The sequence below is a fragment of the Festucalex cinctus genome, chromosome 4, assembly GCF_051991245.1.
Source record: "Festucalex cinctus isolate MCC-2025b chromosome 4, RoL_Fcin_1.0, whole genome shotgun sequence".
Taxonomy (NCBI): Eukaryota; Metazoa; Chordata; class Actinopteri; order Syngnathiformes; family Syngnathidae; genus Festucalex; species Festucalex cinctus.
Genome location: NC_135414.1, coordinates 19,837,231 through 19,981,409, shown reverse-complemented (window position 1 = coordinate 19,981,409; position 144,179 = coordinate 19,837,231). Strand labels below are relative to the sequence as shown.

The 144,179-nt window shown below is 37.8% G+C and overlaps 3 protein-coding genes across 7 annotated transcripts; 2 read left to right on the top strand and 1 right to left on the bottom strand.

The window, feature by feature from the left end:
* The first annotated feature begins 32,469 nt into the window (after positions 1-32,469).
* Positions 32,470-36,563, top strand: pcdh20 (protocadherin 20). The gene is made up of 2 exons (XM_077519596.1): positions 32,470-32,626; positions 32,794-36,563. Exons 1-2 carry the CDS (start codon positions 32,579-32,581, stop codon positions 35,410-35,412), a joined length of 2,667 nt encoding a protein of 888 aa, XP_077375722.1. The 5' UTR covers positions 32,470-32,578; the 3' UTR covers positions 35,413-36,563.
* A 10,465-nt stretch (positions 36,564-47,028) lies between these two features.
* Positions 47,029-60,696, bottom strand: tdrd3 (tudor domain containing 3). Of its 3 annotated transcripts, none has more exons than XM_077519589.1 (13): positions 60,608-60,696; positions 55,438-55,522; positions 54,432-54,497; positions 53,713-53,870; positions 52,076-52,217; positions 51,868-51,939; positions 51,618-51,761; positions 51,140-51,277; positions 50,673-50,844; positions 49,856-49,978; positions 48,665-49,554; positions 47,984-48,109; positions 47,029-47,734 (listed from the first exon to the last, which is right to left on the bottom strand). In XM_077519589.1, the coding sequence occupies exons 4-13, from the start codon at positions 53,784-53,786 to the stop codon at positions 47,618-47,620; spliced, it is 1,998 nt and encodes a 665-aa protein (XP_077375715.1). In that variant the 5' UTR covers positions 53,787-53,870; positions 54,432-54,497; positions 55,438-55,522; positions 60,608-60,696; the 3' UTR covers positions 47,029-47,617. The 3 variants fall into 3 exon arrangements, with proteins under 3 accessions (XP_077375715.1, XP_077375713.1, XP_077375716.1); XM_077519587.1 differs by lacking the exon at positions 60,608-60,696 and adding an exon at positions 56,339-56,695; XM_077519590.1 differs by lacking the exon at positions 60,608-60,696 and adding an exon at positions 56,218-56,335.
* Positions 59,393-133,540, top strand: LOC144017717 (protein diaphanous homolog 3-like). 3 transcript variants are annotated; one of them, XM_077519584.1, is made up of 30 exons: positions 59,393-59,564; positions 59,845-60,022; positions 62,003-62,035; positions 62,404-62,583; positions 64,425-64,529; positions 64,627-64,757; positions 65,371-65,445; positions 66,012-66,081; positions 67,711-67,847; positions 68,081-68,186; positions 69,118-69,228; positions 69,365-69,483; positions 69,717-69,833; positions 72,507-72,625; positions 72,745-72,809; positions 73,260-73,364; positions 74,666-74,977; positions 76,639-76,753; positions 83,526-83,558; positions 84,424-84,519; positions 85,596-85,690; positions 86,341-86,442; positions 88,885-89,124; positions 90,968-91,097; positions 93,605-93,730; positions 95,586-95,749; positions 100,502-100,637; positions 105,058-105,153; positions 105,389-105,451; positions 132,202-133,540. In XM_077519584.1, exons 2-30 carry the CDS (start codon positions 59,894-59,896, stop codon positions 132,555-132,557), a joined length of 3,666 nt encoding a protein of 1,221 aa, XP_077375710.1. In that variant the 5' UTR covers positions 59,393-59,564; positions 59,845-59,893; the 3' UTR covers positions 132,558-133,540. The 3 variants fall into 3 exon arrangements, with proteins under 3 accessions (XP_077375710.1, XP_077375711.1, XP_077375712.1); XM_077519585.1 differs by lacking the exon at positions 83,526-83,558 and having other exon boundaries at positions 59,394-59,564; positions 59,849-60,022; XM_077519586.1 differs by lacking the exon at positions 62,003-62,035 and having other exon boundaries at positions 59,395-59,564; positions 59,849-60,022.
* Positions 133,541-144,179: the final 10,639 nt, after the last annotated feature.

Here is a 144,179-nt window from a genome sequence, read left to right as displayed (position 1 = left end):
CATATGCATGGAGTGCTTTTGACAAGAAGAACTAAAAGCCCTTGCTTACCAGGGGAAAAAACAAATAAATACATTCTGAAATCTTCAGAAACTTTCCAATACAGTAATAATCAACAGCATAGTTTTTGGTAGCAGGGAAACCTGCATAGTTGTGGTTCTGCATTTGTGAATACACGTATTTGCACATTTTTCTTTTTAGAACCTAATCAACGTTGTTCACTGAAAATATCCATTTGCTGTTCTGGTTTTGGGAGGCCGTACTTTGGTGTGTAATTGTTAGCTTTCATTCATTGATTGTGTTGTTTAGGGCTGTGCAAGAATCGGCGTTGAGCCGAACTGAGATGCAAATTCGCCGTTAAAAACGAACGCTGAATCAGAATGGCTCATAGCTTGTGGTCTCGTTTATTGAATATATTCTGGCGTTCTTCAGGCTACAAAAAGCATCAATCTTAATTCATAAATCACTTTTTATTCATATTTGCTTCATAACACATGTTCACATGACAGTATTTTTTCTTTGCATTGGGATCTGTTATATGCTTTATGAATAATGGAGGTTCATTACAACCTAAAAATGTTCTTTATTCTCCAACCATATCCTTATTATCAAGTTGTCAGAGCCTTAATTTCATTTCCTCCATTGATGAATGTGGAGTCATTGGAGGTCGGAGAAACGGAAGCTATTTTGATACCTCATCCAACCATGATTCCTCTGGGAAACTAAGTCTACAGAGTAATAATGCTCATAGCAGTCTGTAGAACAAAAATTAATTTATAAGGCACTTATCGCCTCCTGTTGAATGGAGGAGGAGGGGAGAGAGGTTTTAGAGCCCGCACTGGGTGTACCTCGTTTGTACTGTTTACTGTTGTCTCATCTCATCCAGCACCATGGGAGTTTTGGACCTGGCACAATGGTAATTGTGAATGCATACTGTATGTGTTATACACAGCTTCAACTCACAGTACATCATTGTTTGAGACAAGAAGTCACACTGTATTGAATATATAATATACAAAGTGTCTCAGAAAAGTTCCAGGGCTTCTGTCACCGAAGATCTATTTCAAATCCAAACTACGGATTGTAGCTAATCCCTCTAGAGTCTAACACCTCAGCAACTGCAAAGCAATGTAAGACAGATAGACACTGCTCTGGACAATCAGCTCTTCTCATTACAGCAATAGTATTAATTGTTCTTTGCAGAGGATAAAGATCATATGCATGTGAGATTCCAAATTGTGACGAGAAAAAAAGTGGCCTATTTGCCACTTTTTAATATGACGAGAATAAAAGTAGCAAATTTGCCACTTTTTAATATGACGAGGAAAAAAATGGCAAATTTACCACTTTATAAACTCGCAAATTTGCCACTTTTTTTTTTCTCGTCGCGTGGCTGTTTGTGTCATGTGTACAGTAGTGCCGGCAGAAAGGAAGCGCATGTATCACGCAACACAAGTCACAGTTTGCAAAATGTCTATGGTGGAAGAACTCTTTAAAATGTACTTTTTGGTTGGGTTTTCAAACTAGGAGATACTAATTGCTTTAGCAGAGATTAACAATATCATAGTTGCCAGTTTATAAAGTGGCTAATTTGCCACTTTTTTTCTCATCATATTGCCACCGCCCTCTAAAATATATATATATATTTCTATGTGACCCTAATATGCCGTCGTACTATATGCTCTCAAAAAAAAAAAAAAGAAAAATACACAGTTTTCAGCTTTTAAAGACAATGCTGCAGCTGTTCGCCTCAGGACAACGTCAACAGCTTGACTCTTTGTTTAGGGCATTATTTGTTTCAGTATGTAAAATAGCCTGAAGGTTAATTATTTGCTATTTTTCAGCTGTTTTGCAGTCACTTAATGCTCTGATCCCTTTATTTTTTGCAGCAAATATTTGCCATCCATTATTGCTTACTGCACTGTATACTACTACATTAAGATTGTGCAATTGTAATATTTTCTCTAGTAAACAAATCCAAAAAATAAACTAAAAAAAAATAAATGCTCTAGAGACACCAACTTACTTTTATTACTATAAAATCATCATAGGAGAGATGAACGACGCAATTTTTAAAGCTTTTTGGAGCTAGAGATAATTTTAAGTGACTTAATGCTCTATTTATTCAATCATAATAATGTATCATCCATGGGAGTAACAGAGCTCCATCAGTCCCTTCCACCCCCTGAGGCAACAGATGTTTCACGGCCCATATGGTGCCTTAATTTCTTTCATGGTTTCTCTGACGTTGTGGCTGTAATCTCAACATTTGTTGCTCTCTTCTTCTAACATAAGAAAGGAAAAAAAGAAATGAGGAGAGACCTGCTAGTAGGCAAATAGTATCACCCACCTCTCACCTTAAGTCAAACCTGCTCTACCCGAATATGAAGTCGGTAGATGATGGCTTTACAATTCATGGGATCTCATATAATATTCCAGTAAAAATCTTGTTTATGTGGTTTATGTGCTCGAGAGCATAATCCCAGGACAGTGGACCTCCACAATTCTCAAGCAATAGGAACCCAATAGCGAATTACCGTAAATAATTGATGCACCCCTAAAAGTGATTATAATTGTTTTTATGAATAGTTCAAAAACCTCAAACTGATCCCAAAACAACATTCAAGTGCTTACATAACAAACCCCTTCAAACATTGTTTCCCCTTGAAAATGCAGGAAATAGCTAACAGCTCAACCTGTACAAACACAATGTACAATGTAATAATTATGATGATGATGATTAAAGTTGGGAAAGTTAATTTTTTGTGTAAATTAGTTCAAAGTTCAGATCACAAGTTTGAAAATGAATCATTCGGTTCAAAGTTCATTATTCAGTTTTCAAGTAAGTTACCCATTCCAAAAATGGACATGATTTGTTTTTCTTGCCCCCCCCCCAACCCCATGAGTATGTTGCTGTGAACTATTACCCTCAAAATATTGGGATTTCCCCATTGTTGACACCCATTCATTCAGTAGAACTGCAGCTTCCACTCAAGAGTTAAAAACATACAAACATAAAAAAAAAAAATAAAAAAAAATGTACCACTTGTTGATTGTTTGGTTTGTTTTTGCCATCATTACAGGTGAAATTATCCATTTGTTTCCACAATTAAAGAGACAATACAATTCAATAAATACCAACCATACCTACTGTAAGACCAGCAGTAAATATATATATATATATATATATATATATATATATATATATATATATATATATATATATATATATATATATATACACACGCACGCACACACACACACACCGACGTACAGGATTTGCAAAGTTTCTTTGCAAGGGAGAAAAGGCCCAGTGAGACAACACAAGAGCCTGTGATAAAGAAGAAAAATAAAGGTGCATTCGCAGGAGACCTACTTGAAATGTGGATTTACGGCGAGGGGTGATTCACACGCATGAGGCCGACTCATCACGATATGCGGCTCTTGATGGACTTTGTATTTGTTCTGTGGTGCCTTGTTGGTATATTTCAAGAGGATGATGCTAATATAAAAAGACCTTCACTTTTGTTTCACTAGAAATACTCCTTGTATAGGATCATCCATGAAAAGCTTTAGTGACCATATTAAAGTGTTGTTATTACCCTTTTTGGTGTTTCTGCTGCTAATACAGCTACATAAAAATGCACAGTGGATTCATGTTTGTTGTTGTAGCATTTTAATAATCAGCTTTATTATTTAATTTATTTGTATTTAGTTTTGTTTCATGTTGTCCATGTCTTGTCAACTCATTAGGTTTTCATTTCCACCTGTTTTTGTCAGCCTCGTTCCTTGTCTACCAATCAGCTCCCTCCAGTCACACCTGTCTTTTCCAGGTGTACCTCATTTAGTTCCCTGTTTTCTTTCAGTCTTGGCTGCGCAATTGTTGCAGCAAGTCATGTTCTTGTTGTGGAGAGTGTTTAGTTTCTTTGTTACTTTGAATTTTGTTTTTTTGGGACTTTTTAAGTTTAAGCGATAGATTGTGCCTTATTAGCCTTTTACATGTTTTTGAAAATAAATCCTCTTTTGAGATTCATACTGGCTTGCCTTCCCACCTCCCTCTGTGTTTGCCGTCATTACCCTTACAAACTGTAACATCGAGAACTTTCTGAACTCAAAGCTGTAGCACATTTTTCTATCAGGGCAAAAGTGGTTGTTTGTATCTGTTGGAGTTATCGTCTTCTGGACTGAAGAAAATATATTGCTAATAGGAAGCAGTCATACGGCATCAGTAGTACTGGAGCGCTTTCTCCAAGAGACCCATTCAGTTCTGCTGCTATAAACAAATTTTTATGTCATCCTCATTTCCATTTACTAGTAATTTATACAACAACTCTCCACTCTGTGTGAGGTGACCACTCTTGATATTATGTACAGTAAATATGTTTACACACAGTGCATGCAACCATTTGTCTGCACATCAAAACACTGAGGTACCACTCTATTCATCCCATGTTAATTATATTACTTGAAATACTATGTCCCAAACGCATATGTATTGTGACCTATCCTTGCAAATATATATTACTATATGCAGTGCCTTGGTTTAATTCCTTCTCAATGCTATTTCCACTGTTGATGCAGTTTGTACATAATACGTATAAATATGTACACATGCAAACCTAATCTGGAATACAAGTTAGAGACTGAACTAATGGCAAAGGTGGAAGCAATGTGGTAAGCAAGGTTTTCTACACAGTCTAGATTGTTCTTGTTGTTGTTGTTTTCTTCAAAAAGGGTGCAACCGTGGTGGAAGTATTTGGACCCTGGTTGGATCGAGTCACCGACTGGCAGAAAGAATGTGGGTTTTAAAAAGAAAAGACACCTGTCATCTTGACACAGGTTGAGAGGATGTAGCAATGGATAATCCACCACCAACATCCCCATGATGCACAGCTGCAGTGTCCTTGAAGGCATGGACATCCTGGGTGCTTAAGTGTAGCTACTTAGTCCAGTGTGTTTGCTGTGTCTGCTACAGTGATGGATCAAATGCAGAGGTCAAATTTCAGGTACATGACAAAGATGATTTGTCTCTTCAAATTTGTGCAGACATACTGAGCATCACTGAGAAATCAGAAATTAATCAAGCATAACATTTAACCACTCAAAATGTTGTCAGAGTAATGTAAAATCTGTCATTTGACTTCTTAAACGAAGAATATTCATGTGCTTGTATATATGATGAATCATCAATTTCTCATTATCTTATTAGGGATGTAACAATATGTCACGATATGATATCACGATATGAAGCTCACGATAGGATGATTATCACGATATTGTGGAGAGGTCTCAATAATGTAAAAAAAAAAAAAAAAAGAGCTCATACTAAAAAAAAGCGCAATATTGTGCTTTTATACATAAGATCAATGTTATGTTATTACGTTTTATTATTATGACATTATGTTGTCAATGTGTATACACATTGAGTTCCTCCACATATTGACTTGCTTCACAGGCATATTACGTTCCCCTTCATCTGACAATTAGGGTAGATTTAAACATATAAGGGCCAAAACATGCCTTGTGAAAATCAGAACTCCACTAAAAACTAGCCACCAGAGGGTGCTGGAACTACACAAATAGAACATCAACCTGACTTTTTTTCACAGATGTGTGCATTTAAATATCGTGAACACGGCGACGAAAACGATATTGTGGCAGTTTTAATATCGCGATATCACGCTTCTCGTTACATCCCTATATCTTATAATTAAGTGGTTCCCGTAACTGCCTCTTAAACATCTGGCATGTGTGGTGATTTCCTACTAAATATCACCTGAAAACAATTGGGCCATTCTCTGATCAAGAGTAGAGTATCAACACATTTTGCACATTTTACACCAAAATTGTAGCACCCCTAAATTTCTGATCCTAGAACCACCACTGGTTCAAACCATTGGCATGTTGAATGACACAGTCTTTGGGGTGAAATTCTTAAATTGTTCATTTGCCCTACCCGCCTGACTGACAAAAAAACAGAGCGTTAGTCTTTTTCATAAGTGCTATGTTTAGGCGTTTCATATTTTCATACCAAATGTGCGATCCAACAAAAGTTAATAACATCCATCCTCCGTGCGTCACCATCACAGTGGCACTTGTCATTGCAGTGTCCCACGGCCTCATCATCTCATGACAGTTTTGTGCAGTGAATTTTCTTGTCACCGGCGCTTGTCTCCAGATCCCAGATCTAAACACCTGCCAATCATCTCTCGGGATGTCAGGACTTAGTTGCTGTCACCGCTCGGTATCCTCCCCCGGTGGGATTCTTCTCATCACATTCACAACAGTGATAACTGGAAATGTATTTCATTCCATTATCATGTATTCCTATCTACTATTAACATACAGAGGAAAGTGAGCATAGCCTTTCTTGGTTTTGTCGAAATGAGTACACGGTGTGAGGAGTCCATTTGTGGATGCTGAGATCTTTGTGTAAATGCTTCCACAGCACCTTGAGTTCATCCAAGCCGAGAGTAAACCACTCGAAGCTCGCTCTGCAATCGCCGCAATCCTCCTATCATTAGAGACAACAATGCGGTAACCCCAGCTTCCTGTCGACAATTTCAGTATCATTATTGACAACAGTTGCCATCCATCATTTTCCACCGCAACTGCACTTGAACGTGCACTATACTTGATAACACAGACACTCTATGGAAGCTCAAATCTAAGTACTTAGTCTTGACATGAAAAGTTTCCAACACTGTTATCGGGCCCTCCGTTGCCATCAGTGGAGTGATGAATGCACTCTACTCTCCGAGGTGAATTTGAAAAGAGTATTTGTATTTTTTATTATTAATAATCACCTTTCCTATGCTATTGCATAAGTAAACTGTTTTTGTGAACATGACCATGCTCTGAATAAGTGATAGTGTTCAACGTAGTCTACTGATGTCTTTGAAGACAGGTTTTGTCTTTTTTGTGTGTTTTTATTTTAATGAAGAATTGTCTCAAGATAAAAGAAAGCTAAAGGCTAAAAATGTCCCTTCTAGCATGTGTATCCTACTTGGAATACACTTGTCTGTTTCCCCTTTTATTCAGACGATTCGCTTGGAATTTTCCATGTGTTTCTCAGGATCATGTTCCATTTAGTCTATCCGACCAGCATAGCTTTAACCCCATTCCCTTCCTCCCGTTGCCTCGGGGCAAAAGGTAAAGGGAGGTTTCTATCCGTCTAAACCCCAGAGCTGCAAAAGGCTTTCAACTCCCACCAATTGAACCGACGAGCAGAGGAGCTGTCAAGCCAAGCAACTGAGCCATGTGAGAGACCAGCGAGGGGGAAGCAAAAGGCAAACGCCATTACTGTCTGTTTATGCCGACAGAGGAGAGAAAAGGGGGATATAGCAGGATCATTGAGCAAAACAGGAAGAAAATTGTCCAGTGATCCAAACTGTGGAATCCTAATCAAGGAGCACTGACGACAACATCTCATTTCCTGCAAAAGGCTTTGCAAAAATTGTGAAGGATTTATTCAAAGTCGGCATCCTACTTTAACGTTGTTGTCATGTGTCAGCTCCACAATTTTAGTAATCGAACGTTTTCATGGAAGGAAGAATAAAACTGTGCAATCTCTAGGACTGAACTGTAGCACAAATAGCTTGCTAATACATTTTATAATTGAACGCTGTTATTAGGGTAAATGCCTGGTGTGGTTTTTAATCATAGATCTAAATGAAGATGATTTATATTATGTTCTCAGTGTAGTCAAGTGGTTGGTGAAACTGATTGCATGTGATGGTTGGTGCAACCAGGCGATAAAATGCTCAGCTCAGATCATCCAAGCTGTATTTGTCACTTGGCAAATGTGAAGGTTTTATTTAACACACTTCTCCGTTTCATTTATGGGTAAGGGTAAATTTGTCTTATTGCTTATTCTTATTATTCAATCTACTTGTTTATTTCCAGATTATGATGTACATATTTAAGCTCACAGCATGTCCTTGGTTTCATTATAAGATTGAAATACAACCCTCTAATGCTAATAAACAATAAGTTTGTAAAACAAAAAAATCTCTCTCAGCTTCATGTAACACCATATAAACCATTCACTGTATTTCGCTGCCAATGAGCCAACACCTTGTACCTCCAATAAAGTCACTTTTCAGGAGACCCCAAAATCATTTTTGTTCAACCATTAACATTCTATCATACAAAAAATAACACAACACTCAGAAGCATGTACTGACCAATAGTATGGACTTTTGGAAAAAAATATCAAATTTACCCATTTGTGACTTATGAGGATTTGGCCCGACGTCAGTGATATGCAGTAAGTATATTGGATCCATATAACTTACTTCGAGATACAGTAATTGGCAGAGGTGGGCATTTTGTTAGCATTGACGTAAAGCCCGTCAAGGACGCCGATTGTATTGATGAGAATCTTAGCATTGGAGTGGGTTTTTGTTCAGCAATGTTATTTTCTTAACCGCTTGCTCCTCACAGCTGGCTTCAGGCAGGAGGCAGGGTACACCCCGAACTGGTTGCTAGCCAATCACAGGGCACACAGAGACGAACAACCATCCACACTCATAAGCACACCTAGGGACAATTCGGAGCGCCCAATTAACCTGCCGTGCATGTCTTTTGAATGTGGGAGGAGAGTGCCCGGAGAAGACCCTCCGAGGCACGGGGAGAACATGCAAACTCCACCCAGGAAGGAGCCTGGACTCGATCTTGCGGCCTCAGTACTGGGAGGCAGACATGCTAACCACTCCCCCACCGTGCTGCCCATCATCAATATTAATCCTCAATAAATGGGTCAGTCCTAACAAATCTGTCATTCGTCATTCCAATGTGCATTCCGAAATTGAATGCACATTGTAATGACGAATGACTGAAACATTGACGGATGCCATTTTCGCTGAAGAGTAACGAATGACAGATTTGACGATTACGAGGTTGTGCCGACTGTTGACGTTTGACAAATGACGGACGGTCAAAATTCATTGGCGCGCCCACTAGGGTTCTTGACAAGCGTCATATTAGGAAGATATTGGTAAGGTTTTTCTTTAAGTACTGCATGTGGAGTAGCTCTCGATCTCGCAGTATGATGTGACTGTTAAAATGTCATTTATCTTTGCAAATAGAGATTTTGCGATAAAACAATCATTTTAAAATGTTTAGTTAATCTGCCAAATGTTGTCTCTGGTGATAGAGCAGAGAGTTCCCATGAGTCAATCCCAAAATGCTGAAATCCGTCAATGCTGTTTTAGAAGGACATATATAATCTCCTAGTGGCTCCTTATCCTTTTTAAAACACTTGGAATTATCTTTTCACTAATTGCTGTGTCTCTCTTGGGTAATGGGAGGACTTCGTAGTCATTAAGGTGAGGCTAATAAATTATTTGATTTTTTTAATTAAAGTCAAGGAGGAATAAAAGAATTATTTGCTGAGCATTTCCCTTTGGATTTGTTTTACACGCATTACATGCCTTTAATTAGAAAACCGTGTATTTAAATTGTCCAATAACAACAACGACAAGAGACGATAAATAAGAATTGGAAATAGAAATGGGGAATGATTCCATTTGTTGTTCATACTTAGCCCTCTGTGATGATCCGTGGCCTTGAGAAAATGTGTTACGCAATTAAATATTGGTAGCAGAGTCACCAATTTCAAAATTGAAGCATTTGTTCCGAAATACGCACATACAAAAAAAAAAACACCAGTAAATCAAAAATAAAATAAAATGATTTTGACACACTCAAGTATCTGCAGTGCCTGTTCTGTGTCAAGCCACAACACAATCCTGTTTAAAATTAATGCAGCATTGTGAACAGGACTTCTTGGCAGTGCCCAGTCAGAGCCACGTTTCATTTCACTGTTTTTTTGTTTTTTTTTCATCCCCCAAAAGCCTCTGAGGAGAAAGTCAGATTTTCAATAGGAAGCACATGATGCAGGTTGAATAAAGAGCACCATCAAACCGAAAAAAATTCAGTGTCCAAATAGAAATGGATGGATGCCAGCAGTGAAGGAGTGTTGACGTGGGTCAAGCCCTTTTCTTTTTAATTTTCCCTATGATGCTATTGTCCCACTTTCTTGTGAAAATCTGTGCTAATGTGTGAGTGTGCTTCCATAAGTGCTAATTTTTTGTTGCTCAAATTATGCCAAATATCGACTGACTGCACACCTCAATTGGTTTACCAAACATGTCCCCCCCAAAAAATGACCCTGCTAGCTTGAGTATACAAAAATATATTCCAAAGGCATTCCCAGTATACATTTTAAATGTGCCTTGCAGTAACTGCAAATTGGTTTCTATACCATTATGCTGACTTTTGCTGCCAAAAAAATATTGTGGCAATCATTTTGTTTTATCTTTCACCAACTGGCAAAGACAAAGCTGGCATCATATGAGAAGGGGGAAAACTGTCATTGTCTTCTCCCTGCCCCTGATTTTTCTCAACACTCCACTTGACGACAGTGTGACAGCAGTGCTGCTGTAACATCAATTGTGGCATGTCTGAAAATGTCTTGCTACATTCATGTTCTGGCTTAACATGACTGACATCACCATCAACCATTCTGCTCTCGCTGAACACTCTAGAAACTGGCTGAGGTGGTGAGTGTGATTCTGTCCTGTCACTTAAGAATAACATGCAACAGCATGGGTTTTGCAAATTCTTTCTCTATCAATCAATGCTATTTTTGTTGTAGTGCTTTTAAAATACATACAATTAATGAAATGTATTTCTTTTAAAATGGTAATACTTTTGGGAGGATTATTCTACAATGTTTGTTTGGCCCATATGTCACATAGAATTGACAGAACCAGTCAGAGCTGGATCTAATTTAGGTCCTGATAGATTGTGCCAGTAAAAAACTGATAAGAAATTCAATTTTCATACAATTTCAACAATCTGCACTCTGTCCCAAATTGGTCACATTTTATTCAGCTCTCCTGAATGACCTGCCTGCACAGTATTTTGGATGGAAGCTTTTCTAACATTTATTCTGTATGAGTAGAGAAGAAAAAGTTTTTTTTGTGTAGCCTATGAATGAATTCATGGCAATTGTTAAGAACGTTTATTGCTATATTTGAAACTCGCACCTTTTGTGCCTTTGATTGTCTCTCTGGCATTAGATTGACCACATCAGCCTGATCTGCCCAGCCAATAGCAGATAGCGTCAGCCAATCAGCTAGCAGCGTGCCCCAGTTATTTCCAGCTGTGTCTCATCTGTGTGACTTGTCTGGGTCTATTTAGCTTTCCCTTTTGGTTTTCAGTTCCCTTCTTTTGGTTTTGTCCCATATTTAATAGGTTGCATTTTATTCATGTGAAGAAGATGTGGTTGTGTTACATGACTGCCATTTGCTACCTTCCCTGTATGTTTAAAACATATCACACAAATATGTATTCCAGCCATCCATCTTGAGGTTAGGTCCCTCCAAAAAATAAAAAATAAAAAATAAAAAAAATCAATCTGTATGACCATTAAATAGTCATTTAGTGCTGTCTCGTGGGGACAGTCATGTGTTGCCACAGCTGTACTGCTCACAGCTGTAAGCCAAAAGACTTGCGAGGGTAAGGGAGCAGCTGAGGGAGAAAACATGCATTTTAACATTGGTAGACAAAATGCAACATTGATTCTGGATCAAGTGGGCAAGTCTGGGGGTGTGAATTTAGGACAAGGCAAAATAAATCTCAAAACAGTGGAACGTGGGCTTTGTGTGTGCTATAAATATAAATCCATTGTAACTTCTTTTTTTTTTTTTTTTAATAATTGTACTGCCTCAATAAAAAAAAAAAATCCCAAAAATTGAATCAAAAAAGAAGGAAAGAGTGTTCAGAACTACACAAGCTGTTTAACAATAAATAGAATTGTTGATTGAGGCAAAACAAAACTTGAAGGTATTCATTTTTATGAGTTCATATCCTCAACTGCTCATTCGTAAGAAGCTCAAATGAAAATGAGTCCTGGCCATCTGTGAGAGCAAAAGTGAGCATGGTGACCTCCAAAGTGTTCCTGGGTTTGAGCAGTAAGATGAGCTGGGAGATGTGAGTCAACGACCCCTTGCTGCTCCCTCCAAATGGCTATCACAGCTTGAGTTTTGACTTGCAATGACCTTAGAGATTCTCTAAGTGACCTTTTTAACCAGGTGGCTACTGTAATAAACAACAGACTCAGTGGGATCGTCTGTAACATTTACAAATACAGCATAAATAGAAACATTTAAAAACAAACGCAGGTTAAGTATTAGGTGGGGAAGTTTTACTAATATTTGGCACATCCAAATGATATTTTACTGGCGCAAAGTAAGAAAAACACCCTGGACTCTATAATTGGCCAAGGTTCAGTGACAGATCCAAGTAGCAGTAAGCTAGTTTAAACTAAAAAGCCTAATCGATTTGAGTTCAATTTGGTGTTTGTAGCTTGTTATTAATGTGAACGGGAATTGCAGTCTGAGGGTTTACTATGAAGCCTTCAACATTCTGGAAAACAAAGGTGAGAGGGGAGTAATTTAAATTTGGTGTTTTTATCTAATATGTGGAAAGAAATTACTGTATATCAACTCTGCCGAGTGCAAAGATTTTTTTTCCCCACTGCAAGTTTGACATTTGTCTCAATTTTTTCCTTTTCACTCTATTGGGACATTTACGGTGGCGCAATGGGCGAGTGATTAACGCTTTCCATTTCACAGTTTCTGTGATTGGGGGGGGATTGAATTCTTTCTGTGTACCTATGTCCTTTAGCCCTTCTTAGAGAGATGATTTCACCACACAATAACAGCACGTAACTTTGAATAAGAGAAGAAAATGGAGTGGAAAAGAAGACATAAAAGGGGGGTGCAGGGCACAGTGATAATAGGTTGCATTAGCCACATCTGCTGGGAAAAGGCCCGCAGAGAGGAAACTTGCCCAGTGAAGTGTAATCTTCAGCGGCCTGGTCCCTGTGAGAGCTAGCACAGTGAGTGGTTCTGGGTGGGGCCAGTGGACCCTTACATAAAGCAATGACTTTCACCATGGTAGAGGATAGAAATAACACACACTGAGCATAAACATAGAGGGAGCTCATCAGACCATGTAGGAGCCCCGAATGAAGGGTAGATTAGCAATGATATAGAGAGAAAACTCGATGTTGGAATGGGGACTGTGGGGAAATTGGCTGGAGGGTGTAAAGAGATGTGAAGAAAATACTAGGCAGCAACAGTAAACAGAGTTGAAGATGTGGAGATATACTGGGAGGAAAATTGTGGATGGAATGGTACAGAGGAAAAATGTGCCATACACAGGGAGACGATACAACACACAGGCAGCTGTCACAACAAAGACGGGACAACTCTTCAGGTCAAGACTCAGCTGTCGATCTTCACCTCAGAGAGAAACAGCAATATTTTGAGGATAACAATGTACATATTCTACACAGAGAATGCAGAAGGTTGGAAAGAGATTGAAAAGGGCCACCTACGTCAAGGTTGAAATACCATCTCTGAACACAGGGCCAGATCTACGACACCCACTTGCAGTGATTTTCTATCATCCCTTCCTAATGGATTCAACAATCAAGCCACTTTTGGCTTTCAGTTACCTCTGTGACCATTCATTAGGTTTAAATATTTGGATTAAGGTAAAAATTCCGGTTTCTGAAACATAATTCGTTGACATGCATGAGCACTGACAGACAGTTACTTCCGTATGGCCATTGTGATCAATTGTAAAACCGAAGCACATCTGCAATGCATGGGCAATGTCATTATGCAAATAGGTATAATTTTAACTATCTAAGTCAATAAAAGATGCATGTCATTCACCACGTTAAAGTAGTCACTTTCCTCCTCGCTCCAAAAGTGTTTTTTTTTTTTTTTTGCTGCGTCGTCATGTTTGTTCACCCCTGCTTGAGTATTTCCGGTGGGTTGCGCACTAGAAGCACGGGCTCACATATATAGCACGGAATCATGCATGAAAAATGTATGTGGTTAGACATTCACACTGTGGCATTTTCACCATAGAAATAGAAAATAATGTGAAAACGCCGCCGAGAAATCAATGTATTCAAGTGAGGCTTGTTTAGCGAGTCGGACTGCGCCGCAAATGCAAGTCGTTCCTGTACTCCAAACACCAAGATTACTTTTAAATAGAATATGAACAGAAGGCAAAACAATATTCAGTTCAATCAAGATATTCCAAATGCATTTATATGAACAAGAATTCGGGTAACGAAACCCCTGGTCTAAACCTGACGAGCATATTTGGGGTTTTGTGCATGTTTACATGGCCTTTCAAAACCCGAATATTGCCAATATTTGAGTTTCATAAGGGTTATTGACTGCATGTAAACATATTCATTGCTACAACTGTTGTTGGCTGGCTGGCGCCACCATTGAATTTTAACAACTGTCATTTGGAGCGTACATTGACCTAAAAGGATAAATACTTGAGTCCTACACCATCTTGCATCTTGTCTGATATTTAAGCATCAACTGATGACGCCTGCTCGATTCAGAGGCGACTAAGACAACTTGTTCTGGTATTGATTCAATCTTTGAGAAATCTCACAGGCCAGTGCAACAAAATGTTGACGTATGTGTGAGAGCAATAGATCACAATGGACAGATGTTGAAGGCTGAACAGTCCTCACTTGTCCAGATTTTATAAGGTGATCCATGTACAAGCATTACTCACTGAGGAAATCTGTTGATAAATGGTTTAAAATCAATATAAATGGTTAAAATTAGCACAAAAATCCTTGATCCTAGATTGACACACTCCTTTATTAATGCACAAACCAACCACAGTGTTCCTGAGTCTCAAATAAAAACAAGATTTATTAATTTTCTTGATTGCTTTCTTACTGCAAAGCCATTTCATCATTTAACTTCCATTATTTTTGTCGTTCCAGTTTTGATGTCAGTCACTCAGTGTGCATTAATGACAAAAAATAGCTTTGATGCAATTTGCACCGCCTCTCAGAAGTACTTTGTAATCATGCACACAAAGCGAAAAGCACTCTGAATGCAATCAAATCATACCACACGTGCATGAACAGATGAGGCGGCCGTTCACCCGTGCCCATCAACGCAACACGTCTATAGAAGATGTTGATCGCTTGCCGCTGATTCCACTTGACCATTTGACTCCACCGTTGTGTCATTTGTCTTTCATGTTGCGCTTGGAACGTTCACAGCGCATGCAGCGGATTCAGTACGACTCCATCCCCATTTTGCACGTTCGCCTCTCTTAACACCCTTACAGGTGCCTGGCCTTTAAAATAAGAGTCTGGCGAAATGAAACTGGCAGATAAACCGAGAGAGGCTCAGGAGATGTGCACACCCCCAAGGGAGATGGGCAAACTCGTCGACATGGGAAGGCGAGGCACTTGAAAGAAAATAGGAAGCAGGATGGAAATAGAGGTGCATCAGCAACTGTTGCCTGCAGGGGAGAGAATATTTGTTTGGTGTTCACCACTGAGGTGGAAATGTGTGGATGGTCTGGCGTGGTAGGTGGGCAATGTTTTTTAAAAAAGCGGGGGTGAACAAGGATTCCTTGACAGCAATGTTTGCTTTCACTGAAACTAGTGTTGACGTGATCAGGAAACGGTATTCCACAAGTGACTGAAAAGAAATGAGCTTGGACTGTCATTAGCATGGATATGGCCAGTCCTTGTATTTTTAAATAAATAATCTTGCACAGAACCCAAATTGGGGCTGGAATGTCACTGTGAAGGTGGTTGAATCATGGCATTGAATTATTAGTGCCAGCGAAACATGAGAAAATTCATGTTCATTCAGTATAAATAACAGAACAGAGGCGAGCAAAATTTTCATTTACTACATAATTTATTTTTAGATGCAGAACTGAATGACAATTTGGTCTTGTTTTTGAAAGCTCTCCAGACTGCTGTTCTTGCTGCAAACTAAAATAAGAATTGAACTAGGAGAGTCCTTAGAGCTTACACGTATTGACTTAAGTCTTGGACTTGAGTCGACTCAAGTCACCGAGTTTGACTTGCGACTTGCTTGGCTAAGGTTTATTGGAAAACTCAACTTGGCCACGTCATTCTGTGTACATTTGAAAATCTGCTTCTTCTTTTTTTGTCTCCTTTTGATTTTGAACGAAAACAAGTCATGCAACTCGTGCTTGTTGTAAACCTGGTAAATCCAGGAACCAGTCTTACACTATGAGATGAATGCTGAGGCTGCCTAGTTGAGCATTTTCCACAGAGGACGCTCCAAAGTCGAATACATTTGGGCTCATGGATTATATTTTTTGATGAAACTGGGGAAAAGACAATAGCAAGACCAGGTTTACAACTTGAAGATAACAGACACAGCATATTTGATGTTTGCCTTCATCTGTCAGACACACAGACAAGATAACTGTGTGAACTGTGAAGTTAAGCTGCTGTAGCTTAGTTAGCTCGACAGTAGAGCGCACCAATCGCTGGTCAAATATGAAGTAATCTTCATGTGTTACATGCATTTAATTGAGACAATATTAAAGTGATAGATTAGAAACTACGGAGGCTGTAAACTTGAAATCACAAAATAAGCGCAGGCATCTATACATAGACTCCATTTAAAGGGATAGTTTGGATTTTCTGACATGAATCTCTATTTCATCCTCACCTCCAGTGTGTGCGATCATCACTGACTGACCCCTGACAGCGTTCTGTGACACGAGTTCTGGTCCGGTGTTGGTCGAGAGGACAGTAGTCCGGCAAGTTGGCTTGGGTCACGGAAATAAAGCATTTTTCTTCGAAAAACTATTTGTTTTCAAAAGAGTGATACATTTGCATCACTAAACTCCTTTCTAAAAAAAAATTAAAAATCAGACACCATTATCTCTGGGAACTATTTTTCTGTTCGTTCGTATCACTGCGCGGCGCCCCGCATACAGCTGATACAGCACTAATCTATCATTTTATATTTATGTTTGCAATATATTTATGTTTGTATTACTTGACTTAGAACTTGCTTAGATTTGAGCCTGACTTGCGTCAATGTGATTTACTCCCACCTCTGCCAAAACAGGGTCTCGGCCAGGGTAGTTATGTTCTCTATTTGAAGGTGAACTATTTGACGGAGGAGTTTATTACTGGTAGTCCAAATACTTGATTATGGGTGGAGCTACATACTGTCATCAGTTGATCACTACTGAACTTCTATGTTACATAAACGTGTATTTACTTCACATTTGCCGCTCCTTATTCTCGGCTACAATCAAAAATGTGGTTCTGTTAGACGCAGAACTAATGCCCTACTTTCCCCCCCCACGTTTTGATGGACCAGCAGGAGCACTCAAGCGAATGACTGCTGCACATTTGCGAGACCCTGACAATGTGTATTTAGTTTGTCATGTCCTTTACTGATTAAACAATGTGTTTCTTTTCAGACAGTTTTCATGGATTCTTTGTCTAAACAATAAGACCCTGTTTTTAGTCAAGACCTCTGGCTTTGTGTGGCATTTTGGGACGCTGCAGCATGGGAGAAAAACAAACGCTTTGTTTAAAACAATAATACGGGTTATGACAGAAAGAGGATTTGTTTACTTCTTTGTGGAATTCACTGGTGAGTTCCAATGCTGTAATGCTACTTACAATGTCACAGTTTTACAGAGCACATGCAGCTGTCTACTATGGTGCTCTGCCATCAGTTACATACTCATGCTAACCAAAATGTGTGCAGCATACCGAGCCAAACTCTAATGCCGTTTGGAAATGAGGCTCTAATAGAAGGAGACGTTTGGGTAGAGGTGTTTATTTGTTCAAGTGGGCAAAGCACCTGTCTATTGGAGTAATATATTTGCCAGCGTTCTTTTCCTGCATACAAATATATTTGTAAAGGTACATTTTTGATTATTCTGTTGCTTGGTGCCAGACAGACTTTTTGGACTTAACCAAAAATGCCAGTAGGCCAATAAGTTGAACATTGAAGTTCTTTGCAGTTGTATCACAAGCGTTAATATTGTTAACCATAACCACAATTCACATAAAGGAAATATAAAAAAATAATGAGGCACTCGCCGTTGTAGAATTGCCAGTCACTTTAGTCATACAGTACATGCACATGAAATGTCAGCTCCTTACTACAGCAAATTGGTGGAATTTTGTTTATCTGGATGGTAAGCTGGGGGAAAATAAATAAATAAACCTGACTGCAATTTTGAAATTTGGAATTGCCAATTTTAGTAATAATCAACATAAAAATCTAACGCAACAGTTTTTTTTTTTTTCTTTCAAATTGTTCCCGACTGTTAGTGATTGTTTGCAGCACAAAATTATTCATTTTTACTTAGGTTTTTTTTTTTTTTTTTTAATGATTACGCTTTTTCGCTATCGTACTTGTACCAGCATTTTTGACAGCCCGATTTTGTTGGGTGGCGATGTCAGCACTGTTGGACAGCTGGCATGAGGAAAGAGCAGTGTCGTCAACAGAGATGTGTAGAGGAATGAAAGTCGCCGCTTGGAAGCGAAGCAGATGTAAATAAGACTGGACAAATGAACGATTCTCTCTTTCTGTATTTGTTACTGGCTTGCCAACGGACACTACAGTTGCTTGTAGCGAACGCGAGTGGCGTCATGCATGCTGTGATCTTGACTTCTCTGATCTACTGGTGAAAGAATTCAAAGCGCTCCTCATTCATTTACACGCGCTTCAAGCAACCTAAAGTATATATGAATAGGGAAGACGATTTTGTTGATAAGTAGGTTCAGAAGATGGATGGATGCAAAATTGGATTATTATAGTTTGATGTCGTGCTTTTGAGACTGTGGGCCCTTGAGAACGAACTCTTGATCCTCTGTATAGTTCACACATATTGCAGACTGACAGCACAAGCATAGTGTACCATAAATTTCTGAGGAAAAACTCAACAAGATCATCAATATTTCAGTATACCAATGGCTGATTTTCTTGGTGAACTGTATCCATGGCCATCCGCTCATTGAAAAACATACGTTGACTGTGACAAGGGCAATGCAATGACAAATTGAATGACACGACTGTATTTTTCTTGGTGAGAAAATCAGTTGTCCTCATTCAACTATTGTGTGTCAACTTTGTTGTTTTCAATGGCAAATGGTCTCCGAAAAGTTCTTATCGATATTGGTCTTAATCTACAAATATAATGTCTGATTTATTTGGTTGTTGTTCTCCTGATGCTGTCAGCAATGTGAAAAGGACACAACTCATCTGGCTGATGGATGGCCGCAAATGTAGCTCAGGGCCTGAGGGTGGCCTGTGAGACAAATGTACCTCCTAATTCACACACAAAATCACAAACATGAACACATAAACATACCCTCCAGACGGTTTCCCCTTTGTGAGCAGTATGTAAGATCCAATTATGCATGTCTGCGGAGTGTGTTGGTATGTGGGGGCCGCATGTCACAACAATGAAACAATGAAATATAGCAATTTCAATGTTTTGGCCTTTCACAGCTTTTATTTTTTGAAAACGGTTAATGCACAAGGCCCTTGTAAGATACATACTTTAAAATTAATAAAATATTAAACTCAAAGACTGATCGGGCAGTATTGTGGTGTAGAAGTTTATGAGGATTATCTACCACATTACAAGAAATATTTCAGTGACTCCAAAGTGGATGGATAAATGTAACACGCATGCTTCATAATGTTACATGTATACCACAATAAAGACTGAAGTATCTTAAAGTAGCTAGTAGTAGGAGCTGGTGAATTTGCAACTTTTTTCCCCCACTTGTTTGTGTTTGTTTTGCATTGTCTTCGTTGAGACATTCTTTGGCAGAGTATATCAGCACTTTGTCACAGCAATGCGTCCTTCATTTGTACATTCCACCCTTTATTCTGTCTTTTCTTTTAGCTGAGAATATTGTCTACGATATTACAATTGCAAGGAGCTTGTTTGGAATTAGCCAGCAATGCCTTGGCAAGGTGCATTTGGGAGGAGTACAAAACATGGAACAGTTTTAAGTTACCCTTCCTTTTGTATATATGTGTTACTTGCCGACGGACCAGCTAACAGCTGGTCGAAAACTGCACTTGTTTGTTTACATTGGAACTTAAGATGTGAACTGTCACAAGTAACGTAATGTATGTTCTCATCTCCCATTTAAAGAACTGCAGACAGCGTGCAACAAGAGATTTTCAATTCAAAAAGATTTATTATAATTTATTTTACATGTACATGGTGTTTGATTTTGTCCAGCACTTTGTGACAGCTAACATAGCTGTCATTGTTATTTAAAACACTTTATAAATTGAGTTTACATTCAATTCTGTAGAGTAAATTTGACTCTTTTAGAGTGAGACTAAATAGACTCAGTTTTAGAGTAGGCTAGGATTTACACTGGGAAGAGACTAAAATAAAATAAAAAATAAAAAAGTCATTCAAGGGTTGAGGAACAAACTAACAACCTCCAGCTTGGGAGACAGCCACACTACCACCTGAGCTATAGGCTAGCCCCTCTTACCGTTTGCTTATCTCCAAGTGACCAAATACATCGTTTTGGGTCTTTTGGATTTAGGAAGATTCTATGGAATCATATAATCAGCTGCAGCTGACACGAGCGATATACGAACAGTGTCAAGGTTTAAGAGAGGTTGCGGACCCAAGCGGAGGGAGGCGAGGCGTGGCAGGTGTTCTCTTAATCCTAATTTAATTTGAACATAAAACAAAGTACATCACAAGACAAAAAGTACAAACCAAATCTGGGAATAAACTTATTAGTTGAAAACTAAAACAGGCAGGACTCACAGGAACAAATACAACAAGGCAAAAACTCAAAACAACTCACAAGAAATGAACAGAAAACGGGTGACTAAATACACATAAACTAATTACACAACAAGGGACACCTGGACTAGACACACATGGCTGGGGAAACTGATTGGTTGACACGAGGGAAGGAAGAAAAGCACAAGTGGACAAGATCACACTTAATGAGAAAAAGATGCAAGGAGATAAAACAAATCACAATGGAACCAAACATGACAAACAGAAAGCAGGAGCTGCGTGGCTCAGGGAGTAACTGAAGGTTGTGAGTTCGTTCCTCTACCCTTGAGTCACTTTTATTTTTTCCAATTCTTTATTTTACTCTCGTCCAAGTGTAAATATTACTGTAAAACCGAGTCTGTTTGGTCCTACTCTAAATAGAGTCAAATTTGCTCTACAGAATTTACTGTGTACATTCACACTGCAGGTGAATTAAATTTTTGTTTTTTTGGCTTCATTTATTTATTTATTTATTTATTTATTTATTTATTTATTTATTCATTATTTCTGGTAGTTGTAGAACAAATACATTTAGGAACTTCTAATATACACTTGAAGTATACCACACCCTAGTCATTCTTAAATGCATCTTCCCATTCATCATTTTTCACTTTTGTTACAGTTGATCACTAACGTTATTCAGTTGAGTATCCCACTTATTGTGATGGGTTTTTTTTTTTTATGATATTGGTTAGTAATATTATTAATAAGGCTGATACTGTGCGCTGATATTTTGGCGCGTCTGGTGGTTCAGCACACAAGTTATGGCAAGTCAAGTAATTTTATCTTACAGGTCAAGGTTGTGTGTTGTTGCTGTCGTAAAACAGTGTAATGTGCAGTATAATCTTGTGCTACTGCATTACAACCTTTGTTTATAGTATATTTATCTTTCGCTTTTGAACTATGGGATCATTTATACAAACACAGGCTTTATAGTGTGGCAGATAAAGAGGAGAGAATGAGATGCCAAGTATTGTTATTATATGCCATAAAGTACAATCGCTTGTTGTGTCGCTATCGGGCGAGATCTTGTTTGGGACTATTGGTATGCACGCTTTCAAGTTAACGGCTTGCCAATAGTCAGTCATCTGTTCCAAATGAGTTTGGAATTAAACTATATTGCGACACTTTGCCATTACAACTAGTATGTCTTGGTTTTTCTTTCCATATAGTGTCGTTTTGGAGAGATTGTAATAGCGACTAGTAAAGTCACTGTTCGTTCTCCTACCGTCAAGCAGCCTGAAAGCATGAAGAGGTCAAGATGAACAGAAGTCCCATGTGGGTGGGCATTAGCCCTCTGACCTTTTTAGGGCCTCATCCCTGATGTTCATTCCCCAGAGGTGTCAGATTAAGACAAGCCCCGAGGTCAAGTATGCAAAGTCAGGCAAGGAAAAAGGCAACTTGAGAAGGTGAAAGAGGACAGGAAGTGATTTGAATGAGTGTGGAAAAGCCGGGAGTCAAGGGGCAGGGGAAGAGGTTTCGAAAAAGAGAAGACACTTTCAGAAGGACTTCAATGGAGATGAGGTTCAATTAGCAGCACACCAACAGGCCAATTACAGCTGTGTCTCTTGCTTCTACTTCTTCCTCTTTTGTATCCTTCCTTCCCTTGCCTTGTCCTCTCACTTTCCTCTTCTCACCTTCTCTATTCACACCTCACACCTCCTCTACCCCTACTCTAACTATCCATGTGCTGTCAGCAGCAACAGATCCCTAAATGATACCAGTGCGCACTGGCAGGTTTTATCTTTCAATGCTACAATAGGAAAGACGGATCTGAAACGAGATAAGATAAGAGTCACCAGCGGTGACAACAGCAAACAGGGAACGGTGAGCCACATTGTTGGAGACGGTGCTTCACTGCCATCTATTGGTGGTCACATCATTCTGATGCAGGTTTTAACTACAGGCTGGCGTCCTTGTCTTTTTATAGCAGATCAACTTTTGATATAGATGTTATACAGACTGCAGGTCTCCCAGTAATGTCATTTGGATTATTATATTATAAAATGTTTATTACCTTTTATTTTTATTTTTATTTTTTAACTTAAAAAAAAAATAATATGCACAGGATGTGTGATTATGTTTGTAACCTTGCTGGAGGTACTGAACCCCACCAGTTTCATATGCCCCCTCTTTATTGATTGAAAAATAAAATGGGATTTTTTTTTTTAATTGTGATTTTTTTTTTTTTAATGTTGAAGACACAGGTATAGAGTTTACTGGTGAACAAAATGAACAAGAAGATTAGCCTTTTCAATGAATCTGGCTCTCTTCACCTTGAATTCAGAAAGTGTTGTGTTCTTTTTTCCCCCATCTCCATGCAACTTCAAAGGAAGTGTTATTTTAGTTTTGCAAGATGGCTAATTATGCTAGGCTAGATTTGCTCAACTTGGCATTGAAAATCCTGCAGTGACGACACTGACTCCCATCACTGAACTTTATATTTCTAGAGCATTTTACAGCAACTGCTGTTTTCTTGAGCTGGAACCCAAGGGCAGCAGATACAATGAAAACAGAACAGGTCTCAGAACTGAACCCTGTGGAACTCCATACAGTCCGTTACACGTCAATTTATATTGCACATATTCGTCTGACCACTTTATTGATTTATTTATTTTTTTTCAACATAGTATGAAGCGCTTACAATAATATAGAAATCACACGATGTGCCATCACAACAGCCACAAGTTGACTACTGAGTGCGCCAAATCCCCTGCAGCACAGACAGTGCAAGCGTCATCATCACAAATCGTTAGAGTCAGGTGTGTGTGTCTTGACCTATGCCAAACCCCTGAGAATGACTCACCAAACCCTTGGGGTTCGATCGGTTTCAGTGTGCATGGGCATGGTGTTAATAAAGTTGTAAAGTGTTTGAAACAGCTAAACAGTGAAATAATGGGACATCTGGTGGAGACATCTGGAGCCAGAGGACTTTTAGGAGCTTCACAGCATCCTCTCACCTTGCGACTAAATTAGCAAAGTGAGGAAATATGGTGGGGGTAAACGATGCTGACAATTCAACAGAGGGAGGATCATTGCGACAGGCTGCAGGGGCATTCATCATTCGGAGGTCTTTTTGTTTTGCTCTTCCTCAAATAATGGCTGATAAATAATGGGCAGTGTGGGTGTTGCGATGTGAATGGGTGTTCATGCAGATGTTTGGAGGAGGCGGAATGTGTATCATCATTCTTTGATCATATTATTCAAGTAATAGTTTTCTGTACGTTCTGAACTCTGGTGAGGTAAGTTTAGTTGTATAGTTTACAAAATTTGATTCCATTCAGTCATAAGACAACAAGGGCTCTATTTTTGTATACAGGTGCCTGTGCGCTTGGTGAAAAAAAACGGGCACATCTTCAAACCCAGATGGTGTGAAAAAGTAGACTAGATTTTTAGACTTGCACAAACCAGGTCTAATTTGTGACACAGACGATGTAATGCAATTTTGGTGGATTTGATCAAGGTGCTGACCGACTGATTCTGAGCTCCGTGGATGTGTGTGGTCGATGTCATCACATTCCATTCATAAATATGACAACAGTGTGGGCCAATAACTGATTGTAGAAATCAATTTGTTGAATTGAGGTGGGCACTTCTGTCTCTCCTCTCTTCCCGTCGATGCACGGTCAAGGTGGTCTCCAATTGTCCATGTCACATGTGCGGCCGACTACATCATCCGCAGGGGGAGATCTTGCGGTACCTGTATAATCACACTTTGAGCGCAACCCGGCAAGTCAATTTCCACTTCCGCAATGTCAAGCACTGTGTGCGCCTCGATCGCCCAGATTTCGATGAGGGGAGCCGCTTCGATTAGCCGAGAGTGTTCCATCCCATATTGATGCAAAACAAATCAACGAAAATATCAAAAGAAAGAAAACTCCACCCATGCCCACAGTTTGACTTAGCTTTGTGCGAGACTTGCGCTAAGCACAAAATAGGACACCAAATGTATTCACCACCAGCCTTCTCTTCCTACTAAAAAAAATATCAAACTTCTTTAACTTATGTGATTTGAAATTCTTGCAAAGTTATGTTTACATTTGCAGAGGGTAAGGGTCACTGTTTATTTTATATCCCTCAAATTTGATATGCTAGTAAAAACTTTAAGACTTTGAAGTTTTGAAGCAGCAAACGGGGCATCAGTAAAGCATTCCCCAGAGGTCTGCTTTTCCACACTCAAGCCGGTGGTGAAAAACGATCTTGAGAGATGCACCATTTTTATGCAAGTGCACACACTGATGGGTTAGCACATGTCACAGAGAGAGACGTGTCAGATGTGATGTCGAGGAAAAGCCATGTGTTCTTCGCTCTCCTTTCCCCTTGGCTTAATGTAAGGTCACAGTGGAAAGGTGGACAGCAAATATACCAAGGCACTCTGACAGCTTGACCCTTGGGAGAGAAAGTACCCTGTCTTTGCAATGCTCCGCCTCCACAATGCCCTATTCTTTCTTAAAACTCCTCTCCGCTTCCATTTCTTCTCATCATGTGTAATTTACCCTTAACCTTTTCTCTTTTCTTATGTGCAGAATCAACAATTTAGGGGAAGACTTGTAATGTGAGCCAACCCAATATACTCTTACTAGTCACAAAATTAGGTACATGGTCTAACACAGGACATTTGATAACTGTACCCCCCACAAGAAGAAGTTCAAGTAAGACTGATTGTCGCACCTACCGAAGTGGGGCGAAATTCTTTCTCCGCATTTGACACATCCCCCGAGGGAGCGGTGAGCAGCAGCAGGAGGCACTTGGGAATCATTTGGTGATCTAACCCCCCCAATTCCAATCCTTAATGCTGAGGGTCAAGCAGGAAGGTAAATGGGTCCCATTTTTATAGTCTTTGGTATGACCTGGCCAGGTATTGAACCCACAAGTTCCCAGTTTCAGGGCGGACACTCTACCACTAGCCCACTATATTTTGTGTCAACCATCACCACCACCCCCATCACCACCACCACCACCACCCCCTACCCCAAACTGCTACTGCATCTAAAATACTTGTATTTGTCCATGAAAAAACACTTCAGATGAGCTATTACAACATGTACACTCTGACAATTAAAGCACTACTGCCACCTATTGGAGTGGATGTGTAATTACACTTTATCTAGTACGGGAGCACCCCCCCTATTTGAGGACTTATGTAGGTAAACTATTTAAATATAGTGATGTACATAAAAATTGGACCTATAAGTAAGAATCTTGCATTGGATTGTCTGAGCAGCTTTATCTGCTATTGTAGCAAGTGAATATATGTAAACATGCACACATACAGATACAAAATCCTCCTTGGCAGTTTCTTTGCACTCGAATGTCAAAAAAGAAGTAATAAAGATGTCATTGAAAGGACGCCCAGAAATCCATATTTTTCCTTTTGTTCCACTCCGCTCATAACTCTCCAGAGGGCATGAGGACATAGATCACCTGGAGATTCTGGTGACATAGAATTATATTGGTTTTGTGTAGCTTGTCCTCATGCACAACAACCTCATGCATACACAAAAAGAGCAAAGAATAGCATACAAACAAGGCAGCGTATTGCTGCACATTCACTCTCTGAGGATCATTAAAGGATTATCTCATCATAATCAGAATGATACGACAAATGTATGTTTAGAAGTCCCTGCTTAAGGGAAAAAGAAGAGGACATACGGTGTTTATTCCCTCTGTGCAGCTTCCTTGGGCCCCCTCCTCACAATCTGATCTGCTCTGCCATGTTGCCTTGTCAGATATGACCTTGAGCAAGTTCATTGTATCATAACATCTACACCATGCTGTCACATCGGGCCACTCCAGCAATCTGAATAAAAACAACACAACAACAGCATCCTAATGATGTCGCATTGAACAGCAGTTGCATTAGCAAACAGCTGAGGAAGGTTTGTCATATCCAATTATCAAAGCTGTGCAGTGCTGTCTTCCTTGTTAAATGCTTGGATCTGTTTACTCCTTGCAATTGGCATTACTGCATAACTAGCGACAACAACTGTTGCTATTTAGATATCTGTAATATAGCTTCTTTTTTTACTTTTTTATTACTGATATAATAAATGATTGACACCTAAACTTAATGTTTTTGTGTTTGTAGTCAGTGGTGTAGAACTACACTGCAGCATACCAAGCTATGTTTCCCCTATCTTGCCCATCCATGTAAATATAATGGGTCAACAAAATATAGCCATGTCTTTGTTTGTGACACATCGTGCTCTATGAAGCAGGACGTTGCTTGCTAACTGTGTATTTTTGAGGTTCACACTACTGTGATTTTTCTTTTGATAAAACTGACAAACAGATGGAGAAATAATCACAAGGCAACCACACAAACACTTTTTTTTTCTTTCCCTCACAGTTCTGCACTCGGCTAAGTGACAATCTAGTTTTATTTTGTGAATGATGGACCTTGATTTGCTACATAGTTGTACTGATGCTCATATATGTTCATCACAAAATTATGATTAGCACATGTAGTATAAAGCGGGTTACATTAAAGAGAGGAATTAATTAATAGCGACTCGGGACTAATGCACTAACCCTGAGCATCTGTTCGTATTATATATAAGGGAAACTGCGAAAGACCTTATTAAACTAGTCTCATAACACAAAGGTTGCAAACATCGCATTCCGGCAGAGGCGCACCCCCGGCAAACCTGAAATTTTTTATTTGACACACAATATGACACATGCAATAGTCATGGCTATAACGTTATAGGGAAGCAATCTCTGATTACCAAGTTAAAAGTTGAAAGTTGTGATTGGTAAAGCACAGACACATTAAATCAGTGGTTCTTAACTATTTGGAACCGAACTGTTCTTTATTGAAAAATATATATTTATACATTTTTTTTTTTTTCAAGTGTATAGGATTTAACAGCAATGGCCCCAGAATTGAACCCTGTGGAACACCATACGTTCCATTATACAATACACGTGAGTTCATACTGCACAATGGACTGTAGCGTGATCACCTGTAATCATGAATCATTTGAGCCAGGTGTGTCTTGACCTCCACCGAAACAGACAGACTCACCGAACCCTGAGGTTTAGTTTAGTTTATTTGGTCATAACAATCAATAATTAAAAAAGAAATATACTTATAAGAACAAAGACCAAAAGGTGTAGACTGAAGCTAAAACTTATACTGTCTACCCTTTGCGCATGATAATACATTAAGATAACAGAATTATCATAAGTTCGTACATTCACATACTGTATCTACACATAAGTCCAACAATATACTGCATATACCCATGCATATAAAAAATACAAAAATTAATGTATGGATGGATGGATGTTATTATTACTGACATACATATATAGAAAAAAAAATTGTCTACATTTTTGCAATATCTATAAACTACATTCCCATTTCAGAACTATTAATAATCTTGCATTTATTCAGATATTTGTCATTCTTGAATTACACAGTTTCAATTCACAAATCAAAATTATTCCACAAGTTGACTCCTTTCATTGACATACATCAGTTCTGGTTTTTGTGTTCCTAAACATCGATGTTCAAACAAAGCCAGGTTATGAACCACTGCATTAAATATTTCTGTCTGAACTTTCACCTTTGTAACCTCAAGAGGACTAGACTTGAGGTCTTTCATATCAAGTAGGGCTCTGACAGATTATCTTGTGTATTAAATGTAAACCCAAAATTGAAATAATTTCGTGCTTCAAAATTATATCCTTATAAGTGATTTAAGGAAAATGTTGGCTTCTTATGGAACATTAAATTAAAAAATGTAACATAACAACGTTTCATTTCTATGCTATTTCCCATCTGCCAAGTTTAATGAGTCAAATGAGTTTGGTACTCTCCTGCTGAGATTTGTACAAGCTAAAGTGAAAATTCTCTTAACATTATAACCTCCCCAATGACCATTAAAGCTAGAAAACCATTGAAAGCCTTTGCAAACAAAAACAAAAAAAAGCAATCCGATTTTCTATGGACCCAGATTAAGCTAAATTGGACTTTCTTAAGTTGCTTACGATTGTTTTCCATCGGTAATTGACACCCTGCAGGAAACACTCTTTTAAAAATTGAACTAATGCACTCAAAAACTTTAAATTAAAACTTTGAAACAGTCAGCAGACAGAAACAAGTACCTATGGTGGGCTCAGTCAATAGAAACTTCATTACTGGTCGGCCTGGCAGGTAATCTTCTTGGCGACTGCTGTGTGAGAGATGTATTGCACTGAAGCTACTTTCCCCAGGCAGGGACATTCTCAGCATGTGCCTTCACTCACATAGTCACACTCAAACCATTCTGATATTTTACTCTCAACCTGGCTTGCTATTCCGCCTGTCAATCAAACACAATATCACCCCAGTGGATTGACATCTCTGTTTCTGTTGTGCTCTCGTTAAGATGAGCTTTGCACTAAATTACCAGAACATGTTCAGCATTTGAAAGGAGCCGAATAGAAGAAAAGCATGCTGTTTGCGAAAGAAGACGACAGAAGACTGACATATCATGGGATGTGTTTTTGAGTTGATGGATTAAAATAAGCAGGTTTACAGGATTACGTCTATTTAAAAATCCGTCACACAAAGCTGACAGCGCAACAGAACAGCAATCGGTTTTATTGGAAGGTTGTCCTAGACCATTATCAATGTCTATATTTCTAACCAGCAGATGGCAGTATCGGAGCAAATGACTCCATCCGTCCATCCATCTATTATCTACACTACAGCACTTGTCCTCATGGTAACGGGTGAGCCGGAGCAAATCTCAGCTGAGTTAAAACGGGAGGGCAGGAGAGTTCTATTACCATGATGACAATTTGGATTAGGCTAATTAGCCTAAAGCAGACATGTTTCTGGAAAACTAGAACATGAAAACGCCACATAGGTCGACAGGTTCAAACCTAACCAGTCGGGGCAGACCTAACCACTGATCGACCAAACTGTGGCCCAGGGGCCATTTGTGGCCCGCTGTCCATTTTTCAGCGACCCACAGCATTAACTAAAAATGACATTTGACACAGCTTGCCCGGCTAGAAAAAACAAAACAAACAAAAAAGGTGGATGTGAGCAGAGTGAGAGGGGAGGGTGTCGAAAAAAAATGGATACCACTACTAAAAGTAAATTGGTTAATATACTGTAGAGAATTTCTAAAGATACATTTACAAGTAACATATTAACATATCACCATTTCTGTTCAAAACACTGTGGTGGATGAAGATAATTCAATTTTAGAAATACTGTACATATATATATATATATATATATATATATATATATATATATATATATATAAAATATATATATATATATATATATATATATATATATTATTATTTTTTTGCCACACAGGTCTGATTTATGAACATTAGTTATCTCAAGTAATCGTTTGAAGAACAAAACAAAAAAAATCATCTGATTAAGGTTTGCTCTTTGTTTGGTTCTCAATGTGGAGATGGAATTTGGTCACTGTTCAGTGCAGGGCCACCCCCAAATATAGACAATCAGAAACTATTTGTCTAATCACCTTTAACTGAAAGCTGTTACGTAGCAGATTTTCAAAAATAAAAAAATAACTATAGAAAATATACGCAGTGTTTATTTTTTATTTTTTTAATTCTTGTTTGATTCTATTGCATTCAATAAATTAAAGCAACCCTTGCATCCAGTTTTGTGTATGAGGCCCTCAAATGAAAACATTTGGACACCCCTGGACTAGACCAATGCATATATATGCAACGGTGAACAATCAAGTAGTCACATGTGAATAGGCTTACATAAAAGGGAAAACAAATATGTGCAATACATGTTATGCCCACACCAAAAGGTTAACATTGAGACTTTGAGAGCATTTCTAACTATAACAATGTCTTTTGTGGGTATGTTAAGTAGAATTATATATAGTAGTTACTAAACAAGTTATATCAGTAATTCCCAAGTCACAACCAGTGTGAGATCATTCGGTTTGCTGCGGGAAATAATCCAATGCCACTGAAATGGACTGAAAATTATTATTCATTTTCAAAAAAACTAATGTACAGTATAATCACGGGTGTGTATGCTGGAGCCTATCACAGCTGCCTTCAGACTGGTCGCCAGTCAATCGCAATGAACACTGGTCTATAGTTTAGTGATTATCCTCTTCAGGGTCATACCGTGGCCTGGAGTCTATCCCAACGAGAAGAACGACACATTTAATTACCTTTAATAACTGGACCCACCGTTCATTGTTTCAAAGGAATTCTTGCCCAAAAGATTTGATGATGCTGTTGAGCCATAGTAGAGCTAAATGTGTGTGTGCTCATATCCATCTTAGCAGCCACAAGTTGTGTCACTCACAACTATCAAGCTAGCTTAGCAGCACTTTGATTAAAAGAGGAGACCATCGTTGATAAGACATCTGTTTGGAAATCTGGGAAGAGATTATCCAGTCTCATCTCGCACAGAATCAAATGACGCAAATAAGTAATAAAGCCCTTGGCCGGATTGAAACTTCCTTTTTTAACCCAGGAGTCGCCAATGTTTTCAAATAGTATTATGTTGTATAAATGGGAAAGCATATGTATTTAAACAGAGCCATCTAATCAACTAAATGTGAAGCTTTTGTTTCCAGGATGCACAAATAGTGTCTTTAACCAGTTTGGATGTTCACTGAACTGGGATATTTTTGCACCTGTTGTATATGGGTTATCTGTGGTCACTCTTTGGATGAACTTTTGGATTATGTCATTACTTTTTAATTTGCATAAATTAGAGAAATTCAGCATGGGTATTTTTTAATTCTAGTATTCCCCTTAAATGCAGTTTATTTTGTTAAGAACTTTAAAAAGACAAGTGTCTCTTTCATCAGAATTTGGCCCATGGTGGACAGCCAGCCAGACAGATAGAATTAATAAAACACAATATTTAAATTAATGTCTTACAGCTGATAAAAATATATATATAATAAAATGTTAGTTTATTATTCAAAAAAAAAAAAACTCCAACATATAGAATATTTTCACAGAAAGGCAAATATTAGTTTTCTGGGTGGAATCGGCCACTCTTTGTATCTCAGAACAACTTTGCAGCAAAATTCCCTCGCTGTCAAGTCAAAGTCATTGACTTGTCACAAGACTGTTTTCGGGCTGTGCTTTGATTAAAATGCTGGAAGGAAAAGGGATTTATTGATTATCTACATCATGATACTGTGTATATGTGTGCATGCGTGTGTGTGCACGTCTGTGTTTCCAATGGACTTCAATCATCATTTTCTCTCAGCAGTATGTTTCCAATCCCAGCAAACAGCTGGCCTGGCATTTAGAACACATGGGGATTAAGGGGCTGAATTATTTAAAGGCTCAATCCAGAATCAGACCATATCACTATTTATGATGCCAAGATCTGCCCTCTGATCATTTTTCGGCCGTTAATTTCATCAACAAATTGCCTGTGAGAAACCTGTCAATCGATCCTAATCATATTACCATACGTTTACCTTGCCTTTGTGGGTTTGTTTTCAACTAGTAGCTATGAATTAAATCAATATTTTTTTTGTATGTAAGTTTCATATTTTACAAACTCAGATCATTTCAGACTTGCACGTGATTATTCATATACCAGCCCTCGCATTGATGAGTGAGCACAGAAAGGCCAGACATGTGATGATGCATGTTAAAAGCATGTGAAAAAGGGTAATCTGTGAACTGCAGATGTCTCAGTGGCCGTTAGGCCTCATTGGTTCGCATATGGGACTGATTTGCATATGGTGGGAGTGTCCTGAGCCAGCACTGGGATGAATGAGTGGTTCAAGTCAGACAGCAAGTAGGCTGTGGAGTAAGCAGAGATCTGCATGGCTCAAAATGCCTCGCTTATTTAAAATGCTACGTCTCCTGCTATAAGTGGAAACTGTTGGAATAGGATATACTATAAATATGTTCAACAGAAAAGTCCCTGGACTTGGCAAAAGAGGGGAAATATGGGTAAGTGTTATTTTATCCAACTTTAGAGTAGAATTTGACAAGCATACATAACTTTAAAATATAAGCTATAAACACAATTTAGTTTAGAACATGACTGACAATAATATAGATTGCTCTATTATTATTATTTTTTTTCTCAAATGTCTCATTATTATCCTGTCTTACAGGGATTCGTCATCCTTTTGCTTTACACCGGCCCGCTTTCCTGTTTTGCAACCTTCAGTCAAGCAAAAGAACTCATCTATAGAATAAAGGAAGGATTACCCAAGGGGACCTTCATAGGAGCCATTGGAGTGGACTTAAATTTGGATTTTACAGTTGACCCCCCCTATTTATTCAATGTGGCTCAAAAGAGGCTCAGTGAAGAGTATGTGACACTCAATAATATCACTGGAGAGTTTTTTACATCTGATACAGAGATTGACAGGGAGATACTTTGCCCTCAAAATCCAAACAGGCACGGATGTTTCCTTTCACTGGATGTCTTTGTGCTTCCTCAGCAATATTTTCAACTCATCAAAGTTAAGATCATCATTGAGGATGTCAATGACAACAGACCAAAGTTCCCTGTGGATGAGATCGTAATCTCCGTCCCGGAGAACACGCCCATTAACGCTCGCTACGCGGTGGAGCAGTCTGCGGTTGACCCGGACCTTGGTCTTCACGGAGTGCAGACCTACTGGCTTGTGAACGACTTTGGCGTGTTCACGCTGGACGTTGAAGAAAACGAAGGAGGGGAGCTGACGCCCTTCGTCATCGTGACGGATTTTTTGGACCGAGAGACACAAGCCGAATACGTCACAGACATCATTGCAGAGGATGGCGGGACCCCTCCTCTACTTGGTGCCGCCACTTTAAAAATTGTTATCTTAGACGTGAACGATAATTGCCCCCAGTTCACAGAATCACACCTTAATGTAACTCTGCATGGCAATTCCACCAAAGGGACACATTTGGCACGTCTACATGCTTTTGACCCTGACCTTGGTGCAAATGCTCAGATCAGCTATGCTTACAGTGAGCGCGTGCCAAGGGAGACCAGAAGCTTGTTCCATTTGGACAGAACTACAGGGGTGATCAAACTAGCAGGGAAAATAGACACGGGTACAGCCATGTTTTACAAACTCACTGTTCTGGCCAATGGACCTGGTTGTATTCCCGCAGTTGCCACTGTTGCTATTCATTTGATAAAAGTTCAAATGGGTCCCCCTGCAGTCATACCCAGATACATCGCACAGGAAAAAGATGGCGTGGTGACAATTAAGGAATCTGAGCCGATGTATTCTCCTATTGCTTTTTTTACTGTCAAAAATATAGACGCCAGCCAAATGGTGGACTGCCATTTGGAAGGTGCGGGTCCTTTTAGGATTGGACCATATCAGCTGGTCAAACATGAATACCTTCTTGAAACTACAGAACCGCTGGACTATGAAATGACACAGGAGTATGAGCTCATTGTAGTTGCTGAAACTAGCCAAGGGCTCGTCATCAAGACGTTCCTCAAGGTGCAGGTTTTGGATGAAAACGACAATGCTCCAGTTTTTCAGCAGTCTTTAGTAGAAATATCTATTGATGAGAACAATCCACCCAACACCTATCTCACGCAGCTCCGTGCCACAGACCAGGACAGCGAAGGCCGAGGGGAGGTTATCTATCTCCTTGGAGGCGACGCACCTGGGATCTTTGTTTTAGATCATGTGACCGGCATCCTGAGTGTGACCACGTCACTGGACCGCGAAGAGAAGGAAACATACCGCTTCATTGTGAGAGCAGTGGACCAGGGGACCCCAAGGAGGGAGTCGATTGCCACTGTAGTCATGACAGTGCAAGACCGCAATGACAATAGCCCACGTTTCATCAATAAGGACTTCACTTTTTTTGTGCCTGAGAACTTCCCGGGTTACGGCGAAATCGGAGTGCTTTCAGTGACGGATGCTGATGTTGGGGAAAATGGCTGGGTGGCCCTTTCCATCCTCAACGGGAGCGACGTCTTCTTGATTGACACAGGCAGAGGCACACTAAGGGCCAAGGTGTCACTTGATCGAGAGCAACAGGGGACATACCAGCTGTGGATCGAGGCCGTAGATGGTGGGGAACCTGCGCTCTCCTCTGTAACGATGGTGACCGTGCTACTGTTGGATGTCAACGACAATCCGCCGATTGTCCTCTTCCCTCAGTCTAATCAGTCCTACATGTTGGTTCTACCCAACACTCTACCAGGAACATCAATCACAGAGGTGTATGCTGTGGATAACGACACAGGAATGAATGCAGTGATTGCATATAGTATCATTAAAAGAAAAGGAGGGGAGCCCGGGTCTTTTTCCATCGACCCGGAAACGGGAAATATCACTTTAGAGAGGGAACTCAGCAACCGCGGTCTCCATAGCCTTCTGGTAAAGGTCAGTGATCATGGTCAGCCCGAGCCACTTTACTCAACAGTCATGGTGAACTTATTTGTGAACGAAACAGTGAGCAATGAAAGCTACATCCAGAGTTTGCTGACCAGAGAGGTTGATATTGAAATAGAGGAGAGACCCTGGCAGATTGGCCAATTGCAGGAGGGACCAGAGAGGTACGACACGTTTCCATGTAAACCTGCCCTCATTGCCCTTTCGGTGACATGCATCGGGCTGCTCTTCTCCCTTGTTACCCTGACAGCTTGCATATGCTTACAACGATTTCAGAAGCAAAAGACAAAATCAGAAGTTGAGTTACCTTTGAAAATGAAGACAGACTCTATGCAGGTCAACAACAGGATGTTAAAGCATGTCTCAAACATTTGATGTCATATCCACACGTCTTCACACTAATGTTTACAACGGACACTGAGAAATTGACGTGAATTTACTCTATTCAGTCTGTATATGTGGTTATTGTTTGCCATTACTGGGGTAACATTCACAACTCACAGGCCACTTCATTAGGAACAAAATGAGAATCAACTTATAGCCGCAGAAATTATGCCTATACAAAGATATTTTAATGAGATTTAAATTTAATATATTGTCATTTTTTATTATAGCTATCGTTTTCAGTGTTCAGTGTGTGTTTGCAATACGATTTTCTTTGCCACATGACTACATTCAATGTGAAAGAATGGAAATCAAGTTGTAGCGGCATCCGTAACATTCAAATGAGAAATGCTTAGTAAATGAGGTAATCATGTACATATTGTACTTTTTTCCCCCAACTTTGAATGTAAATATTTCATCTTTATAAGGCACAACTGCTAATCATTTTATTACTCTTGTAGACCATCCACATTATTGTCATAGCTGTCACACTAAGTAATATAAAAACAATGTTTTTTGTATGAATGTGAAAATATTTTTTAAATGTCTGTTTTTGCAATATTTATAATGTGACCATGTATTTTGGAAGTAACAGACCATAAGGAATGGTTATGTTTTTGTATTTCTGCTTTCAAATGCAAGATTAAGATTATACCCACTATCAAAATGTATGTAATGGCAACTGTTCACAAATGCTATTTAAAAACTTTCTATGTCACACAATTGTCTGTTATCCTAGATTTTGAGAACATTTAAACAAACTGAGTTTATTTTAACTATTTTTTTTGTAGGTCTATGAGGAATTTGATCCATCCATTTCAGAGTGAGGACTGACCTAAAGGCCAGTTTATTGTTTGTTCGTTTACACCTGACAACCAAGAGGCCTCTCTGACTCATAAGGTTTTGTTTAACTTCATAGTTAAACCTGTTATAGCAGTTCTGTTCAGGTGTCATGGTTGGCAAGATGCTTTTTACAAAAATTGGCACAGAAGTCATCACATGACGCCATGTGCATTCAGCTTGTCTGTGTTGTTATATAATACAAACCACCCTCTACAAACGTGCAATTCTCAATGTCTGTGAAATTTACAAAGTGTTAGTGAAAAAAGTAAATATTAAAGTAGCTACTTTATTTTATTATACATTAGCGTTTGGATCTCTATTTTGCGAGTCTGAAGTTTTTTGCTGAAATTGACATAAACATCAACAAGACCACAAAAATCCTCTCCGGAAGCCTTAAATTCAAAATAATGTGATGAAAGCCAAAGATGAAAATCCAGTTTGGCTGCATCACCTGCAAAGGTGACGGCTTGGGCGTTCACATCCAGTCATGCATAGAAAGCAAGCAAACACGTATGTATCGTGCCTTGACTTATCTCTGTGTTTTTACAACTTTAATGGGAATTTAGTAAAAGAAAGACAATTATTTGGGAATTGTTTCATTTGTGCACCCTCCCAAGTAAGGAACTCAATTATTATTATTATTATTATTATTTTTTATCATGCTTGGGTTTGGCTCGAACAAGAAGAAAAGTATGCAAACAAACCAGTGCTGGGCATGCACTCACACACGTGCATCACAAGCTATAAACAGCATTGCAGGACCCACCAGTGCATGTCATGTAAGCACGGAGCACATCAGGAGCAGCTCAGTGTAATCCTTCGTAATCACCTCTGGCCACCCTGTACACTTGACAAATAGGCTGGGCAATGATATTCAGTTGACACAGAAATATAAAAAGGAAAATGTATAAACAAAAAAAAAGAAAAAAAAGAAAGAGTGCAATTAAAATGTAAAACATTTGTAAATATGAATAACAGTCAGTAGAATAATTTTAAGTGTACACATTCACAAATTGGGAACTTAAAGCTTAAAGTAAAGATCTTTTCTCTAAGAAATTAACATAACTGGAAACAGAAATTATATATATAAATGTTGTACGTATGAAATTCTATTTTTTAGTTGTTTTTTTAAAGCTGAATTAAAACATTTTAATAAAGTGCAGTTCAGTACACATGTGCAAGTTTAATGAATGAAAAATGCATGATCGGTATGATAATGATAACTAACAATTGTGTTGTGAATAACTAACTACCTATAAAATGGTTACTATAATTGGCAGGTTTAAAAGGCCTCTTTTTCGCCAAGGTAGATGGAGGCTTTTCTTAGAATTTACCCACAATTGTGGTTAATTTCACCTGCGGTGCGAAGGGGGAGGTAAATGATGACCCATAACTGACAGGCTCTATAGAAAAGAATTTATATTTTTAATTTTGCGTCAATTTTATGACCTATCCTCGGCAACACCTCTAATTTTTACTCATAAAAATGGCGGAGGTCTGCTTTCTCTTTTTTTCCGTAGTAGTTCTCAAAGTGTGGTAAATGTACCACCAGCGGTACGTAGGCTCCTTCTAGTGGCACATCAAAGAATCACAGAATTAAATGGCCAAACTGTGCAAAATGTTTTTGTCATGTACAGTACATTTATTTCTTAAGTACAGCTTGGTTGTATTTCATTTAAGTTCAATATATTTGTATTTAATATTTGAGGACTTTTTATATACAAATGTGCATATTACATTTTAATTGAATTATTTAAGCACAGTTTTTTGTTTTGTTCTGGGGGGTTTTTCCCCCTACATTTAAGCGTTTATTTAAGTTGGAGTGTTCAACAGCTTGGAAAAGGGTCAAACAGACAGAAATAGTGTGCAGCTACATGACCTCCTCCTGCCATAATGCTTCTGATAAGCATGCATCTTTAGGCCATATGCTGCACAGTCAGAATAAACAGTGGAGGCGTGACTTTGCTCTTTGTGAACTTTAAGACAAGTATCTCTCCTGTTCATGCAGGAACATATTTGTGTACTAAAGAAAGACAACAAAATACTATTTACAACCACAGAGGACTTGTACAGCTGGTTCCTGTAAAAGGTTTCCGGTTCATACATTATACAAACAGCTCAATAAATAGCCCAACGACACCCCCTCCCTCTGCACCATCTATCAGTCCATCTGTCCCTCCAGCACTGCCCGTCTGAAATTACATTAAATTGTTAATGGTGTGGACAGGCAGTAATTACTGTACTGTGTTATCTGCCCGAGCATGATCCCATTTTGAGATTGGGTGATTGTAAGTTGGCTGCCATGAAATTCAACAAATAAATGCACAACAAAAAGGCCCAGGTTTGGTTACGCCTGTTTCAATGAATAGGAGAGACCACATTTTACGAGTTATGATATCAAATATGGTCCCCAGTCCTCCTCAGCATGCACAAACACACATGTACAGGCGGATGGGGGGAATTGATCAACAATATATTACATTCTTGCCCTCAAGATCCTGCAATGGATAATCATTTCCTTAACTTCTCATCTTTACTTTTTAAGTTTAATGAGTTACATTGCTGGAAACCACACATATGCTAAACACATTTATTTTGGCTTTGATTTGTGAATTGTTTTTGTGTCTGATTCTTTCTCTCATTTTCCCAAGTACCAATGAGTCACGTGTTTTTTCATGTAGGTCCCGAAATTTTTATTTATTTATTCTTTTTCTCGTCATTGCAAAAGAAATCAAATTATATGAATACTAAAACAAACAAAAAAAACAAAACAAAAAAAAAGGCATGTTTTTTTGTAAGCAGGGTTAGGCAATGCAAATGAGACTCATTGATATGCAGCGTCTAATTCACTAATGCCAGCGCAAATAGCCACACAGAGTTTGTGTGACGCAAATAACGTTTTTTTAAAGCATCTATTAACCTGACGCAACCTCGATCTCGGGATCATAACATTAGTGCATGGCACGGTGCACGTCGCTCTCTGGCTGTTCATGCAGAGAGGAGAGAGAGAGGGAGAATGAAATTTTTCTATGTTTGTTTTAGGAAATAACGTAACCCGGGCGGATCGGCAATGGCAGGGAGGCATTTATGATCATTCTTACGTGCCAGATGCATACTGTACGGCCACGCCAACCTCTGAAAATATATTTCTAAAAAAACGACCGCACCAATAATTTTTACTTTATGAATGAATGATGTCGTCGTCGTCCTCTCTGCTCTGTGCAGCTTAATGGCGCTATAAACGCTTACTCTCGGTCCAACCTCGCTTTCTGATAATGTCATGTTTCTCGCAACTGTTCCTATAACAACCATGTTCTTGGGGCAAATCCCTTGCCATGTGTGGTAAATCAGGTGCAAATTTGCTCCAAGCTGTCAGTTTTGTGGGCGTGTTTGCGCCGGTATATGATTTGAGCAATATCCTTAATGAATAGGTTGGTAACTGGGTGCAGACTGCGGGTGCAGTTGTGGTGCAATATTTCGCGCTATTACCGGACACAGCGCATTCTAAGTGAATACGCCCCATAGTTCTGAGCAGCTGCTGGAAGGTAAAGTAGACTCCACATTGGATTGTTCACCAGTCAATCAATTAGTCAATTACTTTTAAATATCTGTGTCTGTCGATCTCAGTATTTAATATGTGTAAATGTCAGTGAGAGCCAAACTGACAAGGAAGTAAAGCGGTACTGAGGCAAATAAGCCATCCATGCCCTTTTCCACCTGACCATTATGGGTAGGAATAATGAGAAAGATACCGTTTATGGTCTGACTGTGTGGCTGAATTGTTGAATCATGCAAAGTTTAATGTACCAGATGAGCACTCCTTGTTAATATTAGCCACTCATGCATTTCAGGAAGCTTTTCTCTCTGCCAAGAGGAACTAAGCCCTGTGCACCACATTTGGCAAAGAAAAAGTGCAGCAGATTTTCAGGAATCATTCTGAAACATTGGTGTATCATAATTTCTCTCATTTCCCCACTGACCTATTCTAATTGACAAGTGGCCAAAGTTTAATTTGATTTATTTTTTTAAAATGTAATTTAATCAAGTTTGGGTCTAGATCTGAAGAAATGATACCCTAAAAAAAACAGATACCATAGTAAGTTGATTTTTGGATTAATATTATTATTATTATTATTATTATTAGTATTATTATTATTATTATTATTATTATTATTATTATTATTATTATTATTATAATTATTGGGTATTAGAATCTGCACATTTATTTACACAGTCCTGTCTCGGTCATATCAGGTTTCTCTGCCCTTTCCTTTTTTTTTTTTTTTTTTCCAATTCAACAGTGATGATGCTGAAAACCTCAATATATAATATGTAAATCCATTGTGCCACACGGAGCTCTGGCAATTTTCCATGAGGTCAAAGTGGGTTCCAGCTATTGAACAAATATCTTCAAAACTCAACTCAGTCAACCTCACTAACTAATTCGAAATCCAAGCTTAGAACGTGTTTGGCAAGTCAAACTGAATAAACCTCAGACACGCCTTCTCAATCACAAATATGTTTTAACACACACTCAACAGTATGTAACTGTATTATCTTACAAACCCTATCAGGGTTTTCTGATCTCCCCTGCCCAATCTCTTACTGCTTATGAAGTTTTATTATTGTTTTGTTGTCTGTGCAAATAAATACAAACTACAACAACACCTTTTGTATGAACAGGTGGAGGGTAAATAAATGGTAGTAATGTGGCTTGGTTAGTCTCAGGTTCTTCTGGTGAACAGTGCTCATCTGGCAGTTGGCTAGTTCATACATTCACTTTCTAAACTAAGAGACACACAAAAGGATTTGTTTACCATCCGTGACAACGTCTGGTTGCTATTGTTTTAGCGTCACAAGCACACATCTCATCAGAGAATAAAAATGACACCGATTGTGTAAAGACTTATGTTTTATATTGTTTCTGTAAAGCGCTTTGTGACTGGTAAGGCTGTTTGAAAGCGCTATATAAATAAAGATGACTTGACTTTTGTACGGAGCCCCTAAAGTGACGTGCATATACTGAATAGAACAGGCTATGAAATGTTAAAGGTTGATCCTATTTACATCCACAGAATATGAACGTTATGAAAATACTATTTCCCTTTCATTTTCAGTTGTTTTGGTTTTCAGAGAACCTTTGACTCTTCACCATATGCTTCTGTAAATATTCATCTTCAAACAGGAGTAAATAAATAACCCTGTAATACCTCTTAGTAGTGGAGAGGGGCCATGAAACCCATCCTCTCTGTTTGTGGTGGATTTCTTTTTTTTCTTTTTTTCTTTTTTTACCCGTGTACTAAAAACACTCTCCAATGCTCAAAGGTTAATCCTTCTGTGCTTCCTCAGACAAAGGCGATTAGTACAGATGACACACTGAACCCTAATTTGGTGTGCATGGGCTATCTTTATTTTTCTCTAGGACTGGATTTTTTTTTTTTCTTTCTTTTTTTTAAACATATCACAGTTTCTTTCTGTGACAGTTTTCACTGCCTTAAAATTCCTTGTTCCTGTCTTTGTTGATGATACTTAGCTTCACAGGACACTAATATTCAATGAAAGATATCTGAAATTAAATTGACATTTTGAGACTTTATCGCAAAGGACTATCTAATTGTATGCAAAGGTGGTGCTAGAATAGTCAGAAAAGTCACTAAATAAAACAATCATCTTTAAGTTGGCAACATTGAAGACAAGTCGCTGCTCTTGCTAGCTTGCACTGCCAATACATGCACATCAAAATAAAAGCAACACATACTTGATGTTTTATATCGAATTCAGAAATATTGCAATGGCCGGTCATGGGGACAGATATGCTGTACATTTTAAAGTTCATCCATGAGGTCAATGGGTCAAGAAAAACTGAGCAGCACACAACAACCTCTGGTGGTCATTTGAGAATCACATGAGAATTATGTGCACCCCTATATATACATATTTAAAAAAATAAAATAAATAAATAAATAAAAAAAACTTCACAATGTTTGATGACTTTCCAACTTCAAATAGGATTACACTTGACTGACACTATATTAAAAAAACAAACAAGCAAAAAAATAACAAAACTGAATATGTCAAGACTGTGACACTCCAAGAGGCCTTCTATTAAGACATACGCTGATATTAGGATTTATCATCTGAAATGATCAAAGCACTAAATCGCAGATTTACTGAGAAAATGCCAGGGGAAAAAAATTGACAACATCCATCCGAGCTCTAACAGGATAATCTGACACTGAAGCTGAATACTGAGAATATAAGAATGAATAGCATCAGGTCCATGAGAAATAAAGGCAACAAATACGACAATCATAAAATGACAGTCAAAAAAAAATAATCTTGTATAGGTTCACAGCATTCAAACAGTGAAGTGACACATCTAAAGACACAAGATCTGGTTTCATTTAAGTTAGTCTGTCACTTCAAAAGCACAAAAGGAAAGGCTCTATTAATAACAGATGGCTTCAAATAATTCTTCCCTTTTCCATGTCCCATAATTATTTTTACTTGTTTATATGTACAAAAGAGAATTGACTGTGTCCACATCTAATTACACTCACTGCACCCAGCAAGCCCAATGATTAAAAAAAATAAAACAAAACAAAACAAAAAAACATTCTCCTCCGAACCTTCAACTTTGAGACTGTTCTCTCTGTTGCGGAAAAATTCTTACATTCCTTTGATCATAAAAGGAGCCACAGTTTGATCTGTCATGCCTCCTGCCTGCTGTAATATTAGCTCTGTGTCTAAACACACAAACCAGATGCCCATAACGGCAGCTTTGATGCTTAAAGGCTTATTTCTTGGAGCATAGAAGTCAGGATGAAAGATAGAGAATGAGTCTACAATGAGAGGCAAAATGCTTCTATACTGCATGTCCTCCATACTATAACATCTTTAATCATGCCTGAACATTGATTTAATTCAGTTGTGATTTGATTGAAGTATAGATACTTCAAATTTCTACTTTAGGTTACGAAGTATTTGCACTTCATTACTTGACACCTCTGTTAAAAGCAAAACTCAAAAAATACCAATCCTTCATTTGGGCTGACATATCAAAAAGTGTGAACAAGGAGTTGCAGCAAAACAAACCCACACTAATGACAAGAAGCAAAAAGTAATCAGGCTCCCTGGACTCAATCGTTCTTGCTCATGTGGTGTTCGAGCCATTAAGTGCAGCAACAGCGGGACAATAAAAGTGACTGAGGGGTGCTTTACTTTGTTTGCTTTGCTGTGTAGAGGCATATCTTGCTATGGTGAAGATCAATATCCAGCTGCTAATTCATCACTCACCTCGTCCACCCTGTTGATGGTCAAACTAACAGCTGGCCCTGTTTGACCATTAGATTGTCATGTGTTACGACGAGTATGACAAGAAGTACTTGGCAACAAATGTTGGCAGAGTGTCGGAGGAATGACCCGTGTAGGCCACGGTCTGATGCACACTGAAAACATCCATTACCACTTGACAAGCAGCCAGTACCTTGCTCATTATGTGTTGAACCTTTCTGGTGTGAAAACATACACGGTTCACATCCCGCAATACTTTGTCCATATATGTTAGTATTGCATCATCATGGGGTCATTAAAAGGGTCTGCGTGGATCTTGGAATGTTGGACAAATATTCATAAGCAATGTGTACTAAGGACGGTATAAGTTGATTCTCTTAACAATCAATGGAAATAAAGACAACACACCAAATATGATTGTGTGCCAAAAGTAGCCTATCAAATAAATCAAATCACAGGCGCTCAACAAGATTTCGGCTTACAGAAATAAGAGCTTTCTGTGATCCTCCACATAAGAGGGTAATTTTTCCTTGATTTAATGTAATAATTCCAAGTAATCCCCGTAATCACACTGATGTGAGTGTTGACCAAAGATGGACTAATTTCAGCAGTTAGGACTGACACAATGGGGTATATGCAACGGAAGAGGCGGGACGTGATTTTGCACAACAGTTTGTTTCCGGTTCGGTTGTACCCCTCGGTTGAGCGTTTGCAACCCAGACCGGAAACAAACTGATGTGCAAAATCACATCCCGCCTCTTCCGTTGCATATACCCCATTAAGGCCCCAAAATGGAGACGAGATATCATTCTGTTTCTTTGACCTTGCTGGCCATATGTTTAAAACCAAATTCAAACGAGGTAAGCTACCGTGTCCCAAGTTCATGCAACATCAGGTTTCTCGTATGTAAATGTTTCTGTGTTTGGTCCAACATTGCATCTGTGACAATGTTCATTGCATGAGTGACATTTTTGCAATTCAAATGGCATTGGCCAAGAGATGCCACAAAGCATTCAGTGGAAGTCGCTTGTTTGCAATACTATACGGACACTAACCAGAAGCGTGGCTCTACTTTATTGTAGTGGATTAAAAAGTTTGCATGTATTATTTCACATACATGAGCACGGACAGAACTGCATGCAGTATTTGATCCTAGTTAATGTGATTGTGCATATCTTATACTTATTTTTCTTACCTATCAAAAGGCAATGGTACCAAATACTGATGAAATGTATACCCTACTCTGAAGTCAAAAAAACAGTCTTAAAAAACAATTACATCATTATTCTGGCATTTAACAAAAAATGTTGGTCACATGATTGACGTAAGGCAAAAAGTTGATTCTGATTTCACGTCAGACAGCGAGAAAAAATACATTTTTTACTAGACCAGACGAGTATAGTCTCTTTGTAGTGTATGTAAAGTGGTTTTAACTGTTTTATTTTGACAATGTTATTAAGATAAGAGACTTTCTCCTAGCTTTAAATGTAAAAAAAATAAATAAAAAAATATTCAAACGTTCTATTCACTTTGTTGCAAGCTTGTTTCTATCTTACTCGACTTTCTCTCTACAGAAGGGAAAGAAAGGTTTGTGTTGTTCAAGTTGATGTCGAAATGATACAAGAAAGGCCACATTTACAAGGATCACAAGGTTCAGATATCACTGCCACAAAAGGCACCATGCTGGGGATGGAGGGTCAGGTAAAACAAAAGATAATGCTCATTGACTATGAAAAGTGACATGAGGAGGGGAGCAGGTGGGAGGCAAGCAGACAGAGAAAAAGGAAGTTTTTGTACGAAAGGAGGCGAGTCTCCTCTCTTGGGGGCGCAAAGCATTCCTCTCGTAGCTGTGAAGGTTATCAAGTTGCAAAGCTGATGAAGATGCAAAGATGCACACACCTGTTTTAATGCACAAGCCCTATAAATAGCGTATAGGCTACCACATATATTGTCATTGTTTTTTTTTTGAGCAGGTGGATTGAGGTTGACCAATACATGCTCTGGAATTGACTGGCGACCAGTCCATGATGTAGTTATTTTTTGTTCATTCGTTATTTGACAGAATCTTATTAGATATAAGATGGGACACATTCGAGACAAAAACAGCCTGATTGTCTTTGTATGTATACAGTCTAAACCAATAGTACCAATACAATATATTTGTTTCTTATTTTAGTTTTTTAATCGCTGTTTCCAATTGAGAACATATATTGTAAGTTGATGAGTTTCCTTATTTTCTTTCCAAATAAATGTAGATAAATTTGTGGTTTAAAACAAGGATGCATATCCAGAAAAGATGGAATAAAAGCTGTTATAAGCTGGTTTTACGTTTGGATGTGTTCGATAAGTTGTCAGTATTTTTCTTTTTTCTTAAGGTCCTCCACCCCCCACAGGAACAAGAAAATATTCCGCACCTCCCTAACTGTCCGTCAAGACTATAAATAGTTCATTTGTCTAGAAAATTGTTCTACGTACACCTCTGCAGATGAGTCAATACTCTTTGCACACAATAACAATGAGTGTTATGTGAAATTACACTTTATTCTAATTTGGAAAAAAGAAAAGAAAAAAATGTTCCATGAGGTCACACCTACATGACAAATCCCTCACACTAATTAAGAAGGGCCGTGTTAACAAGAAATAATGTAGCAAGGCAACCCTTTTTTTTTTATTTCTTTAGTAATTACCATAGCTCCTTGATTTTTTATTTTTTTAAATTGTCTGGCACGTCGGCCTTGTTCAGATGGCAGATGCCCTTCATTTTTAAGCAGTTTTAAAGACTTTGTATGACTTTCACTTTTAATTCAACCCTCTCAATATACTGATGTAAATTTTATTACAAGCCCTAACTAATATACAGTATATACACATTCAAAATGAAACTGACTACCTTTTAAAAATATTAGTGGTCTGATTGAAAATCTGTCCTTGGCATCTATCTGGACAGCGTGACATAATCAGTCCCCCCAAATGCTTTGAAGAGCTTCACTTTCAGTTCCTCTTGGATAACTTTCCATATTACCACACATTAATTATTCATCTATGTTCACTTGGCACATCAGTAGGAAAATAAAGCAAATCTATTGGACCAGTGATACAGTATAGCACCGCAACCTCAACTGAACTCTACTGCATTGTCTATTTGTCTCCTGCTGCAGGTGCGGGTGTAATTGGAACCGAGGTGCAGAATATTTCTTGATGTGTAAAAGTTGTCTCTCACATAGTGCAAGTGGCATGTGTGCAATGCTTGAAGAACAATCCCTTTTGTAATGTGCAAAATGATATCTGTGCAAGTGCAACCATCTCAATTACAGGGGAAGAGATTGTTTTACACGGTGGGATTTGCTTCAAAGAACAAGACAAATGAGAGTGTGGTGCTGTTTGCTCCAGATGAGCAGTGGGACAAACAAGTCAAAACCCGTTGAGGTTTCTTTTACTACATTATTTGTTCAATCAAAAATACAACAAATATGCTAGATACATTAGGTTTTATTTCAACACATCCTTTTAAGAAACCTGCACAGCATTTACAGTAATTGCGCTTAACAAAATCTAGTGCTCAGTATCAGTTTTTGCTCTTATTTTTGCATTGTAAGCCCTTTAAAAAGCCCTCCATGTCCTGACAGTTTGCAGACTTCAGAGTTCAGGAATCTCATGATTGATGAAGGCAGTAAAAACTTGATTGAGAAACACTAATGAATTGAGACATAAAAATGTGTTCACACTAATTACTTCACTCCAGATGTATCAAATAAGGAGAGTTTTAAGGAGTAAAAAAACATTTATATTCAATACATCATTCCAGTAATACAATTTTAAACTAAAGATTTTTACTTAATACCCTTCAAAACGGGCTGTGTATTAGAAATAATACAAAGTTAGAATTATGCCATTGACTGGATAAATGAGATGACGACAAATTCCTTCCTTAATTCAGACCATTGTCAGGGCATAGTTCATACATTTTATAAACACTGAAATTTACATAAAACAAATAATACCACTGAGGGGAAGACCCTGCAATTACATATGAATTCACCAGCCAGGGTAAATGTTCCCATCAATCTCGTGCTCTGGGAGGCTGGTAATACTGTTGCGTTGGTCTTGTGCGCCTCGGCTGTCCATCTCCACCACGGCGAAACTCGAGGGAACTGTCATAGTAACCGTCATCTTCCTCCTGACAGTGTATTGAACATAATTGAGGGTTGTTAGAGTATTCCGTTCCCATTTCATTTAGTTTCCATTACATTCCTTAGTTGCTGAGACGACTACACATTTATATGATTGTCAGTAATCACAACCCTCTGAGGGAAACCATAACTTTGATGAGGCCCTCAAACCAAAGACACTGTCTTAGATGGACAGTCCAACGCTCATCTGACATGTACTATACAGTTCATCATTAAAGTGTCATTTTCAACCTTACCAAGATATCAGCAGTAACAGGCTTGAGGTTATGGAGGAGGACCTCTTCGCAGTTGCCATAATCACTAAACACGACCACAGCTGTTGAGCCTGACGGATGCACAGCATCTATTCTGGCATGGTAGAACTTTTTCACATGTCAAGACAAAGCAAAGTGTCAATTAATCTCATCAAATGCAACACTGTCTACTCCTGCTATATGCACACACCATTTTTGGATCAATTCCAAATATATCCTTAAACAGCAGTAAATGAAAAATGTTTTAATATTCTCTCTGCATTTTATTACAAGTGTGTCAACCATAATTGAAGAACAACAATTGACATCAGTAGGCAAAAAAAATAGACACATTTAAACACAATACATACTTCGTTTTAGAAATATTGCCAGCTTGCTAGCAGTAAATGGAAAACCCCATTGACGGGCTAGCAAAATTAGCATTACAAATTCCAGGATGGATTTACAGGCATTCTTCCTAATCTGTCAAAAAATGAGTTATATTTATAAAGTTCAATTACAACTTGTTCTACTCTTTTTATCTGATTGCCGGCACCGCACCACACTGCCCCTAAGAGGCCAAGGCGTGCACAGCAGTGACAGCAGTTATCTATTTTCATTTATTTATTTATTTTTTTACCTAATTGCCAATTTCTAATGAATGGTAGTGGTACCAATACATACCTTACTGTCTTCCCAGTACAGAGCAAGGCATTGATCTCCAGGTTTCCATGTCTGATCAACATTCATATTATTCATTGAGCCTCGAGGACCTTGACCTTTACCCAGCCCAGATTTTCTTTTGGGTCCGGCGTTATTATGAGTGTTCCGCTTCGGAGGCTGTTCCCTATAGTTAGGACAAGGTGCACTGTTTGGCTTGATTGGCCCAGTTCTGATGGGTACCACATCTCCATTATGGTAATTAAATGGACCACCTGTCAAGAATTGTGACCCCTGCAACATTTCAACATCACAGGACGTTCGGAAGCTTCCTCCTTTTGGTGGCCCACTATCCTTTTGGCGCACAACATAGTCAGGTCGGTCAGTTTTCCCCTTTCTTCTGAAGTTGTTGAGGTTAGGGTTAGGGATTATGTCATTCCCTGATGTATTTGCCAGTTTAGATGAGGGAGCATTGTCCTTGGCTCTACTGACAAATGGGCCAGCCATATTCCCACCATCATCATCAATTCTTGACCGCTGTGGAAAAGATCCAACTGATTCCATCTGCTGTTGAGTTTCTTTGGAACGAGTAAAAGATGGTGTGAGGCAAGAGGCAACATGTTCATCAGTCTCTTTCCTGTCACTCGGTTGTCTGTCTGGTGTTCCCCGTGATGACCTATCCTGACCCTTCCACTGCTGGACTGATGACGTTTGGAAGGTTTTACAGTTCGAGAAGGACTCCTGTCCTGGTTTGGGAAAGTCTGTGTCCCTGTGGAAGCGGGGTGGCCTGTCATTCTTTTTTTGCCTGTGATCATTATGTGCGGAGAACTTGCTGTGAGAGGCTTCTTTGGAGTAATAGTCTGAGCCATGCCAATTACTGTTTTCATGTCTCTGGGGGGCCTGGCTCTTTGGCTCTGAAACACAAACAATGAAAGAAAATGCTGTATTAATTATATACATCTATAATAAAACAACATGACTGAAATAATACATAAGCCCATAAATGTGATATGGGAATTCCTTAAATATCAACACGGAATGGTCAAATGATTGTTTTAAGTAGATTTACACTGTAAAGTCTTAATGGTGCTGAAATTTGTTAGTACAGATTAACAAAATATGTCATGATTCCTTCAGCTCAATAGCTGTGTCTAGATCCATGTGGTATTCACAGAGATTTGAGACCGGGTGTGCGGATCACTCAATTTTACCCACCATCAATGGAGAAAACACCCATCTTGGATTCCAGGAAGTCAAAAAGAGTACTTGGTCCAGAGGGCCTTCCTCCACCCTCCTCCTCAGCATCATTTCTGAACCGGCCTCGTCCCCTTCCTCTGCCTGAAACAGGCCCCCCCCCCAATACCAATATATTATGGACAAGTTATGTGAGAGCAGTTAAAGTTATAATACAAACCCAAAAGTCCAATGAAGTTTTCAACCAATATTCAATTGAACTCACTACAAACACAATATATTTAATATTCAAAAGTGCGTTAACTGAGTTATGTTTTCTTCCGTGTTCCTAAACCCACGTGGCAGCATCCTTTACACAATGAGGTCCTTGCCTCTTACATGTAGAGATTTCTCCAGAATCTTTTAATGTTTAGATCTTATCGACTGTAGGTTAAGTCCCTAAATTCCTTGCAATTGTACGTTGACAAATACTGTCCTTAGAAGGTTGGACAATTTGCTAATGCAGTTTTTTACAAAAAGGTTAAACTCACCCCGTACTTGCTTGAGAACAACTGCCGCTTTTGCGCAAAAAAACATTAAATATCTAAATGTCTTGTCCTTGTATATTAAATTGAATATAGGTTGAAAAGGATTTGCAAGTCATTGTATTGTTTTTAATTTATGTTTTAAACAATGTCTACCTTTCACTGGAATTGGGTACAATAATATACAATAGTAAAATGCAGACTTTTCCCAGAAGTGTTCCATATTTTAGCAACAAGCAGCCATCTTCACCTCAGGCTACACAATCCCTAACTAAAATTCAATATATTTCAGGTCATGTCTGTCAATTACAAACCTCTGGGCTGAGGCTTGTCTGTGACCACAGAGTTGGATCTGCTACCAGAAGGTCCCGACAGAAGACTGTTGAGTGCCACCTCAAGATTGTTGTTGTTATCCAGTAAGGCCTGCCGGGCTGCCTCCTTGTTAAAACCCATATCTATGATGTCTCTTAGGGCACGCTCATCCACCTGCGCACATCGTAAGAAACAGAACAACAATATTGTTTGAAGGAGGGACAAGAGCAGGAAAAGAGCAAAACAAAATATCAGCTGCAGTGTAATGTTACAGGCTGGTTAACAATTGTTTATCTCGAACTGTCAATATTTGAAGCACTCAGTACGTTTTTAGTAGAGAATGTCAAGCTACAATGGACCATACTAAAGTATAGGTATGAATTAGCATATAGGGTAATGCAATTAATTACCTATGTCCATGTTTTATTTAAACAGCCTTAAATATTTGACTAAAATCAAATCCTCTCACCAGCTCTCGATAGCTTCCATCTTGTCTGTTGTCATGTCTATCAACCCTGTCTTCCCGCCTATGCTTGTCACGGTTCCGTGAAGCAGTGGCGGATAAATTGGTTCCTGCATTTCCTCCTCCTCCAAATACACGGGGACCCTAACAAGGGAAAATGAAACAACAGTAGGAAACCGGCTTGCGTGAAACAAAAAAAACAACAACAAAAATTAAACACAATAAGTGTATGTCAGCAAAAAAAGATTCCAAAACAAAGGAAGTAAGCTAAAGGTGACTGTAATTGAAGCAAACAAAACAGCATTCCCATGAAGTGAAAAACTTATCTACTTCTACTGTTCAACAGGGGTGCACATTAGAAGTGCAAAGGTACCCACATGCACTGAAAATATATGCACACCTTTATGCTATATCTAGATATTTTATTTAAAGTTTGCAACTAGCCAGTTAATGCAAGTCAGCATCAGATTCAGACTTTAGCTACCTCTTTGCCCTTGGCCACCTCAGCAATAGCTGCCGTCCGCTGCTTTGCAAACTCGTCATTCTCATCGGAAATTTTGACTATACTCTGAAGGGTTTTTCTCTTGTCAAGTGCTTCACTGTCCATCTCATCCTTCTTTTCATTCTTCTGCAGAAAGACACAGGATCAAATTTACCTTAATGGATCATAAATAAAGCATTACTAAATGCGACTATATCTCCAAGTTGGTTGAACTTGTAATGATTAACCTTACCTGGCCAAATGCCAAAAAAGGTGGCGGCCCACCTTCTGCTCCGATGTTGTTTCTGTTGTGTTTGGCCAGACTCTACAGGTGGAGTAATAAATGTATTAGAAGGGTTCTCAAGGCAGTGCTTATTTCAATGAACATACATTATGCTATATACAAATATTATTGGGATTTCTTAACCACAAAAACAGACATTATTAAAAGCCACCCTTACACGTTGCAGCTCCCATTTCTCCACCATGTGTTCAACCTCTCCACCAAGATTAGCAATTTTCGAGTCATCAAGGAGCAAAAACCCATTTTTAACCAGGACTGTACCCAGCAGCTTAATTTTTGTTCCAGGGGGAGTATTAAGGCTGAAAAGAAAACAAATGAGACGTTAGTGCACAAAAGCAATTTAAACATTTGCTGATATGCTTAAGGAACGGTTGAGTTTAATCCAGACTCATCCTATTGGAAGAACTTGAGCCAGTAGGACGTTTTTGCAATAACTGAATTAATTTTTTATACAAATCCAAATAATTCCAGCAGTGGCACGACTCAACATCCTTCACACTCAACATCAGCTATGAGCTATTTTTTCACCAGATGGCAAATCTTAGCAAAAAGAGTCAGGATTTATGATAAACACTGTCAACTATAGTATAGAACTAAGTGATCCATGTCTGTCACTGATGACCCAGTTATTACAAAAACCAAGGCTTGCCATGATCAGTATTTGAAATCAAAAGCACTGCGGTGTATTGTCATGTTTCTGAAATGTTGACTTGACAGTCACAACAAACTAATGGAAAAAAAAAAGCGTACAACGTTTTTATTTTTGTTTTGCAGACAATAATATAACTTTGAGATGAAGCACTAGACAGCAAGAAAAAATTTCCAGGATGCTCTGAGATCTTCTCGTTGCTTCATAGAACATGTCCTTGGATAACATTTTTTTTTTTGCAAAATAAACAAAACAATTGTTTCCCCTATATTTACCAGGGACTTGTGCCTTCCCCATACAAGTTCCCATGGCATGGGACAGGGCTATAGGATTAGGTATGCAGGATAGGATAGGAAGGAAAGACTGTTTTTAAAAAAAAAAAAAAAAAAAAATGCTCCATTTGCTCACTCTTTTTTTGTGGTAAATTAAAATTCCGTATCATGAGACATCTGCCTCACTCATTCAGGAAGCACATGGAATGTCCAAATAGCGTAAATCAAATACAATATATCCTTTAATGCATCTTATTCACACACACATTATAGAAAACTCTATTAGAAAAATGCTAACCATGACCATCAGTGGCGAAACTGTGCTTCCCACTAATATATGAATCATCATCATATCATTATATGTCTGATTTTCATTAGTTCATTTCCATAGCCCCTTTAAAACATAGGGTTACCAACAATGTTGTTCACGTATGTAAAGAGGGGAGTCATTCTACTTTCGTCTTTCTAACCCATCAGGAAGTCAAGGCCCACACTTAAGCCACTCCACCTGTACGGGCTGTCTGGTCACCATGGTAGCAGTCACCAAGGCCACCAATGCTTGGCCAGAGAAATAATTCAGGCTGGGAATTGTTAGATCAGCAGCCACCACATGGAAATTGCAGATAACGTGAAAACTGAACCATGTGTTCAGGCGACAAGGAGGATATGAACTGTGGGCAGAATTTCACATTTGCTCATAGAAGTACTGCACAGCAAACTAGCAAATTGACCTGTAGCACATATACCCGACAAATATACATTATATTATAGTCAAAATAGTCAAAGCCATTCTTAAACTATAATTTGCAGTAAATAGAGCACAGTTTAACTCAATTTCATTAATGAAAACGCGAGAAGAAGAGATTCAAGCACCTGATTTTGGTCAGGTGTTTAAACTCCAATCCAGCGCAGGTGGTATGGCCATCTGTCATCTGCAGGCGCAGCATTCGTAGCCCTCCCTGGGACTCGATATCTTTTGGTGCAGAGATATTCCTCAACTTCTGCAGCTGGAGAACACATGGACCCTCCAGCTGGCCATACAGAAAGATAGACATTGTTGAAAAAAAAAATGCAGCAAATTGACAGGAAAAACAAAGCACTGATTCCTTTTTAAATACTGTAAATATATTTTGTTCTTTATTTATTTTACCACATTGCATTTTGAGCTGCGGGGAATATTATCATCACAACAATTGACTCCATTTTCCAAGTCTATTTACTTGTAGAATACAACCTGAACAGCCCTCTAAAACAAGTAATTCATGCAAATTCATGCATGCCAAAATGGGAGAGGAAAGAAAGGTGGGAGAAAAACCTGTAACCTGTATTATGCAGGCTAAATTTGCATTCACTCTTACTCTTAACAAGAATCATTCATAGAAACTGCATAACCAGCATGACATGTGTGTGTGTGTGTGGGTGGTGTTACACATAAAAATTATGTATTGATCTACTAACAGCAATTTTAACATGCCCACTTGTTTGACAGTCAGCGAATGAAAGTGTGGATGCATCGCTCATGTTTGGAGGTGTGTTGGGGCCATCTAGTGACATTTAGAAGAAATGCAAGGCAGTTTAGCTCTGCCACTCACCTTTTCAACCCTTCCACTATTGATATCAGATGGCAGAATTTTTCTTCCAATCGGTCTAAGATCAGTCTGCAAAAGAAATCCTTAACTAAATAATGGAGAAAAGTGACACCTGCAACAATCAGCTTAGCTTTTTTTTTTTTTTTTTTTAATTATTTACTTTCACTGGAATATGTACTACATTGCAAAAAAAAATAAAAAATTCTCCATCCCATCCAGACATCCTTAGGCCTTTTACTGATAAATGCCTGGAAAATAACTGTTTAAAATAAACATATTTTTAAATAGAGATTTCCGTAACAGTGTAAATTCAAATCAAGTGGTGAGAATCTTTATAAAGGCAAATTAAAAAAAAAAACAATTGTATCGTATCTAAACAGCTATTACAACACCTTCACAAACAATAAAATGCTGGGATTTTTTTTTTAAATAAAAAAAAAATCTATTGTGACAGACAACATATGTCGATCTGAGCTTTCTGGGTTAACGGTCACAGAATTATCCAGAAGCGACTGCTTTGAGATGTTGGCTGTGTAGTAAAAGTCGTCCTCTGTGAGTTGTCACAAATTCAGACATCTTGCATCAACTTGAATTATCTGTATAGCTGCTTGAACCTAATGTCATAAATGAACATAATAGATTTTACTTTACACACCAAGTTTCAGATAAATCCCTCTAGTACCATAATTTCCAAACCATTAGTCACTCCGGACTACAAGTCACACGAGGCCAAAAATGCATAATTACCGTTACCGTAAGTAGAGAGGAAAAGAAAAAAACCAACATACAGAAGTCACACTTTAAGTATATAGTATATTAGAGTATGTAGAAGTCAAGAGTGCCCTCTTGTCTGTGAAATTGTAGAGATCCATTGTAGAGCTATCAGATCAGACCTGGCTTCAGCAGGTTAAAATTAAGAAACTTGACTCGGATTCAAGTGCAAAAGAAAAAAAATGTGAACAGGACATCCGTAGCTTATACAAGGAAATATTGGGATGGTAGAACTCACATGAAGCGCAATGCGAATAATATCCTCATGTGTAATGTTCTCAGCAGATCCTTTCAATTCAGCAATGCCTTCACCACTGAGGTACCTATGGGGCAAAAACAAATCAGATGAGAGTATGAATGAACCGAAATAAGTACACTTACACTGTATTAACTGCCATCCATTTTCTATTGTTGTGAGGAAGCTGAAATTGCAGTCTTAAAAAAGTTGCCCAGGAGAAACTATTTTATTAGTGGGAGGAGGTAGCTATCGAGACAAAGCAACAGCTGAAATTAGCAACCCTCAGATTTGACCACGAATATTTACTATAATTTTTTTTAAATAATTAAATGTTCAGTATACTGCAAACAGATCGTCAATGTCGTCGTCATCATGATTATTATTATTATTATTATTATTATTAGTAGTAGTAGTAGTAGTAGTAGTAGTAGTAGTAGTAGTAGTAGTAGTAGTAGTAGTAGTAGTAGTAGTAGTAGTAGTAGTAGTAGTAGTGTTATTATTATTGTAGGACAACATAACGCAGAATCATGTGAAGCTAATCCAACACACGCTTCTCATCAGAGCGCTGCAGTCAAGTTCTGACTTTCAAACCGTTGAAAAAATGTCCGAATTGATATGTTTTGATGACACGGGGCTTTCTGGCGTCTTTCATCGCCCTAATACTATTTCTTTGGAGATAGGATATCAAGCACAGTGTTAGCCTGCTTGCAGTTCCGTGCTACATGGTTATGGTTAACTAAAACGTATGGTTTCGCTTTAAGACCAAATAGTTGCACATACTCAACATTTAGTTGTGGTGGATTTGAGGATCTTTTGCGCTCCTACGTAAGCATGATGTCCAAAACAACTGGGCGCCTTAGTGATCTATTTGTGAAGCAATGTTAGCTACCATGCGACTTACCAGCCCTCATTGGCCAGGGACTCCACCAAAGTGGACATCGTCGTCCAAGTAGACGAGAATATGACGACACAAATATATCCAAACACACAAAAAAAACAACAAATTGCGCTATACTTAACTGGTACACATCGCTTTCGATTAATAATAACACCCGCTACGTCGAATAGCTTGAACGTCACTGACGTCACTATTATGAGACGGGACGGCGTGCCAAAGAGTTCAAAACAATGGCCTCTTTAGCGTTGCTCTTTCTTTCGAGGTGTCTGTCTGACACTGAAGATTACACACTGTACTCTAGGTCAGCTAGTCTATATAAAAACATTTTATGTCGTCGTAGTTTGACAAAACATTTATTCGAGTGGCAAATTAGAGCTATGGAAACGTTAACTCCCCACTAGCACAGTAAAATAAATCATTGAGCATTATTTAATGATGTTTCTTTAATTACCACCATTGATACTTACATTGTGGAGAACTCCCTTGAGTGAATCACAACATCAATGTGGCCATTGCCATGCTGGGTGGGTGGGTTAAAAAACAAACAAACAAAAAAACAGTAGTTGAGGATTGATTGACCACTGGGTTGACTTGCCGCACTCAGTTCCCACTCAGTGATGGTGTGAATTAAAACCGAGTGTAGATGTCTGTCTCAATTTCTATATGTAAGGACTGTGATTGATTAGTGAGCAGTCGAGAATTTAATCTGGCTTTTGCCCAAAGTCATCTGGGATAGGCCTCAGATCCCAGTGCAGTGTCAATTTCAGCATAGGTCTAAATACAATTTCAATACATACATATAATATAAATCTCGTTCAATATACATGCATAGAGATTTGCAAAGGGTTGCATACCGACCTTAGTTATATTTTACACAGTGTTCCAATTTCATTAAATTGGGTTTGCATTAAATATTTACTGTTACCTATTCCACAAAGTGCGGCACGGTAGTCGAGTGGTTAGCACGTCCGCTTCCCAGTTCTGAGGTCTCCGGTTCGAGTCCAGGCTCGGACCTTCCTGGGTGGAGTTTGCATGTTCTCCCCGTGCCCGCGTGGGTCTTCTCCGGGTACTCCGGTCTCCTCCCACATTCCAAAGACATGCATGGCAGGTTAATTGGGCGCTCCGAATTGTCCCTAAGTGTGCGTGTGAGTGTGGATGGTTGTTCGTCTCTGTGTGCCCTGCGATTGGTTGGCAACCAGTCCAGGGTGTCCCCCGCCTACTGGCCAGAGCCAGCTGAGATAGGCGCCAGCAGCCCCCGCGACCCTTGTGAGGAATAAGCGGTCAAGAAAATTGATGGATGGATGGATATTCCACAAAGTGCGATTTTAATTTTAACCACCAGATGGTATTATATGCACATGTAAACAACACAAAACCATATCCAACCAAACCAGTCCCAAAAAAAGAATAATAAAAGAAACACACAACTCCTCATCCGGAGGGGAAAAAATAAATAAAAAATCAACACTCACAGGCAGGACCAAAGCTTTTTTTTTTTTTAATGTTTTTTTTATGTCAATTACATTATTATGAATATTTATTTTTGATCTGTCACTGATGTAGCTTATTTTAGTTTAGCGGTTTGGACTTTTTTTTTTAGATGATGTAATGAAAGGTAAAAGTATTTATTGCTTAAGTGCATCTGTATAGTGTTCAGTGTTTCACTTTGCCACATATAGTCATGTTATAACCTCATTACAAAATGGAATACAGTACATTCTTTTCCCCCTGAAAATTCGACACACAACACTATTGAGTTTGCAAGTCAAAGCAAAACAAATGACCAAATGATGGTTTGCATCTGAAAAAGAAATATATAAGTCGGCTTATTCCCATCTAAAGGCAACATGGTACTTACATGTGTCAATCCATTCACTTTACCGGAACTTAAATTGTATCTTCTGCCATCCAGTAAAAGAGCATTTATTTATATTCTACTGACGAACATCCATCCATATTCTGAATATGTATTATTTGTGTAGTAAATAATGTGTATTAAATAATTATTTTTTAACCAGTTATGTTACTGACATTGTTCCGAGATTGTTGCAAATCACTGCTAGATAGCCTCAATGTTTCAGTGTAACACAAAAGTATCAAACGTCCATCTCACCAAAATGTCATTTTGTTGCATCATTGTGTCATTTGCATTCACCAGAATTTTGGGATTTTAGCTTGAGGCCTATTGTCAGTTTGATGAACGAAAGAGATAGCACTGACCCCTAGTCTACAGTACAGCATTCTTCTCTTCAGTGCAATTCCTATGGGTCCTCCTGAATAAGAATGATCACTGCCAGTCTATTTATTTGTTTATTTATTTATGTTACGGTAATTGTACATAGTAAATAGTACACAGTACATGGAACTTCATATACAATAGGCTATATAAAATCATTAAAACTGTTCAGTTTGTAACACTTTATTGCAGTTTATACGGGCCTGTTTGAATATTTACATTAACAAATAGTTCAGTAACTCCTCAAAAAAATAAAAATAAAAAATAAAAAATAGGGTGGGGTGGGGGGTATAACAAAATAATGTAGTCTACACGCCAAATGCTACCCCAACCCATAAGTACAACCACAGACTTGCATATGATTGAAGGCTCATAGACAATTTGTTAAATTGCTTATATTGCTTCCTCCCGCTTGTTTTAATATGCATTTTTAATGTACTAGCATCTTGTTTTTTTTTTAGTTGAAGCAGAACTCACTGTGACAGATCTTGCAAACAGGTGAAACATTAATCTAAAAAGAAGCAATTGCATTCTCAGCGATAAAAATGTGCATGTAGAGCATCTTCCAGGCTCATTAGTTCAATCCCACATTACATACGGTGGCATCTGTCGTGAAGACAGAAAAAAACGTGAAAACGCCGCAGAGAAATCAACGTTTCAATCTGAAAAGAGAAAATGGCAACGTAAGATGGACTCCAAGGCACGTCCGGCCATACAGGACAAGTTATTTGATTGGCAGCACTTCTAACCAATCAAATGCACGTACAACCGGAAAAGGGAGGAGTTAGTCCCATCTTGGGCCCACCTCCACTATTCGGTGGACGTTATTGGTCGACTCAAACTGGAGGATTTTTACACCTCTTTGCGCGGGTCTGTCGAAAGTTGTGTTCGCACTTTGCAGCATTTCTACGAGTTACCAGACTTGGATATAATCAGGAGAGATAAACCATTTCTACTGTCAGAGAGCGGCTATCTGTTCAACGCCTTCCCCAGGTTAGTGGATAATTGACACGTTGACGTGACAGTCCACAAATTGGATTAGCGCTGTGTAAAGCCACCACCAGTATGAGGTTGTAGCGAAGCTGCTAGTTGACAGCTACACGGACAGTTGCTCTGTATGAAACGTAGTCATAATTTCCTTGCATTCTCCACGGATCTTAATGTGTCATCGACTTTATGCAATTGATTGCAACCTCTGTATGTGTCTCTTGAGCCAAGACAACCTTTAAAAGTAATACTACTTGACAAGGATGCGTTTTAACTGTACACGCAGCTAGGTCGAGGCCAGAACGTCGAGTAGATGTGCACAACTAGTCAAGAACATGGACACTTACAGTCAGCGGTTTGAAACCACAACGGGAAGAGACGGTAAATCTCATAAGAAGAAGCTTGCTTCCTCCTCCCATCTTGGTACGCCATGCTCGGAAGAAGGAGACCGCAAACACAAGTTTGTAAGTTACACTTAACCTAACAGTAGTAACAGTAGAATTTATGTGTATTGCGCTGCTTTTGTTGTCCTCTTATTTGTTGCAGGTACAAGTGTATACTTAGTATATGCATGCATTTGATATGCACTTTATCAATTTACTTGAAAGGTGCTTACGTCACAAATTCACAATTACGTCACAAGTCGAAATGGCGGTCTTACTCGATGAAAGGAAACTTTCGCTCTTTGAAAAGCATTGAACTTTGGATCATAACTTGTGAGGATTATTTTGATATTTACTTTTCTATAATGGCTAAGTAATTAAAAATAAGCTGTCTCCGGTAGTATGAGTTACACTTGTATAGCAGTATTAAAATAGTTGTTGATTGATTTGATAATTGATGAGTTAATTTTGGCATGCCAATATTAGACTGATTAAACAGCATGATTGGATACGATGCTGTGTAACAATGAATTTTCAAATTAATGGTAGCAAAACAACTCAACATATCAGCCTCAGAAAAGCTAAAACAATGCCCACATATAGTAGTGCAGTCAGACATTTTCAGTGTTGCAGCCGTCTTTTAAATTCTATTTTTACAGTACTTACTATTATTGTAGTAATTGTCATGGCGTGGGCCGCATGCGCCAAAGTTCATGACTAGTTCATGACCTGTGCTTGTTATGCTTCTGTTTAGGTACTGATATAACACATGTCTGTTTACAAAACGTGCTGTTTGTGATGTCAACCTTTAATCTTTCAGGTGATGTCGGGGACCTATGTGATGTTCTTTAGTCCTTTACGATTGACTGTCTGTAGGTACAATCTGAGGATTGTGTGTGGTTTGGCGGATTATTGTCCAACTGTCCTGTGTACAGCGTCTCTGAGTTTCTGCCTCTCGATGTGAATAAATGGAGAAAATCTTATTTGTGTCTGCATTTGGGATCCAAACCTTTCGGCACACAACAGTAATAATAATGTTTTTTTAAATTACTTTTTTTGCTGTTATGCTTGGCTTGCAATATTGTTTTTAATCCTGGGCATATTTTTTAGTTGCTAATGCCTGGGGGAAATAAAAGGTTAAAAAAAATTTTTGCAGAGTGTTGAGCCCTTCCACTAATCCACATGCTTCCTACAGCTGTGGGACAATGCATCTATCTTGCTAGTGGATCTAGTTCTCTGCGGTATTCTTCTGAGGTCTAGGTAGGAGTCAGCACTCAGAGAGGCTACAAAATTTCAAGCTTTCAAAAAGCTGTCACATTTAGTTTGTATTTTTTATTTATGTTAAATGGAGTTGAAGTAGTTTTTATATAAACATTATTGATTCAGGTTCGGCTTTTCTTTGTCACATTAAAAGTTACCACAAATTAAAACAGAAAGCTCTTATTGGCATCACTGCTTAATGTGAACTTTATCTGCATTGCTGCTTATTTTATAGCATTGTTTAGCGCCATTACAGGAAAAAGGGATGCTGCAAAATCTTACTTTAAGTATGATGAATTTGACAATCTGAGAAGTTTTCAGCTAGGTCTCTGGGTCTACTCTCATTACACAGCTGGTATACACAAGTTTAATGAGATTAGTGCACCAAGTACCGACGGTACTAGTACTGTACTGTGAATTTTAGCAGGTAAAAATGACACAAATACCATAATTTCCATTTAAAGTTGGGAGAAAAAAAAAGCAGAGAAAGCGCTCCAGCTCCACGTCTGAGTCACCATTAAGGCTTCACCGACGAGGCCAGTAATTCACTTAAATCATCAAGCATTCTTGGCACATCTGGTTGAATAATTCCTGTAAGGAATTGCTTGAACACAAACAAATATCAGAGTCTGGATTTGTACTTTGCCGCGTTCACGGCCATCTAATTTACGGTATTAGTACTATCTGTTTTACATAAAGGACTGCAGACTAGTTTAATACATTCCAGTTGTTGATTGTGTACTACAGGGCAGAATTGCTTCATGAAGCTTTGTATTGTTTTTGTCTTTCCCCTATTCATAGCACCTACCATTTAGAAATCTCACTGATGACATGGTAAGATATGAAAAACGGAAAGTTCTTCCATTTTCTTGGCTGCAGACTCTCAACTAACAGGGCTAAAACCGTATTATTTGAAATTCTGTTTGCTAAACGTCACATTTATTAACAAAGCAAAGCCGTTCCCCTTGTTAAGTAAAAATATTTGTCCATTTTCATTTCACCTTTCTAACCACATTTATGCTTTTATCATTTTATGCTTTTCTCACACAATACAAATTCAAAATGTTCCTAATTCAGAATGCAATGTTGGCTCCACTCTTAGCTATTAACATCTATATAAACTAACACTTATTTTACCATGTTGCTCTTCTTTTCTTTCTTTTGATTTTTGTCCTTGTTTCCCTTTTAATCCCCTCTTTTAGCTGGACAGATTTGCAAGTATTCGGATCCCGGGTAGTAAAAAGGAACGACCAGCCATACCCCATTCTAAACACAGTACCACTGATTGGTCTGTATTTTCATCCTCTAACTCCCAGTTTGAGGAACTTTCATCGAAGATCACTTCAGAAAAGGAAATACTGGCACTTTTTGAAAAGATGATGGCAAGTAATATCATTCATTCTTCTTCTTCTTCTTCTTCTTATTATTATTATTATTATTATTATATTTTATTATTATTATTATTATTTTTTACTTACAATGTTAGGTGTCATATATAGCAGAGTGAGTCATTGCACTATATAACGTCTGTTGCTGAGAATGACCCTGTACTCCTTTCTTCTCATTTATATAACAATTGGGCGTTTTTTTTTCCTCTCTTTTTTTTTTCTGTTATAAGAATTTCAACCCTGTTGCTTTTCAGTATATCAACATTTGTTTCACTTATCACTTATTTTCAAGGTCACTTAATTAATCTTAATACTTAAATGTAATAATGCAACTAGTTGTGATTGTACCTCCCCCTGAGAGGTATCATGATAACTTGGGGTTTCCTCTTAGGCGTAAGACAAAATTCATTGCTTTGACTTTACAGTCACAATACCACACATTGATGCTGATGGGGGTGGGGGTGGGATTGGGTAGTGACATGTATTTAATCGAGCAATTAGAGCAACATTCACACACATTAATGACAAGGTGTGGAAACATATTTAACATTATAAAGCAAGTGCACTGTCGCCATACATGCTGTGTTAATTTGTTTTTGAATATGAGACCGCTAAATGCGACAAGTCACACCTGCTGTACACTTGATGTTTAGTTTAGCCCACAATTATTTCCCATTGTTTAACTTCTTCTCATGCAGTGGAAAGTCATATTCCCTTGGGCAGGGGTCCCCAACTAAATTGGCAAGACGGTTCACTAACCCAATCAGCCCAATTGACCGGGGTCCGGACAAACACCCAACTGCAATAATTTCATTTTCTGCTTTTATTCAATTGTAAACATGTCAATGAAGTGACAAAAACTTAAATTTCTTAAATAATTTTACTTAATTTTATTCTATTGTTCAAATATTTATTTCATTAATTTCTTTTTTTTTGTGCAAATATTCAAAAAGCAAATCTTTCAAGGAAGGGTCCCCATCACTAGTTACGAATACAACAATTTTCACATTTTTTTCCTTTCTTTTTCAGAATTTCCTTTATGGCTAAATATATGTCCTCTCCTCTCGTATGGGTTTTCAAAGTTGTGATACCCAAAATGTCCTCTATAAATGTTTTAAGTCTCCTCGTGATAGAATCTGACATACACCAAAAGCTGAGGATTGTCACTTACATCAGTTAATTCATCCGCAGCTAACACAATACATTGGGCACTTTGGCTGGCGCTGGCCATCTGGGCATGCACATCCTGCAGCTCTGCTCTTGTTGTTGTTGTTGTGGAGGACAAGGGAATTTGACGGACCTTAAGTTGCTCTCATTCTTTCTCTTCAAATAGCGTGTCTGTCTGCCATTGCGTTCAATTTCCAAACATTACTTGACCATTCTGGAGTCGTTAAAAGGATTTTTGTAATGTGCCCAAAATCCATTGCACGCGTAGTGAGCACTCGTAGGCAGATACACGGGGCTCGTAGCGCTCGATGCCGCTAAAATACGCATACACCTCGGTCCATTCACTTTTCAGTGTCTACTTTTCTGACTTTTGACAACACCATACTTCATGAAGTTTGTCGTGAGAAAGTGTGTACCCTGAGAAACAAACAACAGTTTGCAAGCTTACTGGCCCCGGCTCAGGCATAGCCCTCGCGTGCACCTATTCAAAAATTGTCTATCTGTAAAACTGAATATATTCCCCAACCAACCCCTCCACCCCCTTCCCCTAGTTCATACAAGTATTCTTGGAGGTCCGGATGAAAAAGTCTCGGGGTCCGGAGCTTTACAACACACAGAAAAAAACAGAAGTTTATTGTATTTCTAACTTTTGTTCATTTTTATATTAGGAGGACATGAACTTGAATGAAGAAAAAAAGACTCCCTTGAGAGACAAGGACTTGAATACAAAGAGAGAAATGGTCATCCAGTATGTTTGTACTGCTTCAAAAACGGTATATTTTTGTATAGACAATATATTATATACAGTATATTTTCTCACTCACTCACTGTCCCCATTTGCATGTAAAATATATTTTTTTCTTCCTCCAGGGTAGTTTGAAAAGCAGCTATCAGATATCTCCTCAGGAATTCCTGGGGGAACTTAAGTCAGGGGTGATGGAAGAACGCCTATTTGCTTGCCTCGACTCACTTCGTGTCTCACTTACTAGCAATCCTGTCAGGTACAGTAGAGCAAAGGAAAAAAAATAAAAAGACTTGTTCCTATACCTTGTATTGATCCCATTGTTTAAATGAAGATTTATTTGCCCTTTTGTTTTTATTAGAATTAAATGTCACAACTTCACAGGGTCTTTCTCCTATTTGTAAATACCTTTCGAAAATCTTTCCTATTAATCTCCATTTAAGAATTAAAGGTAGCACAGATAACATAGTCTGCATTTTATGAAAAAGATTATCAACATTTGTTACAGTGGTTCAAGATAGTATATTTTAAACAGATGTGATTCCTCAAGATATTCCACAAACGAATGAACAGTATGTTTCCATATTCTCCATTGGTTATGCCATTTATTTAAAGTACATTGTAACTTGACTTTAGAGTGACACTACTTATGAGTTTGTCATCATACAAGCCATTTCTTGGCTGATTCGTCTTGACCTTGTATCAAAATTTTAATTATGAGGCTAGATGGTGCCAGCTAACCTCACAAAATATACAGTATAGGTGTATATGTATTTTTATTTATTTTATTTTTTTTGTGGCATGCCTGATTTTAAATGTCTATGATCACTGTTGAGATAGCTCATGTTTGTTCTTTTTTTTTTTTTTCCCAGTTGGGTACAAAGCTTCGGTCATGAGGGCCTTGGACTGTTACTTGACATTTTGGAAAGATTGCTGACCAAGAAACAGTGAGTGTTTGATTTCAAACTTAGCTTTAAATGCCTCACCTTTTTCAATAATTAGAGCTCCTACCCAAGTATGGAAAGGTCCGGAATTTGATTTAATAAATTACCACGTCAGTGTCGAAAATGGAAGCTATTGTTTGTAAATACTGTATAATGCATGTTTCCATGATCTCACTTGCACAACTTCTTTCTGTGTCGTGGTTATATTATTTTGTAGTCATGCAGATAATTAAAAACATCATCAGCTCCATTTTCTAAAGCAAACAATTACCAATACCTAAAAAAAAAATATATATAACTTCATCTGTTTTTTGTTTTTTTTTTACACTTGAAAACGCAGTTGTAAAGGTAGTGTGAGAGTGCATAGTGTAATGTTAAGTTAATTTCAAGTCTTGGCTGAAACATTATGTGTGTCGCTCTCTGGTATTGAATAGCCATGAAATCAATCAAGGTATACCTGTCCTGCTTTTGTTCTAAAGTCATCTGGAATAGGCTCCAGCCTCTTTGTGACCCTGAGTGGAATAAGTGGCACATCATATGGATTAATTGTATTTATTTCATGTCCCCAGGCAGGAGAGGATCGACAAGAAGAACCAGCATAAAGTTATCCAATGTCTAAAAGCATTCATGAACAATAAGGTAAATGCACAACAGCCATTTCCCCTCATCAGAATGAGCCTTTTACTCTCATGAGTATATGAAGGAATTAGGGCTGTAATTATATACAGAAGTTAAGATTTGATTCATATCTCAGTTTGTGACCCACATAACTTTGTAAAGTTAATTTATATAATAAATACTAAGTTTTTTTTTCCCAAGTCTATATGGCAGATAGTCTGGGTCATGCACACTACACGATTTTCATCTTTGGAGTTTAACATATTTTTATGCAGATCTAAAGTTGATTTATTGCTGAATGATATCGTCTCCCGTCCGTTTTCACATGTATGTTCCTAAATATTTTAGCCCATTAAATAATGTTTATCCTGTGGGGCCCAGAATCTAAAACGTTCTTTGAGCTTTGGCTCGCTGTGGGATTGAGTTTGACACCCCTGGTATAGGAACAAAACATCACAGCACACGAAGCTCTGGGTTCTAGCCCAGTGCCACTCCATCACAAAGTTTAATGTAAGGTCTCATGTAATCCTGCATCTCAACAGCTGCCAGATGCTAGCATTTACCTGAAGGCTTATCTGCCAGTCCAGACCTTTCCTTGCCTCAAAAGGCATCTTGGAATGCAATGTACCCAATGCCCAAAAGACTTGTGTTCTCTGCCAGCTGTCTGTACAGCTTTGACTTCCTCTGCCTTCATACTCTTCCACCTTGTATACAGAATAGAAGTTGGAGAGTGCGAAGAGATATGCTCTGGTCCACAATTAAGTTAGTGAGGTCTAGTTCAGGGGAAAAAACAAAACATTTTTGTTCAGTCCGTAAAATCATGAATATCGGGCATGACCAAAATATTTTGTTATTGCCATCCATTTTCTCAGTGTCTGTCATCCCCATCTGACTGTGAAAAATAAACTTATTACAAAAATAAACAACAGCAAAGACAAAGCCATTAAAAAAAATAAATAAATACAACTTATGATTGATTTCCTTTGAAATGTAATTTTAAACATTCTAAGTGCCTGAAAAAGATGGGAGGGTGGTGGTGACAATATATATTTGAGATAATGTACAGAGAGCAGCCTTTTCATCAAATTTCTCTTCACCTTGAATTCAGAAAAAAAAAGTTTATTTGAGCGCACGTGCTCACACGCGCCATGCACCAGCTTGACACAGAGGTTGTAGTAACACTTCAGGCCAGAGATGGCAGACGCGAGCCACAAAAGTGACAGATTACACAATGTTGAAATTTTCCATAACTTGGCATTGCTAATCATGCATTTACTAACTCCCATCACTCATTTAAACTCTATCACTTTAAAACAACCACTGCTGTTTTCTTAAGATGGAACCCAGGGGCAACAGATAGAATGAAAACCGCAGAGGCCCCCAGAATTGAACCCAATGTGAATTGATATTGCACATATTTTTATGACCACATTCTTTTTTTTTTTTTTTTTTCTTCATGTGTGTAACTCACAACCCATTGTGGGACAAGTCAAAAGTTACAAGTTATAACATGGAAACTTTGTGAGCATTTAAAATGAAAAGGGTTTCGAAATAATTCACGATTATCAAAAATGATTATCAATTAGTTGCTGAATAACCATTTCATCTCTAATTGATTTTACTGTTTACACATGTGCTTGTTTATTTCAGTATGGCTTGGATAGAATACTTGGGGAAGAGAGAAGTCTTGTATTACTAGCAAGAGCAATAGATCCCACCCAATCAGCTATGATGACCGATGTGATGAAGCTGCTGTCGGCCATCTGTATTGTGGGCGAAGAGAACATGTAAGTTAAGATTACCCCACCCCTCAAAAAAAAAAAAAAAAAAAATCAGTGACAATGCTTTTCAAGTGTTGCATTTAAATGAAACACTCTTGAACAATTTTGCTATTGGCGTGAAATATTGAAGTTAAAAAAAAAAAGGCTTAAAAATTCCTGCTTTAGTTACAGAGTAACTAATGATAATTTTTACAAATATCAACCTAACATTCACACATGCATTTCATGTTTTCATTTAGTTTGGAGAAGGTCCTTGAAGCCATTACCACAGCTGGGGAATGGAGAGCTATTGAGAGATTTCATCCCATCGTGCAAGGACTAAGAGATCGCTCAGTCCAGTTACAAGTAAGAGCAAAGAGGCAGAGTGTGAATTTAGTTAGCTGTTTGAGTGTGAGAAGTTTTTAAACATATCTATCTATATATTGTTTGCTGTGAAACACAAACATATCTTAATTGTTTTGTATATGACTGTGACTTGTGTAATCCAGTAAAACTCCCAGATAGTGCAATCAAATTTAAAGATACAATTAAACCAAATACAACTTAATGTTTCACCATCATCATGGTAAATTCTTTCTTATTATGGTTTACATCTACAAGAGAGATTTGTGCAGTAGTGCTACAACATGTCTGGCATCTAGTGGTGAACAATATTATTACAACTTTGAACTGAAGCAATAGAGGAAACGTATCAGTAAATGTTGATAAATCACTTGAGCCGCCAGTTGCCTGTCCCTGATCTAAGATGTTTGCCAATATGCCTTTAATACAAATAAAAATACAATTACATCAACAAATAATGATAAATGTACTATAAATAATAATTACTTGTGCATCTTCTGGAATATAGGATTGCTGTACTACCTGTCATACATGAGTGGATTGCTTTAGCTATTAATAATTGATTTGCCTGTCACGACTCAAGCCGCAGGAAGCAGCAGTCCCAGAACTACACTTGGAGGGCAGTGAAAAACAGCTTCCAAATGATCCAATTTTCCCTTCGATTGACTGTTGGTTTTATATGTATGCAGTTGTTGCATCAATATTAAAATCAGCCCTCCCAAGTTGGAGGCCGGAGAAAATAGACATGCATTAGTTATGTTTCTTTTCTTCTTGGGAGTATAGCTCATTTAGGATGCATGTTGGCGTGCTCATCATCTACTGAAAGGGGATTCTTTTTTTTTTTCTTCTTCTTCTTCTTCTTACTCAAGGGACTTACCCAAACCTAACTCCCCCATTTTTTTATTTTATTTTACTTTTACATATGATATTACAGGTGGCGTGCATGCAGTTAATCAATGCACTAGTAACATCACCTGATGATCTGGACTTGCGCCTGCACATCAGGAATGAATTCATTCGTTGTGGCCTGAAAGCCATTTTACCAGTAAGTACAACCTCACTGTAATCACAGACGAACATACACATGTATTGTATTATTAATAATGCTTAAATTGTGTCTTAATCTTAATACTTCATCTATTTGCAACTTCCTTTCTGTATGTTCTTTATTTTAAATCTAGCAACTTTCATCTGTGAGAAATGATGCCCTTGACATTCAGCTAAAGGTATTTGAGGAGCACAGAGATGAGGACATGATGGAATTCTCTCATAGGCTGGAGGACATCAAAAGCGAGCTGGAATATCCTTTATACTGTTTACCTAATCTAGTGACTGTTCACTCTTAGTCTGTTCAATCTAAAATGAAAATACACGTCACCCAGTGAAGGTCAAATATTTATGAATAGATATTAGATAATACAGTGTGGTGCTCTTTGAATGCAATGATTCCCGGGGTATTCATTGAATTTTTTTTTTATGGTTACAAAGTATTGCTTCCATTTATCTGCAAGTCCTTGCCTTGACTCTCTTTACTGATGCAGGGGACGTGTTCAATATTTTGCTGAATATGGTGAAGGACAGCAGTGCAGAAAACTATTTAATTTCCATACTGCAGCACTTGGTCCTCATTCGCAACGACTACTTTGTCAGGTCTGTCAAAAGAAGGTGGAGGAAACATGAAATTACAGTAAATGATCAATCTTTATGCAACCAACTAAAAGTTTAATGCTGTGAAAACCAAGAATTTCACAATTTCCCAAGATTGTTGCAGACATTAACTCTTTGACTGCCACACGTTATAAAAACAAAACAAAAACATCCACAGTGCCAGCAGCTTTTGAGCATTTTAACTCATCTTTCAAGGCAAAAAGAATATTTTTTGGCTTTACTACATATACAATGTGGCTACTAAATGAAAGATCACATTCCATTCAAAGGAATTTTACTAATCAGTATTAAACGTCTTTGGCAGTCAAAGAGTTTTAAGAAAAAAACAAAAACATTGGTTCTTAACTTTAACTAGCTGTGCTGTATTAGAATTGCTGAACTTGGCATTGCAAATCATGCAGTTAGGACACTAACTCCCATCACTCAACTCAACTCTATATTTATAGAGTACTTTAAAACAACCACTGCTGTTTTCTTATTATGAAGCCCAGAGGCAGTACAATGAAAACAATAAAGCCCCCAAAATTGAACCCTGTGGAACACTAAATGTTGCATTACACGTGAATTCATATTGCACATATTCGTCTGACTGCTTTCTTTGTTTGTTCAAATACGACAAATAATGGAAAGCTGTTGAGACTGACTCACCAAACCCATGGGGTTCGATTGAACCCAGATTAAGAACCACTGGGAAAAAACAAAAAGCATTTTTGTAAATGAAATGGATGGATGGAAATAAATAATACAAAAAAATTTTTTTTGTTTAATATATATATATATATATATATATATATATATATATATATATATATATATATATATATATATATATATATATATTAAACAAATTGAAACTACATATGTTTGCAAAACTAATTCAGGCTAATAATATAGCGAAAATGTCCTTTGATTTCATATTTGCCAATAAATTTCATACATGAGCTTTGCTTTCTTGATTGATTTTAAATGCACTTAGTTTACTCAGCTTGTTGTCTAAATATGATGTCATTGGGCAGTGCGTTTTTGATTGATCGATGCCCGGCACTCTACACCATTTGACACATTTGATATGGCTCCTCAACTATTGTACTCTTCAACTCAGCCTGTAACACGTCAATACGCCCTCCTTTTTTGTTTGTATAAGTCCAAAATACAATCAGACTTAAATTCTGTCTCTGACCGTCCGAATCAATCTGTCCATCTATTCATTCCTAACTCTTTTTTTTTTTTTTTTTTTTTTTTTTTTTTTAAAATAATAAATCTTGTACACCAGTAATACCCTGTACAGAGGAATCTCGATTTAACGGACCGGTGTGGTCAACCACACAATTAATGCATCATCCTGCAAATCTAAAAAGTGTGACCCACTGTTGCTTAATTTTGACTTGATGACTGTGGGTGAGCCTATTTTTGGTCTAACAATGCCCAGGTCTGCCTTAAAGGCTCTAAATGGCATCAACTATCAGAGAGAATGTTGTCTCTTTCATCATCGAGCAATCTAGCTTCCATGGCTCAAGAGTATTTCCCATGTTCTTTTATAGTACTTTTCAAAGTCTTTCGTTTGGTTGGATCGCCCACAGGCTGTGTGAGCGTTGATCAAAGTTCACTTGATCAAAAGATGGCGCAATAATAAACAACAATATGGCTTATTTATTAGCTGCGGTTTTCTTTACAACTTTAAAATGCATCTGAACCTCTATAAAATGCTGCAATATGAGCACTGCACTATTGTTAATGTTTATGCTTGCGCCTTCATTTAATCACCCTATGTCAAAACTAAAAGTAAAATGATCTGAGTTTTGGACTCAAATTTGTTAGTTCAGGTTCTTTTTGTCTCAATTGCAACTGCAGTATATACAATATACAGTACGTCGATTAGTCGTAACATTATGATCACTTGCATAATACAATATATTCACATCCAGTACAAGAACATTATGATCACTTGCATAATACAATATATTCACATCCAGTACAAGAGCTGAATCAGCACTTCCACCCCGACAAAGCTAATGCCGTAATGCTCAGTTTTGTTTTGTTTTTTTTTGTTTTGTTTTTTTGTTTTGTTTTTTTATTGAGACTGTCAAATGTATTAATGTAACTATGGTTATTATTTTGGTAGTTTGCTGTAGTGTAGAACTGTGCTGTAGTATCATGACACAGCACTTTAATAATACATCATTTTGTGCTGGTGGTCGTAATGTTGACGGTAGTACGTGTTTATAATATATATTCGGAACAATAGTGGACCCTCGCATATTCACATATGCAGTTTGAAATGAGTGAATTCACATATTTCCACACTTTCTTTGGAACCTATCTTAAAGTGAGTTGAGGTTTCCCATCTAGTGCTTTGTCACCACCATCTTGTGGCATATATAGGCAGTTTTAAAGCTTTGGGCGGATTCCAGTTACTCGCAAATGTTCTGTATTCGTGGCAGGGCTCTCCCTATCCCCTGTGAATAGTGGGGTTTCACTCTAATATATATACCCATTTTAATTTGTTTATTGAAATTACACAAATCATCAAAGTACAGCATACATTACTATATTGTCTTTATTTATGCTAATCTTCAATGCACATTAAGCAGTTATGTTATTTGGGATTCATATAACTAAATTGTCATTGTCATTCGCCCCATATGTCACTCTCAGGACTCAGTACTTCAAGATCATTGAGGAGTGTGTGTCTCAAATTGTTCTGCATCGTAGTGGAACAGATCCAGACTTTACTTACCGTAAACGTCTTGATGTGGATTTCAGCCACCTCATCGGCAAGTGACTTTCTTATGTCGAACATATTGGAGCGAATTTTCCAACTTTCACTAACCATGGTTTTCTTTTTTTCTTTCTTATTTTCTTTCTTTGTGTCTTTCTTTATTATTTTTTTTAGAAGTTTGTGTAGAAACGGCTAGATTTGAGGAGGATAAACAAAGAGCTTCAGAACTGGCAGAAAAGGCAAGTGTTGAGCTCCACTATTTTATGAGTTTTACCCCCCGCATATTCACACATCCACTCCGTCTGACTCATTATTTTTTGTTTATATTGTACATCACAGTTGGTTTAAAGAAAACTACGTTTAACAGTAAGATTTTCAAATAATTGTGTTATAGAGTACCGGTACATAAATCAGATTGAGAAGGTCGTGAATGTCTATAGTGTTTTTTACTTATTTATTTATTTATTTATTTTTGGGGGGGGGGTGATTTTAACACCACATTTATGACAAATACAGGTTACCTATGTGTGGACTGTGTAACGTGATTTTAGTTGGTGGCACCCTTTAGATAGGAGATGAACCACATAAACTTACATGTCTATTATGAAATAAATACATATGTGCTCTTCAAGCTTAAAGCATATGCAAAAAATAGGATAAAAGAGTAATTTGGGTAATTCTATTTTCAGCTTGATGAAGAGTTTTTAAAACGACAGGAGGCCCAAGCTCAACTGGTTAAGGGTGAAGAAAAGATAGCTGAACTTCAAGCTGAGTTGCAGGCTTTCAAGTCCCAGGTACGTGAGTTTTTTTGTTTTTGTTTTTTTTTTAAACAACATTTTTATGGTAAATACAGTTACATGCAGTTCATGATTTCTGATGTGAAACACAACTAAACATTGATTTAAAGAAGAGATTTCTTTCAATGGTCTTTTGGTCAATGGTCAATGGTCAATTGATGGTCTTTTGGTAGATGGGATTCACTGATTTGTTTTTGTTTTTTTTGACCCACCCAAGCCTATAATTTTGATGACACTTGCATCTTGTTCACTGGTGACACAAACTCTAATGACAACATGAACTGGGCATTTGTCGGCCAGTTCTGCCTCTCATCACTATGCTGTAAGAACAAATTGTTTTAAAAACAATTTCTTTTGACAACCCTCTTCAACTTCTACTAGCCTACTATTGCTGATCTGCAGCTTCAGAAGAGGATTTTCATTTTCTTTGCAAGATAAATTTTCAATTTGAGAGCAAAGAACACTGAAGGAATACTCAAATAGCACAGTTTAAATTGATGTGGCAGGTTTAAGAATGGTTGTTACATCCTCTTTCTGGTGTTTGTTGTGAGTGTGATTCAGACGTTCTTTACCTGGGTTCGATCCATGCGTTAAGTATGCATCAATGAGGGTCAGCCTTAGTCTTTAGTTATCTAATCGGATCTAATTTGTTGTTAAATTCATGGTGATTGAATGTTTTTCGAGTTAGATGAATGCTTCTTCACTTTGTTGGAAGTACTGAACCCCACCACTTTCCTATGCACATTCATCAAAGTATTCTTTATTGAAAAAAATAAAATATGATGATGCCCCCCCCCCCGCCCCCAAATCATAGGTAGGGTTTACTTGTGAGCAAGATGAACAGGGAGAGTAGCCTTTTTGTCCAACTCTGGCTCTCTTCACTTTGAATTCAGAATGCGTTGTGTTCTTGTATGCAGTTAAATGTTCCTTTAGTTTTGTTAGATAGCTAATTGTGCTGGACATGCAAATCATGCAGTTAGGATGCTGACTCCCATCACTTAACTCTTTAGAGCACTTTAAAACAACCACGGCTCTTTCCCAGCTCTAAACCCAGTGGCAGCAAATAATATGAAAAAAAACAGCACAGGCCCCACAATTGAACCCTGTGGAACTCCATATATAGTTATACATGTTAATTCATATTGTACATATTTGTCTGACCATTTTCTTTTCTTTTTTTTAATTTTTTTTTATTTTTATTTCATTTTTATTTTTTTTGCTTGACAATGAAGGGATTATAATATGGTTTTAGCTAATGAATTCCCCCTCTTTTTTATTTTTATTTATTTTTTTATAAGAGTGGAGTTGTACCAGTGGCTGTGTCATCTGGCCACGATGCACAGGAATTGTCATCTTCTTCTTCATTACCCTGTGGGTCTTTACCATGTAACCCAGCATCTGGGTTACCAGCTCCTCCTCCTCCACCGCCACCTCCTCCTCCATTACCTGGTTGCCCTGCACCCCCTCCTCCACCTGGAGTGCCTCCTCCATTTGGTGCCCCACCTCCACCTCCACCGGGGTGGTCCACTTGCCTTGCCCTGCCTTATGGCCTCAAGCCTAAGAAGGAATTCAAGCCTGAGAATTCCACAAAGCGCCTCAATTGGTCCAAGGTAAGTTACAAATGGCGCTAAGTTGGGTTGGTTAATTCTAAACACTATAAAGTTGGTCATAAAAAAACTGTTGAAAATCTTGTTTGCTAAGAATGGGACAGTTGTTTAAAATGTGTGCACTGAGAAAATATTGCCGTTTGATTACTAGTTTAAAATGTTGTATATCGATAGCTACATTATCTGTTCATCCAGTCTTATGAGTAACCAAAAGTTTATACAACTTCAACTCACTGGCCCCTTTTTCCACTCTTAACTTTGTCCCTGATATTTATTGGCAGCAGCTAAGCAACACACTTGTTTTTCCAGACGTAAACAACACGCTTCTTTGAGAAGATAGCAATTCTTGAAAATAACAGATGATCACATGCTTCTGTTAGATCACACTGAGTGGCACCTCTACAGATGTTGTTCCCTGCAGAGCAATATTAGTTCACACTGGTGTTAGTTTGTAGTGTGATGAATTATTTAATATCTGCTGTAGATTTGTACAGATGTTCAACAAGCTAAAACATATGCTTGTAATTCTAAATGAACATTTTAGGATATGATGAAGGCTGCATACCCACATGGGATCAAACTGTTGTGAAATTTTTAAAATTTCACGTAAATTCTCTGCCATATGCTATGACTATACGGTGCACTATATACAGGTAATTCTTTCATATAATAGATTTTCACCTTCTCTGTATGATTTGGTTTTGCTTCTTTCATGAGGGATTGTATATCAATTGAGTGCTTTCGTGGAAATGATACCATGACAAACTCCTATAAGCAAAACAGTAATATAATATAGCTCACAGCAAAATATAAAAATAAAATTAAATAAAAATAGTGTTTACATTATTTCAGAAAATTATACTAATTACAATAACTTTGATAAAATACATTTTGAACATTTTCAAATATTTTCTAAGAATTCAACACAAAACTTAAATTGGGCCACCAAAAGATTAGTTTTAACATTTTCATGATCTTATGTACACACACACACACAGACAAAAATATTGGTATGCCTCTGTTAATGAAAGAAAAACAATAATAATAAAATAAATAATGAAGATGATGTGTAAAAATGTAATGAAAACTGAACAGTTAAAACCAGACATTGCTTTTGAATTATTAAAAAAAATAAACAATGAACAGGCATGAACAAAAATTACGGTACCCTTAACTTGCATATTTTTCAAAGTAAAAGCCAGTGTTCGCAAATGTCTTATTTTGAGAAAAAGAAAAAAAATCATTCTGCTTACATGGAGGACTAAAGACAACTGAGAATATTTACAGTTGAGGGGCTGAAATTCCAAAGATTTGGACAATTTGAAATTTGGCCTTCCCTAAATGATTTATCAAATCTATTGATTCATTTGCTAATTGATTGATTGTTGCACCTCTAGAGTAATAGGTTGAAGACATGCAACACAACACGTAATGATTTAGCGAATATGCAACCTTATTGTGCATTTGTTCCGAATGATCTTAAATGCTTTAACCAGTGCCTAGAAAACTGATATTAATAATGCATTCTTGTTGAAAATTCTGTCTTTAGTCTAGCTTGTTTGTTTACTGCATTTTAGATATACTCTGTGCTCGGGCCAAGCAAATGGTGAATTGTTTTTTGTTTGTTTTTTTTTTGTTTTTTTTTTCTTTCTTTCTCTGTCCAGATCCATCCCCAGGAAATGTCAGAGGGCTGTTTCTGGGTGCTTGCTGATGATGGCCGATACGCAAAGCCAGATTTGCTCAGCAGAGTTGCTCTCACCTTCGGTACACAAAGAGCAGGTAAGACTTTTGTGCAGTATTTGTTGTTTATGTGTCATGGCACCCAACCTGCCAGCTGTGTAAAATTTGATCTTTGTCACATAGAAACCACCAAGTACTGCATTGGTTAACAGTCAGGACCAAAATATTCCTTCAATGGGCTCTCAGAAGCATTCTATTTTTATTAACTTTTTTTTCTTGCCTATAGAAGTGTCATTTACTTTAAATGTGACCATTTTCATTTGTTTTCTAAAATTAGACTGAAAAGGGTTTTTAATATTGCGTATTGGTGTGTGGCTGCTTGTCTTCACTCAGTTGACATGTGTAGTGTCTGAAATGGCTGGTTTTGAATGATTTAAGTGAAATAAATATCTTATGTTCTCGTTTGTATTTACAATAGCTGTTTAACTAAGCAAAAATGTACTTTATCCACATTCTCAATTGTTTAATAGAGGTTTCAGTCTGAAATACTTGAATACTAAAATTTCTTAGCTGCAGCTCAGCAGTCAACTCCTTAGTTATTTTGTCACATTTTTATTGTTTAATAAAAAGCCTTGCTTCTGGTCCCTGGCAATAACTAGGTGGAAAAAATGTTCCTCATTGATTAGAGAAACTGACTGCTCCTCAAAGAAAACAGTATTTCAAGCCTTGTATTGCATTACATGCATACTATATATGCAGTACAGACAAACATACTGTACAATGAATTCATACATAAATACTTTGTCACACATGTTGCAGTGGAGGTTTAAGGTTTAGACTGGCAAAATATGGAAGAGTTTTGCAAAAGCAATTTGTGCCTTTTTAATTAATCCAGTCTGTGATTTATTCACTGTTCACGCCATGTTTTCTCTCTCGTTCCATGACTGGTTTTAGCCGCATTATTCATCCAGGTGTTCTACATGTCAACTATATGCTTCTTCACTCAAGGCAACCCCCATCTCATCCACACTTGTGCCCTGACAACATTTTGAATATTGAAAAAGTAAACATGTATTCCAGTTTGTTTTTTTCTGAAAACCACAAGGGGAAACAAATACTATTGGCGTAAGATTGTGGTTTTCTGTTAGGGTAATGACACTTCCATGGACACAAAACAATTAGATATGTATTTTACTTTTAGCATTCCACTATACTAATAAAGTGAGAGGAGAGTAATGCTAAAAGCACTCCATCAATTGCTGCTCTTTTGCATTTCATGCTGCAGTTTTACATTTGGTAAGGAATGCATAAAATATTTCAGGTCTTCCAGATGGTTTGTGGCCATCTTAGTTGCTTTCCTCTTGTTTTCTTGCCATCCCACTGGTGGTTGTAAGCACAGCGTGACTGATTCGTTCAGCTGTTAGAGAGTTGCTGTTTGTGTGTATCACTGAGTGCAGGTCTACTGAATGTGTTTGTTGTCTTATTATCACCATGTATCATCTCATTTAAGAACAACATCTGGATCATCATTAAACATTTAGGAGGACACCATATGAAACAGCTTTTCCTCATCAAATTTTCATTTACATCATTGTCCTTTTATGACATTAGGGTCCTTACTGCTGTTGACTTAGACCGGGGATTCCTAAGCGTAGGGCTGGACACTTGAAAAAATAAATAAATAAATAAATAATCATTTTTTTAAATGGTATTGAAATTACTACTAATAAACATGATTATTCATTGATTTAAAAATGTGGAATGTACTAAATTACATGCACGTTAAAGTCAAGGATGAAGATTATAGTTTGTAGTCCATGAGGTCGGTGACTGATGTATTTGGAGGGGGAAAGGAGCTGAAGATGCTGACAGGGAGTCAATGTTCTTGATATTTCTGCAAGTTATAAGGTGTTGTGGTTTGATGAGGGGCAAGGGGAGCAGGTTCCTGAAGGTGACTGCATGGTGGTCTGAAATGCTGATGATCTGAGATGTGGGATCGAATCTGTAAAGACCAGGTCTTGTGTGGCCCTTGGCAGTCAGTCTAGGACAGCGGTTCTTTACCTTAATGTGATGTAAGCACGTTGTCACTTTTTGCTTTTAAAGTTGTCTATATTAGGCGCAAAATGCAAATTATGACTCTCATATTGTGGTGTAAACCTGCTTATTTCAGCCCATGAATCAGCAACATGAGAAATATACCTTCCTTGTGAGATATTCTAAAAACATGGAATGAGCACTTCAAATGCCTCTAAAATCGTCCAAATAAATTCATGACAAAACAATTGATGACTAAAGTACATGACCTATTCTGCCCACACTGCTCTTCTTGCGAATAATGTCCCATTTGCGCTATTAAACAAGACAAGAACTAAATGGGTTGGCTGGCACCATTATGGAGAAAGATGAAGAGAATTACAACGAGGGAGGTGGGATGAAAGGATTCAACAAAAGGTGTTTGTTTTTTTTGTTTGTTTTTTTTTGTCAAATATATCTAAAATAGTTTTCAGACATAATTCTTTAAATGTAAAAACATTCTCTTTTTAAACAATTTTACTATCCTCCCTCTCTTTTCTCTTATTTTTCCCATGACATTTTTAAAGAACTCCATTAGCTCTATAATGACTTCTTGTGGCTGCCGAAATTTTCTGTCATTATGGGGAGCGCTCATCAGATGCATAATCATTAAAGGTTATTTTTGTTGTTGAATGGCAAGGTGTTATGTTGAATGCATGGCTGATGGAGAGCTACTCTTTGGCTGTCTCTTTCTTGCAATGCATTAAAATAAAAATCCTTTTATATTCGAAATAATATCTGACCTGTAATTCTCAAATCTGGACATATGATATGCTTCCAAGAAAGAAAACCATGAAATAACTTCCTTCAAATGGATGAGACTGGAATGCCAAAATGTATATTGAGAAGCCACAGTTTTATGTTAACATGCACAATAATACAGCATACACAGAAAATAATAATCCACCTACTGTGAATTACGGAGGCGGTCCTGGAGGGGTCTTTGTCATGTTCAGGAGTTGTATCTGCATCTCTTAATCATTTGTGCAGAGAACAATGCAATCTCAATGCTATCAATGCATTCTGGAGAGAGATGTTTAAACCAGTGTCAGATAGCTCAGTCTCATTCGCAGGGTACACAGCCTTCTGTGGGATATTGACCCAAAACACACAGTTAATACGGCAAGAATGGCTAAGCGCAACATAATTGTCTATCTATCCTGAAGTGGCTTTGTATGAGCCATGATCGAAATCCTATTGAACATCTCTGGAAGGAGCTGCTGCTGAAACATCCAGTTTGAAATCTAAAACAGGTGGATCATTTTGCTCACAAGGGGTTGGTCAAAATCCCTATTGACGTGCCGAGGTTCAAAATTGTAAAAATGGGTTCATTCCTGTGATTGCCTCAAAATACTAAGTTAAGGATATCCTCATTTTTGTTCAGGCCAGCTTCATTAGTTTGTTTTATGCGGTAGTTAGTTATGTTGGACCACAAAAAACACTTCTTGATTAACATGGGGTTTTATTTTGTTCAGGAAATGGTTCCAACAAATTCGTGTGCGAATTTTGACTTCCCAGAACAGCAGTAGGAGCAAAACGAATACGTTGATTTTAGTAGTAGTAGAAGTATACTTTCCATTACTAGACAGTCCTTGATATACTAAATATTAGTCCTTATAATTTGATGTATTTTCACTCATTAGCTTTACTAAAAATGTCATTTATACTGATAGCAAAGGAAATGACAGCCTTCTGGTTGAAACCACACACCCCCAGCATTATGAAATGGAGAAAAAGTAAAGATGTTTAGATGGGGAGAGACCGACCAGACACAAAGGACACAATATGACTGAATTAACACAATTTGCAAACGGATGAAAAAGTTAACATTTAACCTGCCTCTCGCCCGGAGTCACCTTGGTTAGCCTTCAGCTACCCGCAACCCTATTGATGATGAGCAGTATATAAAGGAATGGATATAATAATATTATTATTATTATTATTATTATTATTATATATATTTTTTTTTTTTTTTTTTTAAACTTTAAACAATAACAAGTTGCCAGAAAGGCACAAACCTAACATTTTTTTTTTGTTTTGTCAACAACCCTGCATTTGCCAAAGAATTATTTATTTATTTTTTGGGGGGGGCTTTTTTCATACAGTAATTGATCTCTGTTTGTCAGTTTCACTCTTCTTCATCATTGTTTTGCCGTTTTATTGCAGCCACCACAATTTCTCAGGCATCAGCATTTCAATTTCTTCCCAATTTGTGTTTTTATGTCCTCACATCACCCAAGTAATGGGCTGGCTCGTTAAAAAGATATTTGCTTTCGCAACATTTTCCTGTTGTGATTTTTCATCCAGACTTGTGATTTGTGTATGATGGGTTGGTAAGTATAGACGGCGAGAAGCAGACTTGCCTGCATCATCTGCGTACAACAGGCAAATGACTTTTGAGATGAGGGTGATTTTAGAATATCCTCAATCCACTAAGAGACGTGGGGAAATGCTAGAGTGACTCAGACAGAGCTTGCCATAGTTAACATTTAATAGAAATAATAATGTCTCCTTGCAGATACGTTGACATCCAACTGCTTGTTATGGTACTCACATTGATGTGTATACAAGTGACCTTTAGAGGGCACTACTCCACTGAGAATAGAGATGATGGTAAAAAATCTCCCAACTAGGCCAGTAGAAAGCCTTAAATTGTGGCAATTTCTGTGTATACCAGTATGATGTTAAAGAGTGATTTTTATGCGGAGGTGATTCTCGTAGTTTGGAGTTCACGGCAATCTGGGTAGAAGGAGCAGGACTAAAGAGAAAGCTAAGAGAAGCTTAATGAAGTCTGTTAATTTGCTGCTATCAGAATTAAAGTCTCACTATAATTATGGCCCTTGGTCATCTGGTGTGAATCACAGGGAGATGTGGCCTTGCATGGTCCGCTTTGATTATCTCTCTTGTAGCACAGCTCCTCACTCCATTATTCTGATCACCCTCTTCTGCCTTCCCCTCACTCATCTGCTGTCCTGTCCTGTCAGTATTAGTCAAGGTGGTTGAATGTGCATTGATGCCATAGAAAGGGCTGTTGATTTGCTGTCAGGGTGACTGAACTCCATGACATTGCCATATCAGAACAAAATGGTGAGTCAAACAGAGCAGCTGGCTTGACTATTTGACAGACGTGTCGGAATAGTGGATTTCTTTCACTTGTTGCAAGCGGCACTCCTCTTGTGCATGAGACGTCTGGTGGATTTTGCTTTGGGCAGAGATGTCTGCATGTATACACGTCATATACAGTATACTCTGCTGAGTTTCTTAACTATACTATAATCAAAAGTCTTAATCACTATGAAGTAAGGCACTGTTGCAGGCTGTGTAATTGTTGCATTAGAAAAATGCATGCCCGTATATTAAGGTAAGATTACTGTACACATTTGTGATGAATTATGTCTTTTGCTACCAAAACTGAATTCATGTTGGATAAAATTTTGGGCTAAATCAGCACACGCGTCTCACACTGCATCCTTATTAGAATACACATTGATAAGATACAATAAATCAAATCTAAATTTAGTGTAAGTAGTGTGCACACTAGATTATTTGGTATGTGTGCGTTGTGCATGCCTGTGTGTGGTTTCTGTTTTGTGAAGGGTGGCGGGGAGATTTGAGGTGTTACTTGCCTGTCTCTGAGGCCTGCCTGTCATGTACAGCATCAGTCATGCTCTTTCACAGCAGTTTTATTTCATCCACCATTCCCTTTAGTGCTTTCACAATGCAATTTAGTCATCCAGCCTTGTGGGAAGTTGCTGGTGGGGTTGCCTGTGCATATACAGATTTGCCAGTTGTCAAAGCTTTGTCACGTAGCCTTCAAAGTGCACAGCAAAATCGGCAGTGTGAATGTAATACCTAGAGAGTTAAATTTAATGCTACGATATAGTTAAAACGCAACTTTTAAAAGTGTTAACGCAGAGATGATCTAGCAATAGGCGATCAACTCTGTAAAATAACACCTCCTCTGGATACCATTTACAGTATCTCTGAAAATGTAAAAAATGCACCTCAGGAGTTTAAAATCAACTCCCAGGAATTTAACGCTAAAATTTCAACACTCCAATTTTTGCTGTGTGTGTAGCCAGCTTTTATTGTAAATAAAAAATGGAGTTAGTAAAAGTAGCAATGACTCTTTGACATAACTCCTTTCAATGAGATGATTATATGAGCTCATCACAGGGCCAGCACCGACTGCAAACTTTAGAGACAAAACTCGAGAAGCCAGATTGATATGGCTTGGTGGCGAGGAAGGACAGTAGATATATCGATAGAACAATACTGGAAATGGAGCCGCCAGGTGGGAACCAAAGAGAAATACTGAAGAGGAGATTTATAGATGTAAGATTTGCAGGTAGAAGTTAGAGCAAAAGATGCAGAAGACAGGGAGAGATGGCACAGGATGCTTAGCTGTGGTGATCCCTGAATAAGCTTAAGCGGCTGGAAACCAAAAGAAGTCCTAATTCTTTATTCGACTGGCTTTGGCATGTCATCTCGTGGCATTTTGGTGCTAAGAAACTTTGGTAAAGAAACACATCTCGGCTGAGATAACCTTTGTATAAGTGGAGCTGTGTGTGTTTGCGCAAGTTTCAAAACCAAAACATTTCGAAGCATTTGCTGGCTTGATGTTGCCGTTTACCTTTGTCAATACTTTTTTTATTCTACTTATTTTGATTTCAAAAATTGTATTTGTCCTTTTTAACTTGCCGCATCTGTCACACCGCAATAAATAGAACACTTCAACAAAAATTGTTTATTTATGTCCTCTTCTCTGTGTACTTTACCGCCCTTACAATTGTGAAAGAGTGTGAAGAGAGTACATCAAGTGAAGAGCCATGTAAGTCCACTCTTGTGTGACTGTCAGTGTATTTCTGTATATTGGTGTGTATTTGTAGCTTGTGGACATGCCAGCACTTCACATCTTCACTTAATCACAAAATGTAGCAGCCTTGTAAGGGTGCCAGGTTAAACAGTAGCCAGTTGCCCTTCCCCCTCCCTTCGCTTTGCCTATACTAGATTACTGTGTGTGCAAGCTGTGTCTAAAGAACTAGTATGCAAACTGCTCATCCTTACTGTAACCTGGGAAAAAATTTTTTTTTCTTCACTAAATAATAGTACTTAATAATAATATTTAATGCTTGTTTTCACACTCTTGTGATCTGTACGGAAAAGGCATACATTTGGTGGATCATGCTTGAATGTGGTAATTTGTTGTCAAATATTGTTCTGCCCCCTGTTGCCTGTTAGACGGTCACACTACACTGCCAAAAATGCCTTTTTTTTTTTTTTTTTTTTTTTTTTTTGTAAATAACATTCTCGGTTAATTATTTACAGTCCATCTTAGCTTTTGTAGCCTCCTGTCATGACAAATTGGTGCCTTTTTTTTTTTAAATAGTAAATATATACAATCATTTAAAATGGTCAAAACAATTTACTCTTTTCTGCATGCTGAGGAGGATTGGACATTTTTGTTGCATATTGAGCAAATAATTTTGCTTCCGTTATGAAATTGCATGCCTCTGGAGTGTGGCTAATCATTACATCATGCACACTTAATGTGTCTGAACCTGGGAATGAAGATAATATATTAAACCTTAATTGGTTAGTAATTTGCATATGTCAATAATAAAATAAAGATCTAGGTGTGCAATTATTCAAAGTGATTTATAGATAACAATTTTCTGTTTGTATGTTTTCATCAGCCAAAAAAGAAGAGGAGGATCTCGATGATAAAAAATCCATTAAGAAGCGAATTAAAGAGCTGAAGGTGCTTGATCCTAAGATTGCACAGAATCTATGTAAGTATTTATTTTGTTCTACCCACTCTTCACCTTCTCTTATTACAAGAATTATGTTTATTTATTTTTTACTATTATTTATAGTAATATTATGCTGCAGTATGAGCATTTAATGCTATACAGTATACATGACTATATATATATATATATATATATATATATATATATATATATATATATATAATATCTACATCTATGTATGAACTTGGTTATGGAATCATATCATTGGTTGCTGCAGCAGCTGAGTGACAAAAGGAATGAATTGATTACTGTACTTACAAATGTGCCTATTGCGCTACATGAATGATATATTTACCTTCTAGTATGAGCATATTGCTTGACTTTGACTGTCTTTTTCTAATCTGCTCTTCCTTGTGGGTGCATAAATGCATCCTTAGTCTTTGAATTACTGTTTTAAGCCATACAGAATGAATGAAAATCTAGTTGGATCTCAAGTTCTCTAGTAATTAGCACCTCATTGTCTTTTGTGAAGGAGAACTGTGACCTTTATTTCATGTCTTAAAAGAAAATGAGTGTAATCAGCCCGGGAACAGTGATAAACCATGCAGCGGCAATTATGAAATTAGGATCTGCCCGTTGATGTGTTCTGTGTTCAAGCTGCCTTGTGGTTACAGGCAGGGTTAACCTAGCATACTGTACACATTTTGTATGATGAGAAGACACAAGAATGTATGATATGCAATCACTTGACGCTACGGCTGGCACATACTTAACCTGCATTTGTAAAGATAGCATTCTGAATCTGATCCTCTTGGCCCATGCAGTGAAAACGCCGATATGGGTGTAATGAGTTCGCATTCAGTGAATTCCCTAACATTTGGCAACTCTGTTTTGCCACAGAAACGCCCATTCACAGTTTTGCTCTTCAATGTTTTTGATTGAGGCACAAAATATGAGTTTCTACTCACAAATTGCAATATGAATATTCTTATTTCGAGCCTCAATGGGTCTGACATTAAAATTTCTTACTGTTACCCAGGGCCAAGTTGATGTGGCATTGGACATTTTTCCACAGCATCTTGCAACTTCATTTTCATTTCTTTGTTTCTCTGTAGCCATTTTTCTGGGGTCTTTCCGCATCCCTTACAAAGAAATTCGCCAGATGATTTTGGAGGTTGATGAAGAGCAGCTGACTGAACCAATGATTCAGGTGGGGTTACTTTTGAATATTTTGTTGAATGTTTTGTTGTATCTCTTCTTTAACTAGATGGCATATACACTTTGGGGGGAAAAAAATGTGACACCTCATTCCGCTTAATCAATTTCATGGGATGTAATTTTTGGCCGTTTTGACAATGGTGGATTTTTGTTCGTGTGTGTTCTGGCCAACATTGGTGGTGCTTGTATATCGAGATGGCCGGGAAGGCCAAGAAACAGATTAATCTGGCCTTGAGCGGCCAACAAAATTGCTTGAAACCCCACTTTCAGTGAGGTGCATTTTATTTTTATTTATTTATTAATTTTTTTATTTATTTTTTTTTACATTTTTCCAAGGCAGAAGGCTGGTTATGTTTTCTGGCAGAAATGTAGTAGCCTCAGATATTTTAGATGGAAAGACAGAAAGAGAACAGAAAGCACAAGAGTGAATATCATATGTTCTAGAAAACCCGAGCACTACTTTTGTTTGGAGACATGTTCGGAAAAGTGAATATCTAACATCACCACCTTGCTCGGCACTATACTGTGTTTAAAAATTGTCAAACATACTGACTATACACAAATTGTGTCTTACTGCTTTTCCCTGCTTCTCATCTCTCCCCACCAGCCACATTTATTCCTTTTTCCCTCTTGTCATCCTAGAACCTTGTGAAGCACTTGCCTGAGCAGGAGCAGCTGAATGCTCTGGCCAAGTATAAGAATGACTATCCAAATTTGTCAGAGCCGGAGCAGTTTGGGGTTATAGTGAGTATCTATTCAAATACGCACAAACAAATAAAATTTCAACATTACTTTTTTTTTTTTTTTTCCAATCTGTAGTGAATGAGGGTCTGTTTGCACTAGAATGATCTGCTAAAGCCATTTTTTTTTGTCTTTGCACTTTTCAAAAGGTCTCCTTACATTTTTATAATGATGACAATTTGAGATGTAGGAGTCATATGCTGCTGGCACGAGTAAATGGACACCTTAGAAAAGAAGTTTGAGCAATCTCATTGTCTTGCGTATCCTGCACTCCTCAACAGTCCTGTGTTCCACCATTCACAAATGAATGTGACAAACTTGTACATGTACATATCTTGCTTTTCTATCATACTTTTTAATTGATATTTTGATCTAATTGAAAAGATGCCACATTTTAACAGCCATTAATCTGTCACAGGACTTACTTTTTATGACCAGTGAAAATTTCCAAATCCTTTCATAAAATGTGTTTTCTTTAAATGTATCTTAGATGTACATTATTCTTTCTTTGAGTGTTTCTTCGCGTAGTGGGAATGCACAGCTGCACTTTCGAATGAATATTCTCATCCACAGCTTTAACATTCAGTTTCTTTGAGCCTCAAGTGACACCTGGACTACCTCTCTAATTTATGCACTTTTAAAAAGCAACACTGCTGTCTAATTTTTCTGCATTGGCTTCTTAAAGACTTTTCAAATGAGACTTGCTGAGAAATTTGCATGAATCTAGTTATCACTTCTTGAATTTGCCATGACTCCTGCAAGTGGCACAGTTAAATTTGTTAAATTAGCCAAAACAAAAAAAATGACTGAAAAAGTGATTTGCCAGTTAACCTATAGGGAATAGGGCTTTTACCCTTGTTGTAGGTACTGGACCCCACCAGTTTCCATTGACCGAACCCTTCTTTATTGAAAAATAAAATGATGTTTTTTTCGTTTTTTGTTATTTTTTCCTCTTTTCAAATTCAAGACAGAGCTCTAGCATTTACTGGTGAACAAAATGAACAGGGAGAGTATCCTTTTCATTAAATCTGGCTCTCTTCACCTTGAATTCAGAGTGTTTCTGTATTTCCCATCTCCATGCAGCCGAAGTGAGCGTGCCTTTAATTTTGCTAGATAGCTAATTGTACTGGACTAGAATTACACAACTTACGTTCCGTTATATATGCAAATTCATATTTCTCATACTACATTAGACCGACCTCTTTCTATTTTGCTCGACATAAGTAGTAGGAAAGGATACCAATAATAAAGAAATCACACAACGTACCACTACAACAGCCACAGGTTGACTGAGTGCACCAAATTCCCTGCAGCACAGACAGGCCAAGCAATGTAGCGTGATCACCTACAGCCAAAGATGGACAATCATCACAAATCATTTCAGTCTGATGTTTTTATTAACCACCGCCAAACCTCTGAGACTGACTCACCAAATGACTGGAACAATATACATTTATTAAACAAATAAGATTTTTTTCAATTGCCAGCACTGTGATAATACTAGTGGTGCTAGATTCATTGAAAATGTCTTTATATCTGTATTAACCCACATTCCCATGTTATGACGGTAAATCAAAACGTATTTAATTAGGTCTTGGCATGGTGATAGAAGTGTACATTTTATATACACGTTGGTGTTGATAACTGGACTTGGCTTCAGCACCGTAATATCCATGTTTACTAGTATGCATAACCCCCACTCGTGTAGTCACAGCTCATGACTGGCAGCGTTTTGGATTAGTCTTTCATCTGGGATTTAGATTGTTGTTGACACTTCACACACACATTTTATAAATTGCCAAAACATTTACTCCCAAATATGTTGTTGTAGTGCTTTATGCTCTTAAGTATTAGAATTTAGTTTACAATATTAGGTTTTGAATTTGTACCCCTATAATCCTCTCACTTTTGAAAGAAGTTGCAGATACACGCTTACAGACTTATTCACTCATTGGAATAGTCATTTGACAACTTTGCTGGAGCTATAATTACGCTGGATGGAACCTCAAACAGCACTGCCATCTGTTGTTTTAACACAAGTGGAAGCGAACCCCTCCCTCCAACCCAACACATCCACAATCACCGTTGTGTCCAGGTCTTGGGGCCCAATGCAATATTTTCCAATTTGCTGTAATTGCGTGAGAGTGGTAATCCAAGGCAGACTGTTGTATATTCCATTCACCTGCCCTATATGGACACTAACTCCATAATTGACTTAACAGTCCTGGATCCCAAATCAAATCAATGCCAGCATCTATTACTCCTGCCTAGCAACACTTTAGAGGATATGGCAGCCTGTATTTTTCTGAAATTAAACTTATTTTGTGAGAATGCATCAAGAGTGGGTGTTGGTTATTTTACGAAAATGAATATTTATTCAACCCAATATTCTTTCAACCCCTTTTTTTTTTCTATTTCCTTTTACATCTGTGTGTCATCTCCTAGATGAGCAGTGTAAAGCGCCTTCGCCCACGACTGAACCATATCCTCTTCCGACTGCAATTTGAGGAGCAGGTAAACAATCTGCGTCCAGACATTCTCGCTGTGAATGCTGCTTGTGATGAAGTCAAGACAAGCCACGCCTTTGGCCGCTTGCTGGAACTTGTGTTGCTTCTGGGCAATTACCTGAATGCAGGTTCCAGAAATGCCCAGTCATTCGGCTTTGACCTCAGTTCCCTCTGCAAGGTGAGTATTGACCTTTCTGTCAAAACTTTAATAGCATCACGTTTTGTTGCATTCATTTGTGCTTATGTGTGAACCAATTTACCACTGAGTCAGAATATTTTGGGCTCAAGCAAGAATTACACATTTTTATTTTTAGTATGATTTTTTTTTTTTGACATATGTTGCCAAATGGTCACACCAATTTGTCACGCGTGAAAAATATTCTTTTTGCATTAAATCCTGATTTAATGTCTTTCAATACAGTTCATTTTATGCTTCAAGACTGCTCTGTTGATTTATAATTTACAATCGAAATTTTATAGGATATTATACATTGGATTAAAAAAAAAAAATACATTGTCACATTGCAACATACCAGGTTTATAATTTGTAATTTGATCCCTTAATAGCTAGCAAAATAAAAAGAAGAAATAAGGCTTAAATGCAAACATTGATTCTCACATTCATGCTAAGTTAATTTGTGCATATCTGAAAATAAACAACAACAAAAAAACAACACCAGTCACATATCAAAATCAGTCATTTGTTTGCAAAAAAATATGCTAATTGCAATGCAGCAATTAAATAAAAGCAGGAAGTAAGCAACGTGCAAAAAGAAAACCATGTCGTGCACGTGGCTATTTCTTCTTCGTCGTCTTCTTCGTCGTGGCTATCTTCTCCAACTGGTATTGTTCCTTGCCAGTCTGATCCTAAGTTTAAAATGTACTGTACTGGGTCTCTTCTCTACATAAATCTAAGGCATTATTATTACAATGGTTGAAATCCTTCCCAAGTCCGGAAAAAAAATGAAAGTGTAAAATGTGCATGAGCCCTGGCTAGTACATAATTAATCAACCTATTCTAACCTCTATCATGCAGATGCATGTGGACTTGGACTATCATTGCTTCAGGCCGCAAGGACTTGGCAAACACCTGTGCATTTTGCATAGGATGGAGACAGAACAGTCAGTTTTTCTGCATGATAGTGATGATGACAGAGAGCAGAGTGTAATCCTTGGGTAGGAGACTCATCCATCTTTAGCTGCATAACTACCAAAGCAGCCATTCATCACTGCCAAAATTCTGCCCTGTTAAACTTGTGCTTTCAATATTACGTTCCGATAAATAACATTTAATGTATGTGTCTACTTGATGAATTAGGTGAACAATGGTACAATCAACTGATAAAGGTTTTTTTTTGTTTTTTTTTGTTTTTGAAATGTTGAAATGCTGATGATTCAGCACACATTTTGAATGATTGGAATCAGCTTTGTGGTGGCTTCAAGGTAGGAGCTGATATGAAAGGCTGATAACTATATATAAAAGCAAACATTGTTTACCTTTTAATTTGTACTACTTATTCCACAATATACAGTCAATGTCGAGTTGTCAACTGTGATAAATGTCGATGAATTAAGGATGTCCTGTTTTTTGTTTTTGTTTTTATTTTATTTTATTTTTCAATTAAAAAAATGATTTTATTATTATTATTTTTTAATTCAAGACATAGGTATAGGGTTACCTAGTGAGCAAAATGAATAGGGAGAGTAGCCTTTTCATCGAAGTTGGCTCTGTTCTTGAATTCAAAAAGCATGTTCATGTACTGTATTCCCCATCTCCATGCATCTTAAGAGGTTCTTTAATTTTGCTCGATAGCTTGTTGCACTGGATGTTTTATTTTTTTAATTGAAAAATAAAATGTGATTTTTTTTTTTTATTAGTATTTTTTTTAATTCAAGACATAGCTATAAGGTTTACTAGTGAGCAGTGTTTTTGCTCTGTCCTAGGTAGAGCAGGTAATTGCCATCCTGTGTGTTTGTTTCTACATTTTGACGTTTGTTGTGCTCCCTGTGCTTTTTAACAGCTAAAGGATACAAAGTCAGGTGACCAGAAGACCACATTGCTCCATTTCCTGGCGCAAATATGTGAAGAGGAATTTCCAGATGTGATCAAATTTGTTGAGGACCTTAAACATGTGGACCGAGCAAGCAGGGGTAATCATCATGCAAGATCACACTTGACACACATTAATTGGTCCATTTTACAATTTCTTGCATCATGAGTCAGTTTTTGATTAAATCTATTCAATGCACTTAATTGATTAAAAAATAAAAATAATTAAAAGTTTCATATACAGCCAGTAGCCATGAATGAAAGACAACTTTTTGTATGACCTTTCATGCTCTTCTCTGAAAAATGGCTCAAAATGATTAATTGTACCAAAGTACAGTATGTATACTAATGATCACATCTGTCTTACAAAGTAGTCACTGAAAAGTGGGTTCACTAGTTTCAGTGACAGTGTGAGTCGGTTATCTGTCTCTATATTAGCTGAACAGCTGGGATAGACTTATGCTCCCTGCTACCCCGAATAGGACAAAACAATTAAAAAAAAATGGATGGGTGTTAAAAAATGAAAATCATTTTTGCCTGACAGGAACAACACATTAGTTTTATTTCACTTATTAAGAGAGCTGGACAGAAGTAGAACTTAATTATTTAAATTGCACAACAACGAGCATTTGGGATCTGTCAGGCTTTATTTTTAAATCAATGCACTGCATTTGTACTCATCCAAAAAGTCAGGAAGGTTGATTTAATTATTTGTTAATAGTAACTATAGCGGGATATTCCATCAGCAAAAACTCATTATGATCTTGACAGGACAGAGAAAGCACTCGTCTGGGAAAGCGGCATTAAACTTTTAACCTCAAAATTAATTTTGGTGACGCAGATAAGCAGTAAATAAACTGTTCCCACCAAAAGACCTGACAAAAGAGGCTACTTTTTTTTTTTTTTTTTTTTTTCTTGAGTAGACTTTTATTTCCATCATATCTGGCCTCCACACGATAAAGGTAGCTCCCACTTGAGGCACTGAATCCTCTCTTTTGAGGACGAAGACGTTATGGAGTAGTGAACAATGCATGTACGTCCAAGTGTACGCAATGACAGATGATGTTATGGACTACATTATCACATCCCTACAGCGTCAATTTCGTGATGGTTCACATTTTAATCACCAAAAAAATTTACTCCGGTAATAGTGTACAATGTATAATATGGCACACCGCTAATGTGCATATGGATTTTATGTTCATATGATTTTTTTTTTTTTGCATAGCATTTTTGGGCCATTGAGCGTTGTTCAGCTTTTGTACATGTATAGTTGTGTTTAAAAGTTTACATACCCGTAGTGTATATAAACTTATGAGTACAACTGTTGTGTGTCTGTGTGTGAGTATAAGTATGTTTGCTATCTCACTGTGTTCTGTCCAGAAGCATAATTGCATTTTCAATCCAATTTCCCTCACATAAAATGATCGACTCTAGTAGTAGTAGTAGAGCGAGTTCTGTATGTTGTGCCCTGTAAAAGAGTATGCAGAGATGTGTGCTACTCATTCTTATTTATCGCACAGCAGGTTGGCAGAGTAGTAAAGAGGTGTCAATGGGGGATTTGACCTCTGCAAATTTACCAATTTTTATTCCTTTAAATCGTTCTACATCTGGCAGCAATCTCTCTGCCACAGGGCCATTCAGACTCCAATGCTCATAAAATCACTCTGGCTTGTACACATTGAAGTAAAAGTAAGGAAGATACATTTGGTAGCACTGACTTAATATGCCTCTTCGGTCCGTTCCACCAGATTTGTTAATATTTAGTGTATGGATGGACATGGTACAGATGTTGTAGTTGTACTCTATTCCTGACATTCCATTCTTACTAAGCATATATTTGGATCAAAGTAAATTTGCTGCTACTTGAAAATAAGGAGCTTATTTTTTGTATTTATTTATAATTTTTTTGTCAAGTACAGTCTAATAAGGGTAATTTAAGTCATACATTATTTGTGGTTTTTTTTATCAAGTGGCAGGCATGCCCAGCTTAACAGAAAGTTTGGCTCATTGCTCCCTTTCCTTTTTAATGCAGTTTTTGTAACCCTACTTACCTCTTATTTATGGAGAAGTATACAATGAATTCAGATATGACAAAATGTGTAAATCTGTTGATACTGACATATGCATCTCTCTTTCCACTTTCAGAGGATGGTTTTACTTGATGTTATGATTATTTTTTTAAATAACTTTATTTATAGAGCACTTTAAAAAACCATCGCTGCACACACAGTGCTGTACATAAAGTAAAAATCAGATATATAAAAACAAAGATAGTTAAAACAGCACATTAATAACATAAAACAGTAAACACAAACCAACCCTACTAAAACATTGCTGGTTTTTTTTTTCACCATTTTCAACTAGATACTTATTAAAAATGTATTGCCTTTTGTCTGTGGTTTCTATGTATGTTTTATTTGCCAGCTGATCCATTTTAGACCCTCAAAGTATTTTGGGGAAAAAATTGTGGTTTTTTTTTGTTTTCTTAAATAATTGTGTTGTCCTCTCTGCTTCTTTTTCCGCTGATTTTTTTTGGCATGGTGATGTGTGTTCTTTGTGCTTCTATGACTGTGCGTACGCATGAATGCATGTTGGTGTGTGTTAGTGTCTGCAGAGAATTTGGAAAAGAGCCTGAGGCAGATGGAGAGGCAGCTGTTGCAGCTGGAGAGAGACCTTGAGACATTCTCATCCCCCGATGACCCCAGTGACATGTTTGTCAATAAAATGGCAATATCCTTTAAACAATTTTCTTAGTTATACGGTGGTGCCTTGAGATACGAGTGACCACGTTTATGACATTTGAAACTTTGTTTTTTTGTTTTTTTGTGTGTGTGACTTAAATCACTTTTCAACAAATGGCAGTTTGGCATATACAATTAATAAATCATACTGTCTGAAGGCTATGATGTCAGACTGTTTACAGAGTTTATGTAGCTATGTGACATGCCGTTATCCTCTTGCAGATGTGGATATATAAACAAGCTGCCCATGGATTCTTAAAAAAAAAAAAAAATCTTGGTTTCAAAAGGAAAGCCTTAATTAGCTGCATCCCAATACTGTATCTGCCTTTCAAATGTCTTGCAAATGCCAAATTGGCAGATTTCTTAATTTGTTTAGTATTTTAGTGAAATGGAATGTAGAGCTGAGCATAACTGTCAACATTTGTCATCACTGAGTTGCAAGAGCGATTTTCCCTGATAATGATGGTGTTTCAACTTAGAACGTCTAATATTGAATTTGTGATTGACGCTTAAAATGTCAGTGCAATTGATATGACATTTTTATACATTACGTTAATACAGTCCTTCTCAAATAACGTTGTGGGACCCCTGTGGGGTGGGGGGGGATGTTGCGATGCCAGGGGGACGCGGAACATGTTTGGTATTACTTCCTCTGCAGAGATTTACTTAGTATCATTTGACTATAATTTTTTTTCTATTTATACTGCGATTGGCTGGCGACAAGTTCAAGGTGTACCCTGCCTACTGCCCGTAGCCAGCTGGGATAGGCTCCAGCACCCCCGCAACCCTTGTAAGGAGTGAGCGGTCAAGAAAATGGATGATGGATGATACTATTTATAGTTGTGGCGGAGAGTTGAAGGTTGTGAATCATTTATTTCTTCCTGGGGGGGCTGTAACAAAAAAATTATTGAAAAGCACTGCGTTATGACTGCTTGCTCACGTTTGTATTTCCTAATTGTCACAGCATATTGTATATCACTATGTACAGTACACAAGTAACAACTTGTAACAACAATTCACTGCTTTGTAAAATACAGTAATAATAATCATAATAATAATCAGAATAATAATAAATACATGTCAGCATACTGGTGAGGCCCTCAACATCTGTGACAGTTTCTCACATGCCCCCTTGGCAAAAGTACTGTAATTGTCCATGTCTCCTAAAACTTAATATTTTGATGAAAAACATGTAGAGATGATTATGTTTACTGTACTCCTCAATTAAACATGGGAATTTCTGTTTTGGCCCTCATTGTGAGCAAACTGTTCCAATCAGATTTAATCTGTGCCTTCGTCAGATATTCAGTGGGATTTAGATCAGGGCACTCGTCCAGTGTTTTGTTCCGAGACAATCTCTGGTATTTTCTTGTGGCTCTTTCATTCTGTAATGAAAGTGTACCACCTTTTTTTTTTTCTTTTTTTTTTTTTTCTTCCATACATGTATAAAGTGATTATAAGCGTACATATAGAACGAAAGAAAAATACAAGACGCATAAAGCAACAAACAACATTAGAGCAACAAAAATAACAATTTTGCAATAATTCACCCAGTCATTAGCTACACATTACACATTTTAACCATTTAACTCAAATAAAAGGTGTAGGTTTGTTTCTACTTACTACAAATTTAATCTCCTAGTTTTCAATATTAAATGTTACTATTAGTCGCCGACGGCCTAGCACCCCCTCCCTTGCCTTCGCCTTAGCTGTAATATAAATGACATAATGTCAATCCTGACCTTTCATTTGAGTGTATTATGTCAATTAATGCACATGTACGTCCACAGCTAATATGTTGAATGTGTGATAAATTTGTACTGGACCTTGACCAACCCCCTCACAGCTTCAGTAAGATGGCACGTGAGCAGTATGGCAAGTTGGTGAACTTGCAAGGCAGCATGGAGACACTTTATCTCAATCTTTTGGAGTATTTTGCTGTTGATCCAAAGAAAACATCGGTGGAGGAGCTCTTCACTGATTTCAGCAACTTTCGTACCATGTTCACAGTGAGTACGCCTGGATGCATTGTTTGCACTTTCACAGGATGTTCAGGTTATTAAATTGTTTGTGGAAACAGCTGAAACTAACTTGAAAATAAATATGTAGCTGTTAGGAAACTATGTTAATAGGTTACCTGTTGGGCTCTTTGGTTGTAAATGTTGTATCCTGATAAAATAATTCTGAGATTGCATACAGTGATGTCAAAGGCAAAAGTATTCTAAGAATATATTGGGTCAAGTCCAGATACTAGCTTGCTAAATGTTGTCATTTGTAGGATAACAATAACCGTGTTATTTTCCTGAGCATTTTCTTTTTTTATGCTGCACCACTAAAGGGGAGAATTTTATTTTATTAATTTTTATTATTTTTTATTTTCTTTTATTTATTTATTTATTTATTTTAATTAAATCATGCTGCAGCTATATGGCACCTGAAGGTACCCCTCAATTTTCGGTGCACCTTTTCACCAAATTAATCAAATGTGAGATGCATTCCTTAGATCTGATTGCTTGCCTGCATTTTTTATTTTTTTTTGCTAAATGTGCTGTATGTGGAATTCAAGTAGTGCAGCTAAATCAGTTTGTTCTCCGCCCTTTAGTGTATCATTATCATTATTATATAAGTACATGGTTTGACAAGTCAAGAACAAAGGCAATCCTTGGGTTGACTGTCCAAGTAAACTAAGTGAACTAGGATTGAAATGGAATCAACATAGAAAGAACAAATGCTAATGTGAATGTTCCACTGGTTATGTGAATACATTGGGCCAATTTCTGAAACCTTAAGGTTTATTTATTTATTTTTTTACTAAATATGCCAATGAAGAAGCAAAGTATTATAAGGACTTTGAATGTATGATGCCTCCCAATGCAGTTGTTTATTCCACATTAACAGGCTAAGGTAGGGGTGGGCAAAATCAGTCCTCAAGGGCCAGAGTACTGCAGGTTTTGGAGGTTTCCCTCTTCCAACACAAGCTGATTGCAGTCAACGGTTTATTACCATTTGGGCAGTTCATCCAGACGGTGGCGTGGTTTCGAAGCTTGAAAGCGATCACTTTTGGAACCGGACTCCAGTGTGGAAAGATTTTGAAATGCACCCCGTATGTTCCAATGTGGACACCATATGTGGGATACTCCTCCAGTGATGATGTAATTATCCCGTGACTGCGCACAAACCGGCAGTCTGTCAACAACAATGGCGGATAGCCGCCGCGTCGTCATATTGCGCAACCTCCTGAGCTTGCTTATGCATTTACAACGAAATGTTTTGTGTGATGTTGTACTTGAATCACCCGACATTGTCACTTCTCCTGTGTTCGTCTCTGTGTATATTACTGGGTAGATGATATCCCATACAGGGTGGCCATCTTACTCCTCCCATCTCCCATCTCATGAGTAGACTACTGTATAAACTTCTTTGAAGACACCCTTTTTCTTTTATCGCTCAGTTCCTAGACCCCACTATTAGATTTGGCAGAGAGATCTTTTGTTGAATTAGTTCTCATTCTTTAATTATAAAAAAGAAAATACAACTTTCCTCCCGTAAACATCAAGCATATAATGTATACATGTATTTAAGCCAAGTTGTAAAATGTCTGAAGTCCTCTTGTTTATAGTTAAGACATTTAAAATATCATAAATCATTGTTTGTACTAAGCACTGTCTCAGATGTTCTCTAATTTCGATACTGTAAATGTATAGAATCGTACGCCGAGAGGTTTCTTGGGAGGAGTAATACGGCGGCTTCAAACGTCGACTGTTCAGATCAGTGGTTCGTCTTCTTCGCTGATTCTTCTTCGATGCTTTCCTTTAACTCCCTGTAGCAGCGCTACAGCGCCACCCCAGACTTGGCATATATATTACAGCCGTTAAACATTCTAGGCGTCTTCTATTTTGGACACTCGTATGAGTCGCATGTTTTGAAACGTTTCTGTCTGCACAAGATTTGTTTGAGGAACGAAGCCGGCTTTGCTTCCGTGTGAACAGGGCCTTATGCAGAGCTTGCTGATGAGCTGACCATATACCAGCTGTGTTGGAAAAGGGAAACATCCAAAACCTGCATGACTCCAGCCCTCAAGGGCCGAGTTTGCCCACCACTGGGCTAAGGTGTAAACACCTAACCCCTTAGTAATTTGTTCAAAAGGTGTCTTCCCACCATCATCCTGCTTGAAGCCAAGGCGAGGTCAAAGAATGTGTTCACGCAGTAAATCCCAGCACAGTAACCTCTTGGTCAAATCTGTGTCAGCATATACACTGCTGTGCCAAGGTCCATGCTAATAGGTACATGTTGTTTGGAGACCACTGCGTGTAATGAACGGAGCCTTGATCTGCAACTGTGTGCTGTGTTCTGAAAATATGTGTGCATGTTGGTGTTTGGAAAAAGCTAAGCAGATTTTCCTCGACAAAAAAAAAAAAAAACGGGGAAATGACAAGTGCATACAAAGGCATATACAAACCGGTACACACACATGCAAGCATGCTCAGTCACCCGTAGGAAGGAGACCCAGGGCGAGGCCGCACATCTGACAGGAATCCAATTGAGCGTGTCTAATGGCAGACATCCAGGAGGAGAGGCGGGGGGAAACAGACCTGGAGTGATGAGGAGAGCTGAGGGCAATATCCTTTCTGTGTTTGTCTCCCTCTCCTCCTCTCACTCTGCCTCATCACTCTATTAGAATTTTGTATGCACAATACGGCATGGCACCTGACATTTTTGTCATGACAGAATACTGATCACATAGGTTCTTGGTGATATTACCTTTTTGCCTTTGTGGTCCTGATGATCTAAAATACAAATTAAGAACACATTTATACTGAAGTTTGATTTTAGACATTTGTTTTTTTGAGACAGCATGGTCTTGAGAGCGAATATGATCATATTAGGTTTTTTTTAACAAAGGGCTTCTCAAGGATTGCTCTTGAGCTGCTCCCCTGCTGCAGTCTCTTTGTGAATTTAAGTGTGATTCACTCTAAGCAGGATTCAGGACCACTTGAATTGACTCGTTATTGACTAATAATAATAATATTTATTAATATAATAGTGATTTTATATAGCGCTTTTCTAGACAGACACTTTACATTGGATACATTATTCATGCACTCACACATTCACGCTCTGGTGGTGACAAACTAATTTAGTCGCCACCAGGGTGTGCTAAAAAAGTCGATACAGCAATATATCGTTGCGTGTCTCATTACAATAGTTAGCGATGCGTTGGTTGCGCAGGGCTGTACAGCCTCTTTGAAGTTGTACAGGAGAATTGGGAGCAGAGGAGACAGAATGTTCAGAAATGTGAAGATTAGTCTAAAAATATGTACGAAAATAAATAAATAAACAAATAAAAATTGTCATATCGAGATCGTGAATTTATTTTTAAAGAATCGTGATATGACATTTTTACCATATCGCCCACCTCTACTTGTGAGGAATAAGCGGTCAAGAAAATGGATGGGATGGGTAGTGCAGGTGCAGGAGGAGCGTGAGGGAGTCGTTGAGCGAGGAAAGAGACATGAGTGCCTTAGTTTGCATTTTACTTAGTTTATAAAAAAAAAAAAAAAAAAAAAAAGTGTTCGTGTGAAGTCTGTTTTAAAAATAACTCACCAGTGATTGGGCACTGTCTTGAATATCAACATTTATTTACTTATAAACTTAACATGGTACATGTTTCTTAATGTACCAATTTTCCTATATTTTTAAAAAACGAAATAGAATGCATTATATGAAAAAGATAATGTTTTTATTTCCCCAAATACTTCAAATAAGCAAATTTTAGAGCTGTAATTTTAATACTTTGGTATTTTTGCTCATATTGGCTCATGCCTATTCATAAAGTTTCCCGGTTTCTGTGAAAGCTGCTCCTTGCTCTGCTATGCACATTTAGACCGGGCATGCCGCTTGGTGGTAAACCAGAATAGCTGCTAACAAAAACATTGTTGCCATCCAGCATAATATACATATGATTTAGGTATACATATGACTGTTATCATAAAATGCAAGTGAATTGATGTCAAATATCGGGGTAACGCCTTGAAGATCACAATGATGCTATTTTCGACCGATACCGATAAACCAATAATTTAGAAGTGCCGATGTCGATAACTGATAAGCAATCCGATAATTGTTTGCAAAATTAACTTGAGTTAATTTGACTAGACCAAATACATTGAAACATTGTATAAACTTTGCACAATGTTGTGGACCAACGTGGCATGTCTATATTAATTATTTCCTTAATATTTGGTTTATCTGTACGAAATCAAATTGGTTGATAATTGCCGATAATTAACGGCCACCGATATTATCGTGCATTCCTAATACATATGTATCGCGATACGTATCATATCGTGACCCCTGCATCATATCATGACGTTGTTGGCATAACTCAGCCCTAGTAGCCACAGCTGCCCTGGATCAGGCTGACGGAAAAGTGGCTGCCTGCCTACGACCCCTCCTATAAAACATTGCTTTTTACTAGTGTCATCAGCGACTATATGTAAAACAATGATCTTACTAAACCTGTTCAAACGGAAATGAATGTACACAAACTCACCTCATGAATTCTTATGCTGGATTTGACAGACTAAAGGGAAAATATCATAAAAGCGAAAAATCAAGGCGAAGTATTTGTGGTATTTGGAGAGTAGATAAAAATAATGCATCCGACTCGACTAACCACTGGAATCCTCCTGGTGCCATCTGAATACTGAACCAATTTTTTACTCTCACTATAGTTACATGTTTTATTTCTCATTTTACAGCAAGCACTCAAAGACAACATGAGGCGCAAGGAGTCTGAGGAGAAACAGAGGAGAGCACAGGCCGCAAAGGAAAAGGCTGAGCGTGAGCGGCAAGAGAGACAGCAAAAGAAGTGTGGGCTGCTTGAACTTAATGCAGGTATAAACCATTCAATCTTTTTGTAACAAGCATGCTGTTTTTGTTCCGCGTCTAATTTTTGTCACCCTCAGTGATTTGACACTAGCACACCTCAGTAAATTTTATTTAAAAACTAGCTATTAGTAAGCATTTTTTAAATCACTTTTCACCAATTAAGAAACTACTGCAATTTGATTTGTAACGAGAAGATTTAAATTATATCGGGGCACTCGATTAAATGTCTTCTTCAGGAAAGTGTATTCAAGTCGGAAAATTACAATACAGCGTAGTATGCATTATGATCCAGTCAATATTGGAGGTGTGTCAGGAAAGTTTTAGAACGACACATTGAACATTGCACATTGAATTTACTTTGCCTATATGTACAGCATGTATCCAGAATATTTGTAGATTTATTACCTAAAAAAATGACTGTGCCCTTCAGTGATAATTAAACTAGAAATTTAGAGCATGCTTCAAACTTCCAGTTGTTGTTTTTGGTTTGTTTTCCCTCCCCCCTTTGGAGTATTGCTGGTGCCAAGAACTTGTTCAACAACACAGCCTCCAGACCTATTTTCAATGCCAAAACCAAGACTGGCAGACAAATCCAGCCCATCAGTCCCAGCCCCATAGTACGTCTATAGCAAACATTTGCCAACCATTGTAGCTCGCCTGCAGATAGAATGCACATATAAAACCACAACTGTGGTTTGTGCCAATATACTGTCATATGTTTGGCTAAATATAATATCAAAGCTTTCCTTTCCCTCACTGTTGGGAGGCAAAGTTAACACAGCTACGCAAACAGTTTACAGGGTTTAGTAATACAGTTGAATCACATTATGTGATATGTCATATGACTCTCTTCAGTTGTATGTAAAAAAAAAAAAAAAAAAAAAACCTTCTGTCTTCCGTATGTAAAATGTAAAGCGCTTTGAGAGCCTTGGTGGAAAAGCGCAACATAAATGAAGTACCATTTAGAAGAATGGTGAAAGTGAAACATGCAATTGAGCAATGTGATGATGTGGTGAAGGTCTGTAACTTCTTTTGTATAATAACATGTAATTATCAAAGGTTGGCCTCTGCTTTCGGTCTGATGTTATTGATGAACACTGCAGTGGTCCAATTTTGCGCATCAGTAAAAACTCTTCTCAAGACTCTTCTTAAAAAAAATAATAATAATAAAAAATAGAAATCTTCATAATATACTCCTGAGCATGGTTAGTGGTGGTCAAAATACAACTTTGGGCATCACTGCAAATTGTTTTTATGAAACTAATTGTCTACTATGTTTATTGTCTTTTTTTTTTTCTTTTTTTTTTTTTTTTATGTATGTGTTTGTGTTTGTCTTCACTGTTTTCTGTTGATGATGTTCAAATAATATGAACGGGGAAAGCATACAGTACATGCGAAAACTGACTAGTTTTGGCAGTGTATCTCGGAACTAGCAGACAATCCAGACATACAGTATTCTCATGCACAGATTGTTGGGATGAATATTTCATTGTGATTTGGCATTTTGCCACCAACCGGGGCCCACTCCCTTTTCACAATCTCTCTTGCTTTTTCCTACTGTTTCTGACCATATTTATTAACTAAAGAGCTTTCTCTTTGTTTGTTAGGGAGGATTGCCCGCAATGGAGATTTTGTATGTACCGGGTAATCATTTCATCAACCATCAATTCATTAAAAGCCACAGAAAGTCCGTTTCCACATTATGCCGAAGGACACTGCAATGAATAGCATAAGATAATGAAAAGGTTGAGGTTTTCTTAAGAACATTTTAAATGGGCATGACCTTTTTTATACAGAGTTGTAGATAAGCACACTTTCATATCCTGTAATCATAATATTCTAAATTGTACCGAGTACCGACTATACTTTGCCTGCCATAGACTAGGATACCTACACACTGATATGCTGAATGTTCTTGCCATCTGCATTGTGTGATCTCGCAGTGGGAGTGAGCGAGAGCTTCATCTTGCAGCCATTTGCATAGAGTCTGACGGAGATTGAAATTCAGATTGGATTGTTTTGTTTAGTTTTTTTTTTTCCCCTCCCTTCCTGTAACTGTGCCTGTGTATGACAAATCTGTAGCATTAACTCCCAGGGTAGGCCAGGAGCTGTTTGTGCTCACGCAGAGGATTATTTAACACTCACTGAAAGGCTACAAGCTACAAACTATTAAGACATCAAATACTAAAAGAAGCAGAGGTGCAGCCCTGCACTGAAACAGTAAAAGAATATAGAGAATAATCAAAGAGAAAGAGGAGTTGTTTGATTTCTGCTATTAATTGGATTTTAGTGCTCTTTCATGATTTGCGGAATCCAGAAATAGGTATCAATTCAGAAGACCTAATTGAGTAAACCCTCAAACAAAACTGAAAAGCAGCTCCAGTTGAAAGCTTTAAAAGAAGAGTGCAAATGTTTGCTGATGTCAATGGGTTATAGGCTCAATGCAATTACCACAAGCAAAGTACTTGCAAATAATTATTAAGGTTATTCAACTGAACAAATTCTATCGGTTTTAATCCTGAACACCTCATCTGCTCACCTAAAACTTTGAGTTGGAGTTTAGGGGAAAATGCACGTTGACAGAAAACACTTAAATCAGTCACACCAGCAAATACTTTTGAACATTTCTGTAAAAATAAGTAAATATATATATTTTTTTTTTTGGCCTGTTTCAGCCGAATGCAGCATTGTGAGCTACATCGACCAACTCTGCGCTGTTGAGCTAACAGGATCATGACAATGACATGTGACATATGGCATGGCCAAGCTTATCTCTTTTTCACTGCTGTTATGTACGAAAACACAATATTGTGCATTTTTTCCTAAAAAGATTATTTATTTATTTATTTATTTATTTATTCTTGCAATATTGTCCAGTTTTTAGACAGTATCATGAGCTTTTTTTTTTTTTTTTTTTAACATCGCTAATCTCCCGACAATGCTGTGATAAATATCGTATTGTCTCAGGTTAATATCGTGATATTTATCGCATCGTGAGGATAAGCGGTTCTGATTAATGAATTGATGGATGATTTATATAAAACACAAACAAGAATATTGTGTTCAGATTTGCGTATATGTTACAGGTGTAAATACCTGTAAATGAAAGGTCATCTCTTGATGTCAAACCTAAATATTTTCAGCCTGCAGTAGAAATAAAAGAATTAGCCTCACTGTTCCAATACTTTTGGTGAGGGTTCTAACTGAGCCCTTCACTGTGAGTGCATTTTTATTTTTCATTGTCGTTGTACATCTGTTATAAGAGTTCTGATCCCCAATGCCATTTAAAAATGAGAGCCTGGCGTGTTGTGCGCATCAAAGGACCAATCAGTCTGTTCTGCTGCCAGAGCTGTGAAACCGATCCTCACTGTCTCAGTCCTCTCACATCTTTATTCTCCAGTCAGATCTTCAATGCCACCTTTCATAGTATACCCATCTTACAACTACTCGCATGACTAATATTCTGCTGTTAGGTGTACCTCCTCCAATGCTAACCATGTGACATGTCTGCTGATCTTGTTCTAACTCTGCAAGCATGTGGGTGTGTATATCAGTGTCAAGCTGTCTATACTTTTATAAAGCGGTTTTCTGTCTGCTGGTTCTGAGAGATGTCCACATTTGTTTTCACTTCCCAATAATATTCAGGCTTGAGTTCGAAGTGTTTTTTCTTCTCCTCTCTCAAGAGGCTCCCAATGTTTTTCATGTTTCCATACTTTGAAGGCAAATGGACCGGAACTCTTGACGGCACACACTACAGGTTTCAGTTGATTTATTGGCGCCGTTTTGTTTGTTTTCTGGCATTCTCCTTTTGATAGAAAACATGTATGTGTGGAACACTTGCTGCCTGTGATGAATCGTCTTGGCAGCCAAGACAATTTTAGACGTCAAGGAGTGTTGGGCCTGCTCAGAAATCCATGCTGCTTGTCTGTTCTGAGTAATGATGAAGAACGTGAAAAGATGTGAGCATGAGCTACAGCTGAACTTCTGGAGAAAAAAAAAAAATCACACAAAAAAAGGGCTGAAATGTTTTTAGCGTTTGTTTGAGGAAAACAATACCCTGCTCTGTTTTCCTTGTAAACTGTCAAACACCACATACACTGGTTTGATTCAGAATTAAGGTTTGATCACATTTTGTCAGTGATTTTGTATATTTCCTTCCTCATTTATTCAGTTAGCTTCTGATATTGTCAGCAAACTGACAACATAAGCATCGGACTTGTGTGCCCAGAATATTTTTCATGTGCAAACACCAGCTTGTGCTTTTGTTACAAATAGTGTGTATGTTTTGTATCCTGCGCTCTTACTATTCTCTTACTGTCAGGTTGAAACGGTTTGCAACCATTATGTAAAGGCTTACATCTATAACGGAAGTCTACCTTATCGGATTTTCTTCAATAATATCCTCTTATTCTTTTTGGGGTTTCAGAGAATGATGAGACAGGAGTGATGGATAGTTTGCTAGAAGCTCTTCAATCAGGAGCCGCATTCAGAGACCGCAGGAAGAGAGCACCAAAACCCAGAGGTAAGTCTCCCTTGAGTTTACACATGTGCTTATGGATGCACATTGAATGGAACAGGGTTGTCCAAAGTCCAAACCACTGGCCAACATTGCCCAAACTGCAACATTTATTGTTTTAGGTTTTAACTCCAGCCACTTGTACTGTTCAACACTTAATCAAATTTGTTTTTCTGAATGTCAAAGCTTTTTGACGTTTCCAGTATACGTTTGCATTGTGTGTAAACTGCCTCCTTTGCAGATAAACAGCAGCAGACCATCAGTCCCAGCTCCTACCGTCAGGTTCTAAAGCCTGTTAATCATGGTAAAGCAGAATACAATCTATTCAGCTAAGATCTCAGGCATGGTCAACACTATCCACTTGCTCTCATAAGTAATTTTTAACCATTTCACCCGTTGCATGTAATGGGAAGTGTGTTCACTGTGCCCTCTTACCCTTTCAGTTGTCTGTCTTGCTGTGACCCTGTGTGCGCCGCACACTTTGTATGGATGACAAGTTTCGGGCAGTGATGTGTTTTGAATGGGGTAAACAGTGTGAGGAAAGCTGAGTTAAGCAGAATTTAAATGCAATCCTGTGCAATCATAGCATTTGTCTATTCACAGAAAGATTAGTAAAACATTGCAGACGAGTAACAATTTCAGCTGGAGGTAAGTGTTGTACCAAAAGTTAGTATTAATACTTTATATTGTGTGCAAGCCAGCTTATTCTAATTTGTAGCCATTCTCACCTGTGGTTTGGTGGGCTAGGAATATACCATGTTTTGCAATATCTGCAGACTTACCGTTCACGTTTCCTACATAGGCACCTACTACCAATGAATTACTTGATGTTCTGGCAAAAAGTATTTGTTGAGTCAAAGTGTTTGTTTGTTATAGATTATATAGTTATTATATTTTTTAGATCTTATTGTTTGCTTTTTTAATGACTGTTAAGATGGCTTTTAAGCATAGCAAATCTAAACAGCTGATTTCCTTCTCTCAGAGGTTTTCCGCAATCATACCTGAACCACTTACGTTGTAGCCCTTTTACCTATTATTACCTGTAATTGAAATCCCCATGGGCTGAGGTACAGCACCCATGAATAAAATTATTCAAGCTCAGTCCGCCCACATCATTGATGGCAATGATAAAGGGCCTCGCTCAGTTGTTCTGCTTTGGAAAGCGATGAAAGGTTGGGGGATATACAGTGTGGGAGGAAAAAGACAGATCGAGGTGGCTGCAACATCAGAAATAAAGAGAAATTGTGTGAGGAAGAAAGATTGTAGCAGTTGGTATGCCTGAAACAAATTTGTAATATACAGTAAGAAACAATATCAGCATTCTGGGACTCTAGTGTTTGTGTGTGTCTGCTTTTATGACAGATATTGTAGATGACAGATTAGATATTAATATGGGGATGACAATAAATACAGTGCACAAAGTTACTCTTTATTAATAACTCCTTCATGAATTGTGACAGCAATAAGGACTTGGACCAGTTTACCCAGTTGGTAGATGCAAACCTGGCCTTGTTGACCTGTAAACCTGAAGTCTTGTCTGCATAGCAGGCATCGTGTTCAATGTGAATCACCCAGAGCAAACAGCTAATTACTTTTCTCTGCCCTGCCCAAACACCAGCTCAGCCCTCTCAGTGCCCATTCATCTTAATTTCCCCCACTCTACCATCTGCTTCCTAAATAACACTCCTCCACATTTCCCTACCATCCCAGATCCCTGTTGTCTTTTTCTATACTCCCATGGCCTGACAGTGGCCCACCCCAAACATAATTACCTGTTATTGGTATGAAGTCTACACTTCTGCCTCAGCCCATCACTCATAATTCCCTTCCCACCTACCTCACCAGAAAATTGAGATCTTTTATTCCCACACTTGAGTTTAAGTGAGTTAAACCCAGACATTGGTCTGTTTTAGTGACAGTGTTTATTAGGAGGTATAGTCACTGAAACAGTTGCTTTCACGTTCACACCATCTAAACGCCAACTTTATTTTTATAGATGTCTGAGTATCTTTTTAATAATTGATCAAATTTGTTTATTTGTGTTAAAGCAGCAAAGACAATTAATACAGAAGAATCTGTGCTTTCATATACTGCACTTATTGTTGAAGAAAGCTTTTTTTAATGTGAACTTCTATTATCTCATCATCTCTCGTTTCTAAAAACTAAATAGGCAAAGCACACTGAAACATGAACAGCTAACGATCGATCCGACCTCACGCAGTATGTGGAATTCTTTGACTAATTTATATGAGTGGCAGATCGTCGGCCTCTACTTTTGCTGTAGTTCGAAATTGCCGGTGAACGGCATTGCAGGATCGCACTGTTGGACATAAAGCAGACAGTCAAACTTGCCATGTCATTCCACGAGCTTTCAGAACAAAATTTCTGAGTACAAAGCAAGAGTCAGCTGGCCACCTCTAAGTCATACCAATACAGTATTTACTGTATATAAATATATAGAGGTGGGTACTTCCATCTCTCCATCGGTCTGTCATCAGATGCCCATGTTCTCAGCGAGTGTTTTATGACATGAATCCTCATGTAATGAGAAGGACTGTCTGTACTGACCTGATTTGACGGACGAAAACCTGCTTAGGTCAGTGCTCAGTCCGTATATTTTTGTCAAGGCTTTGTGTCATAAAGCACTCTCCAAAAAGGTGGGCTTCCGTCATGGCCACCTCTGGATATATATTATGTTTCACAGTAACAAATATTCACATTCTGTCCAGTTCAGCATTCTGTCACGTCACTCAGTGTGCAGTTGTTTCTTTTTTAGCGAGGTCTGTAGTTTTCTTCAGCACACATTCACAAGTACACATAAAAGTACGCAGACACACCCGACTTGAGGGGATGAAGGTAAGCAGGCTTTGTGGTAGCTGGCCTGGGTTAGGATAAGGCTTTAGGGCTCTGGGGCTCCTTGGCTCTCTAAATTGGATTGGGCTCTACAGAATGATGGATCGATGGTGGTTAGCCACACGGGTGTAGGAGACTTATTGAATCTATAAAGCAGTCATAGCTTTTTAACTGTATTCCTCTGAAAACGTCTCTCCAGGCACTGTCTGATCATTTCATTATTTTTCTTGAAAGCCGTTATCTTAAGGTTGTTGAGCGGCTGAATTGTGAAGGTATACAGTATATGGTTATGAATGTTTTTAATTGGTCCAAAGTCACAGACTGTGCAACCCAGAGATAAATGTGTGGATGGTTTAAAATGTGAAAAACATTCACAAAGGCATAAATGGCTTTGCCTACAATAATATATTCACTTCATAAACCTTCAGCAAATCCATAGCAATTGTCCTGTTTGATTTTCATAAGTATTATACTTTAAGTTTTCAATCTTTGAATATTCTAGAGAGAAATGTACTGCCCAGTATAGGCAGAGTTCTTCACTCTTTCTTTACACGTTGTCCAGGCTTGGACCAAATGACAGCTGTGTCGTAGCCTACAGTATTTCCCAATACTCAATCTCATTTTTCCTCCACAAGCTAACACCTTTAGTTGCAACATGTACCACATGTTAAATATTTGGCAAGTTATTTTCTGTCACTTCAATCTGCATTCTCTTCTTAAGTCCAGTCGAATATTGAAACCCATCCTTTGTCACACCTGCTAGAGTTTACATTTTGAGTCCCAAATGCTCCAAACATTCATTCGCCTCTGTGAACAAATTACTCACTGTCGTAGACGTTTCCGTTGGCGGGATTTTGTTGGCTGTAATTTTGAAGTCCTACATATAAAAGATTATTAACTGAGTAGTTTCACTAATGCCGCAGCTCTCGCTTAAAGGCATTGGTAAAAAGGTCAGTTTACTGCTCTCTACGGCAGTTGAAGGTCAGGATTTGTCCTCAGCCCTTGTCGTCACCATTCGTCATATTAACGCTACAGAGTCCACCAAGCGTTGTTTAATAAATTTAGCATCAGAAAACAGTTTACTGTTTTTACGATTTGTTGAGATTAGGGATGGGTACCTTTCACATGTGAAACGGTACTGTTCCAATGCTCGGTACCTGGGAATCGAAACCAATTTTCGGTACTTTTGTACTCTATTTTTTCATTTTTCTTTTTTTTTTCTTTTTTTTTCTTTTTTTTTTTTTTTTGTTAAATTTTATTTATTTGAGTGGCAGTAAATATGTTCATCATTGTTTATTTAATAGTAAAAATATATTTTAAAATCAATTTAACAATTACCTTTCAATATATAAAACTTGACAAATAAAAAATATATTGAAATTTCACTCAAATGAGCCGGAGAGGAATAGTAAAAATAAAGGTTTAACATTTTACCATTATTGAAGTATAATGAATAAAGTTAATATTACAAAAAACAAAGTGTGAATCAAAGTTCTGTGCAATGAATAACAATAAATATATAAATTAATAATAATTGATGTTATTTGTTTCTTGTGCAGCTATAAATGTAAAAACACTGATTATGTTAATTATTTCTCACAATAATTACGAAAAAAAATATTTAACAAAGTGGTAAGCAGGTAAATATGCAGCACTAAGTCAACTGAATTGTATTTATACAACAATTCACAACATGTTATCTAGAGTCACTCTACACATTGAGCAGGTCAAGAATCTCACTCTTCATACTATTCAATGGAACACCACATGAGCAAGCATTTATTTAGCAACTGAGGCAAGGAAAAACTCCCTTTAAAAAGAAACCTCAAGAAGAACCCAAGCCCTGTGGGATGACTGTCTACCTTGGCTGATTAAGTTGCGATGGATAGACAGTGTAGGGACAGAGGGTAGGGAGAAGGACAAAACAGGGTAAAAGCAACGGCAGGAAAGATGAGAAAACTAACACAACAGCTGTATCAGCAACACTGATAGTCCAATTTCTGTAAATTCACTTTTTACAACATTCTTAGGAAATTACAATGCCCAGTTTTTGAGTTTGAGAACGCAGCATAGAGCTCCCTCTTGACCTTACTCTAGTCTCCAGCTAGCACGGTTTTTGGAATAAGTAAAAGAAGATAAAAGATATCTTGTCAAATCCAAGGGAATATGAAAGCCATCCGCTCTTATCTTCTAAAGAAGTTAGCAAGAAACAACACAATTAATTTTGAGTGTTAAACCATGAACCAACTGCAACAACATATTTACATTTTTTATTTTTTTATTTTTATTTTTTTGCATGAGCATTGGAACTATTCTAAAATAAAATATATTCGAATCAATTGTTCATCGGTTGCATCAGAGTACTAAGTGACTTGTGAATCTGCAATCTTCCCAGAGCTATTTTTCATTCAGGTGAAGATATTTGAGCTGCTGCTTCTCTCTTAAAAAAAGAAAGAAAAAAAAAAACATACTTGACATTTCTCTCTCCTCTAGTCTGTGGAAACTAAAAACTGCTTTCAATTCCAGTTGAACCCATTAAGCCCTTTGCTTGTCCACTGTATCCACTGGCCTGTCTTTTCCCAAGGCTCTTCTGAATGTCAACCACCACTATTAGGGAGAACAATACAGCCAAAGGAATAAAGGAAATCTGCTGGCTGTCAAATGACTCATTTTTAAAACAGCGGTTTGTTGATTTGCTGATCCAACATGCTTATTATTAAAATATATCGTACAAGTATATGATAGAATTACTGTGATTGGCTGGCGACCAGTTGAGGGTGTGCACCACCTCTCGCCCAATCAGTGTTGAAATCGGCTCCAGCATGTCCGCAACGCTTGTGAGGATAGCATATTCTGGTCTGTGCGCTTGTTTACATGGCCTTAGTTTCAAACAACAAATATTGCTAATATTCCTGTTTTGAAAGTGTTTTTTGACTGCATATAAACATACTCAGTAATTTGAATATAAAGTTAGTTTTCAAAACATGCAACACATAAAATTGAAGCTACTTTATTTCAAACCATTTCAAAATTGTTTTATTGAAGAACATGTGGGTTTGTGTTGTAACTCCTGCATGACAGATTGAAGTGGGACACTTCCGTATCGATTAGCAGATGCACTCAAGGAACAGAGTGGGATCTTTACGCAGCAAAAGAAAGTTGATACTCCGTTCCATATTGACAGGTAGCGCCAAAATCTATTAGTGATGGCCGACCACAGATAAATATATATATGGAACCACTGTTTAACTTTATCGCTGTTTTAAGTTTAACCTTTGATCTCACAATCCATGAAGCATTCAAGTGTGTGCTATATCTTTGGAAATAAATCTTGTCATTTTATCACATTTATTAAGCTGTCCTTTGTAATTAGACAAGACATTAAATCATTGTCTGCTTTGTGGGTTCCATGTAATGCAGAAAAAATATATAAAACACAAAATAAAATGCCTACAGGACAAGTTGACATGGATTTAAACCCTATCTATTAGATAGTGTTCTCTATATTTCATTAAGCTCTCACTTTGAATCCAGTCATGATGCCCTTTCCAATGTTGCACACACAGGGAGCTTCTAATTTTTGCCAAGTACAGGTAATTTAATTTTAAAACAAAAAAAATAGATAAATAAAAAGAGCATGCCAGTTTGGCTGTGTCCCAGTAAAGCCCAGCTTTGTATCCTTTGCACATTCTTAACATGTCCCTTGGCTTTGACCAAAGTGAATAAATTAATAGATAGACGATATTCTACAAAGAATAACAAATTCCCTGCACACATTTAAATAGGCAGCATTTCTTTGGACTTTGTTGAAGAATCAATCGAATTTGACTGGAAATAAACGCTTTTCTGTGCTCCAAGCAATAACACATTTTTCATCCGTATGCACCCATCTTGCAATTTAGCGTACTAAATTTCGTAATTTTTTAATAATGGTACTGCCCAAAGCCAGCTGAGATATGCCCCAGCACCCCTCGTGACCCTTTTGAGGAATAAGCGGTCAAGAAAATGGATGGATGGATGGATTTTTTCATGTTGTTTGTTTTGACAATAGAGTTTTGAGTTTGACTTTTGAAATCTGCACAAAAAAATAAATATATTACAGTAGGTCTCATTGTGCTTATTTTTTTCTAAATCTATTTAGCTTTGCTAAAGGATCATACAGCCCATTCAGGAATACTCCCATTATAAAATTATTTCCCAACAGGGCCACCACTCTGAAAGGCTTCATGTTGGGTCACACGAATTGAATACCTGAGACCTACCTCCCTACTTTGACCAAACTATACCTTTCTTATTCAGCATGTATGATTTAAAATGCTACTTAGTTTGCCTTTCGATAGTGGGATCTCACATAGTGCTAGCTGCATGCTAATAAAATATTGATGTTTGGATGAAAATGTAAATGATGTAAATCATGGATCTGATGTAATGTCCCAATATTGCATTGATGTGCTATTTCCTTTTTTTTTTTTTTTTTTTTTTTTCTTTTGGTACTTGCTATGTGACATCTTTGCACGGTAAAATTGTATTGAAGTGCATTGGTGCACATAATTATATTCAATGTGAACACAGACATGCCATAAGTTTCATGGTATATTGTGTATATTGTAGCCTACATGACATTGTGGCCTTTTTGAAGGTCAGCAACAACAAAGCCACTCACACACTCACTCACTGGCTTTTGACAGTCACAATCTCAGTAGTTTCCATATCAATAATAACAAGCCTACAGCGATAGTCTCTTTTTCTGTGCAAATTATATTCTGCAGATGGGAAACAAACCGCCATTATTTGTTTGTAAAAGGGGAAGAGACCCACCAACTCAGTAGAGAAGAACATCAGAAGCCACACTTGAGGTGGCAATGGCATCACCATTTTTCATAAAATTCTCTTTTTCCTATCTAGGCTACGGTGTTAAAAAAAAAAATTGAGTGTGCATGGGCACTGTCTGAAGTGTGAGAGTGTTGATGAACAAGGCTGACTTATCTAGGAAGGGTTTAGAGACGGAAGGAGCAGTCTGCCTGTAAATCATGCGCCTCTCTCGCATACTGAGCTGTAGCTCCGACAATGGAAGGTGTTTGGGCTTCAGCGGAGTCGACATGATTTATCAGTATGGTGAGTGATTATAGGAAGCCTCTGTACGTAAAAGGCAGATGGACTGGGAAAAAAAAAAAAGATCTCACGGTGCTTCATAAAACATGCAAAGAATCGTCCATTGGAACCTGTGGGAAATAGTCAAATTAAGACATTGCGAATATTGTGAATGTGTTTAAATTTAATACAGTAATTTCGAAGACCAGAAAAGGAAATGACAGCCTGTAAGCCATAAAACTATCCTTGATTGCAAGATGCTATTTTATAGCTAATTATTGTAATCATTGGCCTTCAAGGCTGTCACTCTACTGTCATATTTAAAAACAGCTTGAGGTACAAAATGACAAAATGCAGGACCTTTTTTCATTTTTAATGGATAATTATCTGTCTCGGGTGTTAGAGGCGAAATGATGAGCACCAAAATAGATCAAGTAAAATGAAAAGTCTGTGATCTCTTTTCCTGGCAGTGAAGTGGAATCAAGTAATGAAACACTTAACGTTAAACCACTGCTCGTTTTATGTGCAAATTCAACTTCACACATTGACAGTTCCCTCAGACTCGGTTGATGACTTTTTTTGTATCGTACTTGCCATGTTTTTATTAAATGTAAGTCATTATGTCTGTGCTTAGTCCCAGTTGCCATGGTTGTGAAAGATTCATGCTTTGATGGAAGAGGGTAAAGGAGTTGACACCCATTTTAATAAGCTTAAATGATTATCTTTGAAGATGTAAATGCAAAAAATAAATACCAATACAAACAACTACAATCACAGCCTCACAGTGAAGGCGGTGGTGAAGGTGCTTGACAGTCACACAAAAACAAAGAAATATGAGCAAATGATAGTATTCAAGTGCAACAGTAGGAAGATCCAGTGGGAGATAAATTAAATCAGTGAATGAATCAGAAATTTGCGTTCTTTGCCTTGGCATAAAATGTTTTTCAATAAAGATCGTAATCCCCGGTTTAGTAGCGATTCAGCAACGTGTTTAGCTGCACTAGTAGTCAGCTAAAGCTCTTGTGCGGTGTGAGTAGCAGTTTTAATGAGGCGCAAATTAAGAATTTTGACTCACAAACTGTGATTTCAAGCCTATTATTTTGAGCCTTAACATTTCATGTAAATGAGACACTGAAAACTTTGCTACTGTGTGGGTCTACAAAGACTGTGTATGTCACTTGTAGATATGTTGAACTGGTGAAGCAGTGCTACAAGTCTCTTAGATATTGGAAGTTATAATACTGTGCATATCTGGAGATAAAAACACAAGTAGCGAGCGGAATGTTGCTCAATAATGCAAATGTATGAAAAGTAGTATTTAAGCTTAAAAAATAAAAATAAAAAATTACAGCTTATTCAAAAATTGCCTAAATGTAAGTGTGAGTAAATGTAGCTCCTTATTCTTCATCTTTGTTGCTTTGTATTTTTAATTACTTTCTACTTATGCTTGTGACATTGGCTCAGTTGTAGCAAAATTCTCTGCTGGGTTTTCACTAACCGTGTTGAAGGCATGTAAGTGATTAATTATTTGTATAACTACATTGCAGCAATATTTATAGTGACAGGAGAACACTGATTCTTAACTTGGGTTCGACCGAACCCGAGGGGTTCGGTGAGTCAGTCTCGGGAGTTCAACAGAGGTCAAGACACTCACCCAATTTGCATGATTTGTGATGATGTGGCCCGCTTGGATATCATTGGCTGCATGTGATCATGATACATTGCTTGGCCTATCTTTTTGGAATTTGGTGCACTCAGTCGTCGATTTGTGGCTGTTGTGATAGTCCACCATGGGATTTCTTCATTATTGTAATCCCTTCATACCATGTCAAGCAAAAAAAAAAGAAAGTGTTTGGACGAATGTTTGCAATGCAAATTCACGTGTGACGGAATGTAGGGAATTCCACAGCGTTCATTTCTGGGGCCTCTGCTATTTTCATTGTATCTGTTGAACCTGGGTTGCATCTTAAGAAAACTTGGGCGATTGTTTTAAAGTGCTCTATAGAGTTGAGCTGAGTGATGGCAAACATTGTTTTGACTGAAAAAAAAAATCATTTATTTTTAAATAAAGACGTGTTTGGTGATTGTGCATAGAAAACTGGTGGGGGTTGAGTACCTTCAACAAGGTTAATAACTAGTGTTGTTCCGATACTGATACTGGTATCGGCAGAGGCTCCGATACTGCATTAATACAGTGGTATCGGTGCGTACTAACAAGTAACATGCCGATACCATTATTTCCGTCACTAATATAGGACTTTGGATGCAGCATCTTGTCTTGCTTGTTACTTGTGATGTGTGACATGTTCACTGCATGCCGATCTAAGAAATCCTCTTGGCCCTTGAATGCTCTGAACCAATGGCAGGACAGCTTTTTCATGTTGAGAAAAAAAAACCTTAGGTATCGGTATGGTATCGGCATCGGCCGATATTGCAAAATCGGAATCGGTATTGGGGGCCCAAAAAACGGTATCCGAACAAACACTATTAATAGCCACAACAGATAAACAGTTCAAAATGACTTCTATATAAATATAATTGCTCCTGAGTACTGTGTTTAATTAGTGTAGGTCAAGCATACTATTTTTAATACTGAGATGAAATATGGTCTTTCATCTGGTCTTTTAATTTTATTTCTTCAATTAAAAACCACTTGGGCTGCATGTGGGTTACAGGAGGACTTGCCGACTAAAGAGTTGAAACTACTTTCCAAGGATAGGCTGCGAGATGATGTCGTTCTAGATTTATTTATTTTTTTTCTCTCTCCTTTTCCCCCACCACAAGGTCTACTTAACAGCACACCTACGATATCATGATGGAATATCTAAAGCAAATGGGAAGCACATGGATGCTTGATCAACTGAAGTTCAAATAATTAAAATTGACAATCGTACGAGACAATTGTGGGTATACTGCATACATATTATAGCTTTGACACAGTTCCGACCTCCCCCTCTAACTTTGTATCACACTTTCAACTGATCAAATTACCAGTGATTTATTACAACTGTCAGTAGCAGGTGCATCAGATTGGTGTTTTGTCTCTGTCAGAGCCAAGTGGAGCCTAAGGTTAGCAGCGTTGCTTATCAATCAATTCTAAGGGAGCTCTTCCTGTTTCCCCATCTGCATAAAGCCAATTGTCTGTAAAACGGAAGACTGGTCTTGTTTTGTGTTGCTATCATGAAATGCAAATACCTGGGAAATGCTTTACTTTATATCATAAACAGACTTTTAGAAAGTTGAAACCTATTTGCCTTGAAACTCTCCACACTGCAGACTGCCTAACATCAGATATGTGAAATTCAAGAATTTTTGTCAGCTTTATTTGCAGAAAGTTCCTCAAACCACTTGTGTTTTACCCACTACAGCAACCTGCTGGGAACATCAAGTATTTGCCTCTCAATTTGTTAACAGTCTTTCTCTCCAAGATCTTTGTACCTGCACCTTTATCTGCAAGGCTTTGAACAGTTTTAAATAAGTCACAGTCAAACAATAATAAAAATTCAGTAAGCCCGCATTCAAGACATTTTGCAGCATATTTCATCATCTATCTGTCTTCTCACGTAACAGCAGCATACCTTGTTGGTGTCCTTTCTTGATTTCGTCTGAAATCATTCTTAATTTATACTCGCTATATACTAACTGTCAAAAGCACTTCTCACAAGAAATAAACTATGGACAGTGAATTCATATTGCACATACTTGTCCACCCACAATCTTTTTTTTGGCTCCACATAGTTAGTATGGAGGAATTACATTAATAAAGAATTCACATCATGTACCGCCACAACAGCTATAAGTCAAATACTGAGCTCACCAGATTCCCTGCAGCACAGATAGGCCAAACAATGTAGTGTGACCACCTGCAGCCAATGATTGTGTATCTTCATTCATTCATTTGTAAAGGAAAAGTGATAATATAAACCAATATTCTTCATTGTTGAATGGAAAGGATCAGAAAGAAAACTTGTTTAATAATATTAAAAAATTATATTTTACTGGTAGGTCTGTTGGTCAAAAAAGCTGTAGAAAAAGTAAATCACACTTCAGATGCTCAGTTGCTGATGTGTATTTCCCCCCCAAATGGTGCTAATATCTACTGATTAAAATGGAGCGTGAACTCTCCCCCTCCATCTCCCTTATGCCCTAAGAAATAGACACTTGGTTCTCTCGAACCAGGAAAACATAAGAACAAAACGTGTGCTTGTGTTTCCCCCCCAAATTGCTTGTGACTGATAAAAAGACAGTAGTGTTAGCCAGTTTGTTCTTGATAGTCTGGCAGCCAGTGTTCATTAAACATTTGGCTCCGAACTGGCTGTGTGGACACATGGCTATCAGTGGCTGTGTTGTTTTTGTGTGCGTGTATGTTTTTTATACGCGTTGTGTCGACAACAGCCAAAAAGCAAAATAAAAAAAATTTTGTAAGTCAAATGAATTGATGTTTGTGTTTTAGGTTGCCAATCACTATGGGACATATTCTCTGTGTTTTTGGCTGTGCGCATTCTCATGTCCAGTCCACTCAAATGTGTCATTTACGCACCCTCGTGCCAGCTCTGCACTCTGGGTGGAGCAGCCCTAAAACGTGGGCGCTGCAAACATATGCTGCACACGTTCTTCCATGGATTTAAGCACTTTTAACTGTGCCATGAATCCTTATGCTCAAAAGTGTACAAGAACAACTTTTTGAAGTAAATGAAATGGCACCTGGATGGATTGGTGGATAAAACTGCAAGTTTAGAAACATGCCTGCCATCCTTTTTGTTCTCGACACTATTTCTGCATTTTGTGTTTGCTGTAAAGACAGCAGCAGTATTGTATCTCTCATTCATTAACCCACCTACTCACTAACCATAACCCACAAAAAAAGCTCTCACACATTTTTTTCATTTATTTACTCTTACAGTTAAACACTCCTAACTGGTTTGCAATCAAGCTCCATTTTGGACCTCTGCTTAAAAAGTTCATTTGATTCAATCTGCAGCATAGCAGCAAAACAGACATACCCAGTTTTACGAAATATAATTCATGCATTTTATAACAGAACAATCCCAACCACATACATTAGTGTTCTGCATGAAATGACTAAGTGAGCTGTGAAAAGTATCCAATTTAACTTAATTGTTTACTTCAAATGATGTCGTTCATCTAGCGATGCCACAGACGTGTAGTTACAAGCAGACAAAGTGCTCGACTACTAAATGGCAGAAGGTACTATTAACCTTTATTAACCTTTGTATCCATTCATACGACAGAATAATAGAAAAAAAAAAAAAAAAAAGAATAATAGCTTTGTGTTCCGCTAACAAAACCAGATTTCATACTAGGTAAAGTGTATTTGTTTCCCAAAATAAACTGTGTATCTGTTAAATAAAGGTGAAAAATAATGTACTGTGACAGAGCTTGAGGAAGAAAAAAAAAATAGAAAACCACTGCAAGTTTTATTTGGTTAACCAAGAATTATATTTTTGACATTTGGTTGGATCAATCGGATTATAAAATCACCATTGATAATTTAGCATATCAGAAATTCCCAGATAGCAAGCGAAGTATAGGGGTCAGAACTGTTTTCATCTTTTGACGCTGCCCTGACATCCAGGTTTGATTTGGGGTTTTTTGTTTTTGTTTTTAATTCATGAGCACAGTTTTTAATTCTTAATTTTGAAACTGTCGGATTGAGAAATATTAGAGATCATCAGTACTGAATGAGTAAAACCTTCCATGCCTTTAGGTGCAATTAAAATGTTACACATACAGTATTTTACAGAATTGCTTGGGATACGTAACTCGCTGGAGTCTCAATAAGATCAGATTTGGTCATGTGCAGCAACACCCATAAGGCCAGTAAGACCACTCCATGTTTTTACATTTTTAAAACGATAAAAAATAATAGTCAAACTTTTTCATTGTTACTAGTTTCTATGATAACCTTCACCAATTATTCAGACATTGGGGCCAACCAACAGTTCTTGGAAGGTGAGACTGCCATGTGAGGTGCAGCTTATCTGATTTGGTGAAGACTGGCAATTGTTTAGAAGCCTTTATATTTGTTGTATATATGTTTATTTACTGTTTCATCCACTATAATTGGTTATAGGACAAATGTGTCAAATTTGACATACGGTACTCCATTTTGTGAAACAGTCTTTATAACCAACAGTTGCACAAATGATGATTTAGCATTTTAAATTTGTACCTTCTGTCCAATTAACCAGGATATATACAAATGTCTATTATTTGCATGCAATTAAAAATTGCCATTATAATAAACCGAACTGCCTTCAACAAATACAGAAATGGAAAGGGAAAATGAGGGAGAGCCGTATTGATAAATATGAGATGACAGTGAGGAGGAGGAGAGAGGGAGAGTAATGTAACACGGCCAATCATGCCCCAGTGGTTCTTCTAATCGCGCAAACAAGGTCACTGTGCTCCCGAGCCAAACTGGCAGACTGAATGCTTGCATCTCAGGCATGCTGTCTCGCCTTTTCATCCACTATTTCCCTTTTGCCATCATTGTGCTTGTTTCCTTCGCTCATTTAATCATACATACCAAACAGAAATCACAAATGGAACAGAACAGCACACACCAGCAACTGATGCTCTCACTGGGAGGTATTCACTACTCTTGTGACAGTGCTTATCAGTTCAGTGCATATAGAAATGTGATTTTTATGTATTTATTTTTTTAAAACTCTTGTGTGAATTACTGATTAACATAGAGAAAACAGTCAGCAGATTTTACTCTCCAATGATACCTTGACAATTGCCCCTAATATAAATTGGAATAAAAGAAAAAAATCCACCACTATATTCCAAGGTTTGAATTTTTTTAAGTTCAACGCATCATCATATTGATGTGTAGATCTTTTACTATGTAGTCTACAATTGGTGATGCACACTTGTTAGCCTAGATAAAAACGACCAAAGAAATCCATCATTTGGCCTAATTTCTGCCAGCATCAAAGGACTAACTTTGTGCGTGTTACTTTTTAACTTTGATTTTGAGCAACACTTATTCTGAAAGGGCAATATAACTAAGAGAAATATATAAACCTGTTATATTCCCCTCATCATCATGCACTGCGTACAAGATGTTAACCATGCCTCCTACGATAATAGCATAACATATTCATGTTGGAAAGTTGCAAACACTAAAACACTTAAGTTTTCAAAAATGGCTTACATTTGGTACCATTTGTGGCAGATTTAGTTGGGAATGTTGCTGATGGGTGATGTCATCAAATGGCGCCTATGTGCAAGCGCCTGCCCTGAGTTCCCGTCAGTTGGGATACCACCATCGAAGGAGAAGGACGTTAGGTGGAAGCTCCTTTTAGTTTCCGTGTCCACTTGACTCATTTCTTCTTGTAACGTTGAGTGAGGTGTGGTTGGTTGCCCGTCTCATCCTGCGACCGTGTGACGTTCGACCGGGCTGTTATGTTCTGGAGTTGGATCCCAAAAACGCAGACACAAATAAGATTTTAACTCTTTATTCGCATAACATCGAGAGGCGTAGAACAAACTTGACTAGACAAGAAACAACAACAATATATCGAGAATCACAAGACGCTAAGCTAACTTGATCTGTGGAGATGCACAGACGAACAGAGGTAATAATCCGACAAAAACACACACTTCTCAGACAAGATTATATGGACAGTGAATTGATCAGATTGACGGTGGCTAGACATGTGGGTCACAGGACTGACATGGAATTATCTGATTGGCTGTTGACCAGATAAAGAGATTAAAGATTCTTGACATCACATAGCTTCCGACATCACATAGCGTCTTACCCTTGTTTGACCCAAACATAACCTTGTCATGCCCTTGCATGACCCAAACATAACCCTAGCATGACCCAGTCATGACAGTACCATGACCCAAACATAACCCTGTCATGCCCTTTCATGACCCAAACATAACCCTGTCATGCCCTTGCATGACCCAAACTTAACCCTGGCATGACCCAGTCATGACACGGGCGAATTCTTCTTGAAGAGAATAAACAGCGAGCTTTGTCGGTTGGATGTCAGTTCTTGCTTCGTCTGTTCTCTCAACTGAACTGAGCTGAAACGCTACACATTGATTTGCTTTTGAATGTTTTCTCCTTCCTCTTTTTCCTCTTTCAAATGTTGCACTTGGCTGAAAGTTGATGTGTATTCATCATCACTAAATGCTTGAAATACATTGCTGATATTTGTTATAGTGTCTTCTTTGAGGAGAAACTCCCTTTCAAAAAATCATGCTATGTCCTATGCATGTTCATCTAAGTTTGTTAGAATGGGTACAAAATCAGAAATACTTTTGTGGCAGTGTCATGTAACGGGCCTTATAATGTCCGTTTGCTGTATATGGTAAACCATTAATACATGTAAAATAATACTGGGTGAGTAAATGAACACTGGATGTCAACGAAACTGGGAAAACAATCATTCATTGTCTCATCCATAAGCATCTAATTAACCTTGAATACTCAAGCAATACAGATGAAGGTCATGACTACAGTTTCTACACTGATCCCTTGGGTATGTGCTGACAGCTGTTTGCAAAATTGACCTGCACACGTCAAATATATATCTTCTCCTTTGGTGGTCATAACCCTCTGTTCATCTTGTATTGATCAACATCTATATAGTCCAACCTCACTAACACCACCGCTTGGTCTTGCCATGTGACAGGCCTTGTGCGTGATGAACTATAACCCTCTTTGCAATTCCCTTGAAGGTGATCGGGCTAATGTGTTCCCCTGAGCCATATGTACAAACTTGTTTTTTTTTTTTACCGCATCATTTGTCTGTTGCATCCGTTAATGGTTCATTGAATGGAACAAGTTGGCTGGCTTTGCATTTGCATTGGGTTACACACATTGCACAGAATGTATACGGCCGTTTGTGTCTCGTGTAAATATTGTATTATGTTCTTCAGAGGATTGCACTGACCAACGATGCATGCATTTTTAATTGCTGGGCCTCTACCAGAGAAAGGAGAAGCCCCAGGACAGGTGGGGAAACCCATCCATGCATTATCTATTTTCGCTTTCTTCAAAGTGGTCGTCTGTGTTACGGCCAATTCATACTTTTCTTGTCTGAAGGGCATCCGTTGTTCCGTGTGAAAATCGTTAGCCGCCCTTGTGCATTCGACCACGCGAAGCCCAATTTTTGTGACCGTGGCGTGCATGCACCAGAGAAATGAATGAAAGTACCCAAAGTACTGATACCCCTCATTTTTTGCACCAGTGTGCTAAATTCTCTATCCCTTCTCTTCAGGTGCAGTGGTTGCACATTGGATTATTGTTTTACTGTTTCCTCTTCTTTTCACATTCGCGTTGTCTGTATTTTGATTTAACAGAACTGTGTGCATATCTGTGTCCGTGCAAAGCGAAACGACCTTATTGGCCCCAGTCGTAGGTCTTCAGCGTTTGCCCCAAGTAGTTAAGTACTTCTTTGCTCTTTAGTTAATATCAGTTGTCTCTTAATATGGGTTTTGATCCACAGCAAATGCACGATGAAGACTGCAATAGTTGTAGCTAGCTAACAGTTTTAAGACGTGTCCATTTGTTGGATATACTTGGTCTCATATTCAGTTTTTATGGAGTTTTGCTCTTGTATGTAAAGACTTTTTTTTTTTTTCCCCTGACACCTAAATTCTTACCTTTCTGTACCATTACCATCAAGTAATAGCCTTTAGTCTATCTACCCTGAGCTCGTCCGAACTTAATGTAGACCTCTTCATGATCATCATCATCATCATCATCATCATCTTTTCTTAATGTAATCGGTTTGATTTTTCAATGTGACATCACATTAGGCATGCAAAAATCTTGGACCTAGGCTTACATTGCCTCTTAGTTTTAATTCTGTCTTGATTTGATCAAAGGCTGGTAAATGGGGGCACATGCTCCTGCCCACAGGCTTTTGCATGTATTTGTCATGTTTATTCATCATAGAAAACATATGAGCTTAAGTCGGCATAAATTAAGCAGTTTATAACTATCATCCAGTTTGGCAAAATTGTGACACCCTTGTGTTCTGGATTGCCTTGGATATTCCAAAAAAATATCTGTTCTTTTTATGTTTTCATTAAACAAGTGCATGCTATCAGTTTTGTAAGTTTTCAGAATGGTATTCCATGTAAAAGTTCAAATTTTGAGTTCAATAAGTAACACTGTTATCCCAATATCAATCAACGGCATTAGACCTATTTAAAGTAGAAATCAGTATGTATGTATTTGTTTTATTTTTAAGCCTTGCAATAATGTGTTCTATGTGCCCCACAAGTCTCAACACTGTATTGGAATGCAGTAGTGGAATAAGAATTGAGAAGAATATCCATCCATCCTTTGTCTTGACCGCTTATTCCTCACAAGGGTCGCGGGGGGGTGCTGGAGCCTATCTCAGCTGGCAATGGGCAGGTACACCCTGGACTGGTTGCCAGCTAATCGCAGTTGAGAAGAATAATTCACAAGTTTTTAGCCATCTCAGGGCGTAGCCATTTTGATATTTGTACTGCCCTCTGCTGTCAACTGGAATTGACGTCAAAGTACTCTTATTCGTGTGTAGTCTGTCATGACTCACCTTTTGTCTGGATTTTCTCAAATGTATACTCTCCATCAAATTGTGCCTCAGCAGAAATGGTAGAATATGAAGAATGAAAAATGTTAAGCTAGTGAGTGCAAATGCAGTGTGTGTGTTCTGGGGTTGTTGGTAAAGGCCGCCTGGAAATTACACTCGTTATAGCAATTTTTGCCGTAGGTGCTATTTGAGCCTTAAAACAATGCAATTACATGAGTGCTTTATTTGAAGATGTGAAGCCACCAAAAACAGTTTTAGTTCTTAAACATAACATTAATAGATTTATTTATTTTTCACATTCATATCACTGCTTTATATTTTCTTAATAAGTGAAAATAATGTATTGTGGTGCTTGGGTTTGTCCTTTGGGAATATGTGAGCCAGCACCTTTTGCTGGGTAGCAGGTAGTCGTGCACTATGTTAGTTGATCTAAATTACAAAACTCATTTTTCTCAGTTTTTAACGTGGGAAATGTTTAATTAAATTGCATGAAAGAACCCAAGAAGGATATGCTGTATTTGGTGGTTTGTTAAGAGAAGAGGTTGAAGGGCAGCCCACACTTGTAAGACTGTTACCAGAGCGTTACAGTGCCACTATTAAAGAAAAAGATGAGTGGTAAGTGGTGAGTTCTTAAGCGCAAGATGGAAAAGGGAAACAAATGAGATGGAAGCAGGAAAAAGTGCAAAGTTGTTTGACAGAGAAAGAGGGCAAACTCAGTGTTGATGGAGACAGGCTGGTTACCAGATGGGTTTTGTCAGAAAGAGAGGGGAACAGAGAGCAAACTGGTGAAGAGATGGGGCAGATGTGGCTGTCAGTAATACGATATGGCAGATGCGATTTTATTTTTAGGACACAAGGCCCCAGAACGATAGGTTTTATAGGGTTTTGAGTGGGTTGATCTTTTTAAATATTCAACTTCAATGAAATATAGAGCATGACTCCAGGCCGTTTGGAATTCATAAGTCTGTTTGGCAGGACTGGCCTTGCATGTTGAGATCTGTCAAGCAGCCTGAGTGTTAAGCACAACCACTCAACTGGCACTGAAACAATGGCAAAAAGAAACATTTTAACATCAAAATACTGAGACATCTATAGGAGGCTTATTTATTTAGTCACACTTCCATTTCAATTGAGAATGTAACTTATTTGTTGTGCCTTTTCATTTTGTGTATACTTATCCTTCAGACTGTCATAAATGTCTACCATTGACTTGTTAATAAAAACATTCGTTACGTTGAAGAATGCACGATAACTGTCGGTCTGTTTTGTCTTACTAATGGAGGGAAAAATTACATTTGTATCGGTCCAATATTGTAAAATTAGACCAATATTGACAGCCACCTAAAATTCCCAAGCATTGGTTTGGCTACTGTCACTTGGTTTAGTGTCACTTTAAGAGCCACAACCAAGGCTCCTCCGTGATCACCTGGCCCGACGAACGTGGAACCACCTTGGAGGCGGCCTGCTGCAGGTAGCCGCCGGAGGGCTCAACCCGGCCTTGTCTTTTCCCTTTTAACTGTGCTTACCTTGTTTGCTGGATACTATTATCGTGTGGACTTAATCAACATTGGTGAACAATACAAATTGACGAGTTATATTGACTTTTACCACACTTTCAACATCCCAGGTGAGATGGCGCAACCAGCGGGACTTCCGTGGATCATTGTTATGTCTGGCAGAGGCAACGTAAACAAAAGCAGGACAACTGAGCCAAGCAATAGCTAAGCTAAATGGCTAGTAGTGTGCATAAGTGGTTCAGAAAATGGATGGATGGATGCTAAACACTCTGACACTACTGTATACAAACGACCACGACTCATTGAAGTGCAGTTATGGTGAGTGACTTTACAACAATTAGAAAATGCATAAAGCATCCCAGGCTTTCAAAGACAACAAATAGCATTTACCCCTAACTTGGCTACTGTACCGTCAAATAAGTTGCATTGTCACTTAAACGTATGCATGCAAATAATGTTTCGTCTTTGTGTATTAACGGCATTTTCCCTGTGTGAGTGGTTTATAATGGCAGAGAAAATGGTTGGTTGCCAGTGCTCAGTTGGTGTGAATCTGCTGTTCTATTGAATATGTATTAGCACGCTCACTGATGTGGATATTTAGCAGCAGTAACCACATAAATAACAGGTAGCAGAGCCTGAAACCAAGATATGTTTAATTCAAGCCAGAGGCTGTGAACTAGCCTGGCAATATTTTATTAGTGAACAACCAGGGCTTAATAGAAAAGGTGAATAGAAAGTGCACGCGTGTCTGTGGGCGAATGCAACGAGAGACCGACCTTTGTAAGCAATGCTGTCCCAGTATGAGTATACATTCTCAGTCCATTACCCTGCATGTCGATGTAATTAGAGTACGGCAAAGTAGATTGAGAGCCATGGCTGCAATGCCATCTGCCAGGTGTTTCTCCTCTTTCTAATTTCTTTTGTAATTGCACACTGTATTTCAAAACCCAAAGTAATTTTTGCCATGAATTAATGAATGCATTTTTACACATTAGGCTTGCTAATTGACAGCTCACATTATCAGTTTGGTGTCGTCGTCCCCCCCCCCCCCCCCCCCGCTTTTTTTTGTCACCATAGAAAGTGTACTTCACAAGTGAGTTGTTTTGTTTATTTATTTTTTGTTTAATCAGGTAAGGCAATTGAGAACAGTTTCTCATTAACGATGCGATGCAATTTAAGCAACAGTGTAATTACAGTTTGTGGATGATAACGTGAACAGCCACGATAAGATGAAAACACATCAATCAATAACCCGATCTGCTCCAAACGTTACAAACCTTCTTTAAGCAGATTTTTATGCTAATGTTAAGATTGGTTCAGGTGTAAAATATGTGTCAATAACTATCACTCGACAATAACTGTCTTGTTACTGTGTTTTGTGTTTTATTGTTTAGGCTAGCAAATTGTCCCACAATAATCAGAAATTGTGACAAGTATGACATATTTGTTGTTGATGAATGGACGTGTTGCACAAACCCCCGGCAGTGACACTTAGATGCACACAAAAGAATAAAGTCTTTCCTCAGCCAGCACACTCCATATGTGATAGCATGTTGCTCTGAAAATGCTATGAATGATGTGTTAGCAAAGCGTTTATGGTACACAGTATTGTTTTAAGTATTTACAGTTTTGTTTTTTGTTTTTTTGTTTTTTTAATTCTGCTGAGAATAGGCTAGTGTAGGACTTATGGGGAATCAGGTTCACTTTTGAGGCATTGTTTAATGCACCAAAGCGTGCAAATGCAATGTCATGCTTCAGTGCAGCTCACAGCGGTTTGGGTTCACCAAGGAGCACAAGACTTGACGGACATTCAACTCTGCCCTTTCATAGTCTCGAGATTTCCCTTTTGCGTTTGGAGGAAGACGGTCCTCTACCACTTCTGTATTGTTACTAAGTGATGTTCTCTTGAATGTCCAACACTAGATCTGGCCGAAATGGCTCACTTCTGTACGTTATTGAGAAGAAAATGTTGGGGACTAATTAATCGATAAATTGGTCTGGCCCTAGTTTGAACCGTCATGGCTGGGTATGTCCTTAAATTGTCGAGCATCGTTAATGTACCCTCTACTTAGATCCCAAATGCAGCAAAATAGTTTCTCTTGCACGATAGTCTTGCATTAGCTTGTAAATGTCAGTTAGGACCTCGCTGAACAAACACGACCGATTTTGGGTTTAAAAATACAAGACAAAGAAACACTTTTCATTGGGCAAACAAGCAACAAACTGTCACAGCAACTGTGGTTTATGGTCTACATATATATGTATGCTAAGTTTGATCCCTTTAGCTTTAACTTGTTGTGTCAATCACTCCACAGGGAGAAACTGCATATTTTTGTAAGTGTCTGACTACTTTCTTCTTGATGTGATCAAATACTGCAAACTTCATAAGAGTGGAGAGATGGGGTGTGTGAGAGTGATGAGAGGAAAGGCTCATCTGCATCGTGTTTGATGTGGCAAATGCAAATGGACCAAATGAGATGATGAGGGGAAAAAAATGTGAATTCATCCTTGCAGCTATTTGCAGATAGAAAAAAGGATTGACAGGGCCTTTTACATTTCTACAAAATGTGATGTTATCAGACGTATGAGCATGTTTTGTTTACCCTTTCTTTCCACTTATTGAACAATAATTGGTCTTTTTTTGCACCAATATTCTCATTCTATAAGCAATGTCAGTACTTGGTATAAGAGTTGAGAGTCCAAGGCTCATCCAGCAAGTTGAATGATTTTCTCAACCCCATTTTTTTCTTCTTCTTCTTTGGGTCGACTGCAGAGACGAAATGAGAACTTGAACAATTCAAACTTTGAGAAAATGAGGGAGAAAATCAGATATTGTTGCTGACCATTGAAGAATAGAAAACAAACCATTTCAAGCATTTCAAGAGCTAACTCGCAATTGATGTCAGCAGTAACTGCCGCGATGGAATCAAAAGACCTTTTGATATGAATGTGAAATTGCCAGAATTCCATTAGAATTTTAATCATCTTTTAGCGGCACCGTCAACAGTTTGTGAATCTCCGATCTAGAAGAACATTTACAGTGGTTTTACAAATTAAAAAAGAAAATCGAAGTCTCTGAGTTCATCTCAAAGGTGTTTGGTGGGCTCAAAGGTCAAGTTCTTCGGCAACCAACTTATCCAAGCCTTGCTTTGTAGTTGTTGCTTTCTATTCTCATTTTGTTGGAAGCAGAGAATTGTCCAAACTGTCTTGATAATTACAAATCAGAGGCAATGAATGTGTCTGGTTTAGCCCCTGATTGACAGATTAAGCAGTACCTCATTACTTTAGTTCATGTAGCTCATCCTGATCATTGCCAGACAACATATCCTCCTCTCCCTAAATGTCTTGGTAAACCGAAGAATTAGGATTCAGCAGGAGCCCTAACTCTTGCCTGATTTATTGATTAAGTGGGTATATCAATACGTTTGCCCCACTGCGGTAGTTCTAGTTAAACACTCTCAAGGCTTGGTCCAAGCAGTTATCCGTTGGCGACTTCCACTTGCTTGTAGTGTCAGCTCTTGGGATTCAATTAGCAACTGGGAGAGGACACACACTTCACATCTTTCAGCCTTGCTAGACAGCTTCTACGAAGGCATGCGTTGTGAAGCTCTTTGACTTCAAAGGACGGGTGAGGGAGGATGTCACTGAAAGGCAGCGTGAGAAGAAACTTAACCTGGGAGCACTTTGATCATGTTCACCGCTTGACTGCTTTAAGGCTTAACAATGTTAAGACAAAAATGAAAACGGTAGATAAGAGGTGATAGTGGACTTTGAAGTCATCATATCGGAGTGTAGGAATCAACGCATTGTATAGAGAGAGACCGATATGTTTTTCAAGGATTCCGATTACATTTGGAGCCGATATTCACTTTCACTCAATGGAAAAAGATTGGCGTTAAAATAAAATAAAAAAAAAAAGAATAAAAAATACAAACTTCAGCTATTAATTTTGCCAATGTTTTAAGCATATCTTTAATGAACAGCCTTTCAGATTGTTTTTTTTATTTTTTTTTTAAATCTTAGACAATACAAATAAAGTTCATGGAGCTCCCAGGGTCATCGGCAAAAAAAGTTAAATAAAAATTTAAAAACCAAAATAGCTCCATATTGTTTTCTATAGTAAATGCAGTATTCAAAAATTTTGACTTGAATTTTTAATTTCAAACAAAAACAGAAGCTGCAGAGTTTCCAGGTACAGCAGCATACCCGAGAGAGTTAACCTAAAATTTAAATCTAGAGTTCCCTGAAGTTAACACAAATTAAAATGGGTCCTTTATCGACCATCAAATGTATATATTTAAAAAAAAAAAAAAAAAGTCAGATGCCGATATTCCTCAAAATGCTGACTATCAGCACCGATAATCAGACCGACCAATAATCGGTCTATAATCTCCTATTCCCATAAATTGTGAATCATTTGAATCATTCCATGTTGCAGAAAAGAATTGGTAATATTTTGTAAGTTTTTACACCCGTGCCTGCTCTCTAAGATGACCGGTATTCAATTCAACAGCAGCAGCATTCTCGATGTTGGATGTTAAAAGGCAATTTACTGATACCACTATTGCCAATTTTCACATTAGCTCTGAGTGTGTTTCCTGGCAAATATGTGTTTATGAGGCGTCGCACCCACATCGAGTAGGAAAGCTGTTATGAGGGTAAATGTCATAACGTGAAAGAACGGAATTATAAAATGAGTCTCGGCTTTTCAAACGTTAAGTCACAGTCTAATAAAGTTGTCCTTTTTTCAAATACCATTGTGTCCTGCAATTTGGGGGAGTGAAAAGTGGCGGCGACGCCCGTGATCGAAGGCTTACTTTGCTTAATTTTGCAGTCTGCTCTATCTTGTCTTGTCTCTCTACTCTCCCTATATCCTTATTTATTTGTCAGAGTTTGTGTTCAGGGACGTTCCTTGTCATTCGTCAGCGTGCCCATAAAACACACTGTCATGACTGACTGGCCACGCTCCAAACTCATTACCGATTGGCTGACAGAGCGGCCTGTTCTGTTCTGCTCCGCTGTGTTTGACTCCTATTTGCCAGACATCTCGTGCTGAGGAAACTTTAAATGCAGTGGCGTTTGCGCTCCCGCCATACTTTTCCCGTCTCCCTCTCAAGGTCACATGAATATGGATTCACCCTCTCCTGCCAGCACGCACATACTGATGATGAAGTCTAAGGTCTACTCAGAGGGATTATAATTCAGAATGCAGGTCTGATTTGGTCACTGACTGGCTGTTCTAACTATGAAAGCAAATGGGAGCGGGCAGTGAAGAGCGGACTGTGGCGGAGGTCGTTGGGGCGGACTCGGGGTAAATAAGGAGAAGGGATTGAGATGAAGAGAATAGATAATGATTGTGAAACCAGCGGCACAGGGGCGAGCTCAGTCTTGTGGGGATGGACAACATGTATGAAGAAAGTGACAGAGACTTGGAGATTGAAAAAGACAACATACAGTGTTATTGAGTTTCTGTTGTGGTTGATCGGCTATATCTATTTCATCATATTGTAAGCCTGCCACAGCGAATCAGTGTGTCTATTGTCTGGAGTATGCGTCCATGTTTGTGTGTTTCCATCCTAACAAACAGTGTCAAGTAAATCGATGTGTACATTCACTTTGCTTCCCATTACTTAAGTGCCTCTCGCTTTTCTTTGCTGCTATTCCTGCCGCTCCATTATGTGCGTTTCCCACAGACTAACAATTATAATGGTACATTTTCTGTGCTTGTAATTTGATTATGTGCCTTTGCTTTGCTTGCATTAATCGAAGAATCTTGAATGACTACGTTTACATGCAGTCAATATTCAGGTTATGGTCAAAATTCCAGTTTTTGAAACATCCGGGATAACCCGTTTACATGCTTGAGCGGACAGTTACTCCTATATACATACATATGTGCAATGCATAGACAATGTCATTCGCAAATAGACATCACTTCTGCTTTTAACTTTCTACGTTTAATAAAGGCATATTTATAAATATATATTGTAAAAAAGTAGTCTGTTGCCTCCTCTTTCTTAGCTTTGTCATTATGTGCTGTATGCATATATATATATATATATATATATATATATATATATATATATATATAAACACACACACATTAGGGGTGTGAATTACCGAGTACCTGACGATTCGATCCGTATCACGATTCGATTCGATACCGATTAATCCCGATATGAATTTACAAGTCGATTGTTGCGATTTTTTTTTTTACTCAAATTTAGAAAATACCATTCGGTAAACTTGTACATGTACACTGTAAGATTTGTATGAAAATGTATTATTTATTGATCTGAAACTTCAGTCTTATAACTGTGAGTCACTGTATTTAAGAAACAGGTTGTAAAAATTTTCATGTTTGAACAGTGTTGAAAAAAAAATATTAAGGCTTAATGTTCCATTAATATAATATTCTTCCATGCTTAAGGTGTGAAATTTAGACGTTTTGTTGAAAATTTCTCCATCAAAAATGGATGTTAAAAAATCGATTTGGGTGCCTATTGAATCGATTCGAGAGTTGAGTGCTCTAGTATCGCGATATATTGCCAAATCGATTTTCTTAACACCCCCTAATAAATAAATAAATATATATATATATACACACCGCTCACTGCGGTATTTTTGTCGTAGAGACAGAAAATAACGTTAAACCGCTGCAAAGAAATCAATGCATCGAAGTGAGGCTCGTTTCACAAGTACATACGAGTCGTTATTGTACTACCAGGATTCCTTAATAGAAATAAAATAAAAAATAAAAAAAGAGGATTAGAGCCCAGTCCAGTTGCGGTATTCCAAATACGATTATATGTACAGGAATTCCGGTTATGAAAGGGGCAATTCTTATTCAGATTTTTAAAGATTTGTGGTTTTGCGAGTTTTACATGGCCTTTCAAAACCTGAATATTACCAATATCTGGGTTTTAAAAGAGTTTTTGACTGCATGTAAACATCTTGTTGCATAGAAATTTAATCCGACCCGTTCTGCTCACTGTTTTGTTTATCTGCCCTCCCCCTCACAGAAAACAAGAAGGCAACTTTACTTCGGTCTCGCTCACGGCTAAATGCAAATACCAGTTCTGCGGCGGTGAAGTCTCCACCCACCAAGGAGTCCGACACCCAAGCGGCTTCAACAGCGGCGGCCAAAGCTGCTTTGTGTTCAGATACAGGACACCAGTACAGGATCACCCCAGGCCACACTTACGGGTCAGAGAGTGAACAAGTGCTGGTGAGGGAAGATTCCAAACCTGCCGAGATCAAGAAAGGGGATGAAGGGGAGCCTCTGGCCGTGCAGACATCGTCCACTGCTGCCGTGGTCTCCAGCGCTAGTGGGGAGTCTGACTTGGAAGCTCTGTTAGCAAAACTCAGGGCCTTGTAGTAGTCAGGCCCTCCAGCCTAAATTATATTTCACACATGACTGTTTTCAAACACCGTTGCTTTATAATTTGGACATAAGTATAAAATGTGTTAGTGTAATCCAAAGAATGAAATCTTTGATGAAGCTACACAGAATTACTTATTTTAAATCTACACCAAATTTGCATAGTGTGCTTGAAAGTACTGTATCTCAATTTGACATATGTGGAGCACAATCAACTTGTAACACTTTGGTTTACAAAATGGATTCAAGGGAAACACAAAATCTTTGGCTAATTTGTAAATGTTTAACAGTGGAATCTGACCTTTCATAGTGCAGTTTTTGTACCTGTGTCCAAAAACATGTATTTAAATCAAACGTAATACTGTTCAGCACTTTCTAAATATGCTTCTGATATATGTTCACTTTTATTCAATTTTTCTGTATTTATCTTAGGTTTCCATGTATTTGTCTTATCTCATGTTTGCCAGCAAGCTCCAAAAGGATTTAGTCGGAAATTATATTAAATATTTAGCACTTCATTACATTTGGACATTTTTCATCTTCAACTTGTCTCATTCACACTTGTTTTACCTCTATGTACATGAACAAACCTCCACTGAGACTCACTGAAAAATGAATGTCCTGCCGCAACACACTCCACAGTTTTTTTAATAAGTCGATTATATTATGTTCCATTAAATCCAATGCAAAAAAAATAAAAAATCTCCATTTTGTAATGATAGCAACTATTTTGGTATAAAATCCTAAATGATGAGAAAATCTGTATTAGTAGCATTGAGCTCAAATGACACTTACTTGCTTTTAACATTTAAAGCCGAACTAATTATCTTCCAACCTCAAAGCTTTGACAATATTTTCATCATGTTCTGTATTGTATTTTATATTTTGCTAATAAAAATGTTAATTGCTGCATACTCAATTCCTGACATTGTATGGTTACTTTTATATACCAATTTGCAATAAAATAGTTGCCTGTGTAACAGATTTGATCATTGTTGCCCCCCTAAACATTTTTGACTGGGGAGTAATTTTGAGTTTATTTGCAGTAAATGTACTCACAAATGCGCTTCAACATACTTGGCGGATAAATACTACAGACAGCATATTTTCCCATAAATAACCTAAATAATGCACTGCAGAGTGGAGACAATAGTAAATTCTAAAAGTTACAAGTACCTTTTTTTTTTTTTTTTTTTTTTCAAACGTACTGGTATAATGTGGATCAAATGCTTATAGGAAAATATGCTATAGCATAAGTACATTCGAACGTGAATATGTTTCAACATATTTGAGGCTATGTTTGTACTTGTTTTTCAAAAATATTTAAATATGTTAATGGTTAAAACAGTGACTGTATTTAAATAGATTTGATCGTGTTATTGTTTTTCTAATGAGAGTTAAAACGGATATTGGTCTAACATACAGGTAGAATGTTAAAATGCTGCAATGGGCAAGAATGAAACAACAATGAATCAAAATTTATTGTCTGTTCTCATCAGAGCTTTTTTTGCCTTGAATAATCACTGCTCCACACAACAGGTACTATTGCATATGGAAACTTATAACAACAAATAGATTGTTTCTGTTTAGCAACAAGAAGGCAAAGAGGATTGCTGTAACAAGGATCTATGTAAAATGTGGATGGTGTTAAGTACTCAACCAACACTTCACATAGAGTTCACATGCCACAACACAAGCAATAAACATTGTTCATATTTTCCTTAAAATAAAGTTGAACAAAGAGTAACCAAAAAGGTCAAAACATTATTTTAACGAGCATGACTTTTTTCCAAAGAGAATGTCACATGTAAAAGCCTTCAGATCTTTTTGTTGAGGTGAGGCTGAAAAAGTCTTAATTAAATATTGCACATTCTCTTTAAATGTCTTTATGTGTTTAGAAGAAAATGTGACTAATATCCATCCCATTTTGCATTAGTATCTGTATTTGCTTGTTCCTTTGAGTTTGGCAGACCGTTTTGCCGCTAAAAAAAAAAAAATCAGCAAATTGAGACGGGGAGCATACGGGGGCTGGATTCTGTTACACTTGGGGAGCCTTCATTACTCACAGGCCTGTGCTTCAGCCATGAGGTTTATCTATAGGCCTAATAAAGTAGAACAAAACATATTGTGAAGCAGATTGCAGTCTGGGCCTCTTTGATTGGAGATGAAGTTAAAAAAGCATCTGAGGATTTTTACAGAAGGTGGGAAACACAAAGCAGATCAGATTTGTCACTTTTTCTTTCCCCTTGAGTCAAAGAGTGAACGTGGAGCTGTATTTATAATAGCCTCTGCACATCAAGCTGTGCAATTTTACGCCACAATTTATTCTTCTAATTTTCCAGTCCTCTGGCGGAATCATTTGTCATCTACTGTTGATAGTGTCAGTTGCTTTGTCGAGGAGGCAAAAAGCAGGAAAGATGAAGCCATCCATTGCTTTGTCCTTCATAGCACGTTTGTACACTAATGATTTATCTTGCCAAAAACAATTTAGAGGATTACCGTTGCCTGGATGCTTCTTTAGTTGTTCAAATCCTGAAAGTATGTAATTCGTATTCCGAGTCCACAAAAACCCAGAGGCCATTGCCATTCTTGCAGTAGGTACAAAGAGTCATCCTTGCAAGGAAGTCAAATGGAATTGGTGGATTTGGACTCTGGAGACTGACTCAGGTCTGAGACTTCTCTTCTTTATGCTACAAGAACTTCCCCAGTATGCAAACTATAAAGTTATCGCAAAACTCATATCTTACCGCTCACTTTGTAAGCTCCCCAAGCCCTCAATTCTGGCTTTTCACTGCTAATACGATATTTACCAAGGGTTTTCTGAATATTTAAAATCAGGAATGAGTTGCCAGCTACCTCACGGGTGAAGGAGGTGAAAAAAAATAAAGGAAAATGCTGCAGAATGTAGATTAGGATTAAGGTTCACAACATTTTATATTAATAGCGAAGTGATATTTTGCAATGTGAGCTTTTTATTTTTAAAAAGTAATGTTTGCTAAGTCTTTATTGTTTTGTTTTGTTGGCACTCAAGCTCTCCCTAATGTAGACTGTAATTCACATCTATTACTTAATTTACATCTGCAGTTCAAAATAAAAAGCACCTGCAGCAAACATTGTAAGCAAACTGACTGAGGTAAAGTTAGATAATTAACAAACACCTGCTTTTAAACAGCTCAAGAAAACTATTCTTTGTGGCAAACTGGTTCATAATATCTGACGTGAGCTAAGAAGACTCTTCATAGAGGGCACAGACATTTTATGCATGTTTTATAAATGGAATACATTTATTCTGTATTAATATTGCGTTTGTGGCAAATTCCACCCACTGATCTCCATCTCAGGGGGCAGCCATTTTGCCACCTTTTGTCTGAGTTTGGTCATGTGACATTTGTAAGCTGAGCTGTGATTGGTCATTACCTGATCCCGCGCGCAACTGTGATGTCATTTTCAGTCGACAGCAAGTGACAAAATGGCTGCCCCCTGATATGTATAATGAGCCGATTTTGCTGATTTATTCAGGCATTATTATTCAGAATTCTGTCTTTAGACTAGTGGCGCTGCATAGAACATATTGTAAAGAATTTAACTGACTGAGTACTAAAATTGGTGAATATCCAAGACAGTGTAAGTGCTTAGCAAAAAAAAACAAAAAAAAAACAGCTGTGTTTTAACCGTGACATCATGCTGCTGATTTTTTGTGTGCGTTGATGTTTGAACAAGCAGTGCACACATAGGTCTTTCTTTTTTTCTTTCAACCTCATTTCCATTTCACTTGCAAGTGTTTTTAACAGAGCGTTTGTTCTATTTTTTTTTTATTCTTCCTTCCAAATGAAACCATGGAAACCTCTAAAGTGATGTCAGAAGCTGTCATATACTTCAGGTTCATGGAGATGCAACAATCAATTAAACGATAGCACGCTTTCATTCTTGACCTCAATTATTTCCATTCATGTTTGCTTCCCAACACTTTGTCATATTGCTTGGTTGTCATGTCACTGCATGGGAGGCAGGCAGGATTTGGACTTTGGAATTAATGGTCTCATTTCCAGTCCCCCGGTCGACAAAATAAATATGACAACTAGTCGCTTCCCCGCTACTGCTGAGGTGCCCTAGTCCAGTCCTAGATGCTCATTACTAGGGGTGTGAATTGCCTAGTACCTGACGATTCGATTCGTATCACGATTCACAGGTCACGATTCGATTCGATACCGATTAATCCCGATACGAATTTATAAGTCGATTGTTGCGATTTTTTTTCATTCAAATTTAGAAAATACTAATCAGTAAGCTTGTAGAGTGTAAGATTTATATGAAAATGTATTATTTATTGATCTGAAATTTCAGTCTGATAGAGGTTGTAATCTGTTTCATGTTTGAACAGCATTAAAATAAAATATTAAGGCTTAATGTTCCGTTCATATAACATTCTTCCATGCTCAAGGTGTGAATCCTAACCCGAAGTCAGACGTTTTGTTGAATATTTTTCCATTAAAAATGGAAGTTTAAAAATCGATTCACACACACACAAAAAAAAAAACACAAAAAAAAAGGCAATGATGATAAGACGTTGAATCGGTAAGACTACCGAATGAACAATTCTGAGCTCTTTTAAAAAATAAAAAAAAAATATCGATTCAGCCGCCTATTGAATCGATTCGAGAATTGCGCGAAATAGTATCGCGATATATTGCCGAATCGATTTTTTTTAACACCCCTACTCATTACCATTCAAACTTAACTCTTTTTTTTTTTCTTTTTTTTTTTCTGAGTAAAACCTACTGGCCCCTTATTGGATGAGTTCAGGTGTCAAAACTGTCAGCACAACAGGGTTATTATAGTTTTGGAATTTTTCATTTTAGTTTTTATTTCGTGTTGAGTTTTTGTTTTTTAAATTTAGTTAGCTTTAATTAGTTTTCAGGGTGGTTCCGTATTTTTAATAAATGGTTAGTTTTAGTTTAGTTTTAATTAGTTTCAGTAGTTTTAGGTTTTTAAAAAAAAAAATGTGTGTTACTTGTGCGCAAAATTAAAAAAAAAAAAAAAACACCATGGTGGTGACGTCATCTTAAGGTATTTTTCTATTGGCTGCTGCTAGATGACGTCACTTCTGTGTGACACACTTTCAAACGTCCATATTCCGGTTAATATCAGAATAAATCTACTTAAAATCATTTTTAAAATCATCCCCAAAGGCTCATAGATTAAATTAATTACCAAAGACGAAAACAAATGACTCTTTTGCTATAATTATAGTTAGTTTTAGTTAGTTTTTGTAAACATAAAATGTATTTTCAGTTAGTTTTCTTTTTTATAAAGCATTTTCCGTTAACGAAATAGTTTTTTTTTATTTTAGTTCTAGTTTTTTCATTAGTTTTAGTTTACTAAAATAACCTTGCAGCACACCGAAAGTTCTGATACTATAACCGCCTCTGTTGTTGATTATTCAAAAAAAGAAAGAAAAAAAAAATAAGCGAGAACAAGTTGATGTGCCTCCCTTTGGTATCGACTCGCAAATATGTTGCTTCACCTGGATGTCTTCCATTAAATTATTATTTTTTTGTCTTTCCGGTGAAAACAGCAGTGCCTTTGTTTCATATGAAAGCAGATCTAATGATTTTGATTCTTAACATCAGATGTAGGAGAGCGGATTCCCACGTTCCTAAAAAGCCGAGAAGACATTTATTCCTGCGCCCAGCCGATACTCTCTTGACAGTGTCTCGGTGTTTACTCCTCTGAAAGAAGAATTGTTGTAATTGCTCAGTGCGTCAATGCCAGAATCCTCTGCTCTTCTCAAAACTTTTGCTCCCGACATCTAATAAATTGGACTTCTGAGAGACTGAGCTGTGTTTTTTTTTTTCTGTGTGTGTGCTTTTTCTTTTCTATCTCTACTACCAACGAGGTTTTTTTTTTTCCTTACTTCTGAGCTATAAAGCTGCAACAAAGTGTATGACTTGATGCCAGAATCCCACTGATCTCGCAGCACTGAAGCAGGGGATCCTCGACATGGGGCTCAGATTCACAATGCGACTGTTGGTAAACTAATAATGTCACGGGGACCAGACATGCTCTTTTCTCTCTGTAGTGCAAAGATCAAGCTGATAAGCCGCCGACTCCTGGCTATTATCCCTTCTTGTTCCTTGTACCTGTTTGCACGGTACTTGCCTTCTCTCTTGTGAAACGGGGCTGCCGCCATCTGTTCCGGCAAGTTGTATTTGTGTGTCTCGCTCGTCTTTGATCACGGTTGCGTTACGCCAGCGAAAATGTTTGGCCTCCTTCATTTGTTTCTTTGTTTCTCTGCCCTGCTGTGATGTTTGTCGACGTTTTCTTGTTACAGACGCCAATCAGCGAAACAGTAAGTAGCATTTAAAAAAAAATAAAATAAAAGGATAAATCGCTGTGTTCAAATGAAACATCACACCAAATTTGGCAATCACAAAAAAAATATCACACCAGATTTTGAATAATTCCCTTAGACATCCTGTAGGCCGTTCATTGACCTATTGTTGCAGCGTGAAGGTTCACTTTCTTCATATAAATATGTTTCCTCTACTAAAATGGAGCCCAAAATACTCACGGCTCGGCACCTCAAATTCATTTAATCACAGATTTTTTTTTTTTCATTCCCCCAATAAATAGTTCTCTGTTTTCTTTTCTTTTGTTTTGTTTTCTGTTTTTTTTTTGTATATTGAAGGTTTAGTAGCATTTTGTGTTGATTTTTTTTTTATTTATTTCCGCTTTTTAATAATATATTTCATTGACCATCAACTATATGCCTAATCCCCATGAATGGTGGCGTTCCACTGCATAATATTAAGATGTAATATCACCATTCACCACTAGATCGCAGACAGGGCTGAGTTGTATTTACATTGGGTCTTATACTGCCCTATTTACTACAATATGAGTAGGCCTACTAATTTTTGGTGGATTTGTAATGACACGCAGGACAGACATAGTACCTCAATAATACTGAAAGTGTGAATGAGTTGATATTTAATATAAAATACACAAAATGAGGTTTTGCAGTTAATGTTGGTTTGCTTTTACTTAAGCAGTTTTGTCTCAGTATGTGTTTGATTGTTTTATAGATGCACTGAAAATTAATTACGAAAAATGAAGTATAGTAAGAGCACGTATTTTTCACATAAGCATGTATTTTGTCCATAATTAAAATAACATTTTTGTCATACATCTGGTTAGTAACTACGTGCCCCCATCAGAAGAAAATTTTGACACCGCCATCGTACATTCACCTGACTTTGGTTGTCTGTGACTTTACATGCCCTGCAACTGACTTGCGATCAGTTCAAGGTGTCGTCTGCCTTTCACCCGAAATCATCTGGGAGAGGCTCAAGCAGTCCGCGACACGGAATAGGATGAGTGGTATTGAAGATGGATGGGTGGATTGATAAATACAATTTTGGAAGCTCGCAGCAATACTGAAGCAGTGTTTTGCCCTTTCTGTTAAAGAAAATGTTGCCCACATCCGTCCCCCATGCGGACAGTGCTGTCCATCAAACCAGCACGCTGCATCAATCATTCAAAAGCAACAAACAGGAGTGAAACTCGGATTTTCATGCCAGGGAAGCGTGACCGACGGGGAAAACTACATTTTACGCATGTTACTTTTTTTTTCTTTTTTGGGGGGGTGGGTGGGGGGGGTATATCTAATTAAATATTTATACTGGTCCATGCTAATATTGTTTTACTTTTGGCGTGTGTGTGCACATGTTTGCGTGCATGCACGTGTGTCAGCAAGCTGATAAACCAAAGGCCTGCCGTTTGCTTTTCAAATGCTTGTCATAAGCAATTAAATGTGACTTTTGGGAGGAATGAACAAGAAGATCCCATCTCATTTCTGATATGTGACTGATATTGGCCTTTAATACTGAGAATTTGACAGATGAAAGTTGTTAGCCTGATATTGTCTAAAAATGTTTTTTCCAGAATTGGTCACCAAGATTACTTTGGATTTTGATGATGGGAAATTCCTTTTCTGACACATACCAAAGGCATTTTGTTCGAAAGAATGAATGTGGAACACGCTTCAAACATTAATATAATCCAAAATATTGTGGTCAGTGGAACATATACACAAATAGAGAAAAATAAATAAATAAATAAATAAATAAAAAATAAAAAGCTTTTTAAGGGTGATTTTGGCAGGGGGTGTATTATACGCGGATGCATGTTATTTACCGTATTTTCCGCACTATAAGGCGGACCTCATTATAAGGCGCACCTTCAATGAATGACATATTTTAAAACTTTTTCCATATAAAGTCGCTAAAGTAGAGGCTGGGGTTACATTATGCATCCATTAGATGGTGCTGCGCTAAAGGGAATGTCAACAAAACAGTCAGATAGGTCAGTCAAACTTTATTAATAGATTACAAACCAGCTTTCTGACAACTCCATTCACTCCCAAAATGAATAAACAGCTGTTTTATTATTTTCTCTGGGGTAAAGTATTAGTATTAGCTGGCGATCCAAGATGGTGGGATCTTCTGCGCATGCGCGTCACCGCTCGTGCAGGGTCACCGATAGCGTCTTGACAGCGAGATCTGTGGCGGCTCAATATTGATCCATATATAAGGCGCACTGGATTATAAAGCACATGGTCAGCTTTTGAAAAAAATGAAGGCTTTTAGGTGCGCCTTATAGTGCGGAAAATACGGTACATGATTTGAAGGTAGACCATATTGAAATATAATTAAAACATATTACGAACCATGAGTTTAAGAACTTTTGGTCATGATCTGGCATGAAGATGTATCCAGTCCTTTTGGGAAATACAGTAAAAATACCGTAGTTGTCTAGCCTTTAGGTGGAGGACTTCTGCGTGAGTATATTTGTAAGTTCTTGGTGCATCGACAAGGTTTTGAGCAATTAATGACAAAATGTAACTGAGGAAAGCCAGCAGCTCACCTCGTGGGCCGAGGGCCACACAGTCCTTGATTACTTGTGCACTGCTAAGGACCGTGGCAGAGTTCCATGTGTGTCTACCACTGGGGGGTCAGCCACCCTGCGGCGACTCCTGCCAGCGCGAATGCTATGGTAAACTGCCAACAATTGTGCCCTGCTTCTGAAACAACTAAACAGCCCCGTTTGCCTTCCTCAGCCTCCACCAGCAGGCTCTCAAATAAGAAAAGACAGCTGCATATCTTCAAATTAGAATGCTGGCATTTCGTGACTGGTGCACCTGCTGAGAGATTAGGGGATACTTTTTTAAAATAGCAACAATAAAAGTGATTCCAGCTGGTTAGCCATATAGACAAATGTATTTGGACACCATTAGAGGGGAATTTAACCCGAGATATGAAATCCTTGTTAAATTTTAAATATGCATGGCTCCATTAACACATTCACTGCCAGCCCAGCAAAAATGCATTATTTGACGTCTTTTTCCGTCAATGGCAGTCAATGACTTAAGATGAGATGTAACCAAAATTGATGGATTTTTAAGCAACATTTGCCTTAAAAAAAAAAAAAAAAAAAAAAAGGAAAAAAGGATGCTGCAATAGAATCACAAAATATATTGGCACATTGTGTTTAACACATTCACTGCCAGCCCAGCAAAAATGCATTATTTGACGTCTTTTTCCGTCAATGGCAGTCAATGACTTAATGATCACTGTTTACTATGGAAATGCAACAAAAAAAACAAAAAACAAAAATGAACTGAAGTGTACAACTTGATGGAAATTAGGGAAACAAAGCCTTCTCAGTAGAGTTCCACTGAGGACAACCTTCTGTTCATGCACATTTCATGATGTTTGCAGCATGACAGTCAAATTTAATCCACACAAAGCGAGTGGATGTGGCCATGAATTCAATGCGTTCTTGCCCCTCAAACAGTATATGAAAGCATCATTATCTTGGAACAATGTGGAAACGTGAGCCATTGTTTTTTTTTCTCTCTCTCTCTCTGTCTGACTCTTTTTATTTTTTATAGTGTAGTGTGTTTTTCAGTTTGAGTTGATACTTGTTGTTGAGAGTCGTTCAATTGGCAGCTGCAGAGAGGAACAGTGGCACACCAACAAAGCGTCTGCTGCACATGCAGTGTGTGGGGGTGCGTGTGCCTGCGTCTGTGTGCGTGCGTGCACAAATTCTCCTGTTATCCTGTAAGCACTGTTTCTCAAACTTTTCCAGACAAAGCAATGCTGAAAAACCAATGGAAGGTAGACAACCTAATTTTCATTCCATTTAATTTACATAAAAAAAAAAAAAAAAGTCTAAGAACAGAAGTGCCACTTTGATCCGTTAAACACTCTAAATTGATTCCATAATATGTTGTTTTTTCTAAAACTACATACAAAGCTTTTGCAAATAATTCAGGATTTTCCAAGATTTGGGATTTTGCCATTTATCATTCGCCATTTACCAGAACTGATCCAAACCTGCACTTTTCCACAATCACAATAACAACAACAATCTGGAGAAAGCATTCACTCTCATCATTAATGTGAATTGATCACAAATTCAACGTTGACCCAAAGCAAAAGATTAGTTCAAGAACTAAGAAGAAACTCACGCACTACTTGGGACAAGTGACAACCGGTGTCGGCGCCCTTTTAGAAACCCTCCTTTACAAAATTTGTACACTTCATTTTCCATCTTCCATGCACACATCATTCCCTGGAGGCTCCAGACAATGTGACAGTCACATAACATGCGAGTGAGAAGCATCCAAGAACAGGATAAACTACGGTAATATTGTTTGTGATTCCTCCCTCTCACGATTATGCATTTTTGTTGCGTTGGGGGCAATATTTGATGCATACGCACTCACACATATGTTGCATTTTTAATTCACATGTTCAGCAAATTGCATTCGTGTCGAAGAAGAAGACGCTGATATATTTGCCTAATGAATGAATTAAGATTAAAATAAAGTTTAAGGGCAAAAGCTACAGATGTCGGGCAAATAAACAGCTTGTCTCATCTCATTTGCAGATCATGGAACGCGTTTTAAAAATCCCTTTGGTCGAGGGCTTCAGTGCTCTGCATTATAAATCAGGGGGTAAATAAATGACTTCACGCTTGACATGTAAGTGCATGTCAAGCCTGCCAACATTTTCATGTCAACAAAATTTGGGACAAAGTGGACAGTCATTTTGGATGGATGAGTTTGTATAATAAGCATTAGCATTGCAAATGCAGTTAGGACGCTGACTCTCATCACTAAACTCAATATTTATTGAGCACTTTAATAATGATAGTGTTAAAATTTTTGGCGTAATTTGTCACAAATTTCTTTTCAGACAAAAATTAAACGAAAACTAAAATAGAAGCCATTCATTGAGACTATAGCAATAACAAAAATTGACTGTCAATTTCCTCAATGACTAAAATGAAAATGAAAACAACACTGATGAAAATTCACACAATCCAATCAGAAGCAATGATTAAAGATTAAGATTAATCTCAAGCAATTGTGCAATTTTTAATTTAGGGAAAATTAAGTTATATTATTGTCAGTTCAACATGTTTCATTGAAACAATTAATAAAGACGCCGCTGTGTTGAATGTGTTGTGCGTGTTAATCTACAGTTACAATTAGGTGTGTTATAATTTTCTGCATAAAAGTTAAAATGCATGCTGAAGGATAATATCAACTAA

Excerpts from the sequence above, each read along its gene's own strand:
- LOC144017717 (XM_077519584.1), top strand. The coding sequence starts at position 59,894 with ATGGACACTTACAGTCAGCGGTTTGAAACCACAACGGGAAGAGACGGT. Across the intron at positions 93,731-95,585 it reads GTTTGTCAATAAAATGGCAA|GCTTCAGTAAGATGGCACGT; the intron begins TATCCTTTAAAC and ends AACCCCCTCACA. Across the intron at positions 95,750-100,501 it reads ACTTTCGTACCATGTTCACA|CAAGCACTCAAAGACAACAT; the intron begins GTGAGTACGCCT and ends CTCATTTTACAG.
- tdrd3 (XM_077519587.1), bottom strand. The coding sequence starts at position 56,376 with ATGTCCACTTTGGTGGAGTCCCTGGCCAATGAGGGCTG. Across the intron at positions 51,762-51,867 it reads CTTTTTTGGCATTTGGCCAG|AAGAATGAAAAGAAGGATGA; the intron begins GTAAGGTTAATC and ends GTCTTTCTGCAG. Across the intron at positions 49,979-50,672 it reads AGACAAGCCTCAGCCCAGAG|GCAGAGGAAGGGGACGAGGC; the intron begins GTTTGTAATTGA and ends GGCCTGTTTCAG.
- pcdh20 (XM_077519596.1), top strand. The coding sequence starts at position 32,579 with ATGTTCAACAGAAAAGTCCCTGGACTTGGCAAAAGAGGGGAAATATGG. Across the intron at positions 32,627-32,793 it reads GCAAAAGAGGGGAAATATGG|GGATTCGTCATCCTTTTGCT; the intron begins GTAAGTGTTATT and ends CCTGTCTTACAG.